Raw genomic sequence first — 144,179 nt, forward strand, 5'->3', positions numbered from 1 at the left:
AGAGCTAGACAGATGAATTCTCAATAACTTCTTTGTGTTGTGTTTGCTCAACTCACAGAGTTGAACCTTTCTTTAGAGAGAGCAGATATGAAACACTCTTTTTGTAGATTTTACAAGTGGAGATTTCATACGATTTCAGGCGAATTGTAGTAAAGGAAATATCTTCGTTTAAAAACTAGACAGAATCATTCTCAGAAACTACTTTGTGATGTGTGCGTTCAACTCACAGAGTTTCACCTTTCTTTTCATAGAGCAGTTTGGAAACACTCTGTTTGTTAAGTTTGCAGCAGGATATTTGGACCACTCTGAGGCCTTCGTTGGAAACGGGATTTCTCATTATACTGCTAGACAGATGAATTCCCACTAAATTCTTTGTGTTGTGTGTATTCACCTCACAGAGTTAAACTTTCCGTTACACAGAGGAGTTTGGAAACACTCTTTTTGTGGAATTTGCAACTGGAAATTTCAAGCGATTTGAGGAAATTTGCAGTCAAGGAAATATCTTCGTTTGAAAACTAGACAGAATCATTCTCAGAAACTACTTTGGATTTGTGCGTTCAACTCACAGAGATTAACCTTTCTTTTCATAGAGCAGTTTGGAAACATTCTGTTTGTTAAGTCTGCAAGGGGATAATTAGACCTCTTTGAGGTCTTCGTTGGAAACGGGATTTCTTCATATAAAGCTGGACAGATGAATTCTCAGTAACTTCTTTGTGTTGTGTGTATTCAACTCACAGAGTTGAACCATTCTTTAGACAGAACACATTTGAAACACTCTTTTAGTGGATTTTACATGTGGAGATTTCAAGGCATTTGAGGCCATTTGTAGTAAAGGAAATATCTTCGTTTAAAAACTATACAAAATCATTCTCAGAAACTACTTTGTGCTGTGTGCGTTTAACTCACAGAGTTTAACCTTTCTTTTCATAGAGCAGTTTGGAAACACTCTGTTTGTTAAGTCTGCAAGGGGATAATTAGACCTATTTGAGGCCTTCTTTGGAAACGGGATTTCTTCATATAAAGCTGGACAGATGAATTCTCAGTAACTTCTTTGTGTTGTGTGTATTCAACTCACAGAGTTGAACCATTCTTGAGACAGAACAGATTTGAAACACTCTTTTAGTGGATTTTACATGTGGAGATTTCAAGCCATTTGAGGCCATTTGTAGTAAAGGAAATATCTTCGTTTAAAAACTATACAGAATCATTCTCAGAAACTACTTTGTGATGTGTGCGTTTAACTCACAGAGATTAACCTTTCTTTTCATAGAGCAGTTTGGAAACACTCTGTTTGTTAAGTTTGCAGCAGGATATTTGGACCACTTTGAGGCCTTCGTTGGAAACGGGATTTCTCAGTATACTGCTAGACCGATGAATTCCCAGTAACTTCTTTGTGTTGAGTTTATTCAACTCACTGAATTGAACCTTCCTTTAGACAGAGCAGTTTGGAAACACTCTTTTTGTGGAATTTGCAAGTGGAGATTTCAAGCGATTTGAGGCCAATTTTAGAAATCGAAATATCTTTGTATAAAAACAAGACAGAATCATTCTCAGAAACTACTTTGTGATGTGTGCGTTCAACTCACAGAGTTTCACCTTTCTTTTCATAGAGCAGTTTGGAAACACTCTGTTTCTTAAGTCTGCAAGGGGATATTTAGAGCTCTTTGAGGCCTTCGTTGGAAACGGGATTTCTTCACATACAGCTAGACAGATGAATTCTCAATAACTTCTTTGTGTTGTGTTTGCTCAACTCACAGAGTTGAACCTTTCTTTAGAGAGAGCAGATATGAAACACTCTTTTTGTAGATTTTACAAGTGGAGATTTCATACGATTTCAGGCGAATTGTAGTAAAGGAGATATCTTCGTTTGAAAACTAGACAGAATCATTCTCAGAAACTACTTTGTGATGTGTGCGTTCAACTCACAGAGTTTAACCTTTCTTTTCATAGAGTAGTTTGGAAACACTCTGTTTGTTAAGTCTGCAAGGGGATATTTAGACCTCTTTGAGGCCTTCGTTGGAAACGGGATTTCTTAATATAAAGCTGGACAGATGAATTCTCAGTAACTTCTTTGTGTCGTGTGTATTCAACTCACAGAGTTGAACCATTCTTTAGACAGAGCAGATTTGAAACACTCTTTTTGTGGATTTTAAAAGTGGAGATTTCAAGCCATTTGTGGCCATTTGTAGTAAAGGAAATATCTTCGTTTAAAAACTATACAGAATCATTCACAGAAACTACTTTGTGATGTGTTTGTTTAACGCACAGAGTTTAACCTTTCTTTTCATAGAGCAGTTTGGAAACACTCTGTTTGTTAAGTTTGCAGCAGGATATTTGGACCACTTTGAGGCCTTCGTTGGAAACGGGATTTGTCAGTATACTGCTAGACCGATGAATTCCCAGTAACTTCTTTGTGTTGAGTTTATTCAACTCACTGAATTGAACCTTCCTTTAGACAGAGCAGTTTGGAAACACTCTTTTTGTGGAATTTGCAAGTGGAGATTTCAAGCGATTTGAGGCCAATTTTAGAAATCGAAATATCTTTGTATAAAAACTAGACAGAATCATTCTCAGAAACTACTTTGTGATGTGTGCGTTCAACTCACAGAGTTTCACCTTTCTTTTCATAGAGCAGTTTGGAAACACTCTGTTTCTTAAGTCTGCAAGGGGATATTTAGAGCTCTTTGAGGCCTTCGTTGGAAACGGGATTTCTTCACATACAGCTAGACAGATGAATTCTCAATAACTTCTTTGTGTTGTGTTTGCTCAACTCACAGAGTTGAACCTTTCTTTAGAGAGAGCAGATATGAAACACTCTTTTTGTAGATTTTACAAGTGGAGATTTCATACGATTTCAGGCGAATTGTAGTAAAGGAAATATCTTCGTTTAAAAACTAGACAGAATCATTCTCAGAAACTACTTTGTGATGTGTGCGTTCAACTCACAGAGTTTCACCTTTCTTTTCATAGAGCAGTTTGGAAACACTCTGTTTGTTAAGTTTGCAGCAGGATATTTGGACCACTCTGAGGCCTTCGTTGGAAACGCGATTTCTCAGAGTACTGCTAGACAGATGAATTCCCAGTAACTTCTTTGTGTTGTGTGTATTCACCTCACAGAGTTAAACTTTCCTTTACACAGAGCAGTTTGGAAACACTCTTTTTGTGGAATTAGCAACTGGAAATATCAAGCGATTTGTGGAAGATTGCAGTCAAGGAAATATCTTCGTTTGAAAACTAGACAGAATCATTCTCAGAAACTACGTTGTGATTTGTGCGTTCAACTCACAGAGTTTAACATTTCTTTTCATAGAGCAGTTTGGAAACACTCTGTTTGTTAAGTCTGCAAGGGGATATTTAGACCTCTTTGAGGACATCGTTGGAAACGGGATTTCTTCATATAAAGCTGGACAGATGAATTCTCAGTAACTTCTTTGTGTTGTGTGTATTCAACTCACAGAGTTGAACCATTCTTTAGACTGAGCAGACTTGAAACACTCTTGTGGATTTTACAAGTGGAGATTTCAAGCCATTTGTGGCCATTTGTAGTAAAGGAAATATCTTCGTTTAAAAACTATACAAAACCATTCTCAGAAACTACTTTGTGCTGTGTGCGTTTAACTCACAGAGTTTAACCTTTCTTTTCATAGAGCAGTTTGGAAACACTCTGTTTGTTAAGTCTGCAAGGGGATAATTAGACCTATTTGAGGCCTTCGTTGGAAACGGGATTTCTTCATATAAAGCTGGACAGATGAATTCTCAGTAACTTCTTTGTGTTGTGTGTATTCAACTCACAGAGTTGAACCATTCTTTAGACAGAACAGATTTGAAACACTCTTTTAGTGGATTTTACATGTGGAGATTTCAAGCCATTTGAGGCCATTTGTAGTAAAGGAAATATCTTCGTTTAAAAACTATACAGAATCATTCTCAGAAACTACTTTGTGATGTGTGCGTTTAACTCACAGAGATTAACCTTTCTTTTCATAGAGCAGTTTGGAAACACTCTGTTTGTTAAGTTTGCAGCAGGATATTTGGACCACTTTGAGGCCTTCGTTGGAAACGGGATTTCTCAGTATACTGCTAGACCGATGAATTCCCAGTAACTTCTTTGTGTTGAGTTTATTCAACTCACTGAATTGAACCTTCCTTTAGACAGAGCAGTTTGGAAACACTCTTTTTGTGGAATTTGCAAGTGGAGATTTCAAGCGATTTGAGGCCAATTTTAGAAATCGAAATATCTTTGTATAAAAACAAGAGAGAATCATTCTCAGAAACTACTTTGTGATGTGTGCGTTCAACTCACAGAGTTTCACCTTTCTTTTCATAGAGCAGTTTGGAAACACTCTGTTTCTTAAGTCTGCAAGGGGATATTTAGAGCTCTTTGAGGCCTTCGTTGGAAACGGGATTTCTTCACATACAGCTAGACAGATGAATTCTCAATAACTTCTTTGTGTTGTGTTTGCTCAACTCACAGAGTTGAACCTTTCTTTAGAGAGAGCAGATATGAAACACTCTTTTTGTAGATTTTACAAGTGGAGATTTCATACGATTTCAGGCGAATTGTAGTAAAGGAGATATCTTCGTTTGAAAACTAGACAGAATCATTCTCAGAAACTACTTTGTGATGTGTGCGTTCAACTCACAGAGTTTAACCTTTCTTTTCATAGAGCAGTTTGGAAACACTCTGTTTGTTAAGTCTGCAAGGGGATATTTAGACCTCTTTGAGGCCTTCGTTGGAAACGGGATTTCTTAATATAAAGCTGGACAGATGAATTCTCAGTAACTTCTTTGTGTCGTGTGTATTCAACTCACAGAGTTGAACCATTCTTTAGACAGAGCAGATTTGAAACACTCTTTTTGTGGATTTTAAAAGTGGAGATTTCAAGCCATTTGTGGCCATTTGTAGTAAAGGAAATATCTTCGTTTAAAAACTATACAGAATCATTCACAGAAACTACTTTGTGATGTGTTTGTTTAACGCACAGAGTTTAACCTTTCTTTTCATAGAGCAGTTTGGAAACACTCTGTTTGTTAAGTTTGCAGCAGGATATTTGGACCACTTTGAGGCCTTCGTTGGAAACGGGAGTTCTCAGTATACTGCTAGACCGATGAATTCCCAGTAACTTCTTTGTGTTGAGTTTATTCAACTCACTGAATTGAACCTTCCTTTAGACAGAGCAGTTTGGAAACACTCTTTTTGTGGAATTTGCAAGTGGAGATTTCAAGCGATTTGAGGCCAATTTTAGAAATCGAAATATCTTTGTATAAAAACTAGACAGAATCATTCTCAGAAACTACTTTGTGATGTGTGCGTTCAACTCACAGAGTTTCACCTTTCTTTTCATAGAGCAGTTTGGAAACACTCTGTTTCTTAAGTCTGCAAGGGGATATTTAGAGCTCTTTGAGGCCTTCGTTGGAAACGGGATTTCTTCACATACAGCTAGACAGATGAATTCTCAATAACTTCTTTGTGTTGTGTTTGCTCAACTCACAGAGTTGAACCTTTCTTTAGAGAGAGCAGATATGAAACACTCTTTTTGTAGATTTTACAAGTGGAGATTTCATACGATTTCAGGCGAATTGTAGTAAAGGAAATATCTTCGTTTAAAAACTAGACAGAATCATTCTGAGAAACTACTTTGTGATGTGTGCGTTCAACTCACAGAGTTTCACCTTTCTTTTCATAGAGCAGTTTGGAAACACTCTGTTTGTTAAGTTTGCAGCAGGATATTTGGACCACTCTGAGGCCTTCGTTGGAAACGCGATTTCTCAGAATACTGCTAGACAGATGAATTCCCAGTAACTTCTTTGTGTTGTGTGTATTCACCTCACAGAGTTAAACTTTCCTTTACACAGAGCAGTTTGGAAACACTCTTTTTGTGGAATTAGCAACTGGAAATATCAAGCGATTTGTGGAAGATTGCAGTCAAGGAAATATCTTCGTTTGAAAACTAGACAGAATCATTCTCAGAAACTACGTTGTGATTTGTGCGTTCAACTCACAGAGTTTAACATTTCTTTTCATAGAGCAGTTTGGAAACACTCTGTTTGTTAAGTCTGCAAGGGGATATTTAGACCTCTTTGAGGACATCGTTGGAAACGGGATTTCTTCATATAAAGCTGGACAGATGAATTCTCAGTAACTTCTTTGTGTTGTGTGTATTCAACTCACAGAGTTGAACCATTCTTTAGACTGAGCAGACTTGAAACACTCTTGTGGATTTTACAAGTGGAGATTTCAAGCCATTTGTGGCCATTTGTAGTAAAGGAAATATCTTCGTTTAAAAACTATACAAAACCATTCTCAGAAACTACTTTGTGCTGTGTGCGTTTAACTCACAGAGTTTAACCTTTCTTTTCATAGAGCAGTTTGGAAACACTCTGTTTGTTAAGTCTGCAAGGGGATAATTAGACCTATTTGAGGCCTTCGTTGGAAACGGGATTTCTTCATATAAAGCTGGACAGATGAATTCTCAGTAACTTCTTTGTGTTGTGTGTATTCAACTCACAGAGTTGAACCATTCTTTAGACAGGACAGATTTGAAACACTCTTTTAGTGGATTTTACATGTGGAGATTTCAAGCCATTTGAGGCCATTTGTAGTAAAGGAAATATCTTCGTTTAAAAACTATACAGAATCATTCTCAGAAACTACTTTGTGATGTGTGCGTTTAACTCACAGAGATTAACCTTTCTTTTCATAGAGCAGTTTGGAAACACTCTGTTTGTTAAGTTTGCAGCAGGATATTTGGACCACTTTGAGGCCTTCGTTGGAAACGGGATTTCTCAGTATACTGCTAGACCGATGAATTCCCAGTAACTTCTTTGTGTTGAGTTTATTCAACTCACTGAATTGAACCTTCCTTTAGACAGAGCAGTTTGGAAACACTCTTTTTGTGGAATTTGCAAGTGGAGATTTCAAGCGATTTGAGGCCAATTTTAGAAATCGAAATATCTTTGTATAAAAACAAGAGAGAATCATTCTCAGAAACTACTTTGTGATGTGTGCGTTCAACTCACAGAGTTTCACCTTTCTTTTCATAGAGCAGTTTGGAAACACTCTGTTTCTTAAGTCTGCAAGGGGATATTTAGAGCTCTTTGAGGCCTTCGTTGGAAACGGGATTTCTTCACATACAGCTAGACAGATGAATTCTCAATAACTTCTTTGTGTTGTGTTTGCTCAACTCACAGAGTTGAACCTTTCTTTAGAGAGAGCAGATATGAAACACTCTTTTTGTAGATTTTACAAGTGGAGATTTCATACGATTTCAGGCGAATTGTAGTAAAGGAGATATCTTCGTTTGAAAACTAGACAGAATCATTCTCAGAAACTACTTTGTGATGTGTGCGTTCAACTCACAGAGTTTAACCTTTCTTTTCATAGAGCAGTTTGGAAACACTCTGTTTGTTAAGTCTGCAAGGGGATATTTAGACCTCTTTGAGGCCTTCGTTGGAAACGGGATTTCTTAATATAAAGCTGGACAGATGAATTCTCAGTAACTTCTTTGTGTCGTGTGTATTCAACTCACAGAGTTGAACCATTCTTTAGACAGAGCAGATTTGAAACACTCTTTTTGTGGATTTTAAAAGTGGAGATTTCAAGCCATTTGTGGCCATTTGTAGTAAAGGAAATATCTTCGTTTAAAAACTATACAGAATCATTCACAGAAACTACTTTGTGATGTGTTTGTTTAACGCACAGAGTTTAACCTTTCTTTTCATAGAGCAGTTTGGAAACACTCTGTTTGTTAAGTTTGCAGCAGGATATTTGGACCACTTTGAGGCCTTCGTTGGAAACGGGAGTTCTCAGTATACTGCTAGACCGATGAATTCCCAGTAACTTCTTTGTGTTGAGTTTATTCAACTCACTGAATTGAACCTTCCTTTAGACAGAGCAGTTTGGAAACACTCTTTTTGTGGAATTTGCAAGTGGAGATTTCAAGCGATTTGAGGCCAATTTTAGAAATCGAAATATCTTTGTATAAAAACTAGACAGAATCATTCTCAGAAACTACTTTGTGATGTGTGCGTTCAACTCACAGAGTTTCACCTTTCTTTTCATAGAGCAGTTTGGAAACACTCTGTTTCTTAAGTCTGCAAGGGGATATTTAGAGCTCTTTGAGGCCTTCGTTGGAAACGGGATTTCTTCACATACAGCTAGACAGATGAATTCTCAATAACTTCTTTGTGTTGTGTTTGCTCAACTCACAGAGTTGAACCTTTCTTTAGAGAGAGCAGATATGAAACACTCTTTTTGTAGATTTTACAAGTGGAGATTTCATACGATTTCAGGCGAATTGTAGTAAAGGAAATATCTTCGTTTAAAAACTAGACAGAATCATTCTGAGAAACTACTTTGTGATGTGTGCGTTCAACTCACAGAGTTTCACCTTTCTTTTCATAGAGCAGTTTGGAAACACTCTGTTTGTTAAGTTTGCAGCAGGATATTTGGACCACTCTGAGGCCTTCGTTGGAAACGCGATTTCTCAGAATACTGCTAGACAGATGAATTCCCAGTAACTTCTTTGTGTTGTGTGTATTCACCTCACAGAGTTAAACTTTCCTTTACACAGAGCAGTTTGGAAACACTCTTTTTGTGGAATTAGCAACTGGAAATATCAAGCGATTTGTGGAAGATTGCAGTCAAGGAAATATCTTCGTTTGAAAACTAGACAGAATCATTCTCAGAAACTACGTTGTGATTTGTGCGTTCAACTCACAGAGTTTAACATTTCTTTTCATAGAGCAGTTTGGAAACACTCTGTTTGTTAAGTCTGCAAGGGGATATTTAGACCTCTTTGAGGACATCGTTGGAAACGGGATTTCTTCATATAAAGCTGGACAGATGAATTCTCAGTAACTTCTTTGTGTTGTGTGTATTCAACTCACAGAGTTGAACCATTCTTTAGACTGAGCAGACTTGAAACACTCTTGTGGATTTTACAAGTGGAGATTTCAAGCCATTTGAGGCCATTTGTTGTAAAGGAAATATCTTCGTTTAAAAATTATACAGAATCATTCTCAGAAACAACTTTGTGATGTGTGCGTTTAACTCAGAGTTTAACCTTTCTTTTCATAGAGCAGTTTGGAAACACTCTGTTTGTTAAGTTTGCAGCAGGATATTTGGACCACTTTGAGGCCTTCGTTGGAAACGGGATTTCTCAGTATACTGCTAGACCGATGAATTCCCAGTAACTTCTTTGTGTTGAGTTTATTCAACTCACTGAATTGAACCTTCCTTTAGACAGAGCAGTTTGGAAACACTCTTTTTGTGGAATTTGCAAGTGGAGATTTCAAGCGATTTGAGGCCAATTTTAGAAATCGAAATATCTTTGTATAAAAACTGGACAGAATCATTCTCAGAAACTACTTTGTGATGTGTGCGTTAAACTCACAGAGTTTCACCTTTCTTTTCATAGAGCAGTTTGGTAACACTCTGTTTCTTAAGTCTGCAAGGGGATATTTAGAGCTCTTTGAGGCCTTCGTTGGAAACGGGATTTCTTCATATACAGCTAGACAGATGAATTCTCAATAACTTCTTTGTGTTGTGTTTGCTCAACTCACAGAGTTGAACCTTTCTTTAGAGAGAGCAGATATGAAACACTCTTTTTGTAGATTTTACAAGTGGAGATTTCATACGATTTCAGGCGAATTGTAGTAAAGGAAATATCTTCGTTTAAAAACTAGACAGAATCATTCTCAGAAACTACTTTGTGATGTGTGCGTTCAACTCACAGAGTTTCACCTTTCTTTTCATAGAGCAGTTTGGAAACACTCTGTTTGTTAAGTTTGCAGCAGGATATTTGGACCACTCTGAGGCCTTCGTTGGAAACGGGATTTCTCAGTATGCTGCTAGACAGATGAATTCCCAGTAACTTCTTTGTGTTGTGTGTATTCACCTCACAGAGTTAAACTTTCCTTTACACAGAGCAGTTTGGAAACACTATTTTTGTGGAATTAGCAACTGGAAATTTCAAGCGATTTGAGGAAAATTGCAGTCAAGGAAGTATCTTCGTTTGAAAACTAGACAGAATCATTCTCAGAAACTACTTTGTGATGTGTGCGTTCAACTCACAGAGTTTAACATTTCTTTTCATAGAGCAGTTTGGAAACACTCTGTTTGTTAAGTCTGCAAGGGGATATTTAGACCTCTTTGAGGCCATCGTTGGAAACGGGATTTCGTCATATAAAGCTGGACAGATGAATTCTCAGTAACTTCTTTGTGTTGTGTGTATTCAACTCACAGAGTTGAACCATTCTTTAGACAGAGCAGATTTGAAACACTCTTTTTGTGGATTTTACAAGTGGAGATTTCAAGCCATTTGAGGCCATTTGTAGTAAAGGAAATATCTTCGTTTAAAAACTATACAGAATCATTCACAGAAACTACTTTGTGATGTGTGCGTTTAACTCACAGAGTTTAACCTTTCTTTTCATAGAGCAGTTTGGAAACACTCTGTTTGTTAAGTTTGCAGCAGGATATTTGGACCACTTTGAGGCCTTCGTTGGAAACGGGATTTCTCAGTATACTGCTAGACCGATGAATTCCCAGTAACTTCTTTGTGTTGAGTTTATTCAACTCACTGAATTGAACCTTCCTTTAGACAGAGCAGTTTGGAAACACTCTTTTTGTGGAATTTGCAAGTGGAGATTTCAAGCGATTTGAGGCCAATTTTAGAAATCGAAATATCTTTGTATAAAAACAAGACAGAATCATTCTCAGAAACTACTTTGTGATGTGTGCGTTCAACTCACAGAGTTTCACCTTTCTTTTCATAGAGCAGTTTGGAAACACTCTGTTTCTTAAGTCTGCAAGGGGATATTTAGAGCTCTTTGAGGCCTTCGTTGGAAACGGGATTTATTCACATACAGCTAGACAGATGAATTCTCAATAACTTCTTTGTGTTGTGTTTGTTCAACTCACAGAGTTGAACCTTTCTTTAGAGAGAGCAGATATGAAACACTCTTTTTGTAGATTTTACAAGTGGAGATTTCATACGATTTCAGGCGCATTGTTGTAAAGGAAATATCTTCGTTTAAAAACTAGACAGAATCATTCTCAGAAACTACTTTGTGATGTGTGCGTTCAACTCACAGAGTTTCACCGTTCTTTTCATAGAGCAGTTTGGAAACACTCTGTTTGTTAAGTTTGCAGCAGGATATTTGGACCACTCTGAGGCCTTCGTTGGAAACGGGATTTCTCAGTATAGTGCTAGACAGATGAATTCCCAGTAACTTCTTTGTGTTGTGTGTATTCACCTCACAGAGTTAAACTTTCCTTTACACAGAGCAGTTTGGAAACACTCTTTTTGTGGAATTTGCAACTGGAAATTTCAAGCGATTTGAGGAAAATTGCAGTCAAGGAAATATCTTCGTTTGAAAACTAGACCGAATCATTCTCAGAAACTACTTTGTGATTTGTGCGTTCAACTCACAGAGTTTAACCTTTCTTTTCATAGAGCAGTTTGGAAACACTCTGTTTGTTAAGTCTGCAAGGTGATATTTAGACCTCTTTGTGGCCTTCGTTGGAAACGGGCTTTCTTCATATAAAGCTAGACAGATGAATTCTCAGTAACTTCTTTGTGTTGTGTGTATTCAACTCACAGAGTTGAACCATTCTTTAGACAGAGCAGATTTGAAACACTCTTTTTGTGGATTTTACAAGTGGAGATTTCAAGCGATTTGAGGCCGTTTTTAGTAAAGGAAATATCCTCGTTTAAAAAGTAGACAGAATAATTCTGAAAACTACTTTGTGATGTGTGTGTTTAACGCACAGAGTTTAACCTTTCTTTTCATAGAGCAGTTTGGAAACACTCTGTTTGTTAAGTTTGCAGCAGGACATTTGGACCACTTTGAGGCCTTCGTTGGAAACGGGATTTCTCAGTATACTGCTAGACCGATGAATTCCCAGTAACTTCTTTGTGTTGAGTTTATTCAACTCACTGAATTGAACCTTCCTTTAGACAGAGCAGTTTGGAAACACTCTTTTTGTGGAATTTGCAAGTGGAGATTTGAAACGATTTGAGGCCAATTTTAGAAATCGAAATACCTTTGTATAAAAACTAGACAGAATCATTCTCAGAAACTACTTTGTGATGTGTGCGTTCAACTCACAGAGTTTCACCTTTCTTTTCATAGAGCAGTTTGGAAACACTCTGTTTCTTAAGTCTGCAAGGGGATATTTAGAGCTCTTTGAGGCCTTCGTTGGAAACGGGATTTCTTCACATACAGCTAGACAGATGAATTCTCAATAACTTCTTTGTGTTGTGTTTGCTCAACTCACAGAGTTGAACCTTTCTTTAGAGAGAGCAGATATGAAACACTCTTTTTGTAGATTTTACAAGTGGAGATTTCATACGATTTCAGGCGAATTGTAGTAAAGGAAATATCTTCGTTTAAAAACTAGACAGAATCATTCTCAGAAACTACTTTGTGATGTGTGCGTTCAACTCACAGAGTTTCACCTTTCTTTTCATAGAGCAGTTTGGAAACACTCTGTTTGTTAAGTTTGCAGCAGGATATTTGGACCACTCTGAGGCCTTCGTTGGAAACGGGATTTCTCAGTATACTGCTAGACAGATGAATTCCCAGTAAATTCTTTGTGTTGTGTGTATTCACCTCACAGAGTTAAACTTTCCTTTACACAGAGCAGTTTGGAAACACTCTTTTTGTGGAATTTGCAACTGGAAATTTCAAGCGATTTGAGGAAAATTGCAGTCAAGGAAATATCTTCGTTTGAAAACTAGACAGAATCATTCTCAGAAACTACTTTGTGATTTGTGCGTTCAACTCACAGAGATTAACCTTTCTTTTCATAGAGCAGTTTGGAAACACTCTGATTGTTAAGTCTGCAAGGGGATAATTAGACCTCTTTGAGGCCTTCGTTGGAAACGGGATTTCTTCATATAAAGCTGGACAGATGAATTCTCAGTAACTTCTTGGTGTTGTGTGTATTCAACTCACAGAGTTGAACCATTCTTTAGACAGAACAGATTTGAAACACTCTTTTAGTGGATTTTACATGTGGAGATTTCAAGCCATTTGAGGCCATTTGTAGTAAAGGAAATATCTTCGTTTAAAAACTATACAGAATCATTCTCAGAAACTACTTTGTGATGTGTGCGTTTAACTCACAGAGTTTAACCTTTCTTTTCATAGAGCAGTTTGGAAACACTCTGTTTGTTAAGTTTGCAGCAGGATATTTGGACCACTTTGAGGCCTTCGTTGGAAACGGGATTTCTCAGTATACTGCTAGACCGATGAATTCCCAGTAACTTCTTTGTGTTGAGTTTATTCAACTCACTGAATTGAACCTTCCTTTAGACAGAGCAGTTTGGAAACACTCTTTTTGTGGAATTTGCAAGTGGAGATTTCAAGCGATTTGTGGCCAATTTTAGAAATCGAAATATCTTTGTATAAAAACTAGACAGAATCACTCTCAGAAACTACTTTGTGATGTGTGCGTTCAACTCACAGAGTTTCACCTTTCTTTTCATAGAGCAGTTTGGAAACACTCTGTTTCTTAAGTCTGCAAGGGGATATTTAGAGCTCTTTGAGGCCTTCGTTGGAAACGGGATTTCTTCACATACAGCTAGACAGATGAATTCTCAATAACTTCTTTGTGTTGTGTTTGCTCAACTCACAGAGTTGAACCTTTCTTTAGAGAGAGCAGATATGAAACACTCTTTTTGTAGATTTTACAAGTGGAGATTTCATACGATTTCAGGCGAATTGTAGTAAAGGAAATATCTTCGTTTAAAAACTAGACAGAATCATTCTCAGAAACTACTTTGTGATGTGTGCGTTCAACTCACAGAGTTTCACCTTTCTTTTCATAGAGCAGTTTGGAAACACTCTGTTTGTTAAGTTTGCAGCAGGATATTTGGACCACTCTGAGGCCTTCGTTGGAAACGGGATTTCTCAGTATACTGCTAGACAGATGAATTCCCAGTAACTTCTTTGTGTTGTGTGTATTCACCACACAGAGTTAAACATTCCTTTACACAGAGCATTTTGGAAACCCTCCTTTTGTGGAATTTGCAACTGGAAATTTCAAGCGATTTGAGGAAAATTGCAGTCAAGGAAATATCTTCGTTTAAAAACTACACAGAATCATTCTGAGAGACTATTTTGTGATGTGTGCGTTCAACTCACAGAGTTTAACGTTTCTTTTCATAGAGCAGTATGGAAAACGCTCTGTTTGTTAAGTCTGCAAGGTGATATTTAGACCTCTTTGAGGCCTTCGTTGGAAACGGGATTTCTTCATATAAAGCTAGACAGATGAATTCTCAGTAACATCTTTGTGTTGTGTGTATTCAACTCACAGAGTTGAACCATTCTTTAGACAGAACAGATTTGAAACACTCTTTTTGTGGATTTTACAAGTGGAGATTTCAAGCGATTTGAGGCCGTTTTTAGTAAAGGAAATATCCTCTTTTAAAAACTTGACAGAATCATTCTCAGAAACTACTTTGTGATGTGTGCATTTAACTCACAGAGTTTAACCTTTCTTTTCATAGAGCAGTTTGGAAACACTCTGTTTGTTAAGTTTGCAGCAGGATATTTGGACCACTTTGAGGCCTTCGTTGGAAACGGGATTTCTCAGTATACTGCTAGACAGATGAATTCCCAGTAACTTCCTTGTGTTGTGTGTATTCACCTCACAGAGTTAAACTTTCCTTTACACAGAGCAGTTTGGAAACACTCTTTTTGTGGTATTTGCAACTGGAAATTTCAAGCGATTTGAGGAAAATTGCAGTCAAGGACATATCTTCGTTTTTAAACTAGACAGTGTCATTCTCAGAAACTACTTTGTGATTTGTGCGTTCAACTCACAGAGTTTAACCTTTCTTTTCATAGAGCAGTTTGGAAACACTCTGTTTGTTAAGTCTGCAAGGGGATATTTAGACCTCTTTGAGGCCTTCGTTGGAAACGGGATTTCTTCATATAAAGCTGGACAGATGAATTCTCAGTAACTTCTTTGTGTTGTGTGTATTCAACTCACAGAGTTGAACCATTCTTTAGACAGAGCAGATTTGAAACACTCTTGTGGATTTTACAAGTGGAGATTTCAAGCCATTTGAGGCCATTTGTAGTAAAGGAAATATCTTCGTTTAAAAAGTATACAGAATCATTCTCAGAAACTACTTTGTGATGTGTGCGTTTAACTCAGAGTTTAACCTTTCTTTTCATTGATTAGTTTGGAAACACTCTGTTTGTTACGTTTGCAGCAGGATATTTGGACCACTCTGAGGCCTTCGTTGGAAACGGGATTTCTCAGTATACTGCTAGACAGATGAATTCCCAGTAACTTCTTTGTGTTGTGTGTATTCAACTCACAGATTTAAACCTTCCTTTAGACAGAGCACTTTGGAAACACTCTTTTTGTGGAATTTGCAACTGGACATTTCAAGCGATTTGAGGAAAATTGTAGTCAAGGAAATATCTTCGTTTAAAAACTAGACAGAATCATTCTGAGAGACTACTTTGTGATGTGTGCGTTCAACTCACAGAGTTTAACGTTACTTTTCATAGAGCAGTTTGGAAACGCTCTGTTTGTTAAGTCTGCAAGGTGATATTTAGACCTCTTTGAGGCCTTCGTTGGAAACGGGATTTCTTCATATAAAGCTAGACAGATGAATTCTCAGTAACTTCTTTGTGTTGTGTGTATTCAACTCAGAGAGTTGAACCATTCTTTAGACAGAGCAGATTTGAAACACTCTTTTTGTGGATTTTACAAGTGGAGATTTCAAGCGATTTGAGGCCGTTTTTAGTAAAGGAAATATCTTCGTTTAAAAACTAGACAGAATCATTCTCAGAAACTACTTTGTGATGTGTGCGTTTAACTCACAGAGTTTAACCTTTCTTTTCATAGAGCAGTTTGGAAACACTCTGTTTGTTAAGTTTGCAGCAGGATATTTGGACCACTTTGAGGCCTTCGTTGGAAACGGGATTTCTCAGTATACTGCTAGACCGATGAATTCCCAGTAACTTCTTTGTGTTGAGTTTATTCAACTCACTGAATTGAACCTTCCTTTAGACAGAGCAGTTTGGAAACACTCTTTTTGTGGAATTTGCAAGTGGAGATTTCAAGCGATTTGAGGCCAATTTTAGAAATCGAAATATCTTTGTATAAAAACTAGACAGAATCATTCTCAGAAACTAATTTGTGATGTGTGCGTTAAACTCACAGAGTTTCACCTTTCTTTTCATAGAGCAGTTTGGAAACACTCTGTTTCTTAAGTCTGCAAGGGGATATTTAGAGCTCTTTGAGGCCTTCGTTGGAAACGGGATTTCTTCACATACAGCTAGACAGATGAATTCTCAATAACTTCTTTGTGTTGCGTTTGTTTAACTCACAGAGTTGAACCTTTCTTTAGAGAGAGCAGATATGAAACACTCTTTTTGTAGATTTTACAAGTGGAGATTTCATACGATTTCAGGCGAATTGTAGTAAAGGAAATATCTTCGTTTAAAAACTAGACAGAATCATTCTCAGAAACTACTTTGTGATGTGTGCGTTCAACTCACAGAGTTTCACCTTTCTTTTCATAGAGCAGTTTGGAAACACTCTGTTTGTTAAGTTTGCAGCAGGATATTTGGACCACTCTGAGGCCTTCGTTGGAAACGCGATTTCTCAGAATACTGCTAGACAGATGAATTCCCAGTAACTTCTTTGTGTTGTGTGTATTCACCTCACAGAGTTAAACTTTCCTTTACACAGAGCAGTTTGGAAACACTCTTTTTGTGGAATTAGCAACTGGAAATATCAAGCGATTTGAGGAAGATTGCAGTCAAGGAAATATCTTCGTTTGAAAACTAGACAGAATCATTCTCAGAAACTACGTTGTGATTTGTGCGTTCAACTCACAGAGTTTATCATTTCTTTTCATAGAGCAGTTTGGAAACACTCTGTTTGTTAAGTCTGCAAGGGGATATTTAGACCTCTTTGAGGACATCGTTGGAAACGGGATTTCTTCATATAAAGCTGGACAGATGAATTCTCAGTAACTTCTTTGTGTTGTGTGTATTCAACTCACAGAGTTGAACCATTCTTTAGACTGAGCAGATTTGAAACACTCTTGTGGATTTTACAAGTGGAGATTTCAAGCCATTTGAGGCCATTTGTAGTAAAGGAAATATCTTCGTTTAAAAATTATACAGAATCATTCTCAGAAACAACTTTGTGATGTGTGCGTTTAACTCAGAGTTTAACCTTTCTTTTCATAGAGCAGTTTGGAAACACTCTGTTTGTTAAGTTTGCAGCAGGATATTTGGACCACTTTGAGGCCTTCGTTGGAAACGGGATTTCTCAGTATACTGCTAGACCGATGAATTCCCAGTAACTTCTTTGTGTTGAGTTTATTCAACTCACTGAATTGAACCTTCCTTTAGACAGAGCAGTTTGGAAACACTCTTTTTGTGGAATTTGCAAGTGGAGATTTCAAGCGATTTGAGGCCAATTTTAGAAATCGAAATATCTTTGTATAAAAACTGGACAGAATCATTCTCAGAAACTACTTTGTGATGTGTGCGTTAAACTCACAGAGTTTCACCTTTCTTTTCATAGAGCAGTTTGGTAACACTCTGTTTCTTAAGTCTGCAAGGGGATATTTAGAGCTCTTTGAGGCCTTCGTTGGAAACGGGATTTCTCAGTATGCTGCTAGACAGATGAATTCCCAGTAACTTCTTTGTGTTGTGTGTATTCACCTCACAGAGTTAAACTTTCCTTTACACAGAGCAGTTTGGAAACACTATTTTTGTGGAATTAGCAACTGGAAATTTCAAGCGATTTGAGGAAAATTGCAGTCAAGGAAGTATCTTCGTTTGAAAACTAGACAGAATCATTCTCAGAAACTACTTTGTGATTTGTGCGTTCAACTCACAGAGTTTAACCTTACTTTTCATAGAGCAGTTTGGAAACACTCTGTTTGTTAAGTCTGCAAGGGGATATTTAGACCTCTTTGAGGCCATCGTTGGAAACGGGATTTCTTCATATAAAGCTGGACAGATGAATTCTCAGTAACTTCTTTGTGTTGTGTGTATTCAACTCACAGAGTTGAACCATTCTTTAGACAGAGCAGATTTGAAACACTCTTTTTGTGGATTTTACAAGTGGAGATTTCAAGCCATTTGAGGCCATTTGTAGTAAAGGAAATATCTTCGTTTAAAAACTATACAGAATCATTCACAGAAACTACTTTGTGATGTGTGTGTTTAACGCACAGAGTTTAACCTTTCTATTCATAGAGCAGTTTGGAAACACTCTGTTTGTTAAGTTTGCAGCAGGATATTTAGACCACTTTGAGGCCTTCGTTGGAAACGGGATTTCTCAGTATACTGCTAGACCGATGAATTCCCAGTAACTTCTTTGTGTTGAGTTTATTCAACTCTCTGAATTGAACCTTCCTTTAGACAGAGCAGTTTGGAAACACTCTTTTTGTGGAATTTGCAAGTGGAGATTTCAAGCGATTTGAGGCCAATTTTAGAAATCGAAATATCTTTGTATAAAAACAAGAGAGAATCATTCTCAGAAACTACTTTGTGATGTGTGCATTCAACTCACAGAGTTTCACCTTTCTTTTCATAGAGCAGTTTGGAAACACTCTGTTTCTTAAGTCTGCAAGGGGATATTTAGAGCTCTTTGAGGCCTTCGTTGGAAACGGGATTTCTTCATATACAGCTAGACAGATGAATTCTCAATAACTTCTTTGTGTTGTGTTTGTTCAACTCACAGAGTTGAACCTTTCTTTAGAGAGAGCAGATATGAAACACTCTTTTTGTAGATTTTACAAGTGGAGATTTCATACGATTTAGGCGAATTGTTGTAAAGGAAATATCTTCGTTTATAAACTAGACAGAATCATTCTCAGAAACTACTTTGTGATGTGTGCGTTCAACTCACAGAGTTTCACCTTTCTTTTCATAGAGCAGTTTGGAAACACTCTGTTTGTAAAGTTTGCAGCAGGATCTTTGGACCACTCTGAGGCCTTCGTTGGAAACGGGATTTCTCAGTATACTGCTAGACAGATGAATTCCCAGTAACTTCTTTGTGTTGTGTGTATTCACCTCACAGAGTTAAACTTTCCTTTACACAGAGCAGTTTGGAAACACTCTTTTTGTGGAATTTGCAACTGGAAATTTCAAGCGATTTGAGGAAAATTGTAGTCAAGGAAATATCGTCGTTTGAAAACTAGACAGAATCATTCTCAGAAACTACTTTGTGATTTGTGCGTTCAACTCACAGAGTTTAACCTTTCTTTTCATAGAGCAGTTTGGAAACACTCTGTTTGTTAAGTCTGCAAGGGGATATTTAGACCTCTATGAGGCCTTCGTTGGAAACGGGATTTCTTCATATAAAGCTGGACAGATGAATTCTCAGTAACTTCTTTGTGTTGTGTGTATTCAACTCACAGAGTTGAACCATTCTTTAGACAGAGCAGATTTGAAACACTCTTTTTGTGGATTTTACAAGTGGAGATTTCAAGCCATTTGAGGCCATTTGTAGTAAAGGAAATATCTTCGTTTAAAAACTATACAGAATCATTCACAGAAACTACTTTGTGATGTGTGCGTTTAACTCACAGAGTTTAACCTTTCTTTTCATAGAGCAGTTTGGAAACACTCTGTTTGTTAAGTTTGCAGCAGGATATTTGGACCACTTTGAGGCCTTCGTTGGAAACGGGATTTCTCAGTATACTGCTAGACCGATGAATTCCCAGTAACTTCTTTGTGTTGAGTTTATTCAACTCACTGAATTGAACCTTCCTTTAGACAGAGCAGTTTGGAAACACTCTTTTTGTGGAATTTGCAAGTGGAGATTTCAAGCGATTTGAGGCCAATTTTAGAAATCGAAATATCTTTGTATAAAAACAAGACAGAATCATTCTCAGAAACTACTTTGTGATGTGTGCGTTAAACTCACAGAGTTTCACCTTTCTTTTCATAGAGCAGTTTGGAAACACTCTGTTTCTTAAGTCTGCAAGGGGATATTTAGAGCTCTTTGAGGCCTTCGTTGGAAACGGGATTTCTTCACATACAGCTAGACAGATGAATTCTCAATAACTTCTTTGTGTTGTGTTTGTTCAACTCACAGAGTTGAACCTTTCTTTAGAGAGAGCAGATATGAAACACTCTTTTTGTAGATTTTACAAGTGGAGATTTCATACGATTTCAGGCGCATTGTTGTAAAGGAAATATCTTCGTTTAAAAACTAGACAGAATCATTCTCAGAAACTACTTTGTGATGTGTGCGTTCAACTCACAGAGTTTCACCGTTCTTTTCATAGAGCAGTTTGGAAACACTCTGTTTGTAAAGTTTGCAGCAGGATATTTGGACCACTCTGAGGCCTTCGTTGGAAACGGGAATTCTCAGTATACTGCTAGACAGATGAATTCCCAGTAACTTCTTTGTGTTGTGTGTATTCACCTCACAGAGTTAAACTTTCCTTTACACAGAGCAGTTTGGAAACACTCTTTTTGTGGAATTTGCAACTGGAAATTTCAAGCGATTTGAGGAAAATTGCAGTCAAGGAAATATCTTCGTTTGAAAACTAGACCGAATCATTCTCAGAAACTACTTTGTGATTTGTGCGTTCAACTCACAGAGTTTAACCTTTCTTTTCATAGAGCAGTTTGGAAACACTCTGTTTGTTAAGTCTGCAAGGGGATATTTAGACCTCTATGAGGCCTTCGTTGGAAACGGGATTTCTTCATATAAAGCTGGACAGATGAATTCTCAGTAACTTCTTTGTGTTGTGTGTATTCAACTCACAGAGTTGAACCATTCTTTAGACAGAGCAGATTTGAAACACTCTTTTTGTGGATTTTACAAGTGGAGATTTCAAGCCATTTGAGGCCATTTGTAGTAAAGGAAATATCTTCGTTTAAAAACTATACAGAATCATTCACAGAAACTACTTTGTGATGTGTGCGTTTAACTCACAGAGTTTAACCTTTCTTTTCATAGAGCAGTTTGGAAACACTCTGTTTGTTAAGTTTGCAGCAGGATATTTGGACCACTTTGAGGCCTTCGTTGGAAACGGGATTTCTCAGTATACTGCTAGACCGATGAATTCCCAGTAACTTCTTTGTGTTGAGTTTATTCAACTCACTGAATTGAACCTTCCTTTAGACAGAGCAGTTTGGAAACACTCTTTTTGTGGAATTTGCAAGTGGAGATTTCAAGCGATTTGAGGCCAATTTTAGAAATCGAAATATCTTTGTATAAAAACAAGACAGAATCATTCTCAGAAACTACTTTGTGATGTGTGCGTTAAACTCACAGAGTTTCACCTTTCTTTTCATAGAGCAGTTTGGAAACACTCTGTTTCTTAAGTCTGCAAGGGGATATTTAGAGCTCTTTGAGGCCTTCGTTGGAAACGGGATTTCTTCACATACAGCTAGACAGATGAATTCTCAATAACTTCTTTGTGTTGTGTTTGTTCAACTCACAGAGTTGAACCTTTCTTTAGAGAGAGCAGATATGAAACACTCTTTTTGTAGATTTTACAAGTGGAGATTTCATACGATTTCAGGCGCATTGTTGTAAAGGAAATATCTTCGTTTAAAAACTAGACAGAATCATTCTCAGAAACTACTTTGTGATGTGTGCGTTCAACTCACAGAGTTTCACCTTTCTTTTCATAGAGCAGTTTGGAAACACTCTGTTTGTAAAGTTTGCAGCAGGATATTTGGACCACTCTGAGGCCTTCGTTGGAAACGGGAATTCTCAGTATACTGCTAGACAGATGAATTCCCAGTAACTTCTTTGTGTTGTGTGTATTCACCTCACAGAGTTAAACTTTCCTTTACACAGAGCAGTTTGGAAACACTCTTTTTGTGGAATTTGCAACTGGAAATTTCAAGCGATTTGAGGAAAATTGCAGTCAAGGAAATATCTTCGTTTGAAAACTAGACCGAATCATTCTCAGAAACTACTTTGTGATTTGTGCGTTCAACTCACAGAGTTTAACCTTTCTTTTCATAGAGCAGTTTGGAAACACTCTGTTTGTTAAGTCTGCAAGGGGATATTTAGACCTCTATGAGGCCTTCGTTGGAAACGGGATTTCTTCATATAAAGCTGGACAGATGAATTCTCAGTAACTTCTTTGTGTTGTGTGTATTCAACTCACAGAGTTGAACCATTCTTTAGACAGAGCAGATTTGAAACACTCTTTTTGTGGATTTTACAAGTGGAGATTTCAAGCCATTTGAGGCCATTTGTAGTAAAGGAAATATCTTCGTTTAAAAACTATACAGAATCATTCACAGAAACTACTTTGTGATGTGTGCGTTTAACTCACAGAGTTTAACCTTTCTTTTCATAGAGCAGTTTGGAAACACTCTGTTTGTTAAGTTTGCAGCAGGATATTTGGACCACTTTGAGGCCTTCGTTGGAAACGGGATTTCTCAGTATACTGCTAGACCGATGAATTCCCAGTAACTTCTTTGTGTTGAGTTTATTCAACTCACTGAATTGAACCTTCCTTTAGACAGAGCAGTTTGGAAACACTCTTTTTGTGGAATTTGCAAGTGGAGATTTCAAGCGATTTGAGGCCAATTTTAGAAATCGAAATATCTTTGTATAAAAACAAGACAGAATCATTCTCAGAAACTACTTTGTGATGTGTGCGTTCAACTCACAGAGTTTCACCTTTCTTTTCATAGAGCAGTTTGGAAACACTCTGTTTCTTAAGTCTGCAAGGGGATATTTAGAGCTCTTTGAGGCCTTCGTTGGAAACGGGATTTCTTCACATACAGCTAGACAGATGAATTCTCAATAACTTCTTTGTGTTGTGTTTGTTCAACTCACAGAGTTGAACCTTTCTTTAGAGAGAGCAGATAGGAAACACTCTTTTTGTAGATTTTACAAGTGGAGATTTCATACGATTTCTGGCGAATTGTAGTAAAGGAAATATCTTCGTTTAAAAACTAGACAGAATCATTCTCAGAAACTACTTTGTGATGTGTGCGTTCAACTCACAGAGTTTCACCGTTCTTTTCATAGAGCAGTTTGGAAACACTCTGTTTGTAAAGTTTGCAGCAGGATATTTGGACCACTCTGAGGCCTTCGTTGGAAACGGGAATTCTCAGTATACTGCTAGACAGATGAATTCCCAGTAACTTCTTTGTGTTGTGTGTATTCACCTCACAGAGTTAAACTTTCCTTTACACAGAGCAGTTTGGAAACACTCTTTTTGTGGAATTTGCAACTGGAAATTTCAAGCGATTTGAGGAAAATTGCAGTCAAGGAAATATCTTCGTTTGAAAACTAGACCGAATCATTCTCAGAAACTACTTTGTGATTTGTGCGTTCAACTCACAGAGTTTAACCTTTCTTTTCATAGAGCAGTTTGGAAACACTCTGTTTGTTAAGTCTGCAAGGTGATATTTAGACCTCTTTGTGGCCTTCTTTGGAAACGGGCTTTCTTCATATAAAGCTAGAGAGATGAATTCTCAGTAACTTCTTTGTGTTGTGTGTATTCAACTCACAGAGTTGAACCATTCTTTAGACAGAGCAGATTTGAAACACTCTTTTTGTGGATTTTACAAGTGGAGATTTCAAGCCATTTGAGGCCATTTTTAGTAAAGGAAATATCCTCGTTTAAAAAGTAGACAGAATCATTCTGAAAACTACTTTGTGATGTGTGTGTTTAACGCACAGAGTTTAACCTTTCTTTTCATAGAGCAGTTTGGAAACACTCTGTTTGTTAAGTTTGCAGCAGGACATTTGGACCACTTTGAGGCCTTCGTTGGAAACGGGTTTTCTCAGTATACTGCTAGACCGATGAATTCCCAGTAACTACTTTGTGTTGAGTTTATTCAACTCACTGAATTGAACCTTCCTTTAGACAGAGCAGTTTGGAAACACTCTTTTTGTGGAATTTGCAAGTGGAGATTTCAAACGATTTGAGGCCAATTTTAGAAATCGAAATATCTTTGTATAAAAACTAGACAGAATCATTCTCAGAAACTACTTTGTGATGTGTGCGTTCAACTCACAGAGTTTCACCTTTCTTTTCATAGAGCAGTTTGGAAACACTCTGTTTCTTAAGTCTGCAAGGGGATATTTAGAGCTCTTTGAGGCCTTCGTTGGAAACGGGATTTCTTCACATACAGCTAGACAGATGAATTCTCAATAACTTCTTTGTGTTGTGTTTGCTCAACTCACAGAGTTGAACCTTTCTTTAGAGAGAGCAGATATGAAACACTCTTTTTGTAGATTTTACAAGTGGAGATTTCATACGATTTCAGGCGAATTTTAGTAAAGGAAATATCTTCGTTTAAAAACTAGACATAATCATTCTCAGAAACTACTTTGTGATGTGTGCGTTCAACTCACAGAGTTTCACCTTTCTTTTCATAGAGCAGTTTGGAAACACTCTGTTTGTTAAGTTTGCAGCAGGATATTTGGACCACTCTGAGGCCTTCGTTGGAAACGGGATTTCTCAGTATACTGCTAGACAGATGAATTCCCAGTAACTTCTTTGTGTTGTGTGTATTCACCACACAGAGTTAAACATTCCTTTACACAGAGCATTTTGGAAACCCTCCTTTTGTGGAATTTGCAACTGGAAATTTCAAGCGATTTGAGGAAAATTGCAGTCAAGGAAATATCTTCGTTTAAAAACTACACAGAATCATTCTGAGAGACTATTTTGTGATGTGTGCATTCAACTCACAGAGTTTAACGTTTCTTTTCATAGAGCAGTATGGAAACGCTCTGTTTGTTAAGTCTGCAAGGTGATATTTAGACCTCTTTGAGGCCTTCGTTGGAAACGGGATTTCTTCATATAAAGCTAGACAGATGAATTCTCAGTAACATCTTGGTGTTGTGTGTATTCAACTCACAGAGTTGAACCATTCTTTAGACAGAACAGATTTGAAACACTCTTTTTGTGGATTTTACAAGTGGAGATTTCAAGCGATTTGAGGCCGTTTTTAGTAAAGGAAATATCCTCTTTTAAAAACTTGACAGAATCATTCTCAGAAACTACTTTGTGATGTGTGCATTTAACTCACAGAGTTTAACCTTTCTTTTCATAGAGCAGTTTGGAAACACTCTGTTTGTTAAGTTTGCAGCAGGATATTTGGACCACTTTGAGGCCTTCGTTGGAAACGGGATTTCTCAGTATACTGCTAGACAGATGAATTCCCAGTAACTTCCTTGTGTTGTGTGTATTCACCTCACAGAGTTAAACTTTCCTTTACACAGAGCAGTTTGGAAACACTCTTTTTGTGGTATTTGCAACTGGAAATTTCAAGCGATTTGAGGAAAATTGCAGTCAAGGACATATCTTCGTTTTTAAACTAGACAGTGTCATTCTCAGAAACTACTTTGTGATTTGTGCGTTCAACTCACAGAGTTTAACCTTTCTTTTCATAGAGCAGTTTGGAAACACTCTGTTTGTTAAGTCTGCAAGGGGATATTTAGACCTCTTTGAGGCCTTCGTTGGAAACGGGATTTCTTCATATAAAGCTGGACAGATGAATTCTCAGTAACTTCTTTGTGTTGTGTGTATTCAACTCACAGAGTTGAACCATTCTTTAGACAGAGCAGATTTGAAACACTCTTGTGGATTTTACAAGTGGAGATTTCAAGCCATTTGAGGCCATTTGTTGTAAAGGAAATATCTTCGTTTAAAAACTATACAGAATCATTCTCAGAAACAACTTTGTGATGTGTGCGTTTAACTCAGAGTTTAACCTTTCTTTTCATTGATTAGTTTGGAAACACTCTGTTTGTTACGTTTGCAGCAGGATATTTGGACCACTCTGAGGCCTTCGTTGGAAACGGGATTTCTCAGTATACTGCTAGACAGATGAATTCCCAGTAACTTCTTTGTGTTGTGTGTATTCAACTCACAGATTTAAACCTTCCTTTAGACAGAGCACTTTGGAAACACTCTTTTTGTGGAATTTGCAACTGGACATTTCAAGCGATTTGAGGAAAATTGTAGTCAAGGAAATATCTTCGTTTTTAAACTAGACAGTGTCATTCTCAGAAACTACTTTGTGATTTGTGCGTTCAACTCACAGAGTTTCACCTTTCTTTTCATAGAGCAGTTTGGAAACACTCTGTTTCTTAAGTCTGCAAGGGGATATTTAGAGCTCTTTGAGGCCTTCGTTGGAAACGGGATTTCTTCACATACAGCTAGACAGATGAATTCTCAATAACTTCTTTGTGTTGCGTTTGTTTAACTCACAGAGTTGAACCTTTCTTTAGAGAGAGCAGATATGAAACACTCTTTTTGTAGATTTTACAAGTGGAGATTTCATACGATTTCAGGCGAATTGTAGTAAAGGAAATATCTTCGTTTAAAAACTAGACAGAATCATTCTCAGAAACTACTTTGTGATGTGTGCGTTCAACTCACAGAGTTTCACCTTTCTTTTCATAGAGCAGTTTGGAAACACTCTGTTTGTAAAGTTTGAAGCAGGATAATTGGACCACTCTGAGGCCTTCGTTGGAAACGGGATTTCTCAGTATACTGCTAGACAGATGAATTCCCAGTAACTTCTTTGTGTTGTGTGTATTCACCTCACAGAGTTAAACTTTCCTTTACACAGAGCAGTTTGGAAACACTCTTTTTGTGGAATTTGCAAGTGGAGATTTCAAGCGATTTGAGGCCAATTTTAGAAATCGAAATATCTTTGTATAAAAACAAGACAGAATCATTCTCAGAAACTACTTTGTGATGTGTGCATTCAACTCACAGAGTTTCACCTTTCTTTTCATAGAGCAGTTTGGAAACACTGTGTTTCTTAAGTCTGCAAGGGGATATTTAGAGCTCTTTGAGGCCTTCGTTGGAAACGGGATTTCTTCATATACAGCTAGACAGATGAATTCTCAATAACTACTTTGTGTTGTGTTTGCTCAACTCACAGAGTTGAACCTTTCTTTAGAGAGAGCAGATATGAAACACTCTTTTTGTAGATTTTACAAGTGGAGATTTCATACGATTTCAGGCGAATTGTAGTAAAGGAAATATCTTCGTTTAAAAACTAGACAGAATCATTCTCAGAAACTACTTTGTGATGTGTGCGTTTAACTCACAGAGTTTAACCTTTCTTTTCATAGAGCAGTTTGGAAACACTCTGTTTGTTAAGTTTGCAGCAGGATATTTGGACCACTTTGAGGCCTTCGTTGGAAACGGGATTTCTCAGTATACAGCTAGACCGATGAATTCCCAGTAACTTCTTTGTGTTGAGTTTATTCAACTCACTGAATTGAACCTTCCTTTAGACAGAGCAGTTTGGAAACCCTCTTTTTGTGGAATTTGCAAGTGGAGATTTCAAGCGATTTGAGGCCAATTTTAGAAATCGAAATATCTTTGTATAAAAACAAGACAGAATCATTCTCAGAAACTACTTTGTGATTTGTGCGTTCAACTCAGAGAGTTTAACCTTTCTTTTCATAGAGCAGTTTGGAAACACTCTGTTTGTTATTTCTGCAAGGGGATATTTAGACCTCTTTGAGTCCTTCGTTGGAAACGGGATTTCTTCATATAAAGCTGGACAGATGAATTCTCAGTAACTTCTTTGTGTTGTGTGTATTCAACTCACAGAGTTGAACCATTCTTTAGACAGAGCAGATTTGAAACACTCTTGTGGATTTTACAAGTGGAGATTTCAAGCCATTTGAGGCCATTTGTTGTAAAGGAAATATCTTCGTTTAAAAACTATACAGAATCATTCTCAGAAACAACTTTGTGATGTGTGCGTTTAACTCAGAGTTTAACCTTTCTTTTCATAGAGCAGTTTGGAAACACTCTGTTTGTTAAGTTTGCAGCAGGATATTTGGACAACTTTGAGGCCTTCGTTGGAAACGGGATATCTCAGTATACTGCTAGACAGATGAATTCCCAGTAACTTCTTTGTGTTGTGTGTATTCAACTCACAGATTTAAACCTTCCTTTAGACAGAGCACTTTGGAAACACTCTTTTTGTGGAATTTGCAACTGGACACTTCAAGCGATTTGAGGAAAACTGTAGTCAAGGAAATATCTTCGTTTAAAAACTACACAGAATCATTCTGAGAGACTACTTTGTGATGTGTGCGTTCAACTCACAGAGTTTAACGTTTCTTTTCATAGAGCAGTTTGGAAACGCTCTGTTTGTTAAGTCTGCAAGGTGATATTTAGACCTCTTTGAGGCCTTCGTTGGAAACGGGATTTCTTCATATAAAGCTAGACAGATGAATTCTCAGTAACTTCTTTGTGTTGTGTGTATTCAACTCACAGAGTTAAACCATTCTTTAGACAGAGCAGATTTGAAACACTCTTTTTGTGGATTTTACAAGTGGAGATTTCAAGCGATTTGAGGCCGTTTTTAGTAAAGGATATATCCTCGTTTAAAAACTAGACAGAATCATTCTGAAAACTACTTTGTGATGTGTGTGTTTAACGCACAGAGTTTAACCTTTCTTTTCATAGAGCAGTTTGGAAACACTCTGTTTGTTAAGTTTGCAGCAGGATATTTGGACCACTTTGAGGCCTTCGTTGGAAACGGGATTTCTCAGTATACTGCTAGACCGATGAATTCCCAGTAACTTCTTTGTGTTGAGTTTATTCAACTCACTGAATTGAACCTTCCTTTAGACAGAGCAGTTTGGAAACACTCTTTTTGTGGAATTTGCAAGTGGAGATTTCAAGCGATTTGAGGCCAATTTTAGAAATCGAAATATCTTTGTATAAAAACAAGACAGAATCATTCTCAGAAACTACTTTGTGATGTGTGCGTTCAACTCACAGAGTTTCACCTTTCTTTTCATAGAGCAGTTTGGAAACACTCTGTTTCTTAAGTCTGCAAGGGGATATTTAGAGCTCTTTGAGGCCTTCGTTGGAAACGGGATTTCTTCACATACAGCTAGACAGATGAATTCTCAATAACTTCTTTGTGTTGTGTTTCCTCAACTCACAGAGTTGAACCTTTCTTTAGAGAGAGCAGATATGAAACACTCTTTTTGTAGATTTTACAAGTGGAGATTTCACACGATTTCAGGCGAATTGTAGTAAAGGAAATATCTTCGTTTAAAAACTAGACAGAATCATTCTCAGAAACTACTTTGTGATGTGTGTGTTCAACTCACAGAGTTTCACCTTTCTTTTCATAGAGCAGTTTGGAAACACTCTGTTTGTTAAGTTTGCAGCAGGATATTTGGACCACTCTGAGGCCTTCGTTGGAAACGGGATTTCTCAGTATACTGCTAGACAGATGAATTCCCAGTAACTTCTTTGTGTTGTGTGTATTCACCTCACAGAGTTAAACTTTCCTTTACACAGAGCAGTTTGGAAACACTCTTTTTGTGGAATTTGCAACTGGAAATTTCAAGCGATTTGAGGAAAATTGCAGTCAAGGAAATATCTTCGTTTGAAAACTAGACAGAATCATTCTCAGAAACTACTTTGTGATTTGTGCGTTCAACTCACAGAGTTTAACCTTTCTTTTCATAGAGCAGTTTGGAAACACTCTGTTTGTTAAGTCTGCAAGGGGATATTTAGACCTCTTTGAGGCCTTCGTTGGAAACGGGATTTCTTCATATAAAGCTGGACAGATGAATTCTCAGTAACTTCTTTGTGTTGTGTGTATTCAACTCACAGAGTTGAACCATTCTTTAGACAGAGCAGATTTGAAACACTCTTTTTGTGGATTTTACAATTGGAGATTTAAAGCCATTTGAGGCCATTTGTAGTAAAGGAAATATCTTCGTTTAAAAACTATACAGAATCATTGACAGAAACTACTTTGTGATGTGTGTGTTTAACGCACAGAGTTTAACCTTTCTTTTCGTAGAGCAGTTTCGAAACACTCTGTTTGTTAAGTTTGCAGCAGGATATTTGGACCACTTTGAGGCCTTCGTTGGAAACGGGATTTCTCAGTATACTGCTAGACCGATGAATTCCCAGTAACTTCTTTGTGTTGAGTTTATTCAACTCACTGAATTGAACCTTCCTTTAGACAGAGCAGTTTGGAAACACTCTTTTTGTGGAATTTGCAAGTGGAGATTTCAAGCGATTTGAGGCCAATTTTAGAAATCGAAATATCTTTGTATAAAAACAAGACAGAATCATTCTCAGAAACTACTTTGTGATGTGTGCGTTCAACTCACAGAGTTTCACCTTTCTTTTCATAGAGCAGTTTGGAAACACTCTGTTTCTTAAGTCTGCAAGGGGATATTTAGAGCTCTTTGAGGCCTTCGTTGGAAACGGGATTTCTTCATATACAGCTAGACAGATGAATTCTCAATAACTTCTTTGTGTTGTGTTTGCTCAACTCACAGAGTTGAACCTTTCTTTAGAGAGAGCAGATATGAAACACTCTTTTTGTAGATTTTACAAGTGGAGATTTCATACGATTTCAGGCGAATTGTAGTAAAGGAAATATCTTCGTTTAAAAACTAGACAGAATCATTCTCAGAAACTACTTTGTGATGTGTGCGTTCAACTCACAGAGTTTCACCTTTCTTTTCATAGGGCAGTTTGGAAACACTCTGTTTGTTAAGTTTGCAGCAGGATATTTGGACCACTCTGAGGCCTTCGTTGGAAACGGGATTTCTCAGTATACTGCTAGACAGATGAATTCCCAGTAACTTCTTTGTGTTGTGTGTATTCACCTCACAGAGTTAAACTTTCCTTTACACAGAGCAGTTTGGAAAAACTCTTTTTGTGGAATTTGCAACTGGAAATTTCAAGCGATTTGAGGAAAATTGCAGTCAAGGAAATATCTTCGTTTGAAAACTAGACAGAATCATTCTCAGAAACTACTTTGTGATGTGTGAGTTCAACTCACAGAGTTTAACCTTTCTTTTCATAGAGCAGTTTGGAAACACTCTGTTTGTTAAGTCTGCAAGGGGATATTTAGACCTCTTTGAGGCCTTCGTTGGAAACGGGATTTCTTCATATAAAGCTGGACAGATGAATTCTCAGTAACTTCTTTGTGTTGTGTGTATTCAACTCACAGAGTTGAACCATTCTTTAGACAGAACAGATTTGAAACACTCTTTTTGTGGATTTTACAAGTGGAGATTTCAAGCCATTTGAGGCCATTTGTAGTAAAGGAAATATCTTCGTTTAAAAACTAGACAGAATCATTCTCAGAAACTATTTTGTGATGTGTGCGTTTAACTCACAGAGTTTAACCTTTCTTTTCATAGAGCAGTTTGGAAACACTCTGTTTGTTAAGTTTGCAGCAGGATATTTGGACCACTTTGAAGCCTTCGTTGGAAACGGGATTTCTCAGTATACTGCTAGACCGATGAATTCCCAGTAACTTCTTTGTGTTGAGTTTATTCAACTCACTGAATTGAACCTTCCTTTAGACAGAGCAGTTTGGAAACACTCTTTTTGTGGAATTTGGAAGTGGAGATTTCAAGCGATTTGAGGCCAATTTTAGAAATGGAAATACCTTTGTATAAAAAAAAGACAGAATCATTCTCAGAAACTACTTTGTGATTTGTGCGTTCAACTCACAGAGTTTCACCTTTCTTTTCATAGAGCAGTTTGGAAACACTCTGTTTGTTAAGTCTGCAAGGGGATATTTAGACCTCTTTGAGGCCTTCGTTGGAAACGGGATTTCTTCATATAAAGCTAGACAGATGAATTCTCAGTAACTTCTTTGTGTTGTGTGTATTCAACTCACAGAGTTGAACCATTTTTTAGACAGAGCAGATTTGAAACACTCTTTTTGTGGATTTTACAAGTGGAGATTTCAAGCCATTTGAGGCCATTTGTAGTAAAGGAAATATCTTCGTTTAAAAACTAGACAGAATCATTCTCAGAAACTACTTTGTGATGTGTGCGTTTAACTCACAGAGTTTAACCTTTCTTTTCATATAGGAGTTTGGAAACACTCTGTTTGTTAAGTTTGCAGCAGGATATTTGGACCACTTTGAGGCCTTCGTTGGAAACGGGATTTCTCAGTATACTGCTAGACCGATGAATTCCCAGTAACTACTTTGTGTTGAGTTTATTCAACTCACTGAATTGAACCTTCCTTTAGACAGAGCAGTTTGGAAACCCTCTTTTTGTGGAATTTGCAAGTGGAGATTTCAAGCGATTTGAGGCCAATTTTAGAAATCGAAATATCTTTGTATAAAAACAAGACAGAATCATTCTCAGAAACTACTTTGTGATGTGTGCGTTCAACTCACAGAGTTTCACCTTTCTTTTCATAGAGCAGTTTGGAAACACTCTGTTTCTTAAGTCTGCAAGGGGATATTTAGAGCTCTTTGAGGCCTTCGTTGGAAACGGGATTTCTTCACATACCGCTAGACAGATGAATTCTCAATAACTTCTTTGTGTTGTGTTTGTTCATCTCACGGAGTTGAACCTTTCTTTAGAGAGAGCAGATATGAAACACTCTTTTTGTAGATTTTACAAGTGGAGATTTCACACGATTTCAGGCGAATTGTTGTAAAGGAAATATCTTCGTTTAAAAACTAGACAGAATCATTCTCAGAAACTACTTTGTGATGTGTGCGTTCAACTCACAGAGTTTCACCTTTCTTTTCATAGAGCAGTTTGGAAACACTCTGTTTGTAAAGTTTGAAGCAGGATAATTGGACCACTCTGAGGCCTTCGTTGGAAACGGGATTTCTCAGTATACTGCTAGACAGATGAATTCCCAGTAACTTCTTTGTGTTGTGTGTATTCACCTCACAGAGTTAAACTTTCCTTTACACAGAGCAGTTTGGAAACACTCTTTTTGTGGAATTTGCAACTGGAAATTTCAAGCGATTTGAGGAAAATTGCAGTCAAGGAAATATCTTCGTTTGAAAACTAGACAGAATCATTCTCAGAAACTACTTTGTGATTTGTGCGTTCAACTCACAGAGTTTAACCTTTCTTTTCATAGAGCAGTTTGGAAACACTCTGTTTGTTAAGTCTGCAAGGGGATATTTAGACCTCTTTGAGGCCTTCGTTGGAAACGGGATTTCTTCATATAAAGCTGGACAGATGAATTCTCAGTAACTTCTTTGTGTTGTGTGTATTCAACTCACAGAGTTGAACCATTCTTTAGACAGAACAGATTTGAAACACTCTTTTTGTGGATTTTACAAGTGGAGATTTCAAGCCATTTGAGGCCATTTGTAGTAAAGGAAATATCTTCGTTTAAAAACTAGACAGAATCATTCTCAGAAACTACTTTGTGATGTGTGCGTTTAACTCACAGAGTTTAACCTTTCTTTTCATAGAGCAGTTTGGAAACACTCTGTTTGTTAAGTTTGCAGCAGGATATTTGGACCACTTTGAGGCCTTCGTTGGAAACGGGATTTCTCAGTATACTGCTAGACCGATGAATTCCCAGTAACTTCTTTGTGTTGAGTTTATTCAACTCACTGAATTGAACCTTCCTTTAGACAGAGCAGTTTGGAAACACTCTTTTTGTGGAATTTGCAAGGGGAGATTTCAAGCGATTTGAGGCCAATTTTAGAAATCGAAATATCTTTGTATAAAAACTAGACAGAATCATTCTCAGAAACTACTTTGTGATGTGTGCGTTCAACTCACAGAGTTTCACCTTTCTTTTCATAGAGCAGTTTGCAAACACTCTGTTTGTTAAGTCTGCAAGGGGATATTTAGACCTCTTTGAGGCCTTCGTTGGAAACGGGATTTCTTCATATAAAGCTGGACAGATGAATTCTCAGTAACTTCTTTGTGTTGTGTGTATCCAACTCACAGAGTTGAACCATTCTTTAGACAGAACAGATTTGAAACACTCTTTTTGTGGATTTTACAAGTGGAGATTTCAAGCCATTTGAGGCCATTTGTAGTAAAGGAAATATCTTCGTTTAAAAACTAGACAGAATCATTCTCAGAAACTACTTTGTGATGTGTGCGTTTAACTCACAGAGTTTAACCTTTCTTTTCATAGAGCAGTTTGGAAACACTCTGTTTGTTAAGTTTGCAGCAGGATATTTGGACCACTTTGAGGCCTTCGTTGGAAACGGGATTTCTCAGTATACTGCTACACCGATGAATTCCCAGTAACTTCTTTGTGTTGAGTTTATTCAACTCACTGAATTGAACCTTCCTTTAGACAGAGCAGTTTGGAAACCCTCTTTTTGTGGAATTTGCAAGTGGAGATTTCAAGCGATTTGAGGCCAATTTTAGAAATCGAAATATCTTTGTATAAAAACAAGACAGAATCATTCTCAGAAACTACTTTGTGATGTGTGCGTTCAACTCACAGAGTTTCACCTTTCTTTTCATAGAGCAGTTTGGAAACACTCTGTTTCTTAAGTCTGCAAGGGGATATTTAGAGCTCTTTGAGGCCTTCGTTGGAAACGGGATTTCTTCACATACAGCTAGACAGATGAATTCTCAATAACTTCTTTGTGTTGTGTTTGTTCAACTCACGGAGTTGAACCTTTCTTTAGAGAGAGCAGATATGAAACACTCTTTTTGTAGATTTTACAAGTGGAGATTTCACACGATTTCAGGCGAATTGTTGTAAAGGAAATATCTTCGTTTAAAAACTAGACAGAATCATTCTCAGAAACTACTTTGTGATGTGTGCGTTCAACTCACAGAGTTTCACCTTTCTTTTCATAGAGCAGTTTGGAAACACTCTGTTTGTAAAGTTTGAAGCAGGATAATTGGACCACTCTGAGGCCTTCGTTGGAAACGGGATTTCTCAGTATACTGCTAGACAGATGAATTCCCAGTAACTTCTTTGTGTTGTGTGTATTCACCTCACAGAGTTAAACTTTCCTTTACACAGAGCAGTTTGGAAACACTCTTTTTGTGGAATTTGCAACTGGAAATTTCAAGCGATTTGAGGAAAATTGCAGTCAAGGAAATATCTTCGTTTGAAAACTAGACAGAATCATTCTCAGAAACTACTTTGTGATTTGTGCGTTCAACTCACAGAGTTTCACCTTTCTTTTCATAGAGCAGTTTGGAAACACTCTGTTTGTTAAGTCTGCAAGGGGATATTTAGACCTCTTTGAGGCCTTCGTTGGAAACGGGATTTCTTCATATAAAGCTGGACAGATGAATTCTCAGTAACTTCTTTGTGTTGTGTGTATTCAACTCACAGAGTTGAACCATTCTTTAGACAGAACAGATTTGAAACACTCTTTTTGTGGATTTTACAAGTGGAGATTTCAAGCCATTTGAGGCCATTTGTAGTAAAGGAAATATCTTCGTTTAAAAACTAGACAGAATCATTCTCAGAAACTACTTTGTGATGTGTGCGTTTAACTCACAGAGTTTAACCTTTCTTTTCATAGAGCAGTTTGGAAACACTCTGTTTGTTAAGTTTGCAGCAGGATATTTGGACCACTTTGAGGCCTTCGTTGGAAACGGGATTTCTCAGTATACTGCTAGACCGATGAATTCCCAGTAACTTCTTTGTGTTGAGTTTATTCAACTCACTGAATTGAACCTTCCTTTAGACAGAGCAGTTTGGAAACACTCTTTTTGTGGAATTTGCAAGGGGAGATTTCAAGCGATTTGAGGCCAATTTTAGAAATCGAAATATCTTTGTATAAAAACTAGACAGAATCATTCTCAGAAACTACTTTGTGATGTGTGCGTTCAACTCACAGAGTTTCACCTTTCTTTTCATAGAGCAGTTTGCAAACACTCTGTTTGTTAAGTCTGCAAGGGGATATTTAGACCTCTTTGAGGCCTTCGTTGGAAACGGGATTTCTTCATATAAAGCTGGACAGATGAATTCTCAGTAACTTCTTTGTGTTGTGTGTATCCAACTCACAGAGTTGAACCATTCTTTAGACAGAACAGATTTGAAACACTCTTTTTGTGGATTTTACAAGTGGAGATTTCAAGCCATTTGAGGCCATTTGTAGTAAAGGAAATATCTTCGTTTAAAAACTAGACAGAATCATTCTCAGAAACTACTTTGTGATGTGTGCGTTTAACTCACAGAGTTTAACCTTTCTTTTCATAGAGCAGTTTGGAAACACTCTGTTTGTTAAGTTTGCAGCAGGATATTTGGACCACTTTGAGGCCTTCGTTGGAAACGGGATTTCTCAGTATACTGCTACACCGATGAATTCCCAGTAACTTCTTTGTGTTGAGTTTATTCAACTCACTGAATTGAACCTTCCTTTAGACAGAGCAGTTTGGAAACACTCTTTTTGTGGAATTTGCAAGTGGAGATTTCAAGCGATTTGAGGCCAATTTTAGAAATCGAAATATCTTTGTATAAAAACAAGACAGAATCATTCTCAGAAACTACTTTGTGATTTGTGCGTTCAACTCACAGAGTTTAACCTTTCTTTTCATAGAGCAGTTTGGAAACACTCTGTTTGTTAAGTCTGCAAGGGGATATTTAGAGCTCTTTGAGGCCTTCGTTGGAAACGGGATTTCTTCATATAAAGCTGGACAGATGAATTCTCAGTAACTTCTTTGTGTTGTGTGTATTCAACTCACAGAGTTGAACCATTCTTTAGACAGAGCAGATTTGAAACACTCTTTTTGTGGATTTTACAAGTGGAGATTTCAAGCCATTTGAGGCCATTTGTAGTAAAGGAAATATCTTCGTTTAAAAACTATACAGAATCATTCACAGAAACTACTTTGTGATGTGTGTGTTTAACGCACAGAGTTTAACCTTTCTTTTCATAGAGCAGTTTGGAAACACTCTGTTTGTTAAGTTTGCAGCAGGATATTTGGACCACTTTGAGGCCTTCGTTGGAAACGGGATTTCTCAGTATACTGCTAGACCGATGAATTCCCAGTAACTTCTTTGTGTTGAGTTTATTCAACTCACTGAATTGAACCTTCCTTTAGACAGAGCAGTTTGGAAACACTCTTTTTGTGGAATTTGCAAGTGGAGATTTCAAGCGATTTGAGGCCAATTTTAGAAATCGAAATATCTTTGTATAAAAACAAGACAGAATCATTCTCAGAAACTACTTTGTGATGTGTGCGTTAAACTCACAGAGTTTCACCTTTCTTTTCATAGAGCAGTTTGGAAACACTCTGTTTCTTAAGTCTGCAAGGGGATATTTAGAGCTCTTTGAGGCCTTCGTTGGAAACGGGATTTCTTCACATACAGCTAGACAGATGAATTCTCAATAACTTCTTTGTGTTGTGTTTGTTCAACTCACAGAGTTGAACCTTTCTTTAGAGAGAGCAGATATGAAACACTCTTTTTGTAGATTTTACAAGTGGAGATTACATACGATTTCAGGCGAATTGTTGTAAAGGTAATATCTTCGTTTAAAAACTAGACAGAATCATTCTCAGAAACTACTTTGTGATGTGTGCATTCAACTCACAGAGTTTCACCTTTCTTTTCATAGAGCAGTTTGGAAACACTCTGTTTGTAAAGTTTGAAGCAGGATAATTGGACCACTCTGAGGCCTTCGTTGGAAACGGGATTTCTCAGTATACTGCTAGACAGATGAATTCCCAGTAACTTCTTTGTGTTGTGTGTATTCACCTCACAGAGTTAAACTTTCCTTTACACAGAGCAGTTTGGAAACACTCTTTTTGTGGAATTTGCAACTGGAAATTTCAAGCGATTTGAGGAAAATTGCAGTCAAGGAAATATCTTCGTTTGAAAACTAGACAGAATCATTCTCAGAAACTACTTTGTGATTTGTGCGTTCAACTCACAGAGTTTAACCTTTCTTTTCATAGAGCAGTTTGGAAACACTCTGTTTGTTAAGTCTGCAAGGGGATATTTAGACCTCTTTGAGGCCTTCGTTGGAAACGGGATTTCTTCATATAAAGCTGGACAGATGAATTCTCAGTAACTTCTTTGTGTTGTGTGTATTCAACTCACAGAGTTGAACCATTCTTTAGACAGAACAGATTTGAAACACTCTTTTTGTGGATTTTACAAGTGGAGATTTCAAGCCATTTGAGGCCATTTGTAGTAAAGGAAATATCTTCGTTTAAAAACTATACAGAATCATTCACAGAAACTACTTTGTGATGTGTGTGTTTAACGCACAGAGTTTAACCTTTCTTTTCATAGAGCAGTGTGGAAACACTCGGTTTGTTACGTTTACAGCAGGATATTTGGACCACTTTGAGGCCTTCGTTGGAAACGGGATTTCTCAGTGTACTGCTAGACCGATGAATTCCCAGTAACTTCTTTGTGTTGAGTTTATTCAACTCACTGAATTGAACCTTCCTTTAGACAGAGCAGTTTGGAAACCCTCTTTTTGTGGAATTTGCAAGTGGAGATTTCAAGCGATTGGAGGCCAATTTTAGAAATCGAAATATCTTTGTATAAAAACAAGACAGAATCATTCTCAGAAACTACTTTGTGATGTGTGCATTCAACTCACAGAGTTTCACCATTCTTTTCATAGAGCAGTTTGGAAACACTCTGTTTCTTAAGTCTGCAAGCGGATATTTAGAGCTCTTTGAGGCCTTCGTTGGAAACGGGATTTCTTCACATACAGCTAGACAGATGAATTCTCAATAACTTCTTGGTGTTGTGTTTGTTCAACTCGCAGAGTTGAACCTTTCTTTAGAGAGAGCAGATATGAAACACTATTTTTGTAGATTTTACAAGTGGAGATTTCATACGATTTCAGGCGAATTGTAGTAAAGGAAATATCTTCGTTTAAAAACTAGACAGAATCATTCTCAGAAACTACTTTGTGATGTGTGCGTTCAACTCACAGAGTTTCACCTTTCTTTTCATAGAGCAGTTTGGAAACACTCTGTTTGTAAAGTTTGAAGCAGGATAATTGGACCACTCTGAGGCCTTCGTTGGAAACGGGATTTCTCAGTATACTGCTAGACAGATGAATTCCCAGTAACTTCTTTGTATTGTGTGTATTCACCACACAGAGTTAAACTTTCCTTTACACAGAGCAGTTTGGAAACACTCTTTTTGTGGAATTTGCAACTGGAAATTTCAAGCGATTTGAGGAAAATTGCAGTCAAGGAAATATCTTCGTTTGAAACTAGACAGAATCATTCTCAGAAACTACTTTGTGATTTGTGCGTTCAACTCACAGAATTTAACCTTTCTTTTCATAGAGCAGTTTGGAAACACTCTGTTTGTTAAGTCTGCAAGGGGATATTTAGACCTCTTTGAGGCCTTCGTTGGAAACGGGATTTCTTCATATAAAGCTGGACCGATGAATTCTCAGTAACTTCTTTGTGTTGTGTGTATTCAACTCACAGAGTTGAACCATTCTTTAGACAGAACAGATTTGAAACACTCTTTTTGTGGATTTTACAAGTGGAGATTTCAAGCCATTTGAGGCCATTTGTAGTAAAGGAAATATCTTCGTTTAAAAACTAGACAGAATCATTCTCAGAAACTACTTTGTGATGTGTACGTTTAACTCACAGAGTTTAACCTTTCTTTTCATAGAGCAGTTTGGAAACACTCTGTTTGTTAAGTTTGCAGCAGGATATTTGGACCACTTTGAGGCCTTCGTTGGAAACGGGATTTCTCAGTATACTGCTAGACCGATGAATTCCCAGTAACTTCTTTGTGTTGAGTTTATTCGACTCACTGAATTGAACCTTCCTTTAGACAGAGCAGTTTGGAAACCCTCTTTTTGTGGAATTTGCAAGTGGAGATTTCAAGCGATTTGAGGCCAATTTTAGAAATCGAAATATCTTTGTATAAAAACAAGACAGAATCATTCTCAGAAACTACTTTGTGATTTGTGCGTTCAACTCACAGAGTTTCACCTTTCTTTTCATAGAGCAGTTTGGAAACACTCTGTTTGTTAAGTCTGCAAGGGGATATTTAGACCTCTTTGAGGCCTTCGTTGGAAACGGGATTTCTTCATATAAAGCTGGACAGATGAATTCTCAGTAACTTCTTTGTGTTGTGTGTATTCAACTCACAGAGTTGAACCATTCTTTAGACAGAGCAGATTTGAAACACTCTTTTTGTGGATTTTACAAGTGGAGATTTCAAGCCATTTGAGGCCATTTGTAGTAAAGGAAATATCTTCGTTTAAAAACTAGACAGAATCATTCTCAGAAACTACTTTGTGATGTGTGCGTTTAACTCACAGAGTTTAACCTTTCTTTTCATAGAGCAGTTTGGAAACACTCTGTTTGTTAAGTTTGCAGCAGGATATTTGGACCACTTTGAGGCCTTCGTTGGAAACGGGATTTCTCAGTATACTGCTAGACCGATGAATTCCCAGTAACTTCTTTGTGTTGAGTTTATTCAACTCACTGAATTGAACCTTCCTTTAGACAGAGCAGTTTGGAAACCCTCTTTTTGTGGAATTTGCAAGTGGAGATTTCAAGCGATTTGAGGCCAATTTTAGAAATCGAAATATCTTTGTATAAAAACAAGACAGAATCATTCTCAGAAACTACTTTGTGATTTGTGCGTTCAACTCACAGAGTTTCACCTTTCTTTTCATAGAGCAGTTTGGAAACACTCTGTTTGTTAAGTCTGCAAGGGGATATTTAGACCTCTTTGAGGCCTTCGTTGGAAACGGGATTTCTTCATATAAAGCTGGACAGATGAATTCTCAGTAACTTCTTTGTGTTGTGTGTATTCAACTCACAGAGTTGAACCATTCTTTAGACAGAGCAGATTTGAAACACTCTTTTTGTGGATTTTACAAGTGGAGATTTCAAGCCATTTGAGGCCATTTGTAGTAAAGGAAATATCTTCGTTTAAAAACTAGACAGAATCATTCTCAGAAACTACTTTGTGATGTGTGCGTTTAACTCACAGAGTTTAACCTTTCTTTTCATAGAGCAGTTTGGAAACACTCTGTTTGTTAAGTTTGCAGCAGGATATTTGGACCACTTTGAGGCCTTCGTTGGAAACGGGATTTCTCAGTATACTGCTAGACCGATGAATTCCCAGTAACTTCTTTGTGTTGAGTTTATTCAACTCACTGAATTGAACCTTCCTTTAGACAGAGCAGTTTGGAAACACTCTTTTTGTGGAATTTGCAAGTGGAGATTTCAAGCGATTTGAGGCCAATTTTAGAAATCGAAATATCTTTGTATAAAAACTAGACAGAATCATTCTCAGAAACTACTTTGTGATGTGTGCGTTCAACTCACAGAGTTTCACCTTTCTTTTCATAGAGCAGTTTGCAAACACTCTGTTTGTTAAGTCTGCAAGGGGATATTTAGACCTCTTTGAGGCCTTCGTTGGAAACGGGATTTCTTCATATAAAGCTGGACAGATGAATTCTCAGTAACTTCTTTGTGTTGTGTGTATCCAACTCACAGAGTTGAACCATTCTTTAGACAGAACAGATTTGAAACACTCTTTTTGTGGAATTTGCAAGTGGAGATTTCAAGCGATTTGAGGCCAATTTTAGAAATCGAAATATCTTTGTATAAAAACAAGACAGAATCATTCTCAGAAACTACTTTGTGATGTGTGCGTTCAACTCACAGAGTTTCACCTTTCTTTTCATAGAGCAGTTTGGAAACACTCTGTTTCTTAAGTCTGCAAGGGGATATTTAGAGCTCTTTGAGGCCTTCGTTGGAAACGGGATTTCTTCACATACAGCTAGACAGATGAATTCTCAATAACTTCTTTGTGTTGTGTTTGTTCAACTCACGGAGTTGAACCTTTCTTTAGAGAGAGCAGATATGAAACACTCTTTTTGTAGATTTTACAAGTGGAGATTTCACACGATTTCAGGCGAATTGTTGTAAAGGAAATATCTTCGTTTAAAAACTAGACAGAATCATTCTCAGAAACTACTTTGTGATGTGTGCGTTCAACTCACAGAGTTTCACCTTTCTTTTCATAGAGCAGTTTGGAAACACTCTGTTTGTAAAGTTTGAAGCAGGATAATTGGACCACTCTGAGGCCTTCGTTGGAAACGGGATTTCTCAGTATACTGCTAGACAGATGAATTCCCAGTAACTTCTTTGTGTTGTGTGTATTCACCTCACAGAGTTAAACTTTCCTTTACACAGAGCAGTTTGGAAACACTCTTTTTGTGGAATTTGCAACTGGAAATTTCAAGCGATTTCAGGAAAATTGCAGTCAAGGAAATATCTTCGTTTGAAAACTAGACAGAATCATTCTCAGAAACTACTTTGTGATTTGTGCGTTCAACTCACAGAGTTTCACCTTTCTTTTCATAGAGCAGTTTGGAAACACTCTGTTTGTTAAGTCTGCAAGGGGATATTTAGACCTCTTTGAGGCCTTCGTTGGAAACGGGATTTCTTCATATAAAGCTGGACAGATGAATTCTCAGTAACTTCTTTGTGTTGTGTGTATTCAACTCACAGAGTTGAACCATTCTTTAGACAGAACAGATTTGAAACACTCTTTTTGTGGATTTTACAAGTGGAGATTTCAAGCCATTTGAGGCCATTTGTAGTAAAGGAAATATCTTCGTTTAAAAACTAGACAGAATCATTCTCAGAAACTACTTTGTGATGTGTGCGTTTAACTCACAGAGTTTAACCTTTCTTTTCATAGAGCAGTTTGGAAACACTCTGTTTGTTAAGTTTGCAGCAGGATATTTGGACCACTTTGAGGCCTTCGTTGGAAACGGGATTTCTCAGTATACTGCTAGACCGATGAATTCCCAGTAACTTCTTTGTGTTGAGTTTATTCAACTCACTGAATTGAACCTTCCTTTAGACAGAGCAGTTTGGAAACACTCTTTTTGTGGAATTTGCAAGGGGAGATTTCAAGCGATTTGAGGCCAATTTTAGAAATCGAAATATCTTTGTATAAAAACTAGACAGAATCATTCTCAGAAACTACTTTGTGATGTGTGCGTTCAACTCACAGAGTTTCACCTTTCTTTTCATAGAGCAGTTTGCAAACACTCTGTTTGTTAAGTCTGCAAGGGGATATTTAGACCTCTTTGAGGCCTTCGTTGGAAACGGGATTTCTTCATATAAAGCTGGACAGATGAATTCTCAGTAACTTCTTTGTGTTGTGTGTATCCAACTCACAGAGTTGAACCATTCTTTAGACAGAACAGATTTGAAACACTCTTTTTGTGGATTTTACAAGTGGAGATTTCAAGCCATTTGAGGCCATTTGTAGTAAAGGAAATATCTTCGTTTAAAAACTAGACAGAATCATTCTCAGAAACTACTTTGTGATGTGTGCGTTTAACTCACAGAGTTTAACCTTTCTTTTCATAGAGCAGTTTGGAAACACTCTGTTTGTTAAGTTTGCAGCAGGATATTTGGACCACTTTGAGGCCTTCGTTGGAAACGGGATTTCTCAGTATACTGCTACACCGATGAATTCCCAGTAACTTCTTTGTGTTGAGTTTATTCAACTCACTGAATTGAACCTTCCTTTAGACAGAGCAGTTTGGAAACACTCTTTTTGTGGAATTTGCAAGTGGAGATTTCAAGCGATTTGAGGCCAATTTTAGAAATCGAAATATCTTTGTATAAAAACAAGACAGAATCATTCTCAGAAACTACTTTGTGATTTGTGCGTTCAACTCACAGAGTTTAACCTTTCTTTTCATAGAGCAGTTTGGAAACACTCTGTTTGTTAAGTCTGCAAGGGGATATTTAGAGCTCTTTGAGGCCTTCGTTGGAAACGGGATTTCTTCATATAAAGCTGGACAGATGAATTCTCAGTAACTTCTTTGTGTTGTGTGTATTCAACTCACAGAGTTGAACCATTCTTTAGACAGAGCAGATTTGAAACACTCTTTTTGTGGATTTTACAAGTGGAGATTTCAAGCCATTTGAGGCCATTTGTAGTAAAGGAAATATCTTCGTTTAAAAACTAGACAGAATCATTCACAGAAACTACTTTGTGATGTGTGTGTTTAACGCACAGAGTTTAACCTTTCTTTTCATAGAGCAGTTTGGAAACACTCTGTTTGTTAAGTTTGCAGCAGGATATTTGGACCACTTTGAGGCCTTCGTTGGAAACGGGATTTCTCAGTATACTGCTAGACCGATGAATTCCCAGTAACTTCTTTGTGTTGAGTTTATTCAACTCACTGAATTGAACCTTCCTTTAGACAGAGCGGTTTGGAAACACTCTTTTTGTGGAATTTGCAAGTGGAGATTTCAAGCGATTTGAGGCCAATTTTAGAAATCGAAATATCTTTGTATAAAAACAAGACAGAATCATTCTCAGAAACTACTTTGTGATGTGTGCGTTCAACTCACAGAGTTTCACCTTTCTTTTCATAGAGCAGTTTGGAAACACTCTGTTTCTTAAGTCTGCAAGGGGATATTTAGAGCTCTTTGAGGCCTTCGTTGGAAACGGGATTTCTTCACATACAGCTAGACAGATGAATTCTCAATAACTTCTTTGTGTTGTGTTTGTTCAACTCACAGAGTTGAACCTTTCTTTAGAGAGAGCAGATATGAAACACTCTTTTTGTAGATTTTACAAGTGGAGATTACATACGATTTCAGGCGAATTGTTGTAAAGGTAATATCTTCGTTTAAAAACTAGACAGAATCATTCTCAGAAACTACTTTGTGATGTGTGCATTCAACTCACAGAGTTTCACCTTTCTTTTCATAGAGCAGTTTGGAAACACTCTGTTTGTAAAGTTTGAAGCAGGATAATTGGACCACTCTGAGGCCTTCGTTGGAAACGGGATTTCTCAGTATACTGCTAGACAGATGAATTCCCAGTAACTTCTTTGTGTTGTGTGTATTCACCTCACAGAGTTAAACTTTCCTTTACACAGAGCAGTTTGGAAACACTCTTTTTGTGGAATTTGCAACTGGAAATTTCAAGCGATTTGAGGAAAATTGCAGTCAAGGAAATATCTTCGTTTGAAAACTAGACAGAATCATTCTCAGAAACTACTTTGTGATTTGTGCGTTCAACTCACAGAGTTTAAACTTTCTTTTCATAGAGCAGTTTGGAAACACTCTGTTTGTTAAGTCTGCAAGGGGATATTTAGACCTCTTTGAGGCCTTCGTTGGAAACGGGATTTCTTCATATAAAGCTGGACAGATGAATTCTCAGTAACTTCTTTGTGTTGTGTGTATTCAACTCACAGAGTTGAACCATTCTTTAGACAGAACAGATTTGAAACACTCTTTTTGTGGATTTTACAAGTGGAGATTTCAAGCCATTTGAGGCCATTTGTAGTAAAGGAAATATCTTCGTTTAAAAACTATACAGAATCATTCACAGAAACTACTTTGTGATGTGTGTGTTTAACGCACAGAGTTTAACCTTTCTTTTCATAGAGCAGTGTGGAAACACTCGGTTTGTTACGTTTACAGCAGGATATTTGGACCACTTTGAGGCCTTCGTTGGAAACGGGATTTCTCAGTGTACTGCTAGACCGATGAATTCCCAGTAACTTCTTTGTGTTGAGTTTATTCAACTCACTGAATTGAACCTTCCTTTAGACAGAGCAGTTTGGAAACCCTCTTTTTGTGGAATTTGCAAGTGGAGATTTCAAGCGATTGGAGGCCAATTTTAGAAATCGAAATATCTTTGTATAAAAACAAGACAGAATCATTCTCAGAAACTACTTTGTGATGTGTGCATTCAACTCACAGAGTTTCACCATTCTTTTCATAGAGCAGTTTGGAAACACTCTGTTTCTTAAGTCTGCAAGCGGATATTTAGAGCTCTTTGAGGCCTTCGTTGGAAACGGGATTTCTTCACATACAGCTAGACAGATGAATTCTCAATAACTTCTTGGTGTTGTGTTTGTTCAACTCGCAGAGTTGAACCTTTCTTTAGAGAGAGCAGATATGAAACACTATTTTTGTAGATTTTACAAGTGGAGATTTCATACGATTTCAGGCGAATTGTAGTAAAGGAAATATCTTCGTTTAAAAACTAGACAGAATCATTCTCAGAAACTACTTTGTGATGTGTGCGTTCAACTCACAGAGTTTCACCTTTCTTTTCATAGAGCAGTTTGGAAACACTCTGTTTGTAAAGTTTGAAGCAGGATAATTGGACCACTCTGAGGCCTTCGTTGGAAACGGGATTTCTCAGTATACTGCTAGACAGATGAATTCCCAGTAACTTCTTTGTGTTGTGTGTATTCACCACACAGAGTTAAACTTTCCTTTACACAGAGCAGTTTGGAAACACTCTTTTTGTGGAATTTGCAACTGGAAATTTCAAGCGATTTGAGGAAAATTGCAGTCAAGGAAATATCTTCGTTTGAAACTAGACAGAATCATTCTCAGAAACTACTTTGTGATTTGTGCGTTCAACTCACAGAATTTAACCTTTCTTTTCATAGAGCAGTTTGGAAACACTCTGTTTGTTAAGTCTGCAAGGGGATATTTAGACCTCTTTGAGGCCTTCGTTGGAAACGGGATTTCTTCATATAAAGCTGGACCGATGAATTCTCAGTAACTTCTTTGTGTTGTGTGTATTCAACTCACAGAGTTGAACCATTCTTTAGACAGAACAGATTTGAAACACTCTTTTTGTGGATTTTACAAGTGGAGATTTCAAGCCATTTGAGGCCATTTGTAGTAAAGGAAATATCTTCGTTTAAAAACTAGACAGAATCATTCTCAGAAACTACTTTGTGATGTGTACGTTTAACTCACAGAGTTTAACCTTTCTTTTCATAGAGCAGTTTGGAAACACTCTGTTTGTTAAGTTTGCAGCAGGATATTTGGACCACTTTGAGGCCTTCGTTGGAAACGGGATTTCTCAGTATACTGCTAGACCGATGAATTCCCAGTAACTTCTTTGTGTTGAGTTTATTCAACTCACTGAATTGAACCTTCCTTTAGACAGAGCAGTTTGGAAACCCTCTTTTTGTGGAATTTGCAAGTGGAGATTTCAAGCGATTTGAGGCCAATTTTAGAAATCGAAATATCTTTGTATAAAAACAAGACAGAATCATTCTCAGAAACTACTTTGTGATTTGTGCGTTCAACTCACAGAGTTTCACCTTTCTTTTCATAGAGCAGTTTGGAAACACTCTGTTTGTTAAGTCTGCAAGGGGATATTTAGACCTCTTTGAGGCCTTCGTTGGAAACGGGATTTCTTCATATAAAGCTGGACAGATGAATTCTCAGTAACTTCTTTGTGTTGTGTGTATTCAACTCACAGAGTTGAACCATTCTTTAGACAGAGCAGATTTGAAACACTCTTTTTGTGGATTTTACAAGTGGAGATTTCAAGCCATTTGAGGCCATTTGTAGTAAAGGAAATATCTTCGTTTAAAAACTAGACAGAATCATTCTCAGAAACTACTTTGTGATGTGTGCGTTTAACTCACAGAGTTTAACCTTTCTTTTCATAGAGCAGTTTGGAAACACTCTGTTTGTTAAGTTTGCAGCAGGATATTTGGACCACTTTGAGGCCTTCGTTGGAAACGGGATTTCTCAGTATACTGCTAGACCGATGAATTCCCAGTAACTTCTTTGTGTTGAGTTTATTCAACTCACTGAATTGAACCTTCCTTTAGACAGAGCAGTTTGGAAACCCTCTTTTTGTGGAATTTGCAAGTGGAGATTTCAAGCGATTTGAGGCCAATTTTAGAAATCGAAATATCTTTGTATAAAAACAAGACAGAATCATTCTCAGAAACTACTTTGTGATTTGTGCGTTCAACTCACAGAGTTTCACCTTTCTTTTCATAGAGCAGTTTGGAAACACTCTGTTTGTTAAGTCTGCAAGGGGATATTTAGACCTCTTTGAGGCCTTCGTTGGAAACGGGATTTCTTCATATAAAGCTGGACAGATGAATTCTCAGTAACTTCTTTGTGTTGTGTGTATTCAACTCACAGAGTTGAACCATTCTTTAGACAGAGCAGATTTGAAACACTCTTTTTGTGGATTTTACAAGTGGAGATTTCAAGCCATTTGAGGCCATTTGTAGTAAAGGAAATATCTTCGTTTAAAAACTAGACAGAATCATTCTCAGAAACTACTTTGTGATGTGTGCGTTTAACTCACAGAGTTTAACCTTTCTTTTCATAGAGCAGTTTGGAAACACTCTGTTTGTTAAGTTTGCAGCAGGATATTTGGACCACTTTGAGGCCTTCGTTGGAAACGGGATTTCTCAGTATACTGCTAGACCGATGAATTCCCAGTAACTTCTTTGTGTTGAGTTTATTCAACTCACTGAATTGAACCTTCCTTTAGACAGAGCAGTTTGGAAACACTCTTTTTGTGGAATTTGCAAGTGGAGATTTCAAGCGATTTGAGGCCAATTTTAGAAATCGAAATATCTTTGTATAAAAACTAGACAGAATCATTCTCAGAAACTACTTTGTGATGTGTGCGTTCAACTCACAGAGTTTCACCTTTCTTTTCATAGAGCAGTTTGCAAACACTCTGTTTGTTAAGTCTGCAAGGGGATATTTAGACCTCTTTGAGGCCTTCGTTGGAAACGGGATTTCTTCATATAAAGCTGGACAGATGAATTCTCAGTAACTTCTTTGTGTTGTGTGTATCCAACTCACAGAGTTGAACCATTCTTTAGACAGAGCAGATTTGAAACACTCTTTTTGTGGATTTTACAAGTGGAGATTTCAAGCCATTTGAGGCCATTTGTAGTAAAGGAAATATCTTCGTTTAAAAACTAGACAGAATCATTCTCAGAAACTACTTTGTGATGTGTGCGTTTAACTCACAGAGTTTAACCTTTCTTTTCATAGAGCAGTTTGGAAACACTCTGTTTGTTAAGTTTGCAGCAGGATATTTGGACCACTTTGAGGCCTTCGTTGGAAACGGGATTTCTCAGTATACTGCTAGACCGATGAATTCCCAGTAACTTCTTTGTGTTGAGTTTATTCAACTCACTGAATTGAACCTTCCTTTAGACAGAGCAGTTTGGAAACCCTCTTTTTGTGGAATTTGCAAGTGGAGATTTCAAGCGATTTGAGGCCAATTTTAGAAATCGAAATATCTTTGTATAAAAACAAGACAGAATCATTCTCAGAAACTACTTTGTGATTTGTGCGTTCAACTCACAGAGTTTCACCTTTCTTTTCATAGAGCAGTTTGGAAACACTCTGTTTGTTAAGTCTGCAAGGGGATATTTAGACCTCTTTGAGGCCTTCGTTGGAAACGGGATTTCTTCATATAAAGCTGGACAGATGAATTCTCAGTAACTTCTTTGTGTTGTGTGTATTCAACTCACAGAGTTGAACCATTCTTTAGACAGAGCAGATTTGAAACACTCTTTTTGTGGATTTTACAAGTGGAGATTTCAAGCCATTTGAGGCCATTTGTAGTAAAGGAAATATCTTCGTTTAAAAACTAGACAGAATCATTCTCAGAAACTACTTTGTGATGTGTGCGTTTAACTCACAGAGTTTAACCTTTCTTTTCATAGAGCAGTTTGGAAACACTCTGTTTGTTAAGTTTGCAGCAGGATATTTGGACCACTTTGAGGCCTTCGTTGGAAACGGGATTTCTCAGTATACTGCTAGACCGATGAATTCCCAGTAACTTCTTTGTGTTGAGTTTATTCAACTCACTGAATTGAACCTTCCTTTAGACAGAGCAGTTTGGAAACACTCTTTTTGTGGAATTTGCAAGTGGAGATTTCAAGCGATTTGAGGCCAATTTTAGAAATCGAAATATCTTTGTATAAAAACTAGACAGAATCATTCTCAGAAACTACTTTGTGATGTGTGCGTTCAACTCACAGAGTTTCACCTTTCTTTTCATAGAGCAGTTTGCAAACACTCTGTTTGTTAAGTCTGCAAGGGGATATTTAGACCTCTTTGAGGCCTTCGTTGGAAACGGGATTTCTTCATATAAAGCTGGACAGATGAATTCTCAGTAACTTCTTTGTGTTGTGTGTATCCAACTCACAGAGTTGAACCATTCTTTAGACAGAGCAGATTTGAAACACTCTTTTTGTGGATTTTACAAGTGGAGATTTCAAGCCATTTGAGGCCATTTGTAGTAAAGGAAATATCTTCGTTTAAAAACTAGACAGAATCATTCTCAGAAACTACTTTGTGATGTGTGCGTTTAACTCACAGAGTTTAACCTTTCTTTTCATAGAGCAGTTTGGAAACACTCTGTTTGTTAAGTTTGCAGCAGGATATTTGGACCACTTTGAGGCCTTCGTTGGAAACGGGATTTCTCAGTATACTGCTACACCGATGAATTCCCAGTAACTTCTTTGTGTTGAGTTTATTCAACTCACTGGATTGAACCTTCCTTTAGACAGAGCAGTTTGGAAACCCTCTTTTTGTGGAATTTGCAAGTGGAGATTTCAAGCGATTTGAGGCCAATTTTAGAAATCGAAATATCTTTGTATAAAAACAAGACAGAATCATTCTCAGAAACTACTTTGTGATGTGTGCGTTCAACTCACAGAGTTTCACCTTTCTTTTCATAGAGCAGTTTGGAAACACTCTGTTTCTTAAGTCTGCAAGGGGATATTTAGAGCTCTTTGAGGCCTTCGTTGGAAACGGGATTTCTTCACATACAACTAGACAGATGAATTCTCAATAACTTCTTTGTGTTGTGTTTGTTCAACTCACGGAGTTGAACCTTTCTTTAGAGAGAGCAGATATGAAACACTCTTTTTGTAGATTTTACAAGTGGAGATTTCACACGATTTCAGGCGAATTGTTGTAAAGGAAATATCTTCGTTTAAAAACTAGACAGAATCATTCTCAGAAACTACTTTGTGATGTGTGCGTTCAACTCACAGAGTTTCACCTTTCTTTTCATAGAGCAGTTTGGAAACACTCTGTTTGTAAAGTTTGAAGCAGGATAATTGGACCACTCTGAGGCCTTCGTTGGAAACGGGATTTCTCAGTATACTGCTAGACAGATGAATTCCCAGTAACTTCTTTGTGTTGTGTGTATTCACCTCACAGAGTTAAACTTTCCTTTACACAGAGCAGTTTGGAAACACTCTTTTTGTGGAATTTGCAACTGGAAATTTCAAGCGATTTGAGGAAAATTGCAGTCAAGGAAATATCTTCGTTTGAAAACTAGACAGAATCATTCTCAGAAACTACTTTGTGATTTGTGCGTTCAACTCACAGAGTTTCACCTTTCTTTTCATAGAGCAGTTTGGAAACACTCTGTTTGTTAAGTCTGCAAGGGGATATTTAGACCTCTTTGAGGCCTTCGTTGGAAACGGGATTTCTTCATATAAAGCTGGACAGATGAATTCTCAGTAACTTCTTTGTGTTGTGTGTATTCAACTCACAGAGTTGAACCATTCTTTAGACAGAACAGATTTGAAACACTCTTTTTGTGGATTTTACAAGTGGAGATTTCAAGCCATTTGAGGCCATTTGTAGTAAAGGAAATATCTTCGTTTAAAAACTAGACAGAATCATTCTCAGAAACTACTTTGTGATGTGTGCGTTTAACTCACAGAGTTTAACCTTTCTTTTCATAGAGCAGTTTGGAAACACTCTGTTTGTTAAGTTTGCAGCAGGATATTTGGACCACTTTGAGGCCTTCGTTGGAAACGGGATTTCTCAGTATACTGCTAGACCGATGAATTCCCAGTAACTTCTTTGTGTTGAGTTTATTCAACTCACTGAATTGAACCTTCCTTTAGACAGAGCAGTTTGGAAACACTCTTTTTGTGGAATTTGCAAGGGGAGATTTCAAGCGATTTGAGGCCAATTTTAGAAATCGAAATATCTTTGTATAAAAACTAGACAGAATCATTCTCAGAAACTACTTTGTGATGTGTGCGTTCAACTCACAGATTTTCACCTTTCTTTTCATAGAGCAGTTTGCAAACACTCTGTTTGTTAAGTCTGCAAGGGGATATTTAGACCTCTTTGAGGCCTTCGTTGGAAACGGGATTTCTTCATATAAAGCTGGACAGATGAATTCTCAGTAACTTCTTTGTGTTGTGTGTATCCAACTCACGGAGTTGAACCATTCTTTAGACAGAACAGATTTGAAACCCTCTTTTTGTGGATTTTACAGGTGGAGATTTCAAGCCATTTGAGGCCATTTGTAGTAAAGGAAATATCTTCGTTTAAAAACTAGACAGAATCATTCTCAGAAACTACTTTGTGATGTGTGCGTTCAACTCACAGAGTTTCACCTTTCTTTTCATAGAGCAGTTTGGAAACACTCTGTTTCTTAAGTCTGCAAGGGGATATTTAGAGCTCTTTGAGGCCTTCGTTGGAAACGGGATTTCTTCACATACAGCTAGACAGATGAATTCTCAATAACTTCTTTGTGTTGTGTTTGTTCAACTCACGGAGTTGAACCTTTCTTTAGAGAGAGCAGATATGAAACACTCTTTTTGTATATTTTACAAGTGGAGATTTCACACGATTTCAGGCGAATTGTTGTAAAGGAAATATCTTCGTTTAAAAACTAGACAGAATCATTCTCAGAAACTACTTTGTGATGTGTGCGTTCAACTCACAGAGTTTCACCTTTCTTTTCATAGAGCAGTTTGGAAACACTCTGTTTGTAAAGTTTGAAGCAGGATAATTGGACCACTCTGAGGCCTTCGTTGCAAGCGGGATTTCTCAGTATACTGCTTGACAGATGAATTCCCAGTAACTTCTTTGTGTTGTGTGTATTCACCTCACAGAGTTAAACTTTCCTTTACACAGAGCAGTTTGGAAACACTCTTTTTGTGGAATTTGCAACTGGAAATTTCAAGCGATTTGAGGAAAATTGCAGTCAAGGAAATATCTTCGTTTGAAAACTAGACAGAATCATTCTCAGAAACTACTTTGTGATTTGTGCGTTCAACTCACAGAGTTTAACCTTTCTTTTCATAGAGCAGTTTGGAAACACTCTGTTTGTTAAGTCTGCAAGGGGATATTTAGACCTCTTTGAGGCCTTCGTTGGAAACGGGATTTCTTCATATAAAGCTGGACAGATGAATTCTCAGTAACTTCTTTGTGTTGTGTGTATTCAACTCACAGAGTTGAACCATTCTTTAGACAGAACAGATTTGAAACACTCTTTTTGTGGATTTTACAAGTGGAGATTTCAAGCCATTTGAGGCCATTTGTAGTAAAGGAAATATCTTCGTTTAAAAACTAGACAGAATCATTCTCAGAAACTACTTTGTGATGTGTACGTTTAACTCACAGAGTTTAACCTTTCTTTTCATAGAGCAGTTTGGAAACACTCTGTTTGTTAAGTTTGCAGCAGGATATTTGGACCACTCTGAGGCCTTCGTTGGAAACGGGATTTCTCAGTATACTGCTAGACCGATGAATTCCCAGTAACTTCTTTGTGTTGAGTTTATTCAACTCACTGAATTGAACCTTCCTTTAGACAGAGCAGTTTGGAAACACTCTTTTTGTGGAATTTGCAAGGGGAGATTTCAAGCGATTTGAGGCCAATTTTAGAAATCGAAATATCTTTGTATAAAAACTAGACAGAATCATTCTCAGAAACTACTTTGTGATGTGTGCGTTCAACTCACAGAGTTTCACCTTTCTTTTCATAGAGCAGTTTGCAAACACTCTGTTTGTTAAGTCTGCAAGGGGATATTTAGACCTCTTTGAGGCCTTCGTTGGAAACGGGATTTCTTCATATAAAGCTGGACAGATGAATTCTCAGTAACTTCTTTGTGTTGTGTGTATCCAACTCACAGAGTTGAACCATTCTTTAGACAGAACAGATTTGAAACACTCTTTTTGTGGATTTTACAAGTGGAGATTTCAAGCCATTTGAGGCCATTTGTAGTAAAGGAAATATCTTCGTTTAAAAACTAGACAGAATCATTCTCAGAAACTACTTTGTGATGTGTGCGTTTAACTCACAGAGTTTAACCTTTCTTTTCATAGAGCAGTTTGGAAACACTCTGTTTGTTAAGTTTGCAGCAGGATATTTGGACCACTTTGAGGCCTTCGTTGGAAACGGGATTTGTCAGTATACTGCTAGACCGATGAATTCCCAGTAACTTCTTTGTGATGAGTTTATTCAACTCACTGAATTGAACCTTCCTTTAGACAGAGCAGTTTGGAAACACTCTTTTTGTGGAATTTGCAAGGGGAGATTTCAAGCGATTTGAGGCCAATTTTAGAAATCGAAATATCTTTGTATAAAAACAAGACCGAATCATTCTCAGAAACTACTTTGTGATGTGTGCGTTCAACTCACAGAGTTTCACCTTTCTTTTCATAGAGCAGTTTGGAAACACTCTGTTTCTTAAGTCTGCAAGGGGATATTTAGAGCTCTTTGAGGCCTTCGTTGGAAACGGGATTTCTTCACATACAGCTAGACAGATGAATTCTCAATAACTTCTTTGTGTTGTGTTTGTTCAACTCACAGAGTTGAACCTTTCTTTAGAGAGAGCAGATATGAAACACTCTTTTTGTAGATTTTACAAGTGGAGATTTCATACGATTTCAGGCGAATTGTTGTAAAGGTAATATCTTCGTTTAAAAACTAGACAGAATCATTCTCAGAAACTACTTTGTGATGTGTGCATTCAACTCACAGAGTTTCACCTTTCTTTTCATAGAGCAGTTTGGAAACACTCTGTTTGTAGAGTTTGAAGCAGGATAATTGGACCACTCTGAGGCCTTCGTTGGAAACGGGATTTCTCAGTATACTGCTAGACAGATGAATTCCCAGTAACTTCTTTGTGTTGTGTGTATTCACCTCACAGAGTTAAACTTTCCTTTACACAGAGCAGTTTGGAAACACTCTTTTTGTGGAATTTGCAACTGGAAATTTCAAGCGATTTGAGGAAAATTGCAGTCAAGGAAATATCTTCGTTTGAAAACTAGACAGAATCATTCTCAGAAACTACTTTGTGATTTGTGCGTTCAACTCACAGAGTTTAACCTTTCTTTTCATAGAGCAGTTTGGAAACACTCTGTTTGTTAAGTCTGCAAGGGGATATTTAGACCTCTTTGAGGCCTTCGTTGGAAACGGGATTTCTTCATATAAAGCTGGACAGATGAATTCTCAGTAACTTCTTTGTGTTGTGTGTATTCAACTCACAGAGTTGAACCATTCTTTAGACAGAACAGATTTGAAACACTCTTTTTGTGGATTTTACAAGTGGAGATTTCAAGCCATTTGAGGCCATTTGTAGTAAAGGAAATATCTTCGTTTAAAAACTAGACAGAATCATTCTCAGAAACTACTTTGTGATGTGTGCGTTTAACTCACAGAGTTTAACCTTTCTTTTCATAGAGCAGTTTGGAAACACTCTGTTTGTTAAGTTTGCAGCAGGATATTTGGACCACTTTGAGGCCTTCGTTGGAAACGGGATTTCTCAGTATACTGCTAGACCGATGAATTCCCAGTAACTTCTTTGTGTTGAGTTTATTCAACTCACTGAATTGAACCTTCCTTTAGACAGAGCAGTTTGGAAACACTCTTTTTGTGGAATTTGCAAGGGGAGATTACAAGCGATTTGAGGCCAATTTTAGAAATCGAAATATCTTTGTATAAAAACTAGACAGAATCATTCTCAGAAACTACTTTGTGATGTGTGCGTTCAACTCACAGAGTTTCACCTTTCTTTTCATAGAGCAGTTTGCAAACACTCTGTTTGTTAAGTCTGCAAGGGGATATTTAGACCTCTTTGAGGCCTTCGTTGGAAACGGGATTTCTTCATATAAAGCTGGACAGATGAATTCTCAGTAACTTCTTTGTGTTGTGTGTATCCAACTCACAGAGTTGAACCATTCTTTAGACAGAACAGATTTGAAACACTCTTTTTGTGGATTTTACAAGTGGAGATTTCAAGCCATTTGAGGCCATTTGTAGTAAAGGAAATATCTTCGTTTAAAAACTAGACAGAATCATTCTCAGAAACTACTTTGTGATGTGTGCGTTTAACTCACAGAGTTTAACCTTTCTTTTCATAGAGCAGTTTGGAAACACTCTGTTTGTTAAGTTTGCAGCAGGATATTTGGACCACTTTGAGGCCTTCGTTGGAAACGGGATTTCTCAGTATACTGCTAGACCGATGAATTCCCAGTAACTTCTTTGTGTTGAGTTTATTCAACTCACTGAATTGAACCTTCCTTTAGACAGAGCAGTTTGGAAACACTCTTTTTGTGGAATTTGCAAGTGGAGATTTCAAGCGATTTGAGGCCAATTTTAGAAATCGAAATATCTTTGTATAAAAACAAGACAGAATCATTCTCAGAAACTACTTTGTGATTTGTGCGTTCAACTCACAGAGTTTAACCTTTCTTTTCATAGAGCAGTTTCTAAACACTCTGTTTGTTAAGTCTGCAAGGGGATATTTAGACCTCTTTGAGGCCTTCGTTGGAAACGGGATTTCTTCATATAAAGCTGGACAGATGAATTCTCAGTAACTTCTTTGTGTTGTGTGTATTCAACTCACAGAGTTGAACCATTCTTTAGACAGAGCAGATTTGAAACACTCTTTTTGTGGATTTTACAAGTGGAGATTTCAAGCCATTTGAGGCCATTTGTAGTAAAGGAAATATCTTCGTTTAAAAACTATACAGAATCATTCACAGAAACTACTTTGTGATGTGTGTGTTTAACGCACAGAGTTTAACCTTTCTTTTCATAGAGCAGTTTGGAAACACTCTGTTTGTTAAGTTTGCAGCAGGATATTTGGACCACTTTGAGGCCTTCGTTGGAAACGGGATTTCTCAGTATACTGCTAGACCGATGAATTCCCAGTAACTTCTTTGTGTTGAGTTTATTCAACTCACTGAATTGAACCTTCCTTTAGACAGAGCAGTTTGGAAACACTCTTTTTGTGGAATTTGCAAGTGGAGATTTCAAGCGATTTGAGGCCAATTTTAGAAATCGAAATATCTTTGTATAAAAACAAGACAGAATCATTCTCAGAAACTACTTTGTGATGTGTGCGTTCAACTCACAGAGTTTCACCTTTCTTTTCATAGAGCAGTTTGGAAACACTCTGTTTGTTAAGTCTGCAAGGGGATATTTAGAGCTCTTTGAGGCCTTCGTTGGAAACGGGATTTCTTCACATACAGCTAGACAGATGAATTCTCAATAACTTCTTTGTGTTGTGTTTGTTCAACTCACAGAGTTGAACCTTTCTTTAGAGAGAGCAGATATGAAACACTCTTTTTGTAGATTTTACAAGTGGAGATTACATACGATTTCAGGCGAATTGTTGTAAAGGTAATATCTTCGTTTAAAAACTAGACAGAATCATTCTCAGAAACTACTTTGTGATGTGTGCATTCAACTCACAGAGTTTCACCCTTCTTTTCATAGAGCAGTTTGGAAACACTCTGTTTGTAAAGTTTGAAGCAGGATAATTGGACCACTCTGAGGCCTTCGTTGGAAACGGGATTTCTCAGTATACTGCTAGACAGATGAATTCCCAGTAACTTCTTTGTGTTGTGTGTATTCACCTCACAGAGTTAAACTTTCCTTTACACAGAGCAGTTTGGAAACACTCTTTTTGTGGAATTTGCAACTGGAAATTTCAAGCGATTTGAGGAAAATTGCAGTCAAGGAAATATCTTCGTTTGAAAACTAGACAGAATCATTCTCAGAAACTACTTTGTGATTTCTGCGTTCAACTCACAGAGTTTAACCTTTCTTTTCATAGAGCAGTTTGGAAACACTCTGTTTGTTAAGTCTGCAAGGGGATATTTAGACCTCTTTGAGGCCTTCGTTGGAAACGGGATTTCTTCATATAAAGCTGGACAGATGAATTCTCAGTAACTTCTTTGTGTTGTGTGTATTCAACTCACAGAGTTGAACCATTCTTTAGACAGAACAGATTTGAAACACTCTTTTTGTGGATTTTACAAGTGGAGATTTCAAGCCATTTGAGGCCATTTGTAGTAAAGGAAATATCTTCGTTTAAAAACTAGACAGAATCATTCTCAGAAACTACTTTGTGATGTGTGCGTTTAACTCACAGAGTTTAACCTTTCTTTTCATAGAGCAGTTTGGAAACACTCTGTTTGTTAAGTTTGCAGCAGGATATTTGGACCACTTTGAGGCCTTCGTTGGAAACGGGATTTCTCAGTATACTGCTAGACCGATGAATTCCCAGTAACTTCTTTGTGTTGAGTTTATTCAACTCACTGAATTGAACCTTCCTTTAGACAGAGCAGTTTGGAAACCCTCTTTTTGTGGAATTTGCAAGTGGAGATTTCAAGCGATTTGAGGCCAATTTTAGAAATCGAAATATCTTTGTATAAAAACAAGACAGAATCATTCTCAGAAACTACTTTGTGATGTGTGCGTTCAACTCACAGAGTTTCACCTTTCTTTTCATAGAGCAGTTTGGAAACACTCTGTTTCTTAAGTCTGCAAGGGGATATTTAGAGCTCTTTGAGGCCTTCGTTGGAAACGGGATTTATTCACATACAGCTAGACAGATGAATTCTCAATAACTTCTTTGTGTTGTGTTTGTTCAACTCACGGAGTTGAACCTTTCTTTAGAGAGAGCAGATATGAAACACTCTTTTTGTAGATTTTACAAGTGGAGATTTCACACGATTTCAGGCGAATTGTTGTAAAGTAAATATCTTCGTTTAAAAACTAGACAGAATCATTCTCAGAAACTACTTTGTGATGTGTGCGTTCAACTCACAGAGTTTCACCTTTCTTTTCATAGAGCAGTTTGGAAACACTCTGTTTGTAAAGTTTGAAGCAGGATAATTGGACCACTCTGAGGCCTTCGTTGGAAACGGGATTTCTCAGTATACTGCTAGACAGATGAATTCCCAGTAACTTCTTTGTGTTGTGTGTATTCACCTCACAGAGTTAAACTTTCCTTTACACAGAGCAGTTTGGAAACACTCTTTTTGTGGAATTTGCAACTGGAAATTTCAAGCGATTTGAGGAAAATTGCAGTCAAGGAAATATCTTCGTTTGAAAACTAGACAGAATCATTCTCAGAAACTACTTTGTGATTTGTGCGTTCAACTCACAGAGTTTCACCTTTCTTTTCATAGAGCAGTTTGCAAACACTCTGTTTGTTAAGTCTGCAAGGGGATATTTAGACCTCTTTGAGGCCTTCGTTGGAAACGGGATTTCTTCATATAAAGCTGGACAGATGAATTCTCAGTAACTTCTTTGTGTTGTGTGTATTCAACTCACAGAGTTGAACCATTCTTTAGACAGAACAGATTTGAAACACTCTTTTTGTGGATTTTACAAGTGGAGATTTCAAGCCATTTGAGGCCATTTGTAGTAAAGGAAATATCTTCGTTTAAAAACTAGACAGAATCATTCTCAGAAACTACTTTGTGATGTGTGCGTTTAACTCACAGAGTTTAACCTTTCTTTTCATAGAGCAGTTTGGAAACACTCTGTTTGTTAAGTTTGCAGCAGGATATTTGGACCACTTTGAGGCCTTCGTTGGAAACGGGATTTCTCAGTATACTGCTAGACCGATGAATTCCCAGTAACTTCTTTGTGTTGAGTTTATTCAACTCACTGAATTGAACCTTCCTTTAGACAGAGCAGTTTGGAAACACTCTTTTTGTGGAATTTGCAAGGGGAGATTTCAAGCGATTTGAGGCCAATTTTAGAAATCGAAATATCTTTGTATAAAAACTAGACAGAATCATTCTCAGAAACTACTTTGTGATGTGTGCGTTCAACTCACAGAGTTTCACCTTTCTTTTCATAGAGCAGTTTGCAAACACTCTGTTTGTTAAGTCTGCAAGGGGATATTTAGACCTCTTTGAGACCTTCGTTGGAAACGGGATTTCTTCATATAAAGCTGGACAGATGAATTCTCAGTAACTTCTTTGTGTTGTGTGTATCCAACTCACAGAGTTGAACCATTCTTTAGACAGAACAGATTTGAAACACTCTTTTTGTGGATTTTACAAGTGGAGATTTCAAGCCATTTGAGGCCATTTGTAGTAAAGGAAATATCTTCGTTTAAAAACTAGACAGAATCATTCTCAGAAACTACTTTGTGATGTGTGCGTTTAACTCACAGAGTTTAACCTTTCTTTTCATAGAGCAGTTTGGAAACACTCTGTTTGTTAAGTTTGCAGCAGGATATTTGGACCACTTTGAGGCCTTCGTTGGAAACGGGATTTCTCAGTATACTGCTACACCGATGAATTCCCAGTAACTTCTTTGTGTTGAGTTTATTCAACTCACTGAATTGAACCTTCCTTTAGACAGAGCAGTTTGGAAACACTCTTTTTGTGGAATTTGCAAGTGGAGATTTCAAGCGATTTGAGGCCAATTTTAGAAATCGAAATATCTTTGTATAAAAACAAGACAGAATCATTCTCAGAAACTACTTTGTGATTTGTGCGTTCAACTCACAGAGTTTAACCTTTCTTTTCATAGAGCAGTTTGGAAACACTCTGTTTGTTAAGTCTGCAAGGGGATATTTAGAGCTCTTTGAGGCCTTCGTTGGAAACGGGATTTCTTCATATAAAGCTGGACAGATGAATTCTCAGTAACTTCTTTGTGTTGTGTGTATTCAACTCACAGAGTTGAACCATTCTTTAGACAGAGCAGATTTGAAACACTCTTTTTGTGGATTTTACAAGTGGAGATTTCAAGCCATTTGAGGCCATTTGTAGTAAAGGAAATATCTTCGTTTAAAAACTATACAGAATCATTCACAGAAACTACTTTGTGATGTGTGTGTTTAACGCACAGAGTTTAACCTTTCTTTTCATAGAGCAGTTTGGAAACACTCTGTTTGTTAAGTTTGCAGCAGGATATTTGGACCACTTTGAGGCCTTCGTTGGAAACGGGATTTCTCAGTATACTGCTAGACCGATGAATTCCCAGTAACTTCTTTGTGTTGAGTTTATTCAACTCACTGAATTGAACCTTCCTTTAGACAGAGCAGTTTGGAAACACTCTTTTTGTGGAATTTGCAAGTGGAGATTTCAAGCGATTTGAGGCCAATTTTAGAAATCGAAATATCTTTGTATAAAAACAAGACAGAATCATTCTCAGAAACTACTTTGTGATGTGTGCGTTAAACTCACAGAGTTTCACCTTTCTTTTCATAGAGCAGTTTGCAAACACTCTGTTTGTTAAGTCTGCAAGGGGATATTTAGACCTCTTTGAGGCCTTCGTTGGAAACGGGATTTCTTCATATAAAGCTGGACAGATGAATTCTCAGTAACTTCTTTGTGTTGTGTGTATCCAACTCACAGAGTTGAACCATTCTTTAGACAGAACAGATTTGAAACACTCTTTTTGTGGATTTTACAAGTGGAGATTTCAAGCCATTTGAGGCCATTTGTAGTAAAGGAAATATCTTCGTTTAAAAACTAGACAGAATCATTCTCAGAAACTACTTTGTGATGTGTGCGTTTAACTCACAGAGTTTAACCTTTCTTTTCATAGAGCAGTTTGGAAACACTCTGTTTGTTAAGTTTGCAGCAGGATATTTGGACCACTTTGAGGCCTTCGTTGGAAACGGGATTTCTCAGTATACTGCTACACCGATGAATTCCCAGTAACTTCTTTGTGTTGAGTTTATTCAACTCACTGAATTGAACCTTCCTTTAGACAGAGCAGTTTGGAAACACTCTTTTTGTGGAATTTGCAAGTGGAGATTTCAAGCGATTTGAGGCCAATTTTAGAAATCGAAATATCTTTGTATAAAAACAAGACAGAATCATTCTCAGAAACTACTTTGTGATTTGTGCGTTCAACTCACAGAGTTTAACCTTTCTTTTCATAGAGCAGTTTGGAAACACTCTGTTTGTTAAGTCTGCAAGGGGATATTTAGAGCTCTTTGAGGCCTTCGTTGGAAACGGGATTTCTTCATATAAAGCTGGACAGATGAATTCTCAGTAACTTCTTTGTGTTGTGTGTATTCAACTCACAGAGTTGAACCATTCTTTAGACAGAGCAGATTTGAAACACTCTTTTTGTGGATTTTACAAGTGGAGATTTCAAGCCATTTGAGGCCATTTGTAGTAAAGGAAATATCTTCGTTTAAAAACTATACAGAATCATTCACAGAAACTACTTTGTGATGTGTGTGTTTAACGCACAGAGTTTAACCTTTCTTTTCATAGAGCAGTTTGGAAACACTCTGTTTGTTAAGTTTGCAGCAGGATATTTGGACCACTTTGAGGCCTTCGTTGGAAACGGGATTTCTCAGTATACTGCTAGACCGATGAATTCCCAGTAACTTCTTTGTGTTGAGTTTATTCAACTCACTGAATTGAACCTTCCTTTAGACAGAGCAGTTTGGAAACACTCTTTTTGTGGAATTTGCAAGTGGAGATTTCAAGCGATTTGAGGCCAATTTTAGAAATCGAAATATCTTTGTATAAAAACAAGACAGAATCATTCTCAGAAACTACTTTGTGATGTGTGCGTTCAACTCACAGAGTTTCACCTTTCTTTTCATAGAGCAGTTTGGAAACACTCTGTTTCTTAAGTCTGCAAGGGGATATTTAGAGCTCTTTGAGGCCTTCGTTGGAAACGGGATTTCTTCACATACAGCTAGACAGATGAATTCTCAATAACTTCTTTGTGTTGTGTTTGTTCAACTCACAGAGTTGAACCTTTCTTTAGAGAGAGCAGATATGAAACACTCTTTTTGTAGATTTTACAAGTGGAGATTACATACGATTTCAGGCGAATTGTTGTAAAGGTAATATCTTCGTTTAAAAACTAGACAGAATCATTCTCAGAAACTACTTTGTGATGTGTGCATTCAACTCACAGAGTTTCACCTTTCTTTTCATAGAGCAGTTTGGAAACACTCTGTTTGTAAAGTTTGAAGCAGGATAATTGGACCACTCTGAGGCCTTCGTTGGAAACGGGATTTCTCAGTATACTGCTAGACAGATGAATTCCCAGTAACTTCTTTGTGTTGTGTGTATTCACCTCACAGAGTTAAACTTTCCTTTACACAGAGCAGTTTGGAAACACTCTTTTTGTGGAATTTGCAACTGGAAATTTCAAGCGATTTGAGGAAAATTGCAGTCAAGGAAATATCTTCGTTTGAAAACTAGACAGAATCATTCTCAGAAACTACTTTGTGATTTGTGCGTTCAACTCACAGAGTTTAACCTTTCTTTTCATAGAGCAGTTTGGAAACACTCTGTTTGTTAAGTCTGCAAGGGGATATTTAGACCTCTTTGAGGCCTTCGTTGGAAACGGGATTTCTTCATATAAAGCTGGACAGATGAATTCTCAGTAACTTCTTTGTGTTGTGTGTATTCAACTCACAGAGTTGAACCATTCTTTAGACAGAACAGATTTGAAACACTCTTTTTGTGGATTTTACAAGTGGAGATTTCAAGCCATTTGAGGCCATTTGTAGTAAAGGAAATATCTTCGTTTAAAAACTATACAGAATCATTCACAGAAACTACTTTGTGATGTGTGTGTTTAACGCACAGAGTTTAACCTTTCTTTTCATAGAGCAGTGTGGAAACACTCGGTTTGTTAAGTTTACAGCAGGATATTTGGACCACTTTGAGGCCTTCGTTGGAAACGGGATTTCTCAGTGTACTGCTAGACCGATGAATTCCTAGTAACTTCTTTGTGTTGAGTTTATTCAACTCACTGAATTGAACCTTCCTTTAGACAGAGCAGTTTGGAAACCCTCTTTTTGTGGAATTTGCAAGTGGAGATTTCAAGCGATTGGAGGCCAATTTTAGAAATCGAAATATCTTTGTATAAAAACAAGACAGAATCATTCTCAGAAACTACTTTGTGATGTGTGCATTCAACTCACAGAGTTTCACCATTCTTTTCATAGAGCAGTTTGGAAACACTCTGTTTCTTAAGTCTGCAAGCGGATATTTAGAGCTCTTTGAGGCCTTCGTTGGAAACGGGATTTCTTCACATACAGCTAGACAGATGAATTCTCAATAACTTCTTGGTGTTGTGTTTGTTCAACTCGCAGAGTTGAACCTTTCTTTAGAGAGAGCAGATATGAAACACTATTTTTGTAGATTTTACAAGTGGAGATTTCATACGATTTCAGGCGAATTGTAGTAAAGGAAATATCTTCGTTTAAAAACTAGACAGAATCATTCTCAGAAACTACTTTGTGATGTGTGCGTTCAACTCACAGAGTTTCACCTTTCTTTTCATAGAGCAGTTTGGAAACACTCTGTTTGTAAAGTTTGAAGCAGGATAATTGGACCACTCTGAGGCCTTCGTTGGAAACGGGATTTCTCAGTATACTGCTAGACAGATGAATTCCCAGTAAGTTCTTTGTGTTGTGTGTATTCACCACACAGAGTTAAACTTTCCTTTACACAGAGCAGTTTGGAAACACTCTTTTTGTGGAATTTGCAACTGGAAATTTCAAGCGATTTGAGGAAAATTGCAGTCAAGGAAATATCTTCGTTTGAAAACTAGACAGAATCATTCTCAGAAACTACTTTGTGATTTGTGCGTTCAACTCACAGAGTTTAACCTTTCTTTTCATAGAGCAGTTTGGAAACACTCTGTTTGGTAAGTCTGCAAGGGGATATTTAGACCTCTTTGAGGCCTTCGTTGGAAACGGGATTTCTTCATATAAAGCTGGACCGATGAATTCTCAGTAACTTCTTTGTGTTGTGTGTATTCAACTCACAGAGTTGAACCATTCTTTAGACAGAACAGATTTGAAACACTCTTTTTGTGGATTTTACAAGTGGAGATTTCAAGCCATTTGAGGCCATTTGTAGTAAAGGAAATATCTTCGTTTAAAAACTAGACAGAATCATTCTCAGAAACTACTTTGTGATGTGTGCGTTTAACTCACAGAGTTTAACCTTTCTTTTCATAGAGCAGTTTGGAAACACTCTGTTTGTTAAGTTTGCAGCAGGATATTTGGACCACTTTGAGGCCTTCGTTGGAAACGGGATTTCTCAGTATACTGCTAGACCGATGAATTCCCAGTAACTTCTTTGTGTTGAGTTTATTCAACTCACTGAATTGAACCTTCCTTTAGACAGAGCAGTTTGGAAACCCTCTTTTTGTGGAATTTGCAAGTGGAGATTTCAAGCGATTTGAGGCCAATTTTAGAAATCGAAATATCTTTGTATAAAAACAAGACAGAATCATTCTCAGAAACTACTTTGTGATTTGTGCGTTCAACTCACAGAGTTTCACCTTTCTTTTCATAGAGCAGTTTGGAAACACTCTGTTTGTTAAGTCTGCAAGGGGATATTTAGACCTCTTTGAGGCCTTCGTTGGAAACGGGATTTCTTCATATAAAGCTGGACAGATGAATTCTCAGTAACTTCTTTGTGTTGTGTGTATTCAACTCACAGAGTTGAACCATTCTTTAGACAGAGCAGATTTGAAACACTCTTTTTGTGGATTTTACAAGTGGAGATTTCAAGCCATTTGAGGCCATTTGTAGTAAAGGAAATATCTTCGTTTAAAAACTAGACAGAATCATTCTCAGAAACTACTTTGTGATGTCTGCGTTCAACTCACAGAGTTTCACCTTTCTTTTCATAGAGCAGTTTGGAAACACTCTGTTTCTTAAGTCTGCAAGGGGATATTTAGAGCTCTTTGAGGCCTTCGTTGGAAACGGGATTTCTTCACATACAGCTAGACAGATGAATTCTCAATAACTTCTTTGTGTTGTGTTTGTTCAACTCACGGAGTTGAACCTTTCTTTAGAGAGAGCAGATATGAAACACTCTTTTTGTAGATTTTACAAGTGGAGATTTCACACGATTTCAGGCGAATTGTTGTAAAGGAAATATCTTCGTTTAAAAACTAGACAGAATCATTCTCAGAAACTACTTTGTGATGTGTGCGTTCAACTCACAGAGTTTCACCTTTCTTTTCATAGAGCAGTTTGGAAACACTCTGTTTGTAAAGTTTGAAGCAGGATAATTGGACCACTCTGAGGCCTTCGTTGCAAACGGGATTTCTCAGTATACTGCTTGACAGATGAATTCCCAGTAACTTCTTTGTGTTGTGTGTATTCACCTCACAGAGTTAAACTTTCCTTTACACAGAGCAGTTTGGAAACACTCTTTTTGTGGAATTTGCAACTGGAAATTTCAAGCGATTTGAGGAAAATTGCAGTCAAGGAAATATCTTCGTTTGAAAACTAGACAGAATCATTCTCAGAAACTACTTTGTGATTTGTGCGTTCAACTCACAGAGTTTAACCTTTCTTTTCATAGAGCAGTTTGGAAACACTCTGTTTGTTAAGTCTGCAAGGGGATATTTAGACCTCTTTGAGGCCTTCGTTGGAAACGGGATTTCTTCATATAAAGCTGGACAGATGAATTCTCAGTAACTTCTTTGTGTTGTGTGTATTCAACTCACAGAGTTGAACCATTCTTTAGACAGAACAGATTTGAAACACTCTTTTTGTGGATTTTACAAGTGGAGATTTCAAGCCATTTGAGGCCATTTGTAGTAAAGGAAATATCTTCGTTTAAAAACTAGACAGAATCATTCTCAGAAACTACTTTGTGATGTGTACGTTTAACTCACAGAGTTTAACCTTTCTTTTCATAGAGCAGTTTGGAAACACTCTGTTTGTTAAGTTTGCAGCAGGATATTTGGACCACTTTGAGGCCTTCGTTGGAAACGGGATTTCTCAGTATACTGCTAGACCGATGAATTCCCAGTAACTTCTTTGTGTTGAGTTTATTCAACTCACTGAATTGAACCTTCCTTTAGACAGAGCAGTTTGGAAACACTCTTTTTGTGGAATTTGCAAGGGGAGATTTCAAGCGATTTGAGGCCAATTTTAGAAATCGAAATATCTTTGTATAAAAACTAGACAGAATCATTCTCAGAAACTACTTTGTGATGTGTGCGTTCAACTCACAGAGTTTCACCTTTCTTTTCATAGAGCAGTTTGCAAACACTCTGTTTGTTAAGTCTGCAAGGGGATATTTAGACCTCTTTGAGGCCTTCGTTGGAAACGGGATTTCTTCATATAAAGCTGGACAGATGAATTCTCAGTAACTTCTTTGTGTTGTGTGTATCCAACTCACAGAGTTGAACCATTCTTTAGACAGAACAGATTTGAAACACTCTTTTTGTGGATTTTACAAGTGGAGATTTCAAGCCATTTGAGGCCATTTGTAGTAAAGGAAATATCTTCGTTTAAAAACTAGACAGAATCATTCTCAGAAACTACTTTGTGATGTGTGCGTTTAACTCACAGAGTTTAACCTTTCTTTTCATAGAGCAGTTTGGAAACACTCTGTTTGTTAAGTTTGCAGCAGGATATTTGGACCACTTTGAGGCATTCGTTGGAAACGGGATTTCTCAGTATACTGCTAGACCGATGAATTCCCAGTAACTTCTTTGTGATGAGTTTATTCAACTCACTGAATTGAACCTTCCTTTAGACAGAGCAGTTTGGAAACACTCTTTTTGTGGAATTTGCAAGGGGAGATTTCAAGCGATTTGAGGCCAATTTTAGAAATCGAAATATCTTTGTATAAAAACAAGACCGAATCATTCTCAGAAACTACTTTGTGATGTGTGCGTTCAACTCACAGAGTTTCACCTTTCTTTTCATAGAGCAGTTTGGAAACACTCTGTTTCTTAAGTCTGCAAGGGGATATTTAGAGCTCTTTGAGGCCTTCGTTGGAAACGGGATTTCTTCACATACAGCTAGACAGATGAATTCTCAATAACTTCTTTGTGTTGTGTTTGTTCAACTCACAGAGTTGAACCTTTCTTTAGAGAGAGCAGATATGAAACACTCTTTTTGTAGATTTTACAAGTGGAGATTTCATACGATTTCAGGCGAATTGTTGTAAAGGTAATATCTTCGTTTAAAAAGTAGACAGAATCATTCTCAGAAACTACTTTGTGATGTGTGCATTCAACTCACAGAGTTTCACCTTTCTTTTCATAGAGCAGTTTGGAAACACTCTGTTTGTAGAGTTTGAAGCAGGATAATTGGACCACTCTGAGGCCTTCGTTGGAAACGGGATTTCTCAGTATACTGCTAGACAGATGAATTCCCAGTAACTTCTTTGTGTTGTGTGAATTCACCTCACAGAGTTAAACTTTCCTTTACACAGAGCAGTTTGGAAACACTCTTTTTGTGGAATTTGCAACTGGAAATTTCAAGCGATTTGAGGAAAATTGCAGTCAAGGAAATATCTTCGTTTGAAAACTAGACAGAATCATTCTCAGAAACTACTTTGTGATTTGTGCGTTCAACTCACAGAGTTTAACCTTTCTTTTCATAGAGCAGTTTGGAAACACTCTGTTTGTTAAGTCTGCAAGGGGATATTTAGACCTCTTTGAGGCCTTCGTTGGAAACGGGATTTCTTCATATAAAGCTGGACAGATGAATTCTCAGTAACTTCTTTGTGTTGTGTGTATACAACTCACAGAGTTGAACCATTCTTTAGACAGAACAGATTTGAAACACTCTTTTTGTGGATTTTACAAGTGGAGATTTCAAGCCATTTGAGGCCATTTGTAGTAAAGGAAATATCTTCGTTTAAAAACTAGACAGAATCATTCTCAGAAACTACTTTGTGATGTGTGCGTTTAACTCACAGAGTTTAACCTTTCTTTTCATAGAGCAGTTTGGAAACACTCTGTTTGTTAAGTTTGCAGCAGGATATTTGGACCACTTTGAGGCCTTCGTTGGAAACGGGATTTCTCAGTATACTGCTAGACCGATGAATTCCCAGTAACTTCTTTGTGTTGAGTTTATTCAACTCACTGAATTGAACCTTCCTTTAGACAGAGCAGTTTGGAAACACTCTTTTTGTGGAATTTGCAAGGGGAGATTTCAAGCGATTTGAGGCCAATTTTAGAAATCGAAATATCTTTGTATAAAAACTAGACAGAATCATTCTCTGAAACTACTTTGTGATGTGTGCGTTCAACTCACAGAGTTTCACCTTTCTTTTCATAGAGCAGTTTGCAAACACTCTGTTTGTTAAGTCTGCAAGGGGATATTTAGACCTCTTTGAGGCCTTCGTTGGAAACGGGATTTCTTCATATAAAGCTGGACAGATGAATTCTCAGTAACTTCTTTGTGTTGTGTGTATCCAACTCACAGAGTTGAACCATTCTTTAGACAGAACAGATTTGAAACACTCTTTTTGTGGATTTTACAAGTGGAGATTTCAAGCCATTTGAGGCCATTTGTAGTAAAGGAAATATCTTCGTTTAAAAACTAGACAGAATCATTCTCAGAAACTACTTTGTGATGTGTGCGTTTAACTCACAGAGTTTAACCTTTCTTTTCATAGAGCAGTTTGGAAACACTCTGTTTGTTAAGTTTGCAGCAGGATATTTGGACCACTTTGAGGCCTTCGTTGGAAACGGGATTTCTCAGTATACTGCTAGACCGATGAATTCCCAGTAACTTCTTTGTGTTGAGTTTATTCAACTCACTGAATTGAACCTTCCTTTAGACAGAGCAGTTTGGAAACACTCTTTTTGTGGAATTTGAAAGTGGAGATTTCAAGCGATTTGAGGCCAATTTTAGAAATCGAAATATCTTTGTATAAAAACAAGACAGAATCATTCTCAGAAACTACTTTGTGATTTGTGCGTTCAACTCACAGAGTTTAACCTTTCTTTTCATAGAGCAGTTTCTAAACACTCTGTTTGTTAAGTCTGCAAGGGGATATTTAGACCTCTTTGAGGCCTTCGTTGGAAACGGGATTTCTTCATATAAAGCTGGACAGATGAATTCTCAGTAACTTCTTTGTGTTGTGTGTATTCAACTCACAGAGTTGAACCATTCTTTAGACAGAACAGATTTGAAACACTCTTTTTGTGGATTTTACAAGTGGAGATTTCAAGCCATTTGAGGCCATTTGTAGTAAAGGAAATATCTTCGTTTAAAAACTATACAGAATCATTCACAGAAACTACTTTGTGATGTGTGTGTTTAACGCACAGAGTTTAACCTTTCTTTTCATAGAGCAGTTTGGAAACACTCTGTTTGTTAAGTTTGCAGCAGGATATTTGGACCACTTTGAGGCCTTCGTTGGAAACGGGATTTCTCAGTATACTGCTAGACCGATGAATTCCCAGTAACTTCTTTGTGTTGAGTTTATTCAACTCACTGAATTGAACCTTCCTTTAGACAGAGCAGTTTGGAAACACTCTTTTTGTGGAATTTGCAAGTGGAGATTTCAAGCGATTTGAGGCCAATTTTAGAAATCGAAATATCTTTGTATAAAAACAAGACAAAATCATTCTCAGAAACTACTTTGTGATGTGTGCGTTCAACTCACAGAGTTTCACCTTTCTTTTCATAGAGCAGTTTGGAAACACTCTGTTTCTTAAGTCTGCAAGGGGATATTTAGAGCTCTTTGAGGCCTTCGTTGGAAACGGGATTTCTTCACATACAGCTAGACAGATGAATTCTCAATAACTTCTTTGTGTTGTGTTTGCTCAACTCACAGAGTTGAACCTTTCTTTAGAGAGAGCAGATATGAAACACTCTTTTTGTAGATTTTACAAGTGGAGATTTCATACGATTTCAGGCGAATTGTAGTAAAGGAAATATCTTCGTTTAAAAACTAGACAGAATCATTCTCAGAAACTACTTTGTGATGTGTGCGTTCAACTCACAGAGTTTCACCTTTCTTTTCATAGAGCAGTTTGGAAACACTCTGTTTGTTAAGTTTGCAGCAGGATATTTGGACCACTCTGAGGCCTTCGTTGGAAACGGGATTTCTCAGTATACTGCTAGACAGATGAATTCCCAGTAACTTCTTTGTGTTGTGTGTATTCACCTCACAGAGTTAAACTTTCCTTTACACAGAGCAGTTTGGAAACACTCTTTTTGTGGAATTTGCAACTGGAAATTTCAAGCGATTTGAGGAAAATTGCAGTCAAGGAAATATCTTCGTTTGAAAACTAGACAGAATCATTCTCAGAAACTACTTTGTGATTTGTGCGTTCAACTCACAGAGTTTAACCTTTCTTTTCATAGAGCAGTTTGGAAACACTCTGTTTGTTAAGTCTGCAAGGGGATATTTAGACCTCTTTGAGGCCTTCGTTGGCAACGGGATTTCTTCATATAAAGCTGGACAGATGAATTCTCAGTAACTTCTTTGTGTTGTGTGTATCCAACTCACAGAGTTGAACCATTCTTTAGACAGAACAGATTTGAAACACTCTTTTTGTGGATTTTACAAGTGGAGATTTCAAGCCATTTGAGGCCATTTGTAGTAAAGGAAATATCTTCGTTTAAAAACTAGACAGAATCATTCTCAGAAACTACTTTGTGATGTGTGCGTTTAACTCACAGAGTTTAACCTTTCTTTTCATAGAGCAGTTTGGAAACACTCTGTTTGTTAAGTTTGCAGCAGGATATTTGGACCACTTTGAGGCCTTCGTTGGAAACAGGATTTCTCAGTATACTGCTAGACCGATGAATTCCCAGTAACTTCTTTGTGTTGAGTTTATTCAACTCACTGAATTGAACCTTCCTTTAGACAGAGCAGTTTGGAAACACTCTTTTTGTGGAATTTGCAAGTGGAGATTTCTAGCGATTTGAGGCCAATTTTAGAAATCGAAATATCTTTGTGTAAAAACTAGACAGAATCATTTTCAGAAACTACTTTGTGATGTGTGCGTTCAACTCACAGAGTTTCACCTTTCTTTTCATAGAGCAGTTTGGAAACACTCTGTTTCTTAAGTCTGCAAGGGGATATTTAGAGCTCTTTGAGGCCTTCGTTGGAAATGGGATTTCTTCACATACAGCTAGACAGATGAATTCTCAATAACTTCTTTGTGTTGTGTTTGCTCAACTCACAGAGTTGAACCTTTCTTTAGAGAGAGCAGATATGAAACACTCTTTTTGTAGATTTTACAAGTGGAGATTTCATACGATTTCAGGCGAATTGTAGTAAAGGAAATATCTTCGTTTAAAAACTATACAGAATCATTCTCAGAAACTACTTTGTGATGTGTGCGTTTAACTCACAGAGTTTCACCTTTCTTTTCATAGAGCAGTTTGGAAACACTCTGTTTGTAAAGTTTGCAGCAGGATAATTGGACCACTCTGAGGCCTTCGTTGGAAACGGGATTTCTCAGTATACTGCTAGACAGATGAATTCCCAGTAACTTCTTTGTGTTGTGTGTATTCACCTCACAGAGTTAAACTTTCCTTTACACAGAGCAGTTTGGAAACACTCTTTTTGTGGAATTTGCAACTGGAAATTTCAAGCGATTTGAGGAAAATTGCAGTCAAGGAAATATCTTCGTTTGAAAACTAGACAGAATCATTCTCAGAAACTACTTTGTGATTTGTGCGTTCAACTCACAGAGTTTAACCTTTCTTTTCATAGAGCAGTTTGGAAACACTCTGTTTGTTAAGTCTGCAAGGGGTATTTAGACCTCTTTGAGGCCTTCGTTGGAAACGGGATTTCTTCATATAAAGCTGGACAGATGAATTCTCAGTAACTTCTTTGTGTTGTGTGTATTCAACTCACAGAGTTGAACCATTCTTTAGACAGAACAGATTTGAAACACTCTTTTTGTGGATTTTACAAGTGGAGATTTCAAGCCATTTGAGGCCATTTGTAGTAAAGGAAATATCTTCGTTTAAAAACTATACAGAATCATTCACAGAAACTACTTTGTGATGTGTGTGTTTAACGCACAGAGCTTAACCTTTCTTTTCATAGAGCAGTTTGGAAACACTCTGTTTGTTAAGTTTACAGCAGGATATATGGACCACTTTGAGGCCTTCGTTGGAAACGGGATTTCTCAGTATACTGCTAGACCGATGAATTCCCAGTAACTTCTTTGTGTTGAGTTTATTCAACTCACTGAATTGAACCTTCCTTTAGACAGAGCAGTTTGGAAACACTCTTTTTGTGGAATTTGCAAGTGGAGATTTCAAGCGATTTGAGGCCAATTTTAGAAATCGAAATATCTTTGTATAAAAACAAGACAGAATCATTCTCAGAAACTACTTTGTGATGTGTGCGTTCAACTCACAGAGTTTCACCTTTCTTTTCATAGAGCAGTTTGGAAACACTCTGTTTCTTAAGTCTGCAAGGGGATATTTAGAGCTCTTTGAGGCCTTCGTTGGAAACGGGATTTCTTCACATACAGCTAGACAGATGAATTCTCAATAACTTCTTTGTGTTGTGTTTGTTCAACTCACGGAGTTGAACCTTTCTTTAGAGAGAGCAGATATGAAACACTCTTTTTGTAGATTTTACAAGTGGAGATTTCACACGATTTCAGGCGAATTGTTGTAAAGGAAATATCTTCGTTTAAAAACTAGACAGAATCATTCTCAGAAACTACTTTGTGATGTGTGCGTTCAACTCACAGAGTTTCACCTTTCTTTTCATAGAGCAGTTTGGAAACACTCTGTTTGTAAAGTTTGAAGCAGGATAATTGGACCACTCTGAGGCCTTCGTTGGAAACGGGATTTCTCAGTATACTGCTAGACAGATGAATTCCCAGTAACTTCTTTGTGTTGTGTGTATTCACCTCACAGAGTTAAACTTTCCTTTACACAGAGCAGTTTGGAAACACTCTTTTTGTGGAATTTGCAACTGGAAATTTCAAGCGATTTGAGGAAAATTGCAGTCAAGGAAATATCTTCGTTTGAAAACTAGACAGAATCATTCTCAGAAACTACTTTGTGATTTGTGCGTTCAACTCACAGAGTTTAACCTTTCTTTTCATAGAGCAGTTTGGAAACACTCTGTTTGTTAAGTCTGCAAGGGGATATTTAGACCTCTTTGAGGCCTTCTTTGGAAACGGGATTTCTTCATATAAGGCTGGACAGATGAATTCTCAGTAACTTCTTTGTGTTGTGTGTATTCAACTCACAGAGTTGAACCATTCTTTAGACAGAACAGATTTGAAACACTCTTTTTGTGGATTTTACAAGTGGAGATTTCAAGCCATTTGAGGCCATTTGTAGTAAAGGAAATATCTTCGTTTAAAAACTAGACAGAATCATTCTCAGAAACTACATTGTGATGTGTGCGTTTAACTCACAGAGTTTAACCTTTCTTTTCATAGAGCAGTTTGGAAACACTCTGTTTGTTAAGTTTGCAGCAGGATATTTGGACCACTTTGAGGCCTTCGTTGGAAACGGGATTTCTCAGTATACTGCTAGACCGATGAATTCCCAGTAACTTCTTTGTGTTGAGTTTATTCAACTCACCGAATTGAACCTTCCTTTAGACAGAGCAGTTTGGAAACACTCTTTTTGTGGAATTTGCAAGGGGAGATTTCAAGCTATTTGAGGCCAATTTTAGAAATCGAAATATCTTTGTATAAAAACAAGACAGAATCATTCTCAGAAACTACTTTGTGATTTGTGCGTTCAACTCACAGAGTTTAACCTTTCTTTTCATAGAGCAGTTTGGAAACACTCTGTTTGTTAAGTCTGCAAGGGGATATTTAGACCTCTTTGAGGCCTTCGTTGGAAATGGGATTTCTTCATATAAAGCTGGACAGATGAATTCTCAGTAACTTCTTTGTGTTGTGTGTATTCAACTCACAGAGTTGAACCATTCTTTAGACAGAACAGATTTGAAACACTCTTTTTGTGGATTTTACAAGTGGAGATTTCAAGCCATTTGAGGCCATTTGTAGTAAAGGAAATATCTTCGTTTAAAAACTATACAGAATCATTCACAGAAACTACTTTGTGATGTGTGTGTTTAACGCACAGAGTTTAACCTTTCTTTTCATGGAGCAGTTTGGAAACACTCTGTTTGTTAAGTGTACAGCAGGATATATGGACCACTTTGAGGCCTTCGTTGGAAACGGGATTTCTCAGTATACTGCTAGACCGATGAATTCCCAGTAACTTCTTTGTGTTGAGTTTATTCAACTCACTGAATTGAACCTTCCTTTAGACAGAGCAGTTTGGAAACACTCTTTTTGTGGAATTTGCAAGTGGAGATTTCAAGCGATTTGAGGCCAATTTTAGAAATCGAAATATCTTTGTAAAAAAACAAGACAGAATCATTCTCAGAAACTACTTTGTGATGTGTGCGTTCAACTCACAGAATTTCACCTTTCTTTTCATAGAGCAGTTTGGAAACACTCTGTTTCTTATGTCTGCAAGGGGATATTTAGAGCTCTTTGAGGCCTTCGTTGGAAACGGGATTTCTTCACATACAGCTAGACAGATGAATTCTCAATAACTTCTTTGTGTTGTGTTTGTTCAACTCACGGAGTTGAACCTTTCTTTAGAGAGAGCAGATATGAAACACTCTTTTTGTTGATTTTACAAGTGGAGATTTCACACGATTTCAGGCGAATTGTTGTAAAGGAAATATCTTCGTTTAAAAACTAGACAGAATCATTCTCAGAAACTACTTTGTGATGTGTGCGTTCAACTCACAGAGTTTCACCTTTCTTTTCATAGAGCAGTTTGGAAACACTCTGTTTGTAATGTTTGAAGCAGGATAATTGGACCACTCTGAGGCCTTCGTTGGAAACGGGATTTCTCAGTATACTGCTAGACAGATGAATTCCCAGTAACTTCTTTGTGTTGTGTGTATTCACCTCACAGAGTTAAACTTTCCTTTACACAGAGCAGTTTGCAAACACTCTTTTTGTGGAATATGCAACTGGAAATTTCAAGCGATTTGAGGAAAATTGCAGTCAAGGAAATATCTTCGTTTGAAAACTAGACAGAATCATTCTCAGAAACTACTTTGTGATTTGTGCGTTCAACTCACAGAGTTTAACCTTTCTTTTCATAGAGCAGTTTGGAAACACTCTGTTTGTTAAGTCTGCAAGGGGATATTTAGACCTCTTTGAGGCCTTCGTTGGAAACGGGATTTCTTCATATAAAGCTGGACAGATGAATTCTCAGTAACTTCTTTGTGTTGTGTGTATTCAACTCACAGAGTTGAACCATTCTTTAGACAGAACAAATTTGAAACACTCTTTTTGTGGATTTTACAAGTGGAGATTTCAAGCCATTTGAGGCCATTTGTAGTAAAGGAAATATCTTCGTTTAAAAACTAGACAGAATCATTCTCAGAAACTACTTTGTGATGTGTGCGTTTAACTCACAGAGTTTAACCTTTCTTTTCATAGAGCAGTTTGGAAACACTCTGTTTGTTAAGTTTGCAGCAGGATATTTGGACCACTTTGAGGCCTTCGTTGGAAACGGGATTTCTCAGTATACTGCTAGACCGATGAATTCCCAGTAACTTCTTTATGTTGAGTTTATTCAACTCACTGAATTGAACCTTCCTTTAGACAGAGCAGTTTGGAAACACTCTTTTTGTGGAATTTGCAAGGGGAGATTTCAAGCGATTTGAGGCCAATTTTAGAAATCGAAATATCTTTGTATAAAAACTAGACAGAATCATTCTCAGAAACTACTTTGTGATGTGTGCTTTAAACTCACAGAGTTTCACCTTTCTTTTCATAGAGCAGTTTGGAAACACTCTGTTTCTTAAGTCTGCAAGGGGATATTTAGAGATCTTTGAGGCCTTCGTTGGAAACGGGATTTCTTCACATACAGCTAGACAGATGAATTCTCAATAACTTCTTTGTGTTGTGTTTGTTCAACTCACGGAGTTGAACCTTTCTTTAGAGAGAGCAGATATGAAACACTCTTTTTGTAGATTTTACAAGTGGATATTTCACACGATTTCAGGCGAATTGTTGTAAAGGAAATATCTTCGTTTAAAAACTAGACAGAATCATTCTCAGAAACTACTTTGTGATGTGTGCGTTCAACTCACAGAGTTTCACCTTTCTTTTCATAGAGCAGTTTGGAAACACTCTGTTTGTAAAGTTTGAAGCAGGATAATTGGACCACTCTGAGGCCTTCGTTGGAAACGGGATTTCTCAGTATACTGCTAGACAGATGAATTCCCAGTAACTTCTTTGTGTTGTGTGTATTCACCTCACAGAGTTAAACTTTCCTTTACACAGAGCAGTTTGGAAACACTCTTTTTGTGGAATTTGCAACTGGAAATTTCAAGCGATTTGAGGAAAATTGCAGTCAAGGAAATATCTTCATTTGAAAACTAGACAGAATCATTCTCAGAAACTACTTTGTGATTTGTGCGTTCAACTCACAGAGTTTAACCTTTCTTTTCATAGAGCAGTTTGGAAACACTCTGTTTGTTAAGTCTGCAAGGGGATATTTAGACCTCTTTGAGGCCTTCGTTGGAAACGGGATTTCTTCATATAAAGCTGGACAGATGAATTCTCAGTAACTTCTTTGTGTTGTGTGTATTCAACTCACAGAGTTGAACCATTCTTTAGACAGAACAGATTTGAAACACTCTTTTTGTGGATTTTACAAGTGGAGATTTCAAGCCATTTGAGGCCATTTGTAGTAAAGGAAATATCTTCTTTAAAAACTAGACAGAATCATTCTCAGAAACTACTTTGTGATGTGTGCGTTTAACTCACAGAGTTTAACCTTTCTTTTCATAGAGCAGTTTGGAAACACTCTGTTTGTTAAGTTTGCAGCAGGATATTTGGACCACTTTGAGGCCTTCGTTGGAAACGGGATTTCTCAGTATACTGCTAGACCGATGAACTCCCAGTAACTTCTTTGTGTTGAGTTTATTCAACTCACTGAATTGAACCTTCCTTTAGACAGAGAAGTTTGGAAACACTCTTTTTGTGGAATTTGCAAGGGGAGATTTCAAGCGATTTGAGGCCAATTTTAGAAATCGAAATATCTTTGTATAAAAACTAGACAGAATCATTCTCAGAAACTACTTTGTGATGTGTGCTTTAAACTCACAGAGTTTCACCTTTCTTTTCATAGAGCAGTTTGGAAACACTCTGTTTCTTAAGTCTGCAAGGGGATATTTAGAGCTCTTTGAGACATTCGTTGGAAACGGGATTTCTTCATATAAAGCTGGACAGATGAATTCTCAGTAACTTCTTTGTGTTGTGTGTATTCAACTCACAGAGTTGAACCATTCTTTAGACAGAGCAGATTTGAAACACTCTTTTTGTGGATTTTACAAGTGGAGATTTCAAGCCATTTGAGGCCATTTGTAGTAAAGTAAATATCTTCGTTTAAAAACTATACAGAATCATTCACAGAAACTACTTTGTGATGTGTGTGTTTAACGCACAGAGTTTAACCTTTCTTCTCATAGAGCAGTTTGGAAACACTCTGTTTGTTAAGTTTGCAGGAGGATATTTGGACCACTTTGAGGCCTTCGTTGGAAACGGGATTTCTCAGTATACTGCTAGACCGATGAATTCCCAGTAACTTCTTTGTGTTGAGTTTATTCAACTCACTGAATTGAACCTTCCTTTAGACAGAGCAGTTTGGAAACACTCTTTTTGTGGAATTTGCAAGTGGAGATTTCAAGCGATTTGAGGCCAATTTAGAAATCGAAATATCTTTGTATAAAAACAAGACAGAATCATTCTCAGAAACTACTTTGTGATGTGTGCGTTCAACTCACAGAGTTTCACCTTTCTTTTCATAGAGCAGTTTGGAAACACTCTGTTTCTTAAGTCTGCAAGGGGATATTTAGAGCTCTTTGAGGCCTTCGTTGGAAACGGGATTTCTTCACATACAGCTAGACAGATGAATTCTCAATAACTTCTTTGTGTTGTGTTTGTTCAACTCACAGAGTTGAACCTTTCTTTAGAGAGAGCAGATATGAAACACTCTTTTTGTAGATTTTACAAGTGGAGATTTCATACGATTTCAGGCGAATTGTTGTAAAGGTAATATCTTCGTTTAAAAACTAGACAGAATCATTCTCAGAAACTACTTTGTGATGTGTGCGTTCAACTCACAGAGTTTCACCTTTCTTTTCATAGAGCAGTTTGGAAACACTCTGTTTGTAAAGTTTGAAGCAGTATAATTGGACCACTCTGAGGCCTTCGTTGGAAACGGGATTTCTCAGTATACTGCTAGACAGATGAATTCCCAGTAACTTCTTTGTGTTGTGTGTATTCACCTCACAGAGTTAAACTTTCCTTTACACAGAGCAGTTTGGAAACACTCTTTTTGTGGAATTTGCAACTGGAAATTTCAAGCGATTTGAGGAAAATTGCAGTCAAGGAAATATCTTCGTTTGAAAACTAGACAGAATCATTCTCAGAAACTACTTTGTGATTTGTGCGTTCAACTCACGGAGTTTAACCTTTCTTTTCATAGAGCAGTTTGGAAACACTCTGTTTGTTAAGTCTGCAAGGGGATATTTAGACCTCTTTGAGGCCTTCGTTGGAAATGGGATTTCTTCATATAAAGCTGGACAGATGAATTCTCAGTAACTTCTTTGTGTTGTGTGTATTCAACTCACAGAGTTGAACCATTCTTTAGACAGAACAGATTTGAAACACTCTTTTTGTGGATTTTACAAGTGGAGATTTCAAGCCATTTGAGGCCATTTGTAGTAAAGGAAATCTCTTCGTTTAAAAACTATACAGAATCATTCACAGAAATTACTTTGTGATGTGTGTGTTTAACGCACAGAGTTTAACCTTTCTTTTCATGGAGCAGTTTGGAAACACTCTGTTTGTTAAGTTTACAGCAGGATATATGGACAACTTTGAGGCCTTCGTTGGAAATGGGATTTCTTCATATAAAGCTGGACAGATGAATTCTCAGTAACTTCTTTGTGTTGTGTGTATTCAACTCACAGAGTTGAACCATTCTTTAGACAGAACAGATTTGAAACACTTTTTTGTGGATTTTACAAGTGGAGATTTCAAGCCATTTGAGGCCATTTGTAGTAAAGGAAATATCTTCGTTTAAAAAGTAGACAGAATCATTCACAGAAACTACTTTGTGATGTGTGTGTTTAACGCACAGAGTTTAACCTTTCTTTTCATGGAGCAGTTTGGAAACACTCTGTTTGTTAAGTTTACAGCAGGATATATGGACCACTTTGAGGCCTTCGTTGGAAACGGGATTTCTCAGTATACTGCTAGACCGATGAATTCCCAGTAACTTCTTTGTGTTGAGTTTATTCAACTCACTGAATTGAACCTTCCTTTAGACAGAGCAGTTTGGAAACACTCTTTTTGTGGAATTTGCAAGTGGAGATTTCAAGCGATTTGAGGCCAATTTTAGAAATCGAAATATCTTTGTAAAAAAACAAGACAGAATCATTCTCAGAAACTACTTTGTGATGTGTGCGTTCAACTCACAGAATTTCACCTTTCTTTTCATAGAGCAGTTTGGAAACACTCTGTTTCTTAAGTCTGCAAGGGGATATTTAGAGCTCTTTGAGGCCTTCGTCGGAAACGGGATTTCTTCACATACAGCTAGACAGATGAATTCTCAATAACTTCTTTGTGTTGTGTTTGTTCAACTCACGGAGTTGAACCTTTCTTTAGAGAGAGCAGATATGAAACACTCTTTTTGTAGATTTTACAAGTGGATATTTCACACGATTTCAGGCGAATTGTTGTAAAGGAAATATCTTCGTTTAAAAACTAGACAGAATCATTCTCAGAAAGTACTTTGTGATGTGTGCGTTCAACTCACAGAGTTTCACCTTTCTTTTCATAGAGCAGTTTGGAAACACTCTGTTTGTAAAGTTTGAAGCAGGATAATTGGACCACTCTGAGGCCTTCGTTGGAAACGGGATTTCTCAGTATACTGCTAGACAGATGAATTCCCGGTAACTTCTTTGTGTTGTGTGTATTCACCTCAGAGAGTTAAACTTTCCTTTACACAGAGCAGTTTGGAAACACTCTTTTTGTGGAATTTGCAACTGGAAATTTCAAGCGATTTGAGGAAAATTGCAGTCAAGGAAATATCTTCGTTTGAAAACTAGACAGAATCATTCTCAGAAACTACTTTGTGATTTGTGCGTTCAACTCACAGAGTTTAACCTTTCTTTTCATAGAGCAGTTTGGAAACACTCTGTTTGTTAAGTCTGCAAGGGGATATTTAGACCTCTTTGAGGCCTTCGTTGGAAACGGGATTTCTTCATATAAAGCTGGACAGATGAATTATCAGTAACTTCTTTGTGTTGTGTGTATTCAACTCACAGAGTTGAACCATTCTTTAGACAGAACAGATTTGAAACACTCTTTTTGTGGATTTTACAAGTGGAGATTTCAAGCCATTTGAGGCCATTTGTAGTAAAGGAAATATCTTCTTTAAAAACTAGACAGAATCATTCTCAGAAACTACTTTGTGATGTGTGCGTTTAACTCACAGAGTTTAACCTTTCTTTTCATAGAGGAGTTTGGAAACACTCTGTTTGTTAAGTTTGCAGCAGGATATTTGGACCACTTTGAGGCCTTCGTTGGAAACGGGATTTCTCAGTATACTGCTAGACCGATGAATTCCCAGTAACTTCTTTGTGTTGAGTTTATTCAACTCACTGAATTGAACCTTCCTTTAGACAGAGAAGTTTGGAAACACTCTTTTTGTGGAATTTGAAAGGGGAGATTTCAAGCGATTTGAGGCCAATTTTAGAAATAGAAATATCTTTGTATAAAAACTAGACAGAATCATTCTCAGAAACTACTTTGTGATGTGTGCTTTAAACTCACAGAGTTTCACCTTTCTTTTCATAGAGCAGTTTGGAAACACTCTGTTTCTTAACTCTGCAAGGGGATATTTAGTGCTCTTTGAGACCTTCGTTGGAAACGGGATTTCTTCATATAAAGCTGGACAGATGAATTCTCAGTAACTTCTTTGTGTTGTGTGTATTCAACTCACAGAGTTGAACCATTCTTTAGACAGAGCAGATTTGAAACACTCTTTTTGTGGATTTTACAAGTGGAGATTTCAAGCCATTTGAGGCCATTTGTAGTAAAGGAAATATCTTCGTTTAAAAACTATACAGAATCATTCACAGAAACTACTTTGTGATGTGTGTGTTTAACGCACAGAGTTTAACCTTTCTTCTCATAGAGCAGTTTGGAAACACTCTGTTTGTTAAGTTTGCAGGAGGATATTTGGACCACTTTGAGGACTTCGTTGGAAACGGGATTTCTCAGTATACTGCTAGACCGATGAATTCCCAGTAACTTCTTTGTGTTGAGTTTATTCAACTCACTGAATTGAACCTTCCTTTAGACAGAGCAGTTTGGAAACACTCTTTTTGTGGAATTTGCAAGTGGAGATTTCAAGCGATTTGAGGCCAATTTAGAAATCGAAATATCTTTGTATAAAAACAAGACAGAATCATTCTCAGAAACTACTTTGTGATGTGTGCGTTCAACTCACAGAGTTTCACCTTTCTTTTCATAGAGCAGTTTGGAAACACTCTGTTTCTTAAGTCTGCAAGGGGATATTTAGAGCTCTTTGAGGCCTTCGTTGGAAACGGGATTTCTTCACATACAGCTAGACAGATGAATTCTCAATAACTTCTTTGTGTTGTGTTTGTTCAACTCACAGAGTTGAACCTTTCTTTAGAGAGAGCAGATATGAAACACTCTTTTTGTAGATTTTACAAGTGGAGATTTCATACGATTTCAGGCGAATTGTTGTAAAGGTAATATCTTCGTTTAAAAACTAGACAGAATCATTCTCAGAAACTACTTTGTGATGTGTGCGTTCAACTCACAGAGTTTCACCTTTCTTTTCATAGAGCAGTTTGGAAACACTCTGTTTGTAAAGTTTGAAGCAGTATAATTGGACCACTCTGAGGCCTTCGTTGGAAACGGGATTTCTCAGTATACTGCTAGACAGATGAATTCCCAGTAACTTCTTTGTGTTGTGTGTATTCACCTCACAGAGTTAAACTTTCCTTTACACAGAGCAGTTTGGAAACACTCTTTTTGTGGAATTTGCAACTGGAAATTTCAAGCGATTTGAGGAAAATTGCAGTCAAGGAAATATCTTCGTTTGAAAACTAGACAGAATCATTCTCAGAAACTACTTTGTGATTTGTGCGTTCAACTCACGGAGTTTAACCTTTCTTTTCATAGAGCAGTTTGGAAACACTCTGTTTGTTAAGTCTGCAAGGGGATATTTAGACCTCTTTGAGGCCTTCGTTGGAAATGGGATTTCTTCATATAAAGCTGGACAGATGAATTCTCAGTAACTTCTTTGTGTTGTGTGTATTCAACTCACAGAGTTGAACCATTCTTTAGACAGAACAGATTTGAAACACTCTTTTTGTGGATTTTACAAGTGGAGATTTCAAGCCATTTGAGGCCATTTGTAGTAAAGGAAATATCTTCGTTTAAAAACTAGACAGAATCATTCACAGAAACTACTTTGTGATGTGTGTGTTTAACGCACAGAGTTTAACCTTTCTTTTCATGGAGCAGTTTGGAAACACTCTGTTTGTTAAGTTTACAGCAGGATATATGGACAACTTTGAGGCCTTCGTTTGAAACGGGATTTCTCAGTATACTGCTAGACCGATGAATTCCCAGTAACTTCTTTGTGTTGAGTTTATTCAACTCACTGAATTGAACCTTCCTTTAGACAGAGCAGTTTGGAAACACTCTTTTTGTGGAATTTGCAAGTGGAGATTTCAAGCGATTTGAGGCCAATTTTAGAAATCGAAATATCTTTGTATAAAAACAAGACAGAATCATTCTCAGAAACTACTTTGTGATTTGTGCGTTCAACTCACAGAGTTTAACCTTTCTTTTCATAGAGCAGTTTGGAAACACTCTGTTTGTTAAGTCTGCAAGGGGATATTTAGACCTCTTTGAGGCCTTCGTTGGAAACGGGATTTCTTCATATAAAGCTGGACAGATGAATTCTCAGTAACTTCTTTGTGTTGTGTGTATTCAACTCACAGAGTTGAACCATTCTTTAGACAGAGCAGATTTGAAACACTCTTTTTGTGGATTTTACAAGTGGAGATTTCAAGCCATTTGAGGCCATTTGTAGTAAAGGAAATATCTTCGTTTAAAAACTAGACAGAATCATTCTCAGAAACTACTTTGTGATGTGTGCGTTAAACTCACAGAGTTTAACCTTTCTTTTCATAGAGCAGTTTGGAAACACTCTGTTTGTTAAGTTTGCAGCAGGATATTTGGACCACTTTGAGGCCTTCGTTGGAAACGGGATTTCTCAGTATACTGCTAGACCGATGAATTCCCAGTAACTTCTTTGTGTTGAGTTTATTCAACTCATTGAATTGAACCTTCCTTTAGACAGAGCAGTTTGGAAACACTCTTTTTGTGGAATTTGCAAGGGGAGATTTCAAGCGATTTGAGGCCAATTTTAGAAATCGAAATATCTTTGTATAAAAACTAGACAGAATCATTCTCAGAAACTACTTTGTGATGTGTGCTTTAAACTCACAGAGTTTCACCTTTCTTTTCATAGAGCAGTTTGGAAACACTCTGTTTGTTAAGTCTGCAAGGGGATATTTAGAGCTCTTTGAGGCCTTCGTTGGAAACGGGATTTCTTCATATAAAGCTGGACAGATGAATTCTCAGTAACTTCTTTGTGTTGTGTGTATCCAACTCACAGAGTTGAACCATTCTTTAGACAGAACAGATTTGAAACACTCTTTTTGTGGATTTTACAAGTGGAGATTTCAAGCCATTTGAGGCCATTTGTAGTAAAGGAAATATCTTCGTTTAAAAACTAGACAGAATCATTCTCAGAAACTACTTTGTGATGTGTGCGTTTAACTCACAGAGTTTAACCTTTCTTTTCATAGAGCAGTTTGGAAACACTCTGTTTGTTAAGTTTGCAGCAGGATATTTGGACCACTTTGAGGCCTTCGTTGGAAACGGGATTTCTCAGTATACTGCTAGACCGATGAATTCCCAGTAACTTCTTTGTGTTGAGTTTATTCAACTCACTGAATTGAACCTTCCTTTAGACAGAGCAGTTTGGAAACACTCTTTTTGTGGAATTTGCAAGTGGAGATTTCAAGCGATTTGAGGCCAATTTTAGAAATCGAAATATCTTTGTATAAAAACAAGACAGAATCATTCTCAGAAACTACTTTGTGATGTGTGCGTTCAACTCACAGAGTTTCACCTTTCTTTTCATAGAGCAGTTTGGAAACACTCTGTTTCTTAAGTCTGCAAGGGGATATTTAGAGCTCTTTGAGGCCTTCGTTGGAAACGGGATTTCTTCACATACAGCTAGACAGATGAATTCTCAATAACTTCTTTGTGTTTTGTTTGTTCAACTCACGGAGTTGAACCTTTCTTTAGAGAGAGCAGATATGAAACACTCTTTTTGTAGATTTTACAAGTGGAGATTTCACACGATTTCAGGCGAATTGTTGTAAAGGAAATATCTTCGTTTAAAAACTAGACAGAATCATTCTCAGAAACTACTTTGTGATGTGTGCGTTCAACTCACAGAGTTTCACCTTTCTTTTCATAGAGCAGTTTGGAAACACTCTGTTTGTAAAGTTTGAAGCAGGATAATTGGACCACTCTGAGGCCTTCGTTGGAAACGGGATTTCTCAGTATACTGCTAGACAGATGAATTCCCAGTAACTTCTTTGTGTTGTGTGTATTCACCTCACAGAGTTAAACTTTCCTTTACACAGAGCAGTTTGGAAACACTCTTTTTGTGGAATTTGCAACTGGAAATTTCAAGCGATTTGAGGAAAATTGCAGTCAAGGAAATATCTTCGTTTGAAAACTAGACAGAATCATTCTCAGAAACTACTTTGTGATGTGTGTGTTTAACGCACAGAGTTTAACCTTTCTTTTCATAGAGCAGTTTGGAAACACTCTGTTTGTTAAGTTTACAGCAGGATATATGGACAACTTTGAGGCCTTCGTTGGAAATGGGATTTCTTCATATAAAGCTGGACAGATGAATTCTCAGTAACTTCTTTGTGTTGTGTGTATTCAACTCACAGAGTTGAACCATTCTTTAGACAGAACAGATTTGAAACACTTTTTTGTGGATTTTACAAGTGGAGATTTCAAGCCATTTGAGGCCATTTGTAGTAAAGGAAATATCTTCGTTTAAAAAGTAGACAGAATCATTCACAGAAACTACTTTGTGATGTGTGTGTTTAACGCACAGAGTTTAACCTTTCTTTTCATGGAGCAGTTTGGAAACACTCTGTTTGTTAAGTTTACAGCAGGATATATGGACCACTTTGAGGCCTTCGTTGGAAACGGGATTTCTCAGTATACTGCTAGACCGATGAATTCCCAGTAACTTCTTTGTGTTGAGTTTATTCAACTCACTGAATTGAACCTTCCTTTAGACAGAGCAGTTTGGAAACACTCTTTTTGTGGAATTTGCAAGTGGAGATTTCAAGCGATTTGAGGCCAATTTTAGAAATCGAAATATCTTTGTAAAAAAACAAGACAGAATCATTCTCAGAAACTACTTTGTGATGTGTGCGTTCAACTCACAGAATTTCACCTTTCTTTTCATAGAGCAGTTTGGAAACACTCTGTTTCTTAAGTCTGCAAGGGGATATTTAGAGCTCTTTGAGGCCTTCGTCGGAAACGGGATTTCTTCACATACAGCTATACAGATGAATTCTCAATAACTTCTTTGTGTTGTGTTTGTTCAACTCACGGAGTTGAACCTTTCTTTAGAGAGAGCAGATATGAAACACTCTTTTTGTAGATTTTACAAGTGGATATTTCACACGATTTCAGGCGAATTGTTGTAAAGGAAATATCTTCGTTTAAAAACTAGACAGAATCATTCTCAGAAACTACTTTGTGATGTGTGCGTTCAACTCACAGAGTTTCACCTTTCTTTTCATAGAGCAGTTTGGAAACACTCTGTTTGTAAAGTTTGAAGCAGGATAATTGGACCACTCTGAGGCCTTCGTTGGAAACGGGATTTCTCAGTATACTGCTAGACAGATGAATTCCCAGTAACTTCTTTGTGTTGTGTGTATTCACCTCAGAGAGTTAAACTTTCCTTTACACAGAGCAGTTTGGAAACACTCTTTTTGTGGAATTTGCAACTGGAAATTTCAAGCGATTTGAGGAAAATTGCAGTCAAGGAAATATCTTCGTTTGAAAACTAGACAGAATCATTCTCAGAAACTACTTTGTGATTTGTGCGTTCAACTCACAGAGTTTAACCTTTCTTTTCATAGAGCAGTTTGGAAACACTCTGTTTGTTAAGTCTGCAAGGGGATATTTAGACCTCTTTGAGGCCTTCGTTGGAAACGGGATTTCTTCATATAAAGCTGGACAGATGAATTATCAGTAACTTCTTTGTGTTGTGTGTATTCAACTCACAGAGTTGAACCATTCTTTAGACAGAACAGATTTGAAACACTCTTTTTGTGGATTTTACAAGTGGAGATTTCAAGCCATTTGAGGCCATTTGTAGTAAAGGAAATATCTTCTTTAAAAACTAGACAGAATCATTCTCAGAAACTACTTTGTGATGTGTGCGTTTAACTCACAGAGTTTAACCTTTCTTTTCATAGAGGAGTTTGGAAACACTCTGTTTGTTAAGTTTGCAGCAGGATATTTGGACCACTTTGAGGCCTTCGTTGGAAACGGGATTTCTCAGTATACTGCTAGACCGATGAATTCCCAGTAACTTCTTTGTGTTGAGTTTATTCAACTCACTGAATTGAACCTTCCTTTAGACAGAGAAGTTTGGAAACACTCTTTTTGTGGAATTTGAAAGGGGAGATTTCAAGCGATTTGAGGCCAATTTTAGAAATAGAAATATCTTTGTATAAAAACTAGACAGAATCATTCTCAGAAACTACTTTGTGATGTGTGCTTTAAACTCACAGAGTTTCACCTTTCTTTTCATAGAGCAGTTTGGAAACACTCTGTTTGTTAAGTCTGCAAGGGGATATTTAGAGCTCTTTGAGGCCTTCGTTGGAAACGGGATTTCTTCATATAAAGCTGGACAGATGAATTCTCAGTAACTTCTTTGTGTTGTGTGTATCCAACTCACAGAGTTGAACCATTCTTTAGACAGAACAGATTTGAAACACTCTTTTTGTGGATTTTACAAGTGGAGATTTCAAGCCATTTGAGGCCATTTGTAGTAAAGGAAATATCTTCGTTTAAAAACTAGACAGAATCATTCTCAGAAACTACTTTGTGATGTGTGCGTTTAACTCACAGAGTTTAACCTTTCTTTTCATAGAGCAGTTTGGAAACACTCTGTTTGTTAAGTTTGCAGCAGGATATTTGGACCACTTTGAGGCCTTCGTTGGAAACGGGATTTCTCAGTATACTGCTAGACCGATGAATTCCCAGTAACTTCTTTGTGTTGAGTTTATTCAACTCACTGAATTGAACCTTCCTTTAGACAGAGCAGTTTGGAAACACTCTTTTTGTGGAATTTGCAAGTGGAGATTTCAAGCGATTTGAGGCCAATTTTAGAAATCGAAATATCTTTGTATAAAAACAAGACAGAATCATTCTCAGAAACTACTTTGTGATGTGTGCGTTCAACTCACAGAGTTTCACCTTTCTTTTCATAGAGCAGTTTGGAAACACTCTGTTTCTTAAGTCTGCAAGGGGATATTTAGAGCTCTTTGAGGCCTTCGTTGGAAACGGGATTTCTTCACATACAGCTAGACAGATGAATTCTCAATAACTTCTTTGTGTTTTGTTTGTTCAACTCACGGAGTTGAACCTTTCTTTAGAGAGAGCAGATATGAAACACTCTTTTTGTTGATTTTACAAGTGGAGATTTCACACGATTTCAGGCGAATTGTTGTAAAGGAAATATCTTCGTTTAAAAACTAGACAGAATCATTCTCAGAAACTACTTTGTGATGTGTGCGTTCAACTCACAGAGTTTCACCTTTCTTTTCATAGAGCAGTTTGGAAACACTCTGTTTGTAAAGTTTGAAGCAGGATAATTGGACCACTCTGAGGCCTTCGTTGGAAACGGGATTTCTCAGTATACTGCTAGACAGATGAATTCCCAGTAACTTCTTTGTGTTGTGTGTATTCACCTCACAGAGTTAAACTTTCCTTTACACAGAGCAGTTTGGAAACACTCTTTTTGTGGAATTTGCAACTGGAAATTTCAAGCGATTTGAGGAAAATTGCAGTCAAGGAAATATCTTCGTTTGAAAACTAGACAGAATCATTCTCAGAAACTACTTTGTGATTTGTGCGTTCAACTCACAGAGTTTAACCTTTCTTTTCATAGAGCAGTTTGGAAACACTCTGTTTGTTAAGTCTGCAAGGGGATATTTAGACCTCTTTGAGGCCTTCGTTGGAAACGGGATTTCTTCATATAAGGCTGGACAGATGAATTCTCAGTAACTTCTTTGTGTTGTGTGTATTCAACTCACAGAGTTGAACCATTCTTTAGACAGAACAGATTTGAAACACTCTTTTTGTGGATTTTACAAGTGGAGATTTCAAGCCATTTGGGGCCATTTGTAGTAAAGGAAATATCTTCGTTTAAAAACTAGACAGAATCATTCTCAGAAACTACATTGTGATGTGTGCGTTTAACTCACAGAGTTTAACCTTTCTTTTCATAGAGCAGTTTGGAAACACTCTGTTTGTTAAGTTTGCAGCAGGATATTTGGACCACTTTGAGGCCTTCGTTGGAAACGGGATTTCTCAGTATACTGCTAGACCGATGAATTCCCAGGAACTTCTTTGTGTTGAGTTTATTCAACTCACCGAATTGAACCTTCCTTTAGACAGAGCAGTTTGGAAACACTCTTTTTGTGGAATTTGCAAGGGGAGATTTCAAGCGATTTGAGGCCAATTTTAGAAATCGAAATATCTTTGTATAAAAACTAGACAGAATCATTCTCAGAAACTACTTTGTGATGTGTGCGTTCAACTCACAGAGTTTCACCTTTCTTTTCATAGAGCAGTTTGGAAACACTCTGTTTGTTAAGTCTGCAAGGGGATATTTAGACCTCTTTGAGGCCTTCGTTGGAAACGGGATTTCTTCATATAAAGCTGGACAGATGAATTCTCAGTAACTTCTTTGTGTTGTGTGTATCCAACTCACAGAGTTGAACCATTCTTTAGACAGAACAGATTTGAAACACTCTTTTTGTGGATTTTACAAGTGGAGATTTCAAGCCATTTGAGGCCATTTGTAGTAAAGGAAATATCTTCGTTTAAAAACTAGACAGAATCATTCTCAGAAACTACTTTGTGATGTGTGCGTTTAACTCACAGAGTTTAACCTTTCTTTTCATAGAGCAGTTTGGAAACACTCTGTTTGTTAAGTTTGCAGCAGGATATTTGGACCACTTTGAGGCCTTCGTTGGAAACGGGATTTCTCAGTATACTGCTAGACCGATGAATTCCCAGTAACTTCTTTGTGTTGAGTTTATTCAACTCACTGAATTGAACCTTCCTTTAGACAGAGCAGTTTGGAAACACTCTTTTTGTGGAATTTGCAAGTGGAGATTTCAAGCGATTTGAGGCCAATTTTAGAAATCGAAATATCTTTGTATAAAAACAAGACAGAATCATTCTCAGAAACTACTTTGTGATTTGTGCGTTCAACTCACAGAGTTTCACCTTTCTTTTCATAGAGCAGTTTGGAAACACTCTGTTTGTTAAGTCTGCAAGGGGATATTTAGACCTCTTTGAGGCCTTCGTTGGAAATGGGATTTCTTCATATAAAGCTGGACAGATGAATTCTCAGTAACTTCTTTGTGTTGTGTGTATTCAACTCACAGAGTTGAACCATTCTTTAGACAGAACAGATTTGAAACACTCTTTTTGTGGATTTTACAAGTGGAGATTTCAAGCCATTTGAGGCCATTTGTAGTAAAGGAAATATCTTCGTTTAAAAACTATACAGAATCATTCACAGAAACTACTTTGTGATGTGTGTGTTTAACGCACAGAGTTTAACCTTTCTTTTCATGGAGCAGTTTGGAAACACTCTGTTTGTTAAGTGTACAGCAGGATATATGGACCACTTTGAGGCCTTCGTTGGAAAGGGGATTTCTCAGTATACTGCTAGACCGATGAATTCCCAGTAACTTCTTTGTGTTGAGTTTATTCAACTCACTGAATTGAACCTTCCTTTAGACAGAGCAGTTTGGAAACACTCTTTTTGTGGAATTTGCAAGTGGAGATTTCAAGCGATTTGAGGCCAATTTTAGAAATCGAAATATCTTTGTAAAAAAACAAGACAGAATCATTCTCAGAAACTACTTTGTGATGTGTGCGTTCAACTCACAGAATTTCACCTTTCTTTTCATAGAGCAGTTTGGAAACACTCTGTTTCTTAAGTCTGCAAGGGGATATTTAGAGCTCTTTGAGGCCTTCGTTGGAAACGGGATTTCTTCATATAAAGCTGGACAGATGAATTCTCAGTAACTTCTTTGTGTTGTGTGTATCCAACTCACAGAGTTGAACCATTCTTTAGACAGAACAGATTTGAAACACTCTTTTTGTGGATTTTACAAGTGGAGATTTCAAGCCATTTGAGGCCATTTGTAGTAAAGGAAATATCTTCGTTTAAAAACTAGACAGAATCATTCTCAGAAACTACTTTGTGATGTGTGCGTTTAACTCACAGAGTTTAACCTTTCTTTTCATAGAGCAGTTTGGAAACACTCTGTTTGTTAAGTTTGCAGCAGGATATTTGGACCACTTTGAGGCCTTCGTTGGAAACGGGATTTCTCAGTATACTGCTAGACCGATGAATTCCCAGTAACTTCTTTGTGTTGAGTTTATTCAACTCACTGAATTGAACCTTCCTTTAGACAGAGCAGTTTGGAAACACTCTTTTTGTGGAATTTGCAAGTGGAGATTTCAAGCGATTTGAGGCCAATTTTAGAAATCGAAATATCTTTGTATAAAAACAAGACAGAATCATTCTCAGAAACTACTTTGTGATTTGTGCGTTCAACTCACAGAGTTTAACCTTTCTTTTCATAGAGCAGTTTGGAAACACTCTGTTTGTTAAGTCTGCAAGGGGATATTTAGACCTCTTTGAGGCCTTCGTTGGAAATGGGATTTCTTCATATAAAGCTGGACAGATGAATTCTCAGTAACTTCTTTGTGTTGTGTGTATTCAACTCACAGAGTTGAACCATTCTTTAGACAGAACAGATTTGAAACACTCTTTTTGTGGATTTTACAAGTGGAGATTTCAAGCCATTTGAGGCCATTTGTAGTAAAGGAAATATCTTCGTTTAAAAACTATACAGAATCATTCACAGAAACTACTTTGTGATGTGTGTGTTTAACGCACAGAGTTTAACCTTTCTTTTCATGGAGCAGTTTGGAAACACTCTGTTTGTTAAGTGTACAGCAGGATATATGGACCACTTTGAGGCCTTCGTTGGAAACGGGATTTCTCAGTATACTGCTAGACCGATGAATTCCCAGTAACTTCTTTGTGTTGAGTTTATTCAACTCACTGAATTGAACCTTCCTTTAGACAGAGCAGTTTGGAAACACTCTTTTTGTGGAATTTGCAAGTGGAGATTTCAAGCGATTTGAGGCCAATTTTAGAAATCGAAGTATCTTTGTAAAAAAACAAGACAGAATCATTCTCAGAAACTACTTTGTGATGTGTGCGTTCAACTCACAGAATTTCACCTTTCTTTTCATAGAGCAGTTTGGAAACACTCTGTTTCTTAAGTCTGCAAGGGGATATTTAGAGCTCTTTGAGGCCTTCGTTGGAAACGGGATTTCTTCACATACAGCTAGACAGATGAATTCTCAATAACTTCTTTGTGTTGTGTTTGTTCAACTCACGGAGTTGAACCTTTCTTTAGAGAGAGCAGATATGAAACACTCTTTTTGTAGATTTTACAAGTGGAGATTTCACACGATTTCAGGCGAATTGTTGTAAAGGAAATATCTTCGTTTAAAAACTAGACAGAATCATTCTGAGAAACTACTTTGTGATGTGTGCGTTCAACTCACAGAGTTTCACCTTTCTTTTCATAGAGCAGTTTGGAAACACTCTGTTTGTAATGTTTGAAGCAGGATAATTGGACCACTCTGAGGCCTTCGTTGGAAACGGGATTTCTCAGTATACTGCTAGACAGATGAATTCCCAGTAACTTCTTTGTGTTGTGTGTATTCACCTCACAGAGTTAAACTTTCCTTTACACAGAGCAGTTTGGAAACACTCTTTTTGTGGAATATGCAACTGGAAATTTCAAGCGATTTGAGGAAAATTGCAGTCAAGGAAATATCTTCGTTTGAAAACTAGACAGAATCATTCTCAGAAACTACTTTGTGATTTGTGCGTTCAACTCACAGAGTTTAACCTTTCTTTTCATAGAGCAGTTTGGAAACACTCTGTTTGTTAAGTCTGCAAGGGGATATTTAGACCTCTTTGAGGCCTTCGTTGGAAACGGGATTTCTTCATATAAAGCTGGACAGATGAATTCTCAGTAACTTCTTTGTGTTGTGTGTATTCAACTCACAGAGTTGAACCATTCTTTAGACAGAACAAATTTGAAACACTCTTTTTGTGGATTTTACAAGTGGAGATTTCAAGCCATTTGAGGCCATTTGTAGTAAAGGAAATATCTTCGTTTAAAAACTAGACAGAATCATTCTCAGAAACTACTTTGTGATGTGTGCGTTTAACTCACAGAGTTTAACCTTTCTTTTCATAGAGCAGTTTGGAAACACTCTGTTTGTTAAGTTTGCAGCAGGATATTTGGACCACTTTGAGGCCTTCGTTGGAAACGGGATTTCTCAGTATACTGCTAGACCGATGAATTCCCAGTAACTTCTTTATGTTGAGTTTATTCAACTCACTGAATTGAACCTTCCTTTAGACAGAGCAGTTTGGAAACACTCTTTTTGTGGAATTTGCAAGGGGAGATTTCAAGCGATTTGAGGCCAATTTTAGAAATCGAAATATCTTTGTATAAAAACTAGACAGAATCATTCTCAGAAACTACTTTGTGATGTGTGCTTTAAACTCACAGAGTTTCACCTTTCTTTTCATAGAGCAGTTTGGAAACACTCTGTTTCTGAAGTCTGCAAGGGGATATTTAGAGCTCTTTGAGGCCTTCGTTGGAAACGGGATTTCTTCATATAAAGCTGGACAGATGAATTCTCAGTAACTTCTTTGTGTTGTGTGTATCCAACTCACAGAGTTGAACCATTCTTTAGACAGAACAGGTTTGAAACACTCTTTTTGTGGATTTTACAAGTGGAGATTTCAAGCCATTTGAGGCCATTTGTAGTAAAGGAAATATCTTCGTTTAAAAACTAGACAGAAACATTCTCAGAAACTACTTTGTGATGTGTGCGTTTAACTCACAGAGTTTAACCTTTCTTTTCATAGAGCAGTTTGGAAACACTCTGTTTGTTAAGTTTGCAGCAGGATATTTGGACCACTTTGAGGCCTTCGTTGGAAACGGGATTTCTCAGTATACTGCTAGACCGATGAATTCCCAGTAACTTCTTTGTGTTGAGTTTATTCAACTCACTGAATTGAACCTTCCTTTAGACAGAGCAGTTTGGAAACACTCTTTTTGTGGAATTTGCAAGTGGAGATTTCATGCGATTTGAGGCCAATTTTAGAAATCGAAATATCTTTGTATAAAAACAAGACAGAATCATTCTCAGAAACTACTTTGTGATGTGTGCGTTCAACTCACAGAGTTTCAACTTTCTTTTCATAGAGCAGTTTGGAAACACTCTGTTTCTTAAGTCTGCAAGGGGATATTTAGAGCTCTTTGAGGCCTTCGTTGGAAACGGGATTTCTTCACATACAGCTAGACAGATGAATTCTCAATAACTTCTTTGTGTTGTGTTTGTTCAACTCACAGAGTTGAACCTTTCTTTAGAGAGAGCAGATATGAAACACTCTTTTTGTAGATTTTACAAGTGGAGATTTCATACGATTTCAGGCGAATTGTTGTAAAGGTAGTATCTTCGTTTAAAAACTAGACAGAATCATTCTGAGAAACTACTTTGTGATGTGTGCATTCAACTCACAGAGTTTCACCTTTCTTTTCATAGAGCAGTTTGGAAACACTCTGTTTGTAAAGTTTGAAGCAGTATAATTGGACCACTCTGAGGCCTTCGTTGGAAACGGGATTTCTCAGTATACTGCTAGACAGATGAATTCCCAGTAACTTCTTTGTGTTGTGTGTATTCACCTCACAGAGTTAAACTTTCCTTTACACAGAGCAGTTTGGAAACACTCTTTTTGTGGAATTTGCAACTGGAAATTTCAAGCGATTTGAGGAAAATTGCAGTCAAGGAAATATCTTCGTTTGAAAACTAGACAGAATCATTCTCAGAAACTACTTTGTGATTTGTGCGTTCAACTCACAGAGTTTAACCTTTCTTTTCATAGAGCAGTTTGGAAACACTCTGTTTGTTAAGTCTGCAAGGGGATATTTAGACCTCTTTGAGGCCTTCTTTGGAAATGGGATTTCTTCATATAAAGCTTGACAGATGAATTCTCAGTAACTTCTTTGTGTTGTGTGTATTCAACTCACAGAGTTGAACCATTCTTTAGACAGAACAGATTTGAAACACTCTTTTTGTGGATTTTACAAGTGGAGATTTCAAGCCATTTGAGGCCATTTGTAGTAAAGGAAATATCTTCGTTTAAAAACTAGACAGAATCATTCACAGAAACTACTTTGTGATGTGTGTGTTTAACGCACAGAGTTTAACCTTTCTTTTCATGGAGCAGTTTGGAAACACTCTGTTTGTTAAGTTTACAGCAGGATATATGGACCACTTTGAGGCCTTCGTTGGAAACGGGATTTCTCAGTATACTGCTAGACCGATGAATTCCCAGTAACTTCTTTGTGTTGAGTTTATTCAACTCACTGAATTGAACCTTCCTTTAGACAGAGCAGTTTGGAAACACTCTTTTTGTGGAATTTGCAAGTGGAGATTTCAAGCGATTTGAGGCCAATTTTAGAAATCGAAATATCTTTGTATAAAAACAAGACAGAATCATTCTCAGAAACTACTTTGTGATGTGTGCGTTCAACTCACAGAATTTCACCTTTCTTTTCATAGAGCAGTTTGGAAACACTCTGTTTCTTAAGTCTGCAAGGGGATATTTAGAGCTCTTTGAGGCCCTCGTTGGAAACGGGATTTCTTCACATACAGCTAGACAGATGAATTCTCAATAACTTCTTTGTGTTGTGTTTGTTCAACTCACGGAGTTGAACCTTTCTTTAGAGAGAGCAGATATGAAACACTCTTTTTGTAGATTTTACAAGTGGAGATTTCACACGATTTCAGGCGAATTGTTGTAAAGGAAATATCTTCGTTTAAAAACTAGACAGAATCATTCTCAGAAACTACTTTGTGATGTGTGCGTTCAACTCACAGAGTTTCACCTTTCTTTTCATAGAGCAGTTTGGAAACACTCTGTTTGTAAAGTTTGAAGCAGGATAATTGGACCACTCTGAGGCCTTCGTTGGAAACGGGATTTCTCAGTATACTGCTAGACAGATGAATTCCCAGTAACTTCTTTGTGTTGTGTGTATTCACCTCACAGAGTTAAACTTTCCTTTACACAGAGCAGTTTGGAAACACTCTTTTTGTGGAATTTGCAACTGGAAATTTCAAGCGATTTGAGGAAAATTGCAGTCAAGGAAATATCTTCGTTTGAAAACTAGACAGAATCATTCTCAGAAACTACTTTGTGATTTGTGCGTTCAACTCACAGAGTTTAACCTTTCTTTTCATAGAGCAGTTTGGAAACACTCTGTTTGTTAAGTCTGCAAGGGGATATTTAGACCTCTTTGAGGCCTTCGTTGGAAACGGGAATTCTTCATATAAAGCTGGACAGATGAATTCTCAGTAACTTCTTTGTGTTGTGTGTATTCAACTCACAGAGTTGAACCATTCTTTAGACAGAACAGATTTGAAACACTCTTTTTGTGGATTTTACAAGTGGAGATTTCAAGCCATTTGAGGCCATTTGTAGTAAAGGAAATATCTTCTTTAAAAACTAGACAGAATCATTCTCAGAAACTACTTTGTGATGTGTGCGTTTAACTCACAGAGTTTAACCTTTCTTTTCATAGAGCAGTTTGGAAACACTCTGTTTGTTAAGTTTGCAGCAGGATATTTGGACCACTTTGAGGCCTTCGTTGGAAACGGGATTTCTCAGTATACTGCTAGACCGATGAATTCCCAGTAACTTCTTTGTGTTGAGTTTATTCAACTCACTGAATTGAACCTTCCTTTAGACAGAGAAGTTTGGAAACAGTCTTTTTGTGGAATTTGCAAGGGGAGATTTCAAGCGATTTGAGGCCAATTTTAGAAATAGAAATATCTTTGTATAAAAACTAGACAGAATCATTCTCAGAAACTACTTTGTGATGTGTGCTTTAAACTCACAGAGTTTCACCTTTCTTTTCATAGAGCAGTTTGGAAACACTCTGTTTCTTAAGTCTGCAAGGGGATATTTAGAGCTCTTTGAGACCTTCGTTGGAAACGGGATTTCTTCATATAAAGCTGGACAGATGAATTCTCAGTAACTTCTTTGTGTTGTGTGTATCCAACTCACAGAGTTGAACCATTCTTTAGACAGAACAGATTTGAAACACTCTTTTTGTGGAGTTTACAAGTGGAGATTTCAAGCCATTTGAGGCCATTTGTAGTAAAGGAAATATCTTCGTTTAAAAACTAGACAGAATCATTCTCAGAAACTACTTTGTGATGTGTGCGTTCAACTCACAGAGTTTAACCTTTCTTTTCATAGAGCAGTTTGGAAACACTCTGTTTGTTAAGTTTGCAGCAGGATATTTGGACCACTTTGAGGCCTTCGTTGGAAACGGGATTTCTCAGTATACTGCTAGACCGATGAATTCCCAGTAACTTCTTTGTGTTGAGTTTATTCAACTCACTGAATTGAACCTTCCTTTAGACAGAGCAGTTTGGAAACACTCTTTTTGTGGAATTTGCAAGTGGAGATTTCAAGCGATTTGAGGCCAATTTTAGAAATCGAAATATCTTTGTATAAAAACAAGACAGAATCATTCTCAGAAACTACTTTGTGATGTGTGCGTTCAACTCACAGAGTTTCACCTTTCTTTTCATAGAGCAGTTTGGAAACACTCTGTTTCTTAAGTCTGCAAGGGGATATTTAGAGCTCTTTGAGGCCTTCGTTGGAAACGGGATTTCTTCACATACAGCTAGACAGATGAATTCTCAATAACTTCTTTGTGTTGTGTTTGTTCAACTCACGGAGTTGAACCTTTCTTTAGAGAGAGCAGATATGAAACACTCTTTTTGTAGATTTTACAAGTGGAGATTTCACACGATTTCAGGCGAATTGTAGTAAAGGAAATATCTTCGTTTAAAAACTAGACAGAATCATTCTCAGAAACTACTTTGTGATGTGTGCGTTCAACTCACAGAGTTTCACCTTTATTTTCATAGAGCAGTTTGGAAACACTCTGTTTGTAAAGTTTGAAGCAGGATAATTGGACCACTCTGAGGCCTTCGTTGGAAACGGGATTTCTCAGTATACTGCTAGACAGATGAATTCCCAGTAATTTCTTTGTGTTGTGTGTATTCACCTCACAGAGTTAAACTTTCCTTTACACAGAGCAGTTTGGAAACACTCTTTTTGTGGAATTTGCAACTGGAAATTTCAAGCGATTTGAGGAAAATTGCAGTCAAGGAAATATCTTCGTTTGAAAACTAGACAGAATCATTCTCAGAAACTACTTTGTGATTTGTGCGTTCAACTCACAGAGTTTAACCTTTCTTTTCATAGAGCAGTTTGTAAACACTCTGTTTGTTAAGTCTTCAAGGGGATATTTAGACCTCTTTGAGGCCTTCGTTGGAAACGGGATTTCTTCATATAAGGCTGGACAGATGAATTCTCAGTAACTTCTTTGTGTTGTGTGTATTCAACTCACAGTGTTGAACCATTCTTTAGACAGAACAGATTTGAAACACTCTTTTTGTGGATTTTACAAGTGGAGATTTCAAGCCATTTGAGGCCATTTGTAGTAAAGGAAATATCTTCGTTTAAAAACTAGACAGAATCATTCTCAGAAACTACTTTGTGATGTGTGCGTTTAACTCACAGAGTTTAACCTTTCTTTTCATAGAGCAGTTTGGAAACACTCTGTTTGTTAAGTTTGCAGCAGGATATTTGGACCACTTTGAGGCCTTCGTTGGAAACGGGATTTCTCAGTATACTGCTAGACCGATGAATTCCCAGTAACTTCTTTGTGTTGAGTTTATTCAACTCACTGAATTGAACCTTCCTTTAGACAGAGCAGTTTGGAAACACTCTTTTTGTGGAATTTGCAAGGGGAGATTTCAAGCTTTTTGAGGCCAATTTTAGAAATCAAAATATCTTTGTATAAAAACTAGACAGAATCATTCTCAGAAACTACTTTGTGATGTGTGCGTTCAACTCACAGAGTTTCACCTTTCTTTTCATAGAGCAGTTTGGAAACACTCTGTTTTTTAAGTCTGCAAGGGGATATTTAGACCTCTTTGAGGCCTTCGTAGGAAACGGGATTTCTTCATATAAAGCTGGACAGATGAATTCTCAGTAACTTCTTTGTGTTGTGTGTATCCAACTCACAGAGTTGAACCATTCTGTAGACAGAGCAGATTTGAAACACTCTTTTTGTGGATTTTACAAGTGGAGATTTCAAGCCATTTGAGGCCATTTGTAGTAAAGGAAATATCTTCGTTTAAAAACTATACAGAATCATTCACAGAAACTACTTTGTGATGTGTGTGTTTAACGCACAGATTTAACCTTTCTTTTCATAGAGCAGTTTGGAAACACTCTGTTTGTTAAGTTTGCAGCAGGATATTTGGACCACTTTGAGGCCTTCGTTGGAAACGGGATTTCTCAGTATACTGCTAGAACGATGAATTCCCAGTAACTTCTTTGTGTTGAGTTTATTCAACTCACTGAATTGAACCTTCCTTTAGACAGAGCAGTTTGGAAACACTCTTTTTGTGGAATTTGCAAGTGGAGATTTCAAGCGATTTGAGGCCAATTTTAGAAATCGAAATATCTTTGTATAAAAACAAGACAGAATCATTCTCAGAAACTACTTTGTGATGTGTGCGTTCAACTCACAGAGTTTCACCTTTCTTTTCATAGAGCAGTTTGGAAACACTCTGTTTCTTAAGTCTGCAAGGGGATATTTAGAGCTCTTTGAGGCCTTCGTTGGAAACGGGATTTCTTCACATACAGCTAGACAGATGAATTCTCAATAACTTCTTTGTGTTGTGTTTGTTCAACTCACGGAGTTGAACCTTTCTTTAGAGAGAGCAGATATGAAACACTCTTTTTGTAGATTTTACAAGTGGAGATTTCACACGATTTCAGGCGAATTGTTGTAAAGGAAATATCTTCGTTTAAAAACTAGACAGAATCATTCTCAGAAACTACTTTGTAATGTGTGCGTTCAACTCACAGAGTTTCACCTTTCTTTTCATAGAGCAGTTTGGAAACACTCTGTTTGTAAAGTTTGAAGCAGGATAATTGGACCACTCTGAGGCCTTCGTTGGAAACGGGATTTCTCAGTATACTGCTAGACAGATGAATTCCCAGTAACTTCTTTGTGTTGTGTGTATTCACCTCACAGAGTTAAACTTTCCTTTACACAGAGCAGTTTGGAAACACTCTTTTTGTGGAATTTGCAACTGGAAATTTCAAGCGATTTGAGGAAAATTGCAGTCAAGGAAATATCTTCGTTTTAAAACTAGACAGAATCATTCTCAGAAACTACTTTGTGATTTGTGCGTTCAACTCACAGAGTTTAACCTTTCTTTTCATAGAGCAGTTTGGAAACACTCTGTTTGTTAAGTCTGCAAGGGGATATTTAGACCTCTTTGAGGCCTTCGTTGGAAACGGGATTTCTTCATATAAAGCTGGACAGATGAATTCTCAGTAACTTCTTTGTGTTGTGTGTATTCAACTCACAGAGTTGAACCATTCTTTAGACAGAACAGATTTGAAACACTCTTTTTGTGGATTTTACAAGTGGAGATTTCAAGCCATTTGAGGCCATTTGTAGTAAAGGAAATATCTTCGTTTAAAAACTATACAGAATCATTCACAGAAACTACTTTGTGATGTGTGTGTTTAACGCACAGAGTTTAACCTTTCTTTTCATGGAGCAGTTTGGAAACACTCTGTTTGTTAAGTTTACAGCAGGGTATATGGACCACTTTGAGGCCTTCGTTGGAAACGGGATTTCTCAGTATACTGCTAGACCGATGAATTCCCAGTATCATCTTTGTGTTGAGTTTATTCAACTCACTGAATTGAACCTTCCTTTAGACAGAGCAGTTTGGAAACACTCTTTTTGTGGAATTTGCAAGTGGAGATTTCGAGCGATTTGAGGCCAATTTTAGAAATCGAAATATCTTTGTATAAAAACAAGACAGAATCATTCTCAGAAACTACTTTGTGATGTGTGCGTTCAACTCACAGAGTTTAACCTTTCTTTTCATAGAGCAGTTTGAAACACTCTGTTTCTTAAGTCTGCAAGGGGACATTTAGAGCTCTTTGAGGCATTCGTTTGAAACGGGTTTTCTTCACATACAGCTAGACAGATGAATTCTCAATAACTTCTTTGTGTTGTGTTTGTTCAACTCACGGAGTTGAACCTTTCTTTAGAGAGAGCAGATATGAAACACTCTTTTTGTAGATTTTACAAGTGGAGATTTCACACGACTTCAGGCGAATTGTTGTAAAGGAAATATCTTCGTTTAAAAACTAGACAGAATCATTCTCAGAAACTACTTTGTGATGTGTGCGTTCAACTCACAGAGTTTCACCTTTCTTTTCATAGAGCAGTTTGGAAACACTCTGTTTGTAAAGTTTGAAGCAGGATAATTGGACCACTCTGAGGCCTTCGTTGGAAACGGGATTTCTCAGTATACTGCTAGACAGATGAATTCCCAGTAACTTCTTTGTGTTGTGTGTATTCACCTCACAGAGTTAAACTTTCCTTTACACAGAGCAGTTTGGAAACACTCTTTTTGTGGAATTTGCAACTGGAAATTTCAAGCGATTTGAGGAAAATTGCAGTCAAGGAAATATCTTCGTTTGAAAACTAGACAGAATCATTCTCAGAAACTACTTTGTGATTTGTGCGTTCAACTCACAGAGTTTAACCTTTCTTTTCATAGAGCAGTTTGGAAACACTCTGTTTGTTAAGTCTGCAAGGGGATATTTAGACCTCTTTGAGGCCTTCGTTGGAAACGGGATTTCTTCATATAAGGCTGGACAGATGAATTCTCAGTAACTTCTTTGTGTTGTGTGTATTCAACTCACAGAGTTGAACCATTCTTTAGACAGAACAGATTTGAAACACTCTTTTTGTGGATTTTACAAGTGGAGATTTCAAGCCATTTGAGGCCATTTGTAGTAAAGGAAATATCTTCGTTTAAAAACTAGACAGAATCATTCTCAGAAACTACTTTGTGATGTGTGCATTTAACTCACAGAGTTTAAACTTTCTTTTCATAGAGCAGATTGGAAACACTCTGTTTGTTAAGTTTGCAGCAGGATATTTGGACCACTTTGAGGCCTTCGTTGGAAACGGGATTTCTCAGTATACTGCTAGACCGATGAATTCCCAGTAACTTCTTTGTGTTGAGTTTATTCAACTCACTAAATTGAACCTTCCTTTAGACAGAGCAGTTTGGAAACACTCTTTTTGTGGAATTTGCAAGGGGAGATTTCAAGCGATTTGAGGCCAATTTTAGAAATCGAAATATCTTTGTATAAAAACTAGACAGAATCATTCTCAGAAACTACTTTGTGATGTGTGCGTTCAACTCACAGAGTTTCACCTTTCTTTTCATAGAGCAGTTTGGAAACACTCTGTTTGTTAAGTCTGCAAGGGGATATTTAGACCTCTTTGAGGCCTTCGTTGGAAACGGGATTTCTTCATATAAAGCTGGACAGATGAATTCTCAGTAACTTCTTTGTTTTGTGTGTATTCAACTCACAGAGTTGAACCATTCTTTAGACAGAACAGATTTGAAACACTCTTTTTGTGGATTTTACAAGTGGAGATTTCAAGCCATTTGAGGCCATTTGTAGTAAAGGAAATATCTTCGTTTAAAAACTAGACAGAATCATTCTCAGAAACTACTTTGTGATGTGTGCGTTTAACTCACAGAGTTTAACCTTTCTTTTCATAGAGCAGTTTGGAAACACTCTGTTTGTTAAGTTTGCAGCAGGATATTTGGACCACTTTGAGGCCTTCGTTGGAAACGGGATTTCTCAGTATACTGCTAGACGGATGAATTCCCAGTAACTTCTTTGTGTTGAGTTTATTCAACTCACTGAATTGAACCTTCCTTTAGACAGAGCAGTTTGGAAACACTCTTTTTGTGGAATTTGCAAGTGGAGATTTCAAGCGATTTGAGGCCAATTTTAGAAATCGAAATATCTTTGTATAAAAACAAGACAGAATCATTCTCAGAAACTACTTTGTGATTTGTGCGTTCAACTCACAGAGTTTAACCTTTCTTTTCATAGAGCAGTTTGGAAACACTCTGTTTCTTAAGTCTGCAAGGGGATATTTAGACCTCTTTGAGGCCTTCGTTGGAAACGGGATTTCTTCATATAAAGCTGGACAGATGAATTCTCAGTAACTTCTTTGTGTTGTGTGTATTCAACTCACAGAGTTGAACCATTCTTTAGACAGAGCAGATTTGAAACACTCTTTTTGTGGATTTTACAAGTGGAGATTTCAAGCCATTTGAGGCCATTTGTAGTAAAGGAAATATCTTCGTTTAAAAACTATACAGAATCATTCACAGAAACTACTTTGTGATGTGTGTGTTTAACGCACAGAGTTTAACCTTTCTTTTCATAGAGCAGTTTGGAAACACTCTGTTTGTTAAGTTTGCAGGAGGATATTTGGACCACTTTGAGGCCTTCGTTGGAAACGGGATTTCTCAGTATACTGCTAGACCGATGAATTCCCAGTAACTTCTTTGTGTTGAGTTTATTCAACTCACTGAATTGAACCTTCCTTTAGACAGAGCAGTTTGGAAACACTCTTTTTGTGGAATTTGCAAGTGGAGATTTCAAGCGATTTGAGGCCAATTTTAGAAATCGAAATATCTTTGTATAAAAACAAGACAGAATCATTCTCAGAAACTACTTTGTGATGTGTGCGTTCAACTCACAGAGTTTCACCTTTCTTTTCATAGAGCAGTTTGGAAACACTCTGTTTCTTAAGTCTGCAAGGGGATATTTAGAGCTCTTTGAGGCCTTCGTTGGAAACGGGATTTCTTCACATACAGCTAGACAGATGAATTCTCAATAACTTCTTTGTGTTGTGTTTGTTCAACTCACAGAGTTGAACCTTTCTTTAGAGAGAGCAGATATGAAACACTCTTTTTGTAGATTTTACAAGTGGAGATTTCATACGATTTCAGGCGAATTGTTGTAAAGGTAATATCTTCGTTTAAAAACTAGACAGAATCATTCTCAGAAACTACTTTGTGATGTGTGCATTCAACTCACAGAGTTTCACCTTTCTTTTCATAGAGCAGTTTGGAAAAACTCTGTTTGTAAAGTTTGAAGCAGGATAATTGGACCACTCTGAGGCCTTCGTTGGAAACGGGTTTTCTCAGTATACTGCTAGACAGATGAATTCCCAGTAACTTCTTTGTGTTGTGTGTATTCACCTCACAGAGTTAAACTTTCCTTTACACAGAGCAGTTTGGAAACACTCTTTTTGTGGAATTTGCAACTGGAAATTTCAAGCGATTTGAGGAAAATTGCAGTCAAGGAAATATCTTCGTTTGAAAACTAGACAGAATCATTCTCAGAAACTACTTTGTGATGTGTGCGTTCAACTCACAGAGTTTAACCTTTCTTTTCATAGAGCAGTTTGGAAACACTCTGTTTGTTAAGTCTGCAAGGGGATATTTAGACCTCTTTGAGGCCTTCGTTGGAAACGGGATTTCTTCATATAAAGCTGGACAGATGAATTCTCAGTAACTTCTTTGTGTTGTGTGTATTCAACTCACAGATTTGGACCATTCTTTAGACAGAGCAGATTTGAAACACTCTTTTTGTGGATTTTACAAGTGGAGATTTCAAGCCATTTGAGGCCATTTGTAGTAAAGGAAATATCTTCGTTTAAAAACTATACAGAATCATTCACAGAAACTACTTTGTGATGTGTGTGTTTAACGCACAGAGTTTAACCTTTCTTTTCATAGAGCAGTTTGGAAACACTCTGTTTGTTAAGTTTGCAGCAGGATATTTGGACCACTTTGAGGCCTTCGTTGGAAACGGGATTTCTCAGTATACTGCTAGACCGATGAATTCCCAGTAACTTCTTTGTGTTGAGTTTATTCAACTCACTGAATTGAACCTTCCTTTAGACAGAGCAGTTTGGAAACACTCTTTTTGTGGAATTTGCAAGTGGAGATTTCAAGCGATTTGAGGCCAATTTTAGAAATCGAAATATCTTTGTATAAAAACAAGACAGAATCATTCTCAGAAACTACTTTGTGATGTGTGCGTTCAACTCACAGAGTTTCACCTTTCTTTTCATAGAGCAGTTTGGAAACACTCTGTTTCTTAAGTCTGCAAGGGGATATTTAGAGCTCTTTGAGGCCTTCGTTGGAAACGGGATTTCTTCACATACAGCTAGACAGATGAATTCTCAATAACTTCTTTGTGTTGTGTTTGTTCAACTCACAGAGTTGAACCTTTCTTTAGAGAGAGCAGATATGAAACACTCTTTTTGTAGATTTTACAAGTGGAGATTTCATACGATTTCAGGCAAATTGTTGTAAAGGAAATATCCTCGTTTAAAAACTAGACAGAATCATTCTCAGAAACTACTTTGTGATGTGTGCATTCAACTCACAGAGTTTAACCTTTCTTTTCATAGAGCAGTTTGGAAACACTCTGTTTGTAAAGTTTGAAGCTGGATAATTGGACCACTCTGAGGCCTTCGTTGGAAACGGGATTTCTCAGTATACTGCTAGACAGATGAATTCCCAGTAACTTCTTTGTGTTGTGTGTATTCACCTCACAGAGTTAAACTTTCCTTTACACAGAGCAGTTTGGAAACACTCTTTTTGTGGAATTTGCAACTGGAAATTACAAGCGATTTGAGGAAAATTGCAGTCAAGGAAATATCTTCGTTTGAAAACTAGACAGAATCATTCTCAGAAACTACTTTGTGATTTGTGCGTTCAACTCACAGAGTTTAACCTTTCTTTTCATAGAGCAGTTTGGAAACACTCTGTTTGTTAAGTCTGCAAGGGGATATTTAGACCTCTTTGAGGCCTTCGTTGGAAACGGGATTTCTTCATATAAAGCTGGACAGATGAATTCTCAGTAACTTCTTTGTGTTGTGTGTATTCAACTCACAGAGTTGAACCATTCTTTAGACGGAACAGATTTGAAACACTCTTTTTGTGGATTTTACAAGTGGAGATTTCAAGCCATTTGAGGCCATTTGTAGTAAAGGAAATATCTTCGTTTAAAAATTATACAGAATCATTCACAGAAACTACTTTGTGATGTGTGTGTTTAACGCACAGAGTTTAACCTTTCTTTTCATAGAGCAGTTTGGAAACACTCTGTTTGTTAAGTTTACAGCAGGATATTTGGACCACTTTGAGGCCTTCGTTGGAAACGGGATTTCTCAGTATACTGCTAGACCGATGAATTCCCAGTAACTCCTTTGTGTTGAGTTTATTCAACTCACTGAATTGAACCTTCCTTTAGACAGAGCAGTTTGGAAACCCTCTTTTTGTGGAATTTGCAAGTGGAGATTTCAAGCGATTTGAGGCCAATTTTAGAAATCGAAATATCTTTGTATAAAAACAAGACAGAATCATTCTCAGAAACTACTTTGTGATGTGTGCATTCAACTCACAGAGTTTCACCATTCTTTTCATAGAGCAGTTTGGAAACACTCTGTTTCTTAAGTCTGCAAGGGGATATTTAGAGCTCTTTGAGGCCTTCGTTGGAAACGGGATTTCTTCACATACAGCTAGACAGATGAATTCTCAATAACTTCTTTGTGTTGTGTTTGTTCAACTCACAGAGTTGAACCTTTCTTTAGAGAGAGCAGATATGAAACACTCTTTTTGTAGATTTTACAAGTGGAGATTTCATACGATTTCAGGCGAATTGTTGTAAAGGAAATATCTTCGTTTAAAAACTAGACAGAATCATTCTCAGAAACTACTTTGTGATGTGTGCGTTCAACTCACAGAGTTTCACCTTTCTTTTCATAGAGCAGTTTGGAAACACTCTGTTTGTAAAGTTTGAAGCAGGATAATTGCACCACTCTGAGGCCTTCGTTGGAAACGGGATTTCTCAGTATACTGCTAGACAGATGAATTCCCAGTAACTTCTTTGTGTTGTGTGTATTCACCTCACAGAGTTAAACTTTCCTTTACACAGAGCAGTTTGGAAACACTCTTTTTGTGGAATTTGCAACTGGAAATTTCAAGCGATTTGAGGAAAATTGCAGTCAAGGAAATATCTTCGTTTGAAAACTAGATAGAATCATTCTCAGAAACTACTTTGTGATGTGTGCGTTTAACTCACAGAGTTTAACCTTTCTTTTCACAGAGCAGTTTGGAAACACTCTGTTTGTTAAGTCTGCAAGGGGATATTTAGACCTCTTTGAGGCCTTCGTTGGAAACGGGATTTCTTCATATAAAGCTGGACAGATGAATTCTCAGTAACTTCTTTGTGTTGTGTGTATTCAACTCACAGAGTTGAACCATTCTTTAGACGGAACAGATTTGAAACACTCTTTTTGTGGATTTTACAATGGAGATTTCAAGCCATTTGAGGCCATTTGTAGTAAAGGAAATATCTTCGTTTAAAAACTAGACAGAATCATTCTCAGAAACTACTTTGTGATGTGTGCGTTTAACTCACAGAGTTTAACCTTTCTTTTCATAGAGCAGTTTGGAAACACTCTGTTTGTTACGTTTGCAGCAGGATATTTGGACCACTTTGAGGCCTTCGTTGGAAACGGGATTTCTCAGTATACTGCTAGACCGATGAATTCCCAGTAACTTCTTTGTGTTGAGTTTATTCAACTCACTGAATTGAACCTTCCTTTAGACAGAGCAGTTTGGAAACACTCTTTTTGTGGAATTTGCAAGTGGAGATTTCCAGCGATTTGAGGCCAATTTTAGAAATCGAAATAACTTTGTATAAAAACTAGACAGAATCATTCTCAGAAACTACTTTGTGATGTGTGTGTTAAACTCACAGAGTTTCACTTTCTTTTCATAGAGCAGTTTGGAAACACTCTGTTTCTTAAGTCTGCAAGGGGATATTTAGAGCTCTTTGAGGCCTTCGTTGGAAACGGGATTTCTTCATATACAGCTAGACAGATGAATTCTCAATAACTTCTTTGTGTTGTGCTTGCTCAACTCACAGAGTTGAACCTTTCTTTAGAGAGAGCAGATATGAAACACTCTTTTTGTAGATTTTACAAGTGGAGATTTCATACGATTTCAGGCGAATTGTAGTAAAGGAAATATCTTCGTTTAAAAATTAGACAGAATCATTCTCAGAAACTTCTTTGTGATGAGTGCGTTCAACTCACAGAGTTTCACCTTTCTTTTCATAGAGCAGTTTGGAAACACTCTGTTTGTTAAGTTTGCAGCAGGATATTTGGACCACTCCGAGGCCTTCGTTGGAAAAGGGATTTCTCAGTATACTGCTAGACCGATGAATTCCCAGTAACTTCTTTGTGTTGTGTGTATTCACCTCACAGAGTTAAACTTTCCTTTACACAGAGCAGTTTGGAAACACTCTTTTTGTGGAATTTGCAACTGGAAATTTCAAGCGATTTGAGGAAAATTGCAGTCAAGGAAATATCTTCGTTTGAAAACTAGACAGAATCATTCTCAGAAACTACTTTGTGATTTGTGCGTTCAACTCACAGAGTTTAACCTTTCTTTTCATAGAGCAGTTTGGAAACACTCTGTTTGTTAAGTCTGCAAGGGGATATTTAGACCTCTTTGAGGCCTTCGTTGGAAACGGGATTTCTTCATATAAAGCTGGACAGATGAATTCTCAGTAACTTCTTTGTGTTGTGTGTATCCAACTCACAGAGTTGAACCATTCTTTAGACAGAACAGATTTGAAACACTCTTTTTGTGGATTTTACAAGTGGAGATTTCAAGCCATTTGAGGCCATTTGTAGTAAAGGAAATATCTTCGTTTAAAAACTAGACAGAATCATTCTCAGAAACTACTTTGTGATGTGTGCGTTTAACTCACAGAGTTTAACCTTTCTTTTCATAGAGCAGTTTGGAAACACTCTGTTTGTTAAGTTTGCAGCAGGATCTTTGGACCACTTTGAGGCCTTCGTTGGAAACGGGATTTCTCAGTATACTGCTATACCGATGAATTCCCAGTAACTTCTTTGTGTTGAGTTTATTCAACTCACTGAATTGAACCTTCCTTTAGACAGAGCAGTTTGGAAACACTCTTTTTGTGGAATTTGCAAGTGGAGATTTCTAGCGATTTGAGGCCAATTTTAGAAATCGAAATATCTTTGTGTAAAAACTAGACAGAATCATTTTCAGAAACTACTTTGTGATGTGTGCGTTAAACTCACAGAGTTTCACCTTTCTTTTCATAGAGCAGTTTGGAAACACTCTGTTTCTTAAGTCTGCAAGGGGATATTTAGAGCTCTTTGAGGCCTTCGTTGGAAACGGGATTTCTTCACATACAGCTAGACAGATGAATTCTCAATAACTTCTTTGTGTTGTGTTTGCTCAACTCACAGAGTTGAACCTTTCTTTAGAGAGAGCAGATATGAAACACTCTTTTTGTAGATTTTACAAGTGGAGATTTCATACGATTTCAGGCGAATTGTAGTAAGGGAAATATCTTCGTTTAAAAACTAGACAGAATCATTCTCAGAAACTACTTTGTGATGTGTGCGTTTAACTCACAGAGTTTCACCTTTCTTTTCATAGAGCAGTTTGGAAACACTCTGTTTGTTAAGGTTGCAGCAGGATATTTGGACCACTCTGAGGCCTTCGTTGGAAACGGGATTTCTCAGTATACTGCTAGACAGATGAATTCCCAGTAACTTCTTTGTGTTGTGTGTATTCACCTCACAGAGTTAAACTTTCCTTTACACAGAGCAGTTTGGAAACACTCTTTTTGTGGAATTTGCAACTGGAAATTTCAAGCGATTTGAGGAAAATTGCAGTCAAGGAAATATCTTCGTTTGAAAACTAGACAGAATCATTCTCAGAAACTACTTTGTGATTTGTGCGTTCAAATCACAGTGTTTAACCTTTCTTTTCATAGAGCAGTTTGGAAACACTCTGTTTGTTAAGTCTGCAAGGGGATATTTAGACCTCTTTGAGGCCTTCGTTGGAAACGGGATTTCTTCATATAAAGCTGGACCGATGAATTCTCAGTAACTTCTTTGTGTTGTGTGCATTCAACTCACAGAGTTGAACCATTCTTTAGACAGAACAGATTTGAAACACTCTTTTTGTGGATTTTACAAGTGGAGATTTCAAGCCATTTGAGGCCATTTGTAGTAAAGAAAATATCTTCGTTTAAAAACTAGACAGAATCATTCTCAGAAACTACTTTGTGATGTGTGCGTTTAACTCACAGAGTTTAACCTTTCTTTTCATAGAGCAGTTTGGAAACACTCTGTTTGTTAAGTTTGCAGCAGGATCTTTGGACCACTTTGAGGCCTTCGTTGGAAACGGGATTTCTCAGTATACTGCTAGACCGATGAATTCCCAGTAACTTCTTTGTGTTGAGTTTATTCAACTCACTGAATTGAACCTTCCTTTAGACAGAGCAGTTTGGAAACACTCTTTTTGTGGAATTTGCAAGTGGAGATTTCAAGCGATTTGAGGCCAATTTTAGAAATCGAAATATCTTTGTATAAAAACTAGACAGAATCATTCTCAGAAACTACTTTGTGATGTGTGTGTTAAACTCACAGAGTTTCACCTTTCTTTTCATAGAGCAGTTTGGAAACACTCTGTTTCTTAAGTCTGCAAGGGGATATTTAGAGCTCTTTGAGGCCTTCGTTGGAAACGGGATTTCTTCATATACAGCTAGACAGATGAATTCTCAATAACTTCTTGGTGTTGTGTTTGCTCAACTCACAGAGTTGAACCTTTCTTTAGAGAGAGCAGATATGAAACACTCTTTTTGTAGATTTTACAAGTGGAGATTTCATACGATTTCAGGCGAATTGTAGTAAAGGAAATATCTTCGTTTAAAAACTAGACAGAATCATTCTCAGAAACTACTTTGTGATGTGTGCGTTCAACTCACAGAGTTTCACCTTTCTTTTCATAGAGCAGTTTGGAAACTCTCTGTTTGTTAAGTTTGCCGCAGGATATTTGGACCACTCTGAGGCCTTCGTTGGAAACGGGATTTCTCAGTATACTGCTAGACAGATGAATTCCCAGTAACTTCTTTGTGTTGTGTGTATTCACCTCACAGAGTTAAACTTTCCTTTACACAGAGCAGTTTGGAAACACTCTTTTTGTGGAATTTGCAACTGGAAAATTCAAGCGATTTCAGGAAAATTGCAGTCAAGGAAATATCTTCGTTTGAAAACTAGACAATCATTCTCAGAAACTACTTTGTGATGTGTGCGTTCCACTCACGGAGTTTAACCTTTCTTTTCATAGAGCAGTGTGGAAACACTCTGTTTGTTAAGTCTGCAAGGGGATATTTAGACCTCTTTGAGGCCTTCGTTGGAAACGGGATTTCTTCATATAAAGCTGGACAGATGAATTCTCAGTAACTTCTTTGTGTTGTGTGTATCCAACTCACAGAGTTGAACCATTCTTTAGACAGAACAGATTTGAAACACTCTTTTTGTGGATTTTACAAGTGGAGATTTCAAGCCATTTGAGGCCATTTGTAGTAAAGGAAATATCTTCGTTTAAAAACTAGACAGAATCATTCTCAGAAACTACTTTGTGATGTGTGCGTTTAACTCACAGAGTTTAACCTTTCTTTTCATAGAGCAGTTTGGAAACACTCTGTTTGTTAAGTTTGCAGCAGGATCTTTGGACCACTTTGAGGCCTTCGTTGGAAACGGGATTTCTCAGTATACTGCTAGACCGATGAATTCCCAGTAACTTCTTTGTGTTGAGTTTACTCAACTCACTGAATTGAACCTTCCTTTAGACAGAGCAGTTTGGAAACACTCTTTTTGTGGAATTTACAAGTGGAGATTTCAAGCGATTTGAGGCCAATTTTAGAAATCGAAATATCTTTGTATAAAAACTAGACAGAATCATTTTCAGAAACTACTTTGTGATGTATGTGTTAAACTCACAGAGTTTCACCTTTCTTTTCATAGAGCAGTTTGGAAACACTCTGTTTGTTAAGTTTGCCGCAGGATATTTGGACCACTCTGAGGCCTTCGTTGGAAACGGGATTTCTCAGTATACTGCTAGACAGATGAATTCCCAGTAACTTCTTTGTGTTGTGTGTATTCACCTCACAGAGTTAAACTTTCCTTTACACAGAGCAGTTTGGAAACACTCTTTTTGTGGAATTTGCAACTGGAAAATTCAAGCGATTTCAGGAAAATTGCAGTCAAGGAAATATCTTCGTTTGAAAACTAGACAATCATTCTCAGAAACTACTTTGTGATTTGTGCGTTCCACTCACGGAGTTTAACCTTTCTTTTCATAGAGCAGTTTGGAAACACTCTGTTTGTTAAGTCTGCAAGGGGATATTTAGACCTCTTTGAGGCCTTCGTTGGAAACGGGATTTCTTCATATAAAGCTGGACAGATGAATTCTCAGTAACTTCTTTGTGTTGTGTGTATCCAACTCACAGAGTTGAACCATTCTTTAGACAGAACAGATTTGAAACACTCTTTTTGTGGATTTTACAAGTGGAGATTTCAAGCCATTTGAGGCCATTTGTAGTAAAGGAAATATCTTCGTTTAAAAACTAGACAGAATCATTCTCAGAAACTACTTTGTGATGTGTGCGTTTAACTCACAGAGTTTAACCTTTCTTTTCATAGAGCAGTTTGGAAACACTCTGTTTGTTAAGTTTGCAGCAGGATCTTTGGACCACTTTGAGGCCTTCGTTGGAAACGGGATTTCTCAGTATACTGCTAGACCGATGAATTCCCAGTAACTTCTTTGTGTTGAGTTTATTCAACTCACTGAATTGAACCTTCCTTTAGACAGAGCAGTTTGGAAACTCTCTTTTTGTGGAATTTGCAAGTGGAGATTTCTAGCGATTTGAGGCCAATTTTAGAAATCGAAATATCTTTGTGTAAAAACTAGACAGAATCATTTTAAGAAACTACTTTGTGATGTGTGCGTTAAACTCACAGAGTTTCACCTTTCTTTTCATAGAGCAGTTTGGAAACACTCTGTTTCTTAAGTCTGCAAGGGGATATTTAGAGCTCTTTGAGGCCTTCGTTGGAAACGGGATTTCTTCACATACAGCTAGACAGATGAATTCTCAATAACTTCTTTGTGTTGTGTTTGCTCAACTCACAGAGTTGAACCTTTCTTTAGAGAGAGCAGATATGAAACACTCTTTTTGTAGATTTTACAAGTGGAGATTTCATACGATTTCAGGCGAATTGTAGTAAAGGAAATATCTTCGTTTAAAAACTAGACAGAATCATTCTCAGAAACTACTTTGTGATGTGTGCGTTTAACTCACAGAGTTTCACCTTTCTTTTCATAGAGCAGTTTGGAAACACTCTGTTTGTTAAGTCTGCAAGGGGATATTTAGACCTCTGTGAGGCCTTCGTTGTAAACGGGATTTCTTCATATAAAGCTGGACAGATGAATTCTCAGTAACTTCTTTGTGTTGTGTGTATTCAACTCACAGTGTTGAACCATTCTTTAGACAGAACAGATTTGAAACACTCTTTTTGTGGATTTTACAAGTGGAGATTTCAAGCCATTTGAGGCCATTTGTAGTAAAGGAAATATCTTCGTTTAAAAACTAGACAGAATCATTCTCAGAAACTACTTTGTGATGTGTGCGTTTAACTCACAGAGTTTAACCTTTCTTTTCATAGAGCAGTTTGGAAACACTCTGTTTGTTAAGTTTGCAGCAGGATATTTGGACCACTTTGAGGCCTTCATTGGAAACGGGATTTCTCAGTCTACTGCTAGACCGATGAATTCCCAGTAACTTCTTTGTGTTGAGTTTATTCAACTCACTGAATTGAACCTTCCTTTAGACAGAGCAGTTTGGAAACACTCTTTTTGTGGAATTTGCAAGTGGAGATTTCAAGCGATTTGAGGCCAATTTTAGAAATCGAAATATCTTTGTATAAAAACTAGACAGAATCATTCTCAGAAACTACTTTGTGATGTGTGTGTTAAACTCACAGAGTTTCACCTTTCTTTTCATAGAGCAGTTTGGAAACACTCTGTTTCTTAAGTCTGCAAGGGGATATTTAGAGCTCTTTGAGGCCTTCGTTGGAAACGGGATTTCTTCATATACAGCTAGACAGATGAATTCTCAATAACTTCTTGGTGTTGTGTTTGCTCAACTCACAGAGTTGAACCTTTCTTTAGAGAGAGCAGATATGAAACACTCTTTTTGTAGATTTTACAAGTGGAGATTTCATACGATTTCAGGCGAATTGTAGTAAAGGAAATATCTTCGTTTAAAAACTAGACAGAATCATTCCCAGAAACTACTTTGTGATGTGTGCGTTCAACTCACAGAGTTTCACCTTTCTTTTCACAGAGCAGTTTGGAAACACTCTGTTTGTTAAGTTTGCCGCAGGATATTTGGACCACTCTGAGGCCTTCGTTGGAAACGGGATTTCTCAGTATACTGCTAGACAGATGAATTCCCAGTAACTTCTTTGTGTTGTGTGTATTCACCTCACAGAGTTAAACTTTCCTTTACACAGAGCAGTTTGGAAACACTCTTTTTGTGGAATTTGCAACTGGAAAATTCAAGCGATTTCAGGAAAATTGCAGTCAAGGAAATATCTTCGTTTGAAAACTAGACAATCATTCTCAGAAACTACTTTGTGATTTGTGCGTTCCACTCACGGAGTTTAACCTTTCTTTTCATAGAGCAGTGTGGAAACACTCTGTTTGTTAAGTCTGCAAGGGGATATTTAGACCTCTTTGAGGCCTTCGTTGGAAACGGGATTTCTTCATATAAAGCTGGACAGATGAATTCTCAGTAACTTCTTTGTGTTGTGTGTATCCAACTCACAGAGTTGAACCATTCTTTAGACAGAACAGATTTGAAACACTCTTTTTGTGGATTTTACAAGTGGAGATTTCAAGCCATTTGAGGCCATTTGTAGTAAAGGAAATATCTTCGTTTAAAAACTAGACAGAATCATTCTCAGAAACTACTTTGTGATGTGTGCGTTTAACTCACAGAGTTTAACCTTTCTTTTCATAGAGCAGTTTGGAAACACTCTGTTTGTTAAGTTTGCAGCAGGATCTTTGGACCACTTTGAGGCCTTCGTTGGAAACGGGATTTCTCAGTATACTGCTAGACCGATGAATTCCCAGTAACTTCTTTGTGTTGAGTTTACTCAACTCACTGAATTGAACCTTCCTTTAGACAGAGCAGTTTGGAAACACTCTTTTTGTGGAATTTACAAGTGGAGATTTCAAGCGATTTGAGGCCAATTTTAGAAATCGAAATATCTTTGTATAAAAACTAGACAGAATCATTTTCAGAAACTACTTTGTGATGTATGTGTTAAACTCACAGAGTTTCACCTTTCTTTTCATAGAGCAGTTTGGAAACACTCTGTTTCTTAAGTCTGCAAGGGGATATTTAGAGCTCTATGAGGCCTTCGTTGGAAACGGCTTTTCTTCATATAAAGCTGGACAGATGAATTCTCAGTAACTTCTTTGTGTTGTGTGTATCCAACTCACAGAGTTGAACCATTCTTTAGACAGAACAGATTTGAAACACTCTTTTTGTGGATTTTACAAGTGGAGATTTCAAGCCATTTGAGGCCCTTTGTAGTAAAGGAAATATCTTCGTTTAAAAAGTATACAGAATCATTCTCAGAAACTACTTTGTGATGTGTGCGTTTAACTCACAGAGTTTAACCTTTCTTTTCATAGAGCAGTTTGGAAACACTCTGTTTGTTAAGTTTGCAGCAGGATCTTTGGACCACTTTGAGGCCTTCGTTGGAAACGGGATTTCTCAGTATACTGCTAGACCGATGAATTCCCAGTAACTTCTTTGTGTTGAGTTTATTCAACTCACTGAATTGAACCTTCCTTTAGACAGAGCAGTTTGGAAACACTCTGTTTCTTAAGTCTGCAAGGGGATATTTAGAGCTCTTTGAGGCCTTCGTTGGAAACGGGATTTCTTCACTTACAGCTAGACAGATGAATTCTCAATAACTTCTTTGTGTTGTGTTTGCTCAACTCACAGAGTTGAACCTTTCTTTAGAGAGAGCAGATAAGAAACACTCTTTTTGTAGATTTTACAAGTGGAGATTTCATACGATTTCAGGCGAATTGTAGTAAAGGAAATATCTTCGTTTAAAAACTAGACAGAATCATTCTCAGAAACTACTTTGTGATGTGTGCGTTTAACTCACAGAGTTTCACCTTTCTTTTCATAGAGCAGTTTGGAAACACTCTGTTTGTTAAGTCTGCAAGGGGATATTTAGACCTCTTTGAGGCCTTCGTTGGAAACGGGATTTCTTCATATAAAGCTGGACTGATGAATTCTCAGTAACTTCTTTGTGTTGTGTGTATTCAACTCACAGTGTTGAACCATTCTTTAGACAGAACAGATTTGAAACACTCTTTTTGTGGATTTTACAAGTGGAGATTTCAAGCCATTTGAGGCCATTTGTAGTAAAGGAAATATCTTCGTTTAAAAACTAGACAGAATCATTCTCAGAAACTACTTTGTGATGTGTGCGTTTAACTCACAGAGTTTAACCTTTCTTTTCATAGAGCAGTTTGGAAACACTCTGTTTGTTAAGTTTGCAGCAGGATATTTGGACCACTTTGAGGCCTTCATTGGAAACGGGATTTCTCAGTATACTGCTAGACCGATGAATTCCCAGTAACTTCTTTGTGTTGAGTTTATTCAACTCACTGAATTGAACATAACTTTAGACAGAGCAGTTTGGAAACACTCTTTTTGTGGAATTTGCAAGGGGAGATTTCAAGCGATTTGAGGCCAATTTTAGAAATCGAAATATCTTTGTATAAAAACTAGACAGAATCATTCTCAGAAACTACTTTGTGATGTGTGCGTTAAACTCACAGAGTTTCACCTTTCTTTTCATAGAGCAGTTTGGAAACACTCTGTTTCTTAAGTCTGCAAGGGGATATTTAGAGCTCTTTGAGGCCTTCGTTGGAAACGGGATTTCTTCACATACAGCTAGACAGATGAATTCTCAATAACTTCTTTGTGTTGTGTTTGCTCAACTCACAGAGTTGAACCTTTCTTTAGAGAGAGCAGATATGAAACACTCTTTTTGTAGATTTTACAAGTGGAGATTTCATACGATTTCAGGCGAATTGTAGTAAAGGAAATATCTTCGTTTAAAAACTAGACAGAATCATTCTCAGAAACTACTTTGTGATGTGTGCGTTCAACTCACAGAGTTTCACCTTTCTTTTCATAGAGCAGTTTGGAAACACTCTGTTTGTAAAGTTTGAAGCAGGATAATTGGACCATTCAGAGGCCTTCGTTGGAAACGGGATTTCTCAGTATACTGCTAGACAGATGAATTCCCAGTAACTTCTTGGTGTTGTGTGTATTCACCTCACAGAGTTAAACTTTCCTTTACACAGAGCAGTTTGGAAACACTCTTTTTGTGGAATTTGCAACTGGAAATTTCAAGCGATTTCAGGAAAATTGCAGTCAAGGAAATATCTTCGTTTGAAAACTAGACAGAATCATTCTCAGAAACTACTTTGTGATTTGTGCGTTCAACTCACAGAGTTTAACCTTTCTTTACATAGAGCAGTTTGGAAACACTCTGTTTGTTAAGTCTGCAAGGGGATATTTAGACCTCTTTGAGGCCTTCGTTGGAAACGGGATTTCTTCATATAAAGCTGGACAGATGAATTCTCAGTAACTTCTTTGTGTTGTGTGTATCCAACTCACAGAGTTGAACCATTCTTTAGACAGAACAGATTTGAAACACTCTTTTTGTGGATTTTACAAGTGGAGATTTCAAGCCATTTGAGGCCATTTGTAGTAAAGGAAATATCTTCGTTTAAAAACTAGACAGAATCATTCTCAGAAACTACTTTGTGATGTGTGCGTTTAACTCACAGAGTTTAACCTTTCTTTTCATAGAGCAGTTTGGAAACACTCTGTTTGTTAAGTTTGCAGCAGGATCTTTGGACCACTTTGAGGCCTTCGTTGGAAACGGGATTTCTCAGTATACTGCTAGACCGATGAATTCCCAGTAACTTCTTTGTGTTGAGTTTATTCAACTCACTGAATTGAACATTCCTTTAGACAGAGCAGTTTGGAAACACTCTTTTTGTGGAATTTGCAAGTGGAGATTTCTAGCGATTTGAGGCCAATTTTAGAAATCGAAATATCTTTGTGTAAAAACTAGACAGAATCATTTTCAGAAACTACTTTGTGATGTGTGCGTTAAACTCACAGAGTTTCACCTTTCTTTTCATAGAGCAGTTTGGAAACACTCTGTTTCTTAAGTCTGCAAGGGGATATTTAGAGCTCTTTGAGGCCTTCGTTGGAAACGGGATTTCTTCACATACAGCTAGACAGATGAATTCTCAATAACTTCTTTGTGTTGTGTTTGCTCAACTCACAGAGTTGAACCTTTCTTTAGAGAGAGCAGATATGAAACACTCTTTTTGTAGATTTTACAAGTGGAGATTTCATACGATTTCAGGCGAATTGTAGTAAAGGAAATATCTTCGTTTAAAAACTAGACAGAATCATTCTCAGAAACTACTTTGTGATGTGTGCGTTTAACTCACAGAGTTTCACCTTTCTTTTCATAGAGCAGTTTGGAAACACTCTGTTTGTTAAGTCTGCAAGGGGATATTTAGACCTCTTTGAGGCCTTCGTTGGAAACGGGATTTCTTCATATAAAGCTGGACAGATGAATTCTCAGTAACTTCTTTGTGTTGTGTGTATTCAACTCACAGTGTTGAACCATTCTTTAGACAGAACAGATTTGAAACACTCTTTTTGTGGATTTTACAAGTGGAGATTTCAAGCCATTTGAGGCCATTTGTAGTAAAGGAAATATCTTCGTTTAAAAACTAGACAGAATCATTCTCAGAAACTACTTTGTGATGTGTGCGTTTAACTCACAGAGTTTAACCTTTCTTTTCATAGAACAGTTTGGAAACACTCTATTTGTTAAGTTTGCAGCAGGATATTTGGACCACTTTGAGGCCTTCATTGGAAACGGGATTTCTCAGTATACTGCTAGACCGATGAATTCCCAGTAACTTCTTTGTGTTGAGTTTATTCAACTCACTGAATTGAACCTTCCTTTAGACAGAGCAGTTTGGAAACACTCTTTTTGTGGAATTTGCAAGGGGAGATTTCAAGCGATTTGAGGCCAATTTTACAAATCGAAATATCTTTGTATAAAAACTAGACAGAATCATTCTCAGAAACTACTTTGTGATGTGTGCGTTAAACTCACAGAGTTTCACCTTTCTTTTCATAGAGCAGTTTGGAAACACTCTGTTTCTTAAGTCTGCAAGGGGATATTTAGAGCTCTTTGAGGCCTTCGTTGGAAACGGGATTTCTTCACATACAGCTAGACAGATGAATTCTCAATAACTTCTTTGTGTTGTGTTTGCTCAACTCACAGATTTGAACCTTTCTTTAGAGAGAGCAGATATGAAACACTCTTTTTGTAGATTTTACAAGTGGAGATTTCATACGATTTCAGGCGAATTGTAGTAAAGGAAATATCTTCGTTTAAAAACTAGACAGAATCATTCTCAGAAACTACTTTGTGATGTGTGCGTTCAACTCACAGAGTTTCACCTTTCTTTTCATAGAGCAGTTTGGAAACACTCTGTTTGTAAAGTTTGAAGCAGGATAATTGGACCACTCTGAGGCCTTCGTTGGAAACGGGATTTCTCAGTATACTGCTAGACAGATGAATTCCCAGTAACTTCTTTGTGTTGTGTGTATTCACCTCACAGAGTTAAACTTTCCTTTACACAGAGCAGTTTGGAAACACTCTTTTTGTGGAATTTGCAACTGGAAATTTCAAGCGATTTGAAGAAAATTGCAGTCAAGGAAATATCTTCGTTTGAAAACTAGACAGAATCATTCTCAGAAACTACTTTGTGATTTGTGCGTTCAACTCACAGAGTTTAACCTTTCTTTTCATAGAGCAGTTTGGAAACACTCTGTTTGTTAAGTCTGCAAGGGGATATTTAGACCTCTCTGAGGCCTTCGTTGGAAACGGGATTGCTTCATATAAAGCTGGACAGATGAATTCTCAGTAACTTCTTTGTGTTGTGTGTATCCAACTCACAGAGTTGAACCATTCTTTAGACAGAACAGATTTGAAACACTCTTTTTGTGGATTTTACAAGTGGAGATTTCAAGCCATTTGAGGCCATTTGTAGTAAAGGAAATATCTTCGTTTAAAAACTAGACAGAATCATTCTCAGAAACTACTTTGTGATGTGTGCGTTTAACTCACAGAGTTTAACCTTTCTTTTCATAGAGCAGTTTGGAAACACTCTGTTTGTTAAGTTTGCAGCAGGATCTTTGGACCACTTTGAGGCCTTCGTTGGAAACGGGATTTCTCAGTATACTGCTAGACCGATGAATTCCCAGTAACTTCTTTGTGTTGAGTTTATTCAGCTCACTGAATTGAACTTAACTTTAGACAGAGCAGTTTGGAAACACTCTTTTTGTGGAATTTGCAAGTGGAGATTTCAAGCGATTTGAGGCCAATTTTAGAAATCGAAATATCTTTGTGTAAAAACTAGACAGAATCATTTTAAGAAACTACTTTGTGATGTGTGCGTTAAACTCACAGAGTTTCACCTTTCTTTTCATAGAGCAGTTTGGAAACACTCTGTTTCTTAAGTCTGCAAGGGGATATTTAGAGCTCTTTGAGGCCTTCGTTGGAAACGGGATTTCTTCACATACAGCTAGACAGATGAATTCTCAATAACTTCTTTGTGTTGTGTTTGCTCAACTCACAGAGTTGAACCTTTCTTTAGAGAGAGCAGATATGAAACACTCTTTTTGTAGATTTTACAAGTGGAGATTTCATACGATTTCAGGCGAATTGTAGTAAAGGAAATATCTTCGTTTAAAAACTAGACAGAATCATTCTCAGAAACTACTTTGTGATGTGTGCGTTTAACTCACAGAGTTTCACCTTTCTTTTCATAGAGCAGTTTGGAAACACTCTGTTTGTTAAGTCTGCAAGGGGATATTTAGACCTCTTTGAGGCCTTCGTTGGAAACGGGATTTCTTCATATAAAGCTGGACAGATGAATTCTCAGTAACTTCTTTGTGTTGTGTGTATTCAACTCACAGTGTTGAACCATTCTTTAGACAGAACAGATTTGAAACACTCTTTTTGTGGATTTTACAAGTGGAGATTTCAAGCCATTTGAGGCCATTTGTAGTAAAGGAAATATCTTCGTTTAAAAACTAGACAGAATCATTCTCAGAAACTACTTTGTGATGTGTGCGTTTAACTCACAGAGTTTAACCTTTCTTTTCATAGAGCAGTTTGGAAACACTCTGTTTGTTAAGTTTGCAGCAGGATATTTGGACCACTTTGAGGCCTTCATTGGAAACGGGATTTCTCAGTATACTGCTAGACCGATGAATTCCCAGTAACTTCTTTGTGTTGAGTTTATTCAACTCACTGAATTGAACCTTCCTTTAGACAGAGCAGTTTGGAAACACTCTTTTTGTGGAATTTGCAAGGGGAGATTTCAAGCGATTTGAGGCCAATTTTACAAATCGAAATATCTTTGTATAAAAACTAGACAGAATCATTCTCAGAAACTACTTTGTGATGTGTGCGTTAAACTCACAGAGTTTCACCTTTCTTTTCATAGAGCAGTTTGGAAACACTCTGTTTCTTAAGTCTGCAAGGGGATATTTAGAGCTCTTTGAGGCCTTCGTTGGAAACGGGATTTCTTCACATACAGCTAGACAGATGAATTCTCAATAACTTCTTTGTGTTGTATTTGCTCAACTCACAGAGTTGAACCTTTCTTTAGAGAGAGCAGATATGAAACACTCTTTTTGTAGATTTTACAAGTGGAGATTTCATACGATTTCAGGCGAATTGTAGTAAAGGAAATATCTTCGTTTAAAAACTAGACAGAATCATTCTCAGAAACTACTTTGTGATGTGTGCGTTCAACTCACAGAGTTTCACCTTTCTTTTCATAGAGCAGTTTGGAAACACTCTGTTTGTAAAGTTTGAAGCAGGATAATTGGACCACTCTGAGGCCTTCGTTGGAAACGGGATTTCTCAGTATACTGCTAGACAGATGAATTCCCAGTAACTTCTTTGTGTTGTGTGTATTCACCTCACAGAGTTAAACTTTCCTTTACACAGAGCAGTTTGGAAACACTCTTTTTGTGGAATTTGCAACTGGAAATTTCAAGCGATTTGAGGAAAATTGCAGTCAAGGAAATATCTTCGTTTGAAAACTAGACAGAATCATTCTCAGAAACTACTTTGTGATTTGTGCGTTCAACTCACAGAGTTTAACCTTTCTTTTCATAGAGCAGTTTGGAAACACTCTGTTTGTTAAGTCTGCAAGGGGATATTTAGACCTCTTTGAGGCCTTCGTTGGAAACGGGATTTCTTCATATAAAGCTGGACAGATGAATTCTCAGTAACTTCTTTGTGTTGTGTGTATCCAACTCACAGAGTTGAACCATTCTTTAGACAGAACAGATTTGAAACACTCTTTTTGTGGATTTTACAAGTGGAGATTTCAAGCCATTTGAGGCCATTTGTAGTAAAGGAAATATCTTCGTTTAAAAACTAGACAGAATCATTCTCAGAAACTACTTTGTGATGTGTGCGTTTAACTCACAGAGTTTAACCTTTCTTTTCATAGAGCAGTTTGGAAACACTCTGTTTGTTAAGTTTGCAGCAGGATCTTTGGACCACTTTGAGGCCTTCGTTGGAAACGGGATTTCTCAGTATACTGCTAGACCGATGAATTCCCAGTAACTTCTTTGTGTTGAGTTTTTTCAACTCACTGAATTGAACATAACTTTAGACAGAGCAGTTTGGAAACACTCTTTTTGTGGAATTTGCAAGTGGAGATTTCAAGCGATTTGAGGCCAATTTTAGAAATCGAAATATCTTTGTATAAAAACTAGACAGAATCATTCTCAGAAACTACTTTGTGATGTGTGCGTTAAACTCACAGAGTTTCACTTTCTTTTCATAGAGCAGTTTGGAAACACTCTGTTTCTTAAGTCTGTAAGGGGATATTTAGAGCTCTTTGAGGCCTTCGTTGGAAACGGGATTTCTTCACATACAGCTAGACAGATGAATTCTCAATAACTTCTTTGTGTTGTGTTTGTTCAACTCACAGAGTTGAACCTTTCTTTAGAGAGAGCAGATATGAAACACTCTTTTTGTAGATTTTACAAGTGGAGATTTCATACGATTTCAGGCGAATTGTAGTAAAGGAAATATCTTCGTTTAAAAACTAGACAGAATCATTCTCAGAAACTACTTTGTGATGTGTGCGTTCAACTCACAGAGTTTCACCTTTCTTTTCATAGAGCAGTTTGGAAACACTCTGTTTGTAAAGTTTGAAGCAGGATAATTGGACCACTCTGAGGCCTTCGTTGGAAACGGGATTTCTCAGTATACTGCTAGACAGATGAATTCCCAGTAACTTCTTTGTGTTGTGTGTATTCACCTCACAGAGTTAAACTTTCCTTTACACAGAGCAGTTTGGAAACACTCTTTTTGTGGAATTTGCAACTGGAAATTTCAAGCGATTTGAAGAAAATTGCAGTCAAGGAAATATCTTCGTTTGAAAACTAGACAGAATCATTCTCAGAAACTACTTTGTGATTTGTGCGTTCAACTCACAGAGTTTAACCTTTCTTTTCATAGAGCAGTTTGGAAACACTCTGTTTGTTAAGTCTGCAAGGGGATATTTAGACCTCTCTGAGGCCTTCGTTGGAAACGGGATTGCTTCATATAAAGCTGGACAGATGAATTCTCAGTAACTTCTTTGTGTTGTGTGTATCCAACTCACAGAGTTGAACCATTCTTTAGACAGAACAGATTTGAAACACTCTTTTTGTGGATTTTACAAGTGGAGATTTCAAGCCATTTGAGGCCATTTGTAGTAAAGGAAATATCTTCGTTTAAAAACTAGACAGAATCATTCTCAGAAACTACTTTGTGATGTGTGCGTTTAACTCACAGAGTTTCACCTTTCTTTTCATAGAGCAGTTTGGAAACACTCTGTTTGTTAAGTCTGCAAGGGGATATTTAGACCTCTTTGAGGCCTTCGTTGGAAACGGGATTTCTTCATATAAAGCTGGACAGATGAATTCTCAGTAACTTCTTTGTGTTGTGTGTATTCAACTCACAGTGTTGAACCATTCTTTAGACAGAACAGATTTGAAACACTCTTTTTGTGGATTTTACAAGTGGAGATTTCAAGCCATTTGAGGCCATTTGTAGTAAAGGAAATATCTTCGTTTAAAAACTAGACAGAATCATTCTCAGAAACTACTTTGTGATGTGTGCGTTTAACTCACAGAGTTTAACCTTTCTTTTCATAGAGCAGTTTGGAAACACTCTGTTTGTTAAGTTTGCAGCAGGATATTTGGACCACTTTGAGGCCTTCATTGGAAACGGGATTTCTCAGTATACTGCTAGACCGATGAATTCCCAGTAACTTCTTTGTGTTGAGTTTATTCAACTCACTGAATTGAACCTTCCTTTAGACAGAGCAGTTTGGAAACACTCTTTTTGTGGAATTTGCAAGGGGAGATTTCAAGCGATTTGAGGCCAATTTTAGAAATCGAAATATCTTTGTATAAAAACTAGACAGAATCATTCTCAGAAACTACTTTGTGATGTGTGCGTTAAACTCACAGAGTTTCACCTTTCTTTTCATAGAGCAGTTTGGAAACACTCTGTTTCTTAAGTCTGCAAGGGGATATTTAGAGCTCTTTGAGGCCTTCGTTGGAAACGGGATTTCTTCACATACAGCTAGACAGATGAATTCTCAATAACTTCTTTGTGTTGTATTTGCTCAACTCACAGAGTTGAACCTTTCTTTAGAGAGAGCAGATATGAAACACTCTTTTTGTAGATTTTACAAGTGGAGATTTCATACGATTTCAGGCGAATTGTAGTAAAGGAAATATCTTCGTTTAAAAACTAGACAGAATCATTCTCAGAAACTACTTTGTGATGTGTGCGTTCAACTCACAGAGTTTCACCTTTCTTTTCATAGAGCAGTTTGGAAACACTCTGTTTGTAAAGTTTGAAGCAGGATAATTGGACCACTCTGAGGCCTTCGTTGGAAACGGGATTTCTCAGTATACTGCTAGACAGATGAATTCCCAGTAACTTCTTTGTGTTGTGTGTATTCACCTCACAGAGTTAAACTTTCCTTTACACAGAGCAGTTTGGAAACACTCTTTTTGTGGAATTTGCAACTGGAAATTTCAAGCGATTTGAGGAAAATTGCAGTCAAGGAAATATCTTCGTTTGAAAACTAGACAGAATCATTCTCAGAAACTACTTTGTGATTTGTGCGTTCAACTCACAGAGTTTAACCTTTCTTTTCATAGAGCAGTTTGGAAACACTCTGTTTGTTAAGTCTGCAAGGGGATATTTAGACCTCTTTGAGGCCTTCGTTGGAAACGGGATTTCTTCATATAAAGCTGGACAGATGAATTCTCAGTAACTTCTTTGTGTTGTGTGTATCCAACTCACAGAGTTGAACCATTCTTTAGACAGAACAGATTTGAAACACTCTTTTTGTGGATTTTACAAGTGGAGATTTCAAGCCATTTGAGGCCATTTGTAGTAAAGGAAATATCTTCGTTTAAAAACTAGACAGAATCATTCTCAGAAACTACTTTGTGATGTGTGCGTTTAACTCACAGAGTTTAACCTTTCTTTTCATAGAGCAGTTTGGAAACACTCTGTTTGTTAAGTTTGCAGCAGGATCTTTGGACCACTTTGAGGCCTTCGTTGGAAACGGGATTTCTCAGTATACTGCTAGACCGATGAATTCCCAGTAACTTCTTTGTGTTGAGTTTATTCAACTCACTGAATTGAACATAACTTTAGACAGAGCAGTTTGGAAACACTCTTTTTGTGGAATTTGCAAGTGGAGATTTCAAGCGATTTGAGGCCAATTTTAGAAATCGAAATATCTTTGTATAAAAACTAGACAGAATCATTCTCAGAAACTACTTTGTGATGTGTGCGTTAAACTCACAGAGTTTCACCTTTCTTTTCATAGAGCAGTTTGGAAACACTCTGTTTCTTAAGTCTGTAAGGGGATATTTAGAGCTCTTTGAGGCCTTCGTTGGAAACGGGATTTCTTCACATACAGCTAGACAGATGAATTCTCAATAACTTCTTTGTGTTGTGTTTGCTCAACTCACAGAGTTGAACCTTTCTTTAGAGAGAGCAGATATGAAACACTCTTTTTGTAGATTTTACAAGTGGAGATTTCATATGATTTCAGGCGAATTGTAGTAAAGAAAAGATCTTCGTTTAAAAACTAGACAGAATCATTCTCAGAAACTACTTTGTGATGTGTGCGTTTAACTCACAGAGTTTAACCTTTCTTTTCATAGAGCAGTTTGGAAACACTCTGTTTGTTAAGTTTGCAGCAGGATCTTTGGACCACTTTGAGGCCTTCGTTGGAAACGGGATTTCTCAGTATACTGCTAGACCGATGAATTCCCAGTAACTTCTTTGTGTTGAGTTTATTCAACTCACTGAATTGAACCTTCCTTTAGACAGAGCAGTTTGGAAACACTCTTTTTGTGGAATTTGCAAGTGGAGATTTCAAGCGATTTGAGGCCAATTTTAGAAATCGAAATATCTTTGTATAAAAACTAGACAGAATCATTCTAAGAAACTACTTTGTGATGTGTGTGTTAAACTCACAGAGTTTCACCTTTCTTTTCATAGAGCAGTTTGGAAACACTCTGTTTCTTAAGTCTGCAAGGGGATATTTAGAGCTCTATGAGGCCTTCTTTGGAAACGGCATTTCTTCATATAAAGCTGGACAGATGAATTCTCAGTAACTTCTTTGTGTTGTGTTTATTCAACTCACAGAGTTGAACCATTCTTTAGACAGAACAGATTTGAAACACTCTTTTTGTGGATTTTACAAGTGGAGATTTCAAGCCATTTGAGGCCATTTGTAGTAAAGGAAATATCTTCGTTTAAAAACTAGACAGAATCATTCTCAGGAACTACTTTGTGATGTGTGCGTTTAACTCACAGAGTTTAACCTTTCTTTTCATAGAGCAGTTTGGAAACACTCTGTTTGTTAAGTTTGCAGCAGGATCTTTGGACCACTTTGAGGCCTTCGTTGGAAACGGGATTTCTCAGTATACTGCTAGACCGATGAATTCCCAGTAACTTCTTTGTGTTGAGTTTATTCAACTCACTGAATTGAACCTTCCTTTAGACAGAGCAGTTTGGAAACACTCTGTTTCTTAAGTCTGCAAGGGGATATTTAGAGCTCTTTGAGGCCTTCGTTGGAAACGGGATTTCTTCACATACAGCTAGACAGATGAATTCTCAATAACTTCTTTGTGTTGTGTTTGCTCAACTCACAGAGTTGAACCTTTCTTTAGAGAGAGCAGATATGAAACACTCTTTTTGTAGATTTTACAAGTGGAGATTTCATACGATTTCAGGCGATTTGTAGTAAAGGAAATATCTTCGTTTAAAAACTAGACAGAATCATTCTCAGAAACTACTTTGTGATGTGTGCGTTTAACTCACAGAGTTTCACCTTTCTTTTCATAGAGCAGTTTGGAAACACTCTGTTTGTTAAGTCTGCAAGGGGATATTTAGACCTCTTTGAGGCCTTCGTTGGAAACGGGATTTCTTCATATAAAGCTGGACAGATGAATTCTCAGTAACTTCTTTGTGTTGTGTGTATTCAACTCACAGTGTTGAACCATTCTTTAGACAGAACAGATTTGAAACACTCTTTTTCTGGATTTTACAAGTGGAGATTTCAAGCCATTTGAGGCCATTTGTAGTAAAGGAAATATCTTCGTTTAAAAACTAGACAGAATCATTCTCAGAAACTACTTTGTGATGTGTGCGTTTAACTCACAGAGTTTAACCTTTCTTTTCATAGAGCAGTTTGGAAACACTCTGTTTGTTAAGTTTGCAGCAGGATATTTGGACCACTTTGAGGCCTTCATTGGAAACGGGATTTCTCAGTATACTGCTAGACCGATGAATTCCCAGTAACTTCTTTGTGTTGAGTTTATTCAACTCACTGAATTGAACCTTCCTTTAGACAGAGCAGTTTGGAAACACTCTTTTTGTGGAATTTGCAAGGGGAGATTTCAAGCGATTTGAGGCCAATTTTAGAAATCGAAATATCTTTGTATAAAAACTAGACAGAATCATTCTCAGAAACTACTTTGTGATGTGTGCGTTAAACTCACAGAGTTTCACCTTTCTTTTCATAGAGCAGTTTGGAAACACTCTGTTTCTTAAGTCTGCAAGGGGATATTTAGAGCTCTTTGAGGCCTTCGTTGGAAACGGGATTTCTTCACATACAGCTAGACAGATGAATTCTCAATAACTTCTTTGTGTTGTGTTTGCTCAACTCACAGAGTTGGACCTTTCTTTAGAGAGAGCAGATATGAAACACTCTTTTTGTAGATTTTACAAGTGGAGATTTCATACGATTTCAGGCGAATTGTAGTAAAGAAAAGATCTTCGTTTAAAAACTAGACAGAATCATTCTCAGAAACTACTTTGTGATGTGTGCGTTCAACTCACAGAGTTTAACCTTTCTTTTCATAGAGCAGTTTGGAAACACTCTGTTTGTTAAGTTTGCAGCAGGATATTTGGACCACTCTGAGGCCTTCGTTGGAAACGGGATTTCTCAGTATACTGCTAGACAGATGAATTCCCAGTAACTTCTTTGTGTTGTGTGTATTCACCTCACAGAGTTAAACTTTCCTTTACACAGAGCAGTTTGGAAACACTCTTTTTGTGGAATTTGCAACTGGAAATTTCAAGCGATTTCAGGAAAATTGCAGTCAAGGAAATATCTTCGTTTGAAAACTAGACAGAATCATTCTCAGAAACTACTTTGTGATTTGTGCGTTGAAATCACAGTGTTTAACCTTTCTTTTCATAGAGCAGTTTGGAAACACTCTGTTTGTTAAGTCTGCAAGGGGATATTTAGACCTCTTTGAGGCCTTCGTTGGAAACGGGATTTCTTCATATAAAGCTGGACAGATGAATTCTCAGTAACTTCTTTGTGTTGTGTGTATTCAACTCACAGTGTTGAACCATTCTTTAGACAGAACAGATTTGAAACACTCTTTTTGTGGATTTTACAAGTGGAGATTTCAAGCCATTTGAGGCCATTTGTAGTAAAGGAAATATCTTCGTTTAAAAACTAGACAGAATCATTCTCAGAAACTACTTTGTGATGTGTGCGTTTAACTCACAGAGTTTAACCTTTCTTTTCATAGAACAGTTTGGAAACACTCTGTTTGTTAAGTTTGCAGCAGGATATTTGGACCACTTTGAGGCCTTCATTGGAAACGGGATTTCTCAGTATACTGCTAGACCGATGAATTCCCAGTAACTTCTTTGTGTTGAGTTTATTCAACTCACTGAATTGAACCTTCCTTTAGACAGAGCAGTTTGGAAACACTCTTTTTGTGGAATTTGCAAGGGGAGATTTCAAGCGATTTGAGGCCAATTTTACAAATCGAAATATCTTTGTATAAAAACTAGACAGAATCATTCTCAGAAACTACTTTGTGATGTGTGCGTTAAACTCACAGAGTTTCACCTTTCTTTTCATAGAGCAGTTTGGAAACACTCTGTTTCTTAAGTCTGCAAGGGGATATTTAGAGCTCTTTGAGGCCTTCGTTGGAAACGGGATTTCTTCACATACAGCTAGACAGATGAATTCTCAATAACTTCTTTGTGTTGTGTTTGCTCAACTCACAGATTTGAACCTTTCTTTAGAGAGAGCAGATATGAAACACTCTTTTTGTAGATTTTACAAGTGGAGATTTCATACGATTTCAGGCGAATTGTAGTAAAGGAAATATCTTCGTTTAAAAACTAGACAGAATCATTCTCAGAAACTACTTTGTGATGTGTGCGTTCAACTCACAGAGTTTCACCTTTCTTTTCATAGAGCAGTTTGGAAACACTCTGTTTGTAAAGTTTGAAGCAGGATAATTGGACCACTCTGAGGCCTTCGTTGGAAACGGGATTTCTCAGTGTACTGCTAGACAGATGAATTCCCAGTAACTTCTTTGTGTTGTGTGTATTCACCTCACAGAGTTAAACTTTCCTTTACACAGAGCAGTTTGGAAACACTCTTTTTGTGGAATTTGCAACTGGAAATTTCAAGCGATTTGAAGAAAATTGCAGTCAAGGAAATATCTTCGTTTGAAAACTAGACAGAATCATTCTCAGAAACTACTTTGTGATTTGTGCGTTCAACTCACAGAGTTTAACCTTTCTTTTCATAGAGCAGTTTGGAAACACTCTGTTTGTTAAGTCTGCAAGGGGATATTTAGACCTCTCTGAGGCCTTCGTTGGAAACGGGATTTCTTCATATAAAGCTGGACAGATGAATTCTCAGTAACTTCTTTGTGTTGTGTGTATCCAACTCACAGAGTTGAACCATTCTTTAGACAGAACAGATTTGAAACACTCTTTTTGTGGATTTTACAAGTGGAGATTTCAAGCCATTTGAGGCCATTTGTAGTAAAGGAAATATCTTCGTTTAAAAACTAGACAGAATCATTCTCAGAAACTACTTTGTGATGTGTGCGTTTAACTCACAGAGTTTAACCTTTCTTTTCATAGAGCAGTTTGGAAACGCTCTGTTTGTTAAGTTTGCAGCAGGATATTTGGACCACTTTGAGGCCTTCGTTGGAAACGGGATTTCTCAGTATACTGCTAGACCGATGAATTCCCAGTAACTTCTTTGTGTTGAGTTTATTCAACTCACTGAATTGAACTTAACTTTAGACAGAGCAGTTTGGAAACACTCTTTTTGTGGAATTTGCAAGTGGAGATTTCAAGCGATTTGAGGCCAATTTTAGAAATCGAAATATCTTTGTGTAAAAACTAGACAGAATCATTTTAAGAAACTACTTTGTGATGTGTGCGTTAAACTCACAGAGTTTCACCTTTCTTTTCATAGAGCAGTTTGGAAACACTCTGTTTCTTAAGTCTGCAAGGGGATATTTAGAGCTCTTTGAGGCCTTCGTTGGAAACGGGATTTCTTCACATACAGCTAGACAGATGAATTCTCAATAACTTCTTTGTGTTGTGTTTGCTCAACTCACAGAGTTGAACCTTTCTTTAGAGAGAGCAGATATGAAACACTCTTTTTGTAGATTTTACAAGTGGAGATTTCATACGATTTCAGGCGAATTGTAGTAAAGGAAATATCTTCGTTTAAAAACTAGACAGAATCATTCTCAGAAACTACTTTGTGATGTGTGCGTTTAACTCACAGAGTTTCACCTTTCTTTTCATAGAGCAGTTTGGAAACACTCTGTTTGTTAAGTCTGCAAGGGGATATTTAGACCTCTTTGAGGCCTTCGTTGGAAACGGGATTTCTTCATATAAAGCTGGACAGATGAATTCTCAGTAACTTCTTTGTGTTGTGTGTATTCAACTCACAGTGTTGAACCATTCTTTAGACAGAACAGATTTGAAACACTCTTTTTGTGGATTTTACAAGTGGAGATTTCAAGCCATTTGAGGCCATTTGTAGTAAAGGAAATATCTTCGTTTAAAAACTAGACAGAATCATTCTCAGAAACTACTTTGTGATGTGTGCGTTTAACTCACAGAGTTTAACCTTTCTTTTCATAGAGCAGTTTGGAAACACTCTGTTTGTTAAGTTTGCAGCAGGATATTTGGACCACTTTGAGGCCTTCATTGGAAACGGGATTTCTCAGTATACTGCTAGACCGATGAATTCCCAGTAACTTCTTTGTGTTGAGTTTATTCAACTCACTGAATTGAACCTTCCTTTAGACAGAGCAGTTTGGAAACACTCTTTTTGTGGAATTTGCAAGGGGAGATTTCAAGCGATTTGAGGCCAATTTTACAAATCGAAATATCTTTGTATAAAAACTAGACAGAATCATTCTCAGAAACTACTTTGTGATGTGTGCGTTAAACTCACAGAGTTTCACCTTTCTTTTCATAGAGCAGTTTGGAAACACTCTGTTTCTTAAGTCTGCAAGGGGATATTTAGAGCTCTTTGAGGCCTTCGTTGGAAACGGGATTTCTTCACATACAGCTAGACAGATGAATTCTCAATAACTTCTTTGTGTTGTGTTTGCTCAACTCACAGAGTTGAACCTTTCTTTAGAGAGAGCAGATATGAAACACTCTTTTTGTAGATTTTACAAGTGGAGATTTCATACGATTTCAGGCGAATTGTAGTAAAGGAAATATCTTCGTTTAAAAACTAGACAGAATCATTCTCAGAAACTACTTTGTGATGTGTGCGTTCAACTCACAGAGTTTCACCTTTCTTTTCATAGAGCAGTTTGGAAACACTCTGTTTGTAAAGTTTGAAGCAGGATAATTGGACCACTCTGAGGCCTTCGTTGGAAACGGGATTTCTCAGTATACTGATAGACAGATGAATTCCCAGTAACTTCTTTGTGTTGTGTGTATTCACCTCACAGAGTTAAACTTTCCTTTACACAGAGCAGTTTGGAAACACTCTTTTTGTGGAATTTGCAACTGGAAATTTCAAGCGATTTGAGGAAAATTGCAGTCAAGGAAATATCTTCGTTTGAAAACTAGACAGAATCATTCTCAGAAACTACTTTGTGATTTGTGCGTTCAACTCACAGAGTTTAACCTTTCTTTTCATAGAGCAGTTTGGAAACACTCTGTTTGTTAAGTCTGCAAGGGGATATTTAGACCTCTTTGAGGCCTTCGTTGGAAACGGGATTTCTTCATATAAAGCTGGACAGATGAATTCTCAGTAACTTCTTTGTGTTGTGTGTATCCAACTCACAGAGTTGAACCATTCTTTAGACAGAACAGATTTGAAACACTCTTTTTGTGGATTTTACAAGTGGAGATTTCAAGCCATTTGAGGCCATTTGTAGTAAAGGAAATATCTTCGTTTAAAAACTAGACAGAATCATTCTCAGAAACTACTTTGTGATGTGTGCGTTTAACTCACAGAGTTTAACCTTTCTTTTCATAGAGCAGTTTGGAAACACTCTGTTTGTTAAGTTTGCAGCAGGATCTTTGGACCACTTTGAGGCCTTCGTTGGAAACGGGATTTCTCAGTATACTGCTAGACCGATGAATTCCCAGTAACTTCTTTGTGTTGAGTTTATTCAACTCACTGAATTGAACATAACTTTAGACAGAGCAGTTTGGAAACACTCTTTTTGTGGAATTTGCAAGTGGAGATTTCAAGCGATTTGAGGCCAATTTTAGAAATCGAAATATCTTTGTATAAAAACTAGACAGAATCATTCTCAGAAACTACTTTGTGATGTGTGCGTTAAACTCACAGAGTTTCACCTTTCTTTTCATAGAGCAGTTTGGAAACACTCTGTTTCTTAAGTCTGTAAGGGGATATTTAGAGCTCTTTGAGGCCTTCGTTGGAAACGGGATTTCTTCACATACAGCTAGACAGATGAATTCTCAATAACTTCTTTGTGTTGTGTTTGCTCAACTCACAGAGTTGAACCTTTCTTTAGAGAGAGCAGATATGAAACACTCTTTTTGTAGATTTTACAAGTGGAGATTTCATATGATTTCAGGCGAATTGTAGTAAAGAAAAGATCTTCGTTTAAAAACTAGACAGAATCATTCTCAGAAACTACTTTGTGATGTGTGCGTTTAACTCACAGAGTTTAACCTTTCTTTTCATAGAGCAGTTTGGAAACACTCTGTTTGTTAAGTTTGCAGCAGGATCTTTGGACCACTTTGAGGCCTTCGTTGGAAACGGGATTTCTCAGTATACTGCTAGACCGATGAATTCCCAGTAACTTCTTTGTGTTGAGTTTATTCAACTCACTGAATTGAACCTTCCTTTAGACAGAGCAGTTTGGAAACACTCTTTTTGTGGAATTTGCAAGTGGAGATTTCAAGCGATTTGAGGCCAATTTTAGAAATCGAAATATCTTTGTGTAAAAACTAGACAGAATCATTTTAAGAAACTACTTTGTGATGTGTGCGTTAAACTCACAGAGTTTCACCTTTCTTTTCATAGAGCAGTTTGGAAACACTCTGTTTCTTAAGTCTGCAAGGGGATATTTAGAGCTCTTTGAGGCCTTCGTTGGAAACGGGATTTCTTCACATACAGCTAGACAGATGAATTCTCAATAACTTCTTTGTGTTGTGTTTGCTCAACTCACAGAGTTGAACCTTTCTTTAGAGAGAGCAGATATGAAACACTCTTTTTGTAGATTTTACAAGTGGAGATTTCATACGATTTCAGGCGAATTGTAGTAAAGGAAATATCTTCGTTTAAAAACTAGACAGAATCATTCTCAGAAACTACTTTGTGATGTGTGCGTTTAACTCACAGAGTTTCACCTTTCTTTTCATAGAGCAGTTTGGAAACACTCTGTTTGTTAAGTCTGCAAGGGGATATTTAGACCTCTTTGAGGCCTTCGTTGGAAACGGGATTTCTTCATATAAAGCTGGACAGATGAATTCTCAGTAACTTCTTTGTGTTGTGTGTATTCAACTCACAGTGTTGAACCATTCTTTAGACAGAACAGATTTGAAACACTCTTTTTGTGGATTTTACAAGTGGAGATTTCAAGCCATTTGAGGCCATTTGTAGTAAAGGAAATATCTTCGTTTAAAAACTAGACAGAATCATTCTCAGAAACTACTTTGTGATGTGTGCGTTTAACTCACAGAGTTTAACCTTTCTTTTCATAGAGCAGTTTGGAAACACTCTGTTTGTTAAGTTTGCAGCAGGATATTTGGACCACTTTGAGGCCTTCATTGGAAACGGGATTTCTCAGTATACTGCTAGACCGATGAATTCCCAGTAACTTCTTTGTGTTGAGTTTATTCAACTCACTGAATTGAACCTTCCTTTAGACAGAGCAGTTTGGAAACACTCTTTTTGTGGAATTTGCAAGGGGAGATTTCAAGCGATTTGAGGCCAATTTTAGAAATCGAAATATCTTTGTATAAAAACTAGACAGAATCATTCTCAGAAACTACTTTGTGATGTGTGCGTTAAACTCACAGAGTTTCACCTTTCTTTTCATAGAGCAGTTTGGAAACACTCTGTTTCTTAAGTCTGCAAGGGGATATTTAGAGCTCTTTGAGGCCTTCGTTGGAAACGGGATTTCTTCACATACAGCTAGACAGATGAATTCTCAATAACTTCTTTGTGTTGTGTTTGCTCAACTCACAGAGTTGAACCTTTCTTTAGAGAGAGCAGATATGAAACACTCTTTTTGTAGATTTTACAAGTGGAGATTTCATACGATTTCAGGCGAATTGTAGTAAAGGAAATATCTTCGTTTAAAAACTAGACAGAATCATTCTCAGAAACTACTTTGTGATGTGTGCGTTCAACTCACAGAGTTTCACCTTTCTTTTCATAGAGCAGTTTGGAAACACTCTGTTTGTAAAGTTTGAAGCAGGATAATTGGACCACTCTGAGGCCTTCGTTGGAAACGGGATTTCTCAGTATACTGCTAGACAGATGAATTCCCAGTAACTTCTTTGTGTTGTGTGTATTCACCTCACAGAGTTAAACTTTCCTTTACACAGAGCAGTTTGGAAACACTCTTTTTGTGGAATTTGCAACTGGAAATTTCAAGCGATTTGAGGAAAATTGCAGTCAAGGAAATATCTTCGTTTGAAAACTAGACAGAATCATTCTCAGAAACTACTTTGTGATTTGTGCGTTCAACTCACAGAGTTTAACCTTTCTTTTCATAGAGCAGTTTGGAAACACTCTGTTTGTTAAGTCTGCAAGGGGATATTTAGACCTCTTTGAGGCCTTCGTTGGAAACGGGATTTCTTCATATAAAGCTGGACAGATGAATTCTCAGTAACTTCTTTGTGTTGTGTGTATCCAACTCACAGAGTTGAACCATTCTTTAGACAGAACAGATTTGAAACACTCTTTTTGTGGATTTTACAAGTGGAGATTTCAAGCCATTTGAGGCCATTTGTAGTAAAGGAAATATCTTCGTTTAAAAACTAGCCAGAATCATTCTCAGAAACTACTTTGTGATGTGTGCGTTTAACTCACAGAGTTTAACCTTTCTTTTCATAGAGCAGTTTGGAAACACTCTGTTTGTTAAGTTTGCAGCAGGATCTTTGGACCACTTTGAGGCCTTCGTTGGAAACGGGATTTCTCAGTATACTGCTAGACCGATGAATTCCCAGTAACTTCTTTGTGTTGAGTTTATTCAACTCACTGAATTGAACATAACTTTAGACAGAGCAGTTTGGAAACACTCTTTTTGTGGAATTTGCAAGTGGAGATTTCAAGCGATTTGAGGCCAATTTTAGAAATCGAAATATCTTTGTATAAAAACTAGACAGAATCATTCTCAGAAACTACTTTGTGATGTGTGCGTTAAACTCACAGAGTTTCACCTTTCTTTTCATAGAGCAGTTTGGAAACACTCTGTTTCTTAAGTCTGTAAGGGGATATTTAGAGCTCTTTGAGGCCTTCGTTGGAAACGGGATTTCTTCACATACAGCTAGACAGATGAATTCTCAATAACTTCTTTGTGTTGTGTTTGCTCAACTCACAGAGTTGAACCTTTCTTTAGAGAGAGCAGATATGAAACACTCTTTTTGTAGATTTTACAAGTGGAGATTTCATACGATTTCAGGCGATTTGTAGTAAAGGAAATATCTTCGTTTAAAAACTAGACAGAATCATTCTGAGAAACTACTTTGTGATGTGTGCGTTTAACTCACAGAGTTTCACCTTTCTTTTCATAGAGCAGTTTGGAAACACTCTGTTTGTTAAGTCTGCAAGGGGATATTTAGACCTCTTTGAGGCCTTCGTTGGAAACGGGATTTCTTCATATAAAGCTGGACAGATGAATTCTCAGTAACTTCTTTGTGTTGTGTGTATTCAACTCACAGTGTTGAACCATTCTTTAGACAGAACAGATTTGAAACACTCTTTTTCTGGATTTTACAAGTGGAGATTTCAAGCCATTTGAGGCCATTTGTAGTAAAGGAAATATCTTCGTTTAAAAACTAGACAGAATCATTCTCAGAAACTACTTTGTGATGTGTGCGTTTAACTCACAGAGTTTAACCTTTCTTTTCATAGAGCAGTTTGGAAACACTCTGTTTGTTAAGTTTGCAGCAGGATATTTGGACCACTTTGAGGCCTTCATTGGAAACGGGATTTCTCAGTATACTGCTAGACCGATGAATTCCCAGTAACTTCTTTGTGTTGAGTTTATTCAACTCACTGAATTGAACCTTCCTTTAGACAGAGCAGTTTGGAAACACTCTTTTTGTGGAATTTGCAAGGGGAGATTTCAAGCGATTTGAGGCCAATTTTAGAAATCGAAATATCTTTGTATAAAAACTAGACAGAATCATTCTCAGAAACTACTTTGTGATGTGTGCGTTAAACTCACAGAGTTTCACCTTTCTTTTCATAGAGCAGTTTGGAAACACTCTGTTTCTTAAGTCTGCAAGGGGATATTTAGAGCTCTTTGAGGCCTTCGTTGGAAACGGGATTTCTTCACATACAGCTAGACAGATGAATTCTCAATAACTTCTTTGTGTTGTGTTTGCTCAACTCACAGAGTTGAACCTTTCTTTAGAGAGAGCAGATATGAAACACTCTTTTTGTAGATTTTACAAGTGGAGATTTCATACGATTTCAGGCGAATTGTAGTAAAGAAAAGATCTTCGTTTAAAAACTAGACAGAATCATTCTCAGAAACTACTTTGTGATGTGTGCGTTCAACTCACAGAGTTTAACCTTTCTTTTCATAGAGCAGTTTGGAAACACTCTGTTTGTTAAGTTTGCAGCAGGATATTTGGACCACTCTGAGGCCTTCGTTGGAAACGGGATTTCTCAGTATACTGCTAGACAGATGAATTCCCAGTAACTTCTTTGTGTTGTGTGTATTCACCTCACAGAGTTAAACTTTCCTTTACACAGAGCAGTTTGGAAACACTCTTTTTGTGGAATTTGCAACTGGAAATTTCAAGCGATTTCAGGAAAATTGCAGTCAAGGAAATATCTTCGTTTGAAAACTAGACAGAATCATTCTCAGAAACTACTTTGTGATTTGTGCGTTGAAATCACAGTGTTTAACCTTTCTTTTCATAGAGCAGTTTGGAAACACTCTGTTTGTTAAGTCTGCAAGGGGATATTTAGACCTCTTTGAGGCCTTCGTTGGAAACGGGATTTCTTCATATAAAGCTGGACAGATGAATTCTCAGTAACTTCTTTGTGTTGTGTTTATTCAACTCACAGAGTTGAACCATTCTTTAGACAGAACAGATTTGAAACACTCTTTTTGTGGATTTTACAAGTGGAGATTTCAAGCCATTTGAGGCCATTTGTAGTAAAGGAAATATCTTCGTTTAAAAACTAGACAGAATCATTCTCAGAAACTACTTTGTGATGTGTGCGTTTAACTCACAGAGTTTAACCTTTCTTTTCATAGAGCAGTTTGGAAACACTCTGTTTGTTAAGTTTGCAGCAGGATCTTTGGACCACTTTGAGGCCTTCGTTGGAAACGGGATTTCTCAGTATACTGCTAGACCGATGAATTCCCAGTAACTTCTTTGTGTTGAGTATATTCAACTCACTGAATTGAACCTTCCTTTAGACAGAGCAGTTTGGAAACACTCTTTTTGTGGAATTTGCAAGTGGAGATTTCAAGCGATTTGAGGCCAATTTTAGAAATCGAAATATCTTTGTATAAAAACTAGTCAGAATCATTCTCAGAAACTACTTTATGATGTGTGCGTTCAACTCACAGTTTCACCTTTCTTTTCATAGAGCAGTTTGGAAACACTCTGTTTCTTAAGTCTGCAAGGGGATATTTAGAGCTCTTTGAGGCCTTCTTTGGAATCGGGATTTCTTCATATACAGCTAGACAGATGAATTCTCAATAACTTCTTTGTGTTGTGTTTGTTCAACTCACAGAGTTGAACCTTTCTTTAGAGAGAGCAGATATGAAACACTCTTTTTGTAGATTTTACAAGTGGAGATTTCATACGATTTCAGGCGAATTGTAGTAAAGGAAATATCTTCGTTTAAAAACTAGACAGAATCATTCTCAGAAACTACTTTGTGATGTGTGCGTTTAACTCACAGAGTTTAACCTTTCTTTTCATAGAGCAGTTTGGAAACACTCTGTTTGTTAAGTTTGCAGCAGGATATTTTGACCACTTTGAGGCCTTCGTTGGAAACGGGATTTCTCAGTATACTGCTAGACCGATGAATTCCCAGTAACTTCTTTGTGTTGAGTTTATTCAACTCACTGAATTGAACCTTCCTTTAGACAGAGCAGTTTGGAAACACTCTTTTTGTGGAATTTGCAAGTGGAGATTTCAACGATTTGAGGCCAATTTTAGAAATCGAAATATCTTTGTATAAAAACTAGACAGAATCATTCTCAGAAACTACTTTGTGATGTGTGTGTTAAACTCACAGAGTTTCACCTTTCTTTTCATAGAGCAGTTTGGAAACACTCTGTTTCTTAAGTCTGCAAGGGGATATTTAGAGCTCTTTGAGGCCTTCGTTGGAAACGGGATTTCTTCATATACAGCTAGACAGATGAATTCTCAATAACTTCTTGGTGTTGTGTTTGCTCAACTCACAGAGTTGAACCTTTCTTTAGAGAGAGCAGATATGAAACACTCTTTTTGTAGATTTTACAAGTGGAGATTTCATACGATTTCAGGCGAATTGTAGTAAAGAAAAGATCTTCGTTTAAAAACTAGACAGAATCATTCTCAGAAACTACTTTGTGATGTGTGCGTTCAACTCACAGAGTTTAACCTTTCTTTTCATAGAGCAGTTTGGAAACACTCTGTTTGTTAAGTTTGCAGCAGGATATTTGGACCACTCTGAGGCCTTCGTTGGAAACGGGATTTCTCAGTATACTGCTAGACAGATGAATTCCCAGTAACTTCTTTGTGTTGTGTGTATTCACCTCACAGAGTTAAACTTTCCTTTACACAGAGCAGTTTGGAAACACTCTTTTTGTGGAATTTGCAACTGGAAATTTCAAGCGATTTGAGGAAAATTGCAGTCAAGGAAATATCTTCGTTTGAAAACTAGACAGAATCATTCTCAGAAACTACTTTGTGATTTGTGCGTTCAAACCACAGTGTTTAACCTTTCTTTTCATAGAGCAGTTTGGAAACACTCTGTTTGTTAAGTCTGCAAGGGGATATTTAGACCTCTTTGAGGCCTTCGTTGGAAACAGGATTTCTCAGTATACTGCTAGACCGATGAATTCCCAGTAACTTCTTTGTGTTGAGTTTATTCAGCTCACTGAATTGAACCTTCCTTTAGACAGAGCAGTTTGGAAACACTCTTTTTGTGGAATTTGCAAGTGGAGATTTCAAGCGATTTGAGGCCAATTTTAGAAATCGAAATATCTTTGTATAAAAACTAGACAGAATCATTCTCAGAAACTACTTTGTGATGTGTGTGTTAAACTCACAGAGTTTCACCTTTCTTTTCATAGAGCAGTTTGGAAACACTCTGTTTCTTAAGTCTGCAAGGGGATATTTAGAGCTCTATGAGGCCTTCGTTGGAAACGGGATTTCTTCATATAAAGCTGGACAGATGAATTCTCAGTAACTTCTTTGTGTTGTGTGTATCCAACTCACAGAGTTGAACCATTCTTTAGACAGAACAGATTTGAAACACTCTTTTTGTGGATTTTACAAGTGGAGATTTCAAGCCATTTGAGGCCATTTGTAGTAAAGGAAATATCTTCGTTTTAAAACAATACAGAATAATTCTCAGAAACTACTTTGTGATGTGTGCGTTTAACTCACAGAGTTTCACCTTTCTTTTCATAGAGCAGTTTGGAAACACTCTGTTTGTTAAGTTTGCAGCAGGATATTTGGACCACTTTGAGGCCTTCGTTGGAAACGGGATTTCTCAGTATACTGCTAGACCCATGAATTCCCAGTAACTTCTTTGTGTTGAGTTTATTCAACTCACTGAATTGAACCTTCCTTTAGACAGAGCAGTTTGGAAACACTCTTTCTGTGGAATTTGCAACTGGAAATTTCAAGCGACTTGAGGAAAATTGCAGTCAAGGAAATATCTTCGTTTGAAAACTAGACAGAATCATTCTCAGAAACTACTTTGTGATTTGTGCGTTCACATCACAGTGTTTAACCTTTCTTTTCATAGAGCAGTTTGGAAACACTCTGTTTGTTAAGTTTGCAGCAGGATCTTTGGACCACTTTGAGGCCTTCGTTGGAAACGGGATTTCTCAGTATACTGCTAGACCGATGAATTCCCAGTAACTTCTTTGTGTTGAGTTTATTCAACTCACTGAATTGAACATTCCTTTAGACAGAGCAGTTTGGAAACACTCTTTTTGTGGAATTTGCAAGTGGAGATTTCTAGCGATTTGAGGCCAATTTTAGAAATCGAAATATCTTTGTGTAAAAACTAGACAGAATCATTTTCAGAAACTACTTTGTGATGTGTGCGTTAAACTCACAGAGTTTCACCTTTCTTTTCATAGAGCAGTTTGGAAACACTCTGTTTCTTAAGTCTGCAAGGGGATATTTAGAGCTCTTTGAGGCCTTCGTTGGAAACGGGATTTCTTCACATACAGCTAGACAGATGAATTCTCAATAACTTCTTTGTGTTGTGTTTGCTCAACTCACAGAGTTGAACCTTTCTTTAGAGAGAGCAGATATGAAACACTATTTTTTTGTAGATTTTACAAGTGGAGATTTCATACGATTTCAGGCGAATTGTAGTAAAGGAAATATCTTCGTTTAAAAACTAGACAGAATCATTCTCAGAAACTACTTTGTGATGTGTGCGTTTAACTCACAGAGTTTCACCTTTCTTTTCATAGAGCAGTTTGGAAACACTCTGTTTGTTAAGTCTGCAAGGGGATATTTAGACCTCTTTGAGGCCTTCGTTGGAAACGGGATTTCTTCATATAAAGCTGGACAGATGAATTCTCAGTAACTTCTTTGTGTTGTGTGTATTCAACTCACAGTGTTGAACCATTCTTTAGACAGAACAGATTTGAAACACTCTTTTTGTGGATTTTACAAGTGGAGATTTCAAGCCATTTGAGGCCATTTGTAGTAAAGGAAATATCTTCGTTTAAAAACTAGACAGAATCATTCTCAGAAACTACTTTGTGATGTGTGCGTTTAACTCACAGAGTTTAACCTTTCTTTTCATAGAGCAGTTTGGAAACACTCTGTTTGTTAAGTTTGCAGCAGGATCTTTGGACCACTTTGAGGCCTTCGTTGGAAACGGGATTTCTCAGTATACTGCTAGACCGATGAATTCCCAGTAACTTCTTTGTGTTGAGTTTATTCAACTCACTGAATTGAACATTCCTTTAGACAGAGCAGTTTGGAAACACTCTTTTTGTGGAATTTGCAAGTGGAGATTTCTAGCGATTTGAGGCCAATTTTAGAAATCGAAATATCTTTGTGTAAAAACTAGACAGAATCATTTTCAGAAACTACTTTGTGATGTGTGCGTTAAACTCACAGAGTTTCACCTTTCTTTTCATAGAGCAGTTTGGAAACACTCTGTTTCTTAAGTCTGCAAGGGGATATTTAGAGCTCTTTGAGGCCTTCGTTGGAAACGGGATTTCTTCACATACAGCTAGACAGATGAATTCTCAATAACTTCTTTGTGTTGTGTTTGCTCAACTCACAGAGTTGAACCTTTCTTTAGAGAGAGCAGATATGAAACACTCTTTTTGTAGATTTTACAAGTGGAGATTTCATACGATTTCAGGCGAATTGTAGTAAAGGAAATATCTTCGTTTAAAAACTAGACAGAATCATTCTCAGAAACTACTTTGTGATGTGTGCGTTTAACTCACAGAGTTTCACCTTTCTTTTCATAGAGCAGTTTGGAAACACTCTGTTTGTTAAGTCTGCAAGGGGATATTTAGACCTCTTTGAGGCCTTCGTTGGAAACGGGATTTCTTCATATAAAGCTGGACAGATGAATTCTCAGTAACTTCTTTGTGTTGTGTGTATTCAACTCACAGTGTTGAACCATTCTTTAGACAGAACAGATTTGAAACACTCTTTTTGTGGATTTTACAAGTGGAGATTTCAAGCCATTTGAGGCCATTTGTAGTAAAGGAAATATCTTCGTTTAAAAACTAGACAGAATCATTCTCAGAAACTACTTTGTGATGTGTGCGTTTAACTCACAGAGTTTAACCTTTCTTTTCATAGAACAGTTTGGAAACACTCTATTTGTTAAGTTTGCAGCAGGATATTTGGACCACTTTGAGGCCTTCATTGGAAACGGGATTTCTCAGTATACTGCTAGACCGATGAATTCCCAGTAACTTCTTTGTGTTGAGTTTATTCAACTCACTGAATTGAACCTTCCTTTAGACAGAGCAGTTTGGAAACACTCTTTTTGTGGAATTTGCAAGGGGAGATTTCAAGCGATTTGAGGCCAATTTTACAAATCGAAATATCTTTGTATAAAAACTAGACAGAATCATTCTCAGAAACTACTTTGTGATGTGTGCGTTAAACTCACAGAGTTTCACCTTTCTTTTCATAGAGCAGTTTGGAAACACTCTGTTTCTTAAGTCTGCAAGGGGATATTTAGAGCTCTTTGAGGCCTTCGTTGGAAACGGGATTTCTTCACATACAGCTAGACAGATGAATTCTCAATAACTTCTTTGTGTTGTGTTTGCTCAACTCACAGATTTGAACCTTTCTTTAGAGAGAGCAGATATGAAACACTCTTTTTGTAGATTTTACAAGTGGAGATTTCATACGATTTCAGGCGAATTGTAGTAAAGGAAATATCTTCGTTTAAAAACTAGACAGAATCATTCTCAGAAACTACTTTGTGATGTGTGCGTTCAACTCACAGAGTTTCACCTTTCTTTTCATAGAGCAGTTTGGAAACACTCTGTTTGTAAAGTTTGAAGCAGGATAATTGGACCACTCTGAGGCCTTCGTTGGAAACGGGATTTCTCAGTATACTGCTAGACAGATGAATTCCCAGTAACTTCTTTGTGTTGTGTGTATTCACCTCACAGAGTTAAACTTTCCTTTACACAGAGCAGTTTGGAAACACTCTTTTTGTGGAATTTGCAACTGGAAATTTCAAGCGATTTGAAGAAAATTGCAGTCAAGGAAATATCTTCGTTTGAAAACTAGACAGAATCATTCTCAGAAACTACTTTGTGATTTGTGCGTTCAACTCACAGAGTTTAACCTTTCTTTTCATAGAGCAGTTTGGAAACACTCTGTTTGTTAAGTCTGCAAGGGGATATTTAGACCTCTCTGAGGCCTTCGTTGGAAACGGGATTGCTTCATATAAAGCTGGACAGATGAATTCTCAGTAACTTCTTTGTGTTGTGTGTATCCAACTCACAGAGTTGAACCATTCTTTAGACA

The sequence above is a fragment of the Pan paniscus genome, chromosome 21, assembly GCF_029289425.2.
Source record: "Pan paniscus chromosome 21, NHGRI_mPanPan1-v2.0_pri, whole genome shotgun sequence".
NCBI classification, from domain to species: Eukaryota; Metazoa; Chordata; class Mammalia; order Primates; family Hominidae; genus Pan; species Pan paniscus.